Consider the following 117,091-nt stretch of genomic DNA (forward strand, 5'->3'; position numbering starts at 1 on the left):
AATATTTTTCAAGAATCTTTCAAGTCTCATCCACTCATCTTAATTAAATACCGATCACTCAAATCGATAAATAACCAAGAATCCTCCCCAGTGGAGTCCCCAAATTGTAGGCGTCGTTTGAAGTGCGCCTACGTTAAAGCATGTTGTGAATATGCTTGGCACTCATAGGAAGTGGGAATTGACATAATACGATTAGGGACAAGGAAAGTAGGGAGTTGCCAACAAGTTTATAAGGAACTTGTAAACCGTTCACGGATCATAAAAGGCAACCACAATAAGGGACAACGATAGGCAACAACGATTGACCTGTGAAGGTTACACCCAATTCATAATCCATGAGATTACTAACTCCATGTGGTTCGGAACCACAAAAGGAGGATCGGAGATGATGGTACGAAGTGAGTCATGGAGTCACGTTGGCCTCTACTCGATTCTTATACTGAAAAGTGATTCATGTGATCTCAAAGGCATGCAAACAAAGATTCAATTTGCTCCAAACTATCATATGCTAAATTGGTTTAATATTAATGCAACATATAATTCTAAAATATTTGTGATCACTTGATTAAACAACAAGATTAAAAAGGAACCTAACGGTCGTCCAAATTATCTTATTAGGCGTGATTTTCAATTACATATTCCCTTTAACATGCAACATGGTGATCATAATAATAATAGAACACACATTAATATTGGAAGCAGTTTAACAATAAATCCAACGAGAACATAATTCTTACTTTGATTCTGTTTGCTTGCAACTATAAAATCATAAACAAGTTAATCATGGATAAATAATAAAGCAATAATTAAATTAAATTAAATTAAATAGATTTGATTTAGGGGCCAAACCCTCAAACAGGTCTACCTTTCACGCCTTGGTTTAAGGACAGAATCTCGAGTAAAGTACGGACTCCTTGGAGTGCTTGAAGAGGGAATGTAGAAAGAAGAAGGGTAGGCTAGTGTTTAGGCTAGAGCATAGAAGAGAGAAAAAGAGAGTTAATTGATGCCCCGTACATCAGAAATGAGGGGGAAAGTTGGGAAAATGAGTAGAGGGAACACACGGAACCCTAAAAAGATTTTTAAAAAACCCTAAAAAATAACACCGCGACACGGCAGAAAACACCGCGACATGGTGCCAGACACCGTCAGACGGGAAAAAATCCCTGACACGGGGGAAAACTAAGTGACGCGGGAAATAAATAGGTTATGGGAGATAAAACGCGTGAAGGGTTTACGCGGAGAGGACACAGAGCTACCCCATGGCACAGCACTAGCACCGTGTCACGGGAATTCACACCGTGGCGCGGCATTGAGCCACGTGACGTGGTGCTTTTTGCCGTGACGCAGTAATTTCTGCGTCCATTTTTCCGTCTAAATACATTTTTGCCCTAATTTCGTTCAGCCTTTTTAAGTGCCGATTGATAATTTCGGGCCATTTCTAATTTATTATTTATTAATTAGGCCAAAATAATAAATAAAATAAAAAAGGTTTGGGCCAAAATAATAAATAAAATAAAAAAGGTTTGGGCCAAAATAATAAATAAAATAAATAAAAAAGGATTAGGCCAAAATTAAAAATAAACTATGCTTTGACTAAACATCAAGACTGATCCATGGACTATTTAATAAGTGAATTTAATTAAATACGATTTTTTAAGCACTCTCGGGATTAAATACTGAACCCGACCAATAATGGCGGTGAAAGATTATTCATCATCGGGTTTGGTTTAGGGGAAACATTTTTAGGTGTCTACAAGCAGCTGTACCTACAAAACAAACGGAGCTCCGAATGGTCGGAGGTCCGCTTTCGAAGATTAAGTTAGTGCGGATTCGAAGAAAAATGTGCGAAAAGTAGGTATCTTCTCGGATTCTGAGATCAGGTGTTCTCTGTTTTCGAGAGCAATAAATGTCCTAATGTAGGGAATATTTCAAGCATTACCCCCAAACTTGAACCCCACTGTGATCATACACTTAAGCATTGTGGCGTCCAAAGGGAAAGAAGCTAGAGCAAAAGAATCGCCAATAAGTTTTAGGAATTTATAAACCGTTCATATGGTGAAGGTTACACCCCTTAACGATCCATGAGATCGTTAACTCTAGTAGGTCTGGAACTGTGACTGGTGTTCAGGGATGAAGGTACAAATCCAACCTAAAAGATATTGAACCTGCCATAATAATAGGTCTCTACTTTATTCTTCTCGTATTCATGTGCGCTTTCTGACTAACATGCAATCAATAGGTTTACCCTAAACCTGTTTAAGTATGTTGGTTGAATATTAATGCACAAATAAAACTATTATTGGCGATCACTTGAATTATAATCAAATTAAACCTTAAACAAGTTTATTAATTATCTTATTAAGCGTGATTACAAGTATCAATTCCCTTTCAAGATGCATAAAAGGCGTGATCAAGCAATAACAATAATAAGCATCAAGCAACAATAATCAAATTATAAAAATAAAAATAATCATGTTAAAGCATAATAATAGAAAGAACCTAGGCATGATACTAACAAGATTAATAACAAACCCTAGCATGTCACTAAGTAACAAAAAACAAAGCTTTAGCCCTAACATGATACTAACATGAATATTAGGAAAGAAAATAGGAAGCATTATAGAAATCATATTTGATATAAGCAAATCACCCTAAATATGATATTAGGAAGCAATAAAACATCCTAACATGATACTAGGAATCAAAGTAATAATCTAAGCATGATTTCAATATCATAATATTAATAAAACAATTAAAGCACTTACTTGGATGTCTCGTGCCTCTTTCTATACACACGTTAGTAACTTCAAGGAAAATAATAATTCAAGCAATGAAATAAATATTTAGGACCAAACCCTCAGAAATATCAAACCTTTCACGTGTAGAGCGAAGACAACTTCGAACTATGCTAAGTGTGTCTAGATCTTATGAATGCGGAATTTTGTTTGTGAAAAGGTGGGCTTAGAAAGAGGGAGAGAGAGAATAAGCTTTAGCTTAGAGATAGAGATAGAGAAGAATTATAGAATTCTTGATGAGAGTTGTTTTGGGTGTTTTTGTCCCTTGGGAGAGTTACGTCACAAAGATTGGTCTGGCTGAGCTGTACCTGCAAAACAACGGAGACTCCGGGTGGTTAGAGCTCCGCCTCCGAAGATCAAGTTAATAACTTGAAAGGGAATAAAGAGTACGGAAATTTAGGTGGGGATTTGCTTGGATTCCAAGCTCAGGTGTTTCTCTGATGAGAGAGAATGTAGGTGTAATAAATGATTGAATGTGTCCCCAAAGTGGGGAAATATCTCCATATTTATAGGGTCATTGGAAAATGTGCCCCTATCTAGGTCACTTGACCTAGATTTTAGTGGGCTGCGCTGTTTTACGGCGCTTCTTGGGATTTGGGCCCTTGAAGGCCGCCATTTCAGAGATTTATCCAAGGGGGCCATGTGTCAAGGGGATATTAGGCCACGTGGGCCATCCTGAACTCGACACGTGGCCTCCTCTCGTTGGTCCACGTGTCTAGGGTATTTTTACCCTAAACAAGAGTTTTTTAAAAAACAGAGGTCTAATGACGCTATTTGTAGTGAAAATAGTCCGGATTTGATAAAAAAAAATCGGAGTTTGAAGAGGAATAAAACACGATTCTGTCGTCGTGTGACAGAGTCTGTCGCAGCGCGACATGCCTGTTATTTGGCGTTGCAAGATAGTTTTTTGCGTATTTTGTTTTTATCATAATCTTTGATCCAAAAGTCCAAATAAGGCATATAATATGTCGTTGGAACGCTCTTGAAGTCTAATTTCCATCCCAATTAGAATCAGATTAAAAAATTTTGTATATAAAAAGATATGGCAGAAATAGTGAAAAGGTGTCAGTTTTGGATAGAGTTTCATATTTCATTCATATCTTTTTCGTTATAGCTCGGAATTAATATTATAATATATTATTAGAAAGATAATTTCAAGATCTATCCAACCACATAAGTCTTAGATAAAGATTATGAGGCACGAAAATAATATATGAACATATTCCATCTCGTACAAAACAAGAATTTTTTAAAGGAGTAGTTTTATTTAATTTCAAACTCTTTGAAACTTAATTATCAATCCTAACTCCATTAGGATTTAAGAGAACCTTCTAGAGTATTCTAGAAGACTATAATCAATCTTAGGAATGATAATTAATATTAGGCCCTCCTCTAGATCATTGGGCCGCTTATAAGAACCAAAACGAGCCTAGTTTAGTATTTTGGCCATAACTTCCTCATTATTCATCAGAATTGGGCTTATAATATATTGTTGGAAAGGTCTTTTCAACCCCTATCCAATTGCATTATTATTGGACCCTGATCATGGACCAAACTAAACTGAAATGCACGTTTTTCATAAATAGGGTAAGAAAAGAAATATTTTCAAAAATAGAAAGAGATTTTAATAAAAACATCCTCATCACTAGACTTTTTTCACACTTTCATCTCGTTTGATAATTAAATGATGTAAAAGATATTCATCAGTGGGTTTGGTTTTGGGGAGTCACAAATAGGTGTCTACACCTAATGATTAAGACGTAAAGTTCAAAAGTGCCCCAATTATTAGGGGAATCTCCCTATTTATAAGGTCTTAGGAAAACGTGCCCTGTCCTAGGGTTTGATGACCTAGGAATTAGGGCAGCGTTGTTTTGCGGCTCACCTTGGGATTTAGGCCTTGAAGGCCGCCATTCCCAGGGGGCATATCTGAGCGACACGTGACATCATCTGGGAGTCTATTTGGACACCTCTTCGAGCAACACGTGTCACCCTCTCATTGATCCATTTGGCGGGGTATAAATACCCAAATCAAGCCCTTAAGGGAAGAGTGATATACCCCTTATACATGTACCTAGATTATGTCACTTGAATTGAAATCACCGCCAAAATTAGTACATGTTAGGTACAGAATACGGCATAACATATTTATGAACAACCAAAGACGAGGTTCCTCCTCATCGTCAAATACCAAACACTAATCTAGCTAGATCGCATACAATCAAATGCTTTCTTCACACAATCTACTTTGCCTAAACATTACCACAATAAAAAAGAAAAAAATATATATTGGTTACCAGCAGTGGTTGAGATCTTGTTACCGTGATAATATACACAAGCTCATTGAACAATTAACAAAACAATGCCTATAACAATATGGATATTTTAGACACCAATACTACCGTTGATATTCTCCAAGGATACTACAGAACTGGATGTGGAATCTTCAGTTGATTGAGAATGAGAGAAAAAAATATACAAAACCCATAAATGTAGGGATATAAGATACACCAAGGACCAGAGCTTTGCTGCCGGGTTCCTTGCTAAAAATACTGCACCAGCTGAAAATATTGCATCCAACTGCCTAAGCAGTGAACCTAGGTGCTGCCTCCCTGACTGAATTTTATTTTCTAACATTGGCCGCAGCTTAGAACCAGTTGACTCCCATGTTCCTGCTTCCAAGTCTTTTCTTAAATTGCCCGAAATATCACTCGCACTGATTAGAGACTTATTTTCTTCAAGTAACCTTGAAACAGCCTGTAGCCAAATATGTTGAACGGTGTAACAGCCATTGTTAAAATGTTATGCAAATTCAACAAAAAGATCTACCTCAGTTCTGAAAAGAAGAGTTCCCTTGTTTGAAGAAAGTGATTCAACCTGAAATAACAAAAATAAATTAGTACTCCGTAACCAGTAGCATAGTGTAATTCAAGAAACTAAACGTCTGCAAAAGGTGAAAAAGTTAAAGAATGTACAATTCTTAAATAAAGGGTATGCTTGAAATAATGGAATATGAAACCTAAACAATTAGTATACAAACCAAGGTATAAGCAATGTGTGCATATTAATATGAATTAGATCGCTCTGAGCATCACCAACTATTATTTTTAATGAAGTTTCAGCATATCACTCAGTTCAAATCAAGGCAAATGATAGACAAGGCAGGTTGAAGACCGTGATGTCAGATAAACTCTTAATAGCATCACTGCATACGTGCTTTTATAACTTAAATCATGAATATGACATTGCATGGTCAGCAGGCTAAGCATGTGATCCCACAGCAAATATATTCTATTGCGAAAGAATGGTAGTAAACTAGATACCCTGTATATCATCAAGTTAAGATTCCACAAATTCATTGGATAATTGTGTAAACAGTAGAGCAAAATGTAATACGTTGTCCATCTTGTTTAAGAACAAATCATTGACAGTTAGTGTCGATCGTAAACTCGAATTTGAAGGGTGCTTCAAGTATAAAGGGGGTGAGTCCAGGTAAGTATCACATTGAGCCTACTAGGAAGAGATAAGGTATTGTTTTTCCTTGTAACCTATCAACTAGATATATCTCAAGGGAGCTTCTTTGCTTTTTATCAAGAGAATTATCATCTAATTACCTCATAACCTGTAGGAAGAGGGAGGTCTAAACTACCTCATAACCTGAGCTTCCCTTAATATGTACTATCTTTATTACTACCTCACGAACTGTTTTCAATCCAACAATATCATAATGTAAAAGGTTAAGCACTCTAATAAACATTTTTCAAAGAAAGGTGATAGTTGGCATGATGAGTAACTGAAGCTGTCTCTTAAAAACAGAGCATCACTAAGACCCATCAACAAATGTCCCATTGAAGCAAGACAGAATACAAAAGATATACCTGGGCTTGTTTCTGAATCAAATGATCTGTCATCTGCCAAAGCCTTCGCCTAAGCTCAACTTCTACTTCAGTTGAATTTTCCATTTCCTTCAATGTCATGTTAATGTTTGCTTCCAGCTTCATTACCTATTATGTCAACAAGGTACATTGTACAATTCAAAGTCAACTTCAGTACTGAACAAATTTTGAAATTTGTTTAGTCAAAAGTATGGAAAGGTCACAAAGCTATCTAATCAAGAACTAGTCAGCTAAGCAGTTCACAATAAAATAAAATTAAATTAAAAAAAAAAAAAAAGTGGCTTTCACAGTGAGAAAATTTTGGAATTCCCTAAAAGTTGCAAGGGAGAAATAAATCGAGTTCTTATGCATTTTGACAAGGTAAAATGTTAATACAGAGCCATTTGCAAGTCCTAAAGTACATATCCTAAAAAATCAGCAAATACTTATTTTTGCTAGGATAACTCCTTACAAATGAAAGTTTCTTTGCAGATGAGTTTTCCATTAAACTTTAATCACTATAAGGTCTCATAACATTCTTAAAGCTCATGCAGTATGACAATCACACAAACAATATGACGTCTTTTATTCATCTCCGGACAACAGACAACGATCAAGATTCAAGACGAGAAAAAGAAAATTGGGGAAGAGGGAATAGATGTTATCTAACTCACCTTCTCTTGCAGTCTTGCATTCTTGTCAGTTGCAAAAGCACGTTCAGCTTCCAGCATCTCTTTCTGCAACTCAAAGCCTTTTGAAACCGCCAACTGCAAGAGTAGCATATTTCAGAAACAAAAGTCACTAAATAGAAGCACATATTTATCAGTTAACTAAGTTATAACATAAATGTTATGAAAAAAGCCTTACACTTGTCAAAGTGGCCCTAATTTGATGAACACTATAAATCTCTCTCTTCAACTCTGCAAAAAAATAAATAAATAAATAAATAAAAGAAATTAATATGAATAAATAAATAAATATATACTTGGATTATATAATAAGTTCAGATTTAACATAAAATATAAAGCCGCACAGTAAATGAGTACAAACTTCATGGCATAAAACATTAGGTAGTATCACTGCTTCATAATTTAAAGTTAGACCGACAAAATAACTATGAAGTCAAGTATTAGTAAAAACATTAACCAGTGCCGGAAGAGCAAAGAGGGACCAAGCCTTAGTTTATAATGACATTTGACAAGCCCAAATAAAAAATTAGCTAGTGGTGGAATATTATTCTTGATAACATAGCCCATATTGCTCCACTACCATCTAACTTGAGCAAAGGAATATAACAAAGTATGACACACCTGGACATCACTTATCAACAAAGTACACGGACCAAAATGCTCTAACACCAAGCAAACAAGATGTCACACCAAAACGGGTCCATTTTTGCCTATCTTCGGCCAATTAAATATGATACAACTGTTTCTTTGTTAGGAACAAAAGTGAAGATTTTTTTTAAGGAAAACCAATGTAGGGAAGCCCAAAGCATAGATGCTTACATGTGAAATTCAAGGTTGACTATAAGAAAATAAAATATTTCACTACATATTTCAAAATTCAGGATGATAAATTCTTTAGAAATATTAAACATAATATAAAATTTTGAGCTTCAAATCTTCAGTAGTTCAACTTCATATTACACTTAAAAAACTTTAATTAGATATTAATCTGGACATACAAAATTATTCCAATGAATAGTAAAATAAGCATTCTTATCTATTCTAATAGATATATTGGATTGTCATAGATTTTAAATTTAATTAAGATTTCATTACACCAAAAGAAAAACAAAAACTTGTGCATTTGATGATAAAAAAAATATGCAAACACAACACAAATTGCATAGTCAATTACAAATTTGGGAGCAGCAAGAACTATGAATAAGATCCCTTCATAGTTTCTTGCAAGAAAATAACTTTCCAAATATATACACTAGTTCTTTGTTTACATGCCTCCCACCCGCCTTCCCCTCTTAGTATATACTTCCTCCATTCATTTTTAGTTAACACAGTTCTTTTTTTCCACGTTTGTAAACACACAAGTTTAACAATTTATATATCTTATTACCAATAAGGAAAATTTATAAAAAGTTAGTATTATGAATGCATTTAGACATTTCTAACAAGATTCCCAATGACTGTTTTATCATAGTCATAAAACACAAAAACTAGTCAAGTTTATGAATAGTATCAAAAGTCAAAATGTGGCAAATAAAAAAAAAATGAAGGAAGTATTATTAATGCTATTACATGGATAATAATTCCCCCCCCCCCCGGTTCACTATTAGTTGCAACAATTTGATTTTAAAGCTTACTCGTGCATATTTCAACCTTCCATATCAAATACATCCTTTGTTATTTAACAATGCCAACAAATATTAAGAAAGAATTTAAATAACAGATACATCCATGGGACTACAAACAATAGAAAGAGAGTAAAGCTAGGTAACAAGGGTAAATATCCATGTGAGTAAAGGTAGGATGGATATTTGGTGTGATCACCAACAAAAAGTGTATGAAAGAATGTTCAAAGTAGAAATAGTGAATTAATATGCAACTTCCTTATAAGGAAAATGATGCAATTAAAAAAAAAAAAAAGGAGAAATTATTATAGATGAGCAAAAATAATAATAATAATAATAATAGTGTGAAAATTTTAAATGAGCTTAATCTAATAAAATCCTACATGACTATATTGTGATTAACATATAAATCAACAAAGATGGTCAAAGGGAGGAATGTGATTGGTACAAAATTTTAAACGGAGTGAACCGAGGAAATACTTCACCTACACTTCTATAAAGCCTCCACTCGCAAGTATCAAATATTATTGTAACACTTATCATAAGTCGGGTTTTTAGGTCACTATTAATGCTGTTACATGGATAATAATATTCCCCCGCCGCCGGTTCACTATTAGTTGCAACAATTTGATTTTCAAGCTTACTCATGCATATTTCAAACTTCCATATCTAATACTTCCTTTGTTATTTAACAATGCCAACAAATATTAAGAAAGAATTTAAATAAAAAATATGTCCATGTGACTACAAACAATAGAAAGAGAGTAAAGATAGGTAATAAGGTTAAATATCCATGTGAGTAAAGATAGAATGGGTATTTGGTGTGATCACAAACAAAAAGTGTATGAAAGAATGTTCAAAGTAGAAATAGTGAATTAATATGCAACATCCTTAAAAGGAAAATGATGCAATTAAAAAAAAAAAAACCGGAGAAAGTATCATAGATGAGTAAAATAATAATAAAAATAGTGTGAAAATATAAATTGAGCTTAATCTAATAAATTCATACATGACTACATTGTGATTAACATATAAATCAACAAGGATGGTCAAAGGGAAGAATGTGATTGGTACAAAATTTTAAACGGAGTGAACCGAGGAAGTACTTCACCTACACTTCTATAAAGCCTCCACTCACAAGTATCAAATATTATTGTAACACTTATCGTAAGTCGGGTTTTTAGGTCACACATCGAAGATTTCACTCATCTTTTATCATTTATACCTCTAGATAAATGAAGAATTTAAAAGGTATTGTAAATTAGTCTAATACAGGATAAAGAAAGAAAAGAAAAAAGAGAGAACTAGATAAAACATTCTTAAAAACAAAATGATCTTACATCCCTCTTTAATATGTCATATTTCACTTATAGTGTCCCTATATAATAAGAAATCTTTTCATACTCTGTTCAATTCACCTTAAAATATTCAATTTTATTCAGTAAAAAATATTCAGTTTTATTAAGTAAAAATAGTTTCATAGTAAAAATAAGTTTTATTTAGTAAAAATAGTTTTAGTGTAGTAAAAATCAATAACTTACAAGAACAAATATAACAGAGTATTAGTAAAAAAAAATAATTTTAGTTCAACAAAAATAATTTTAGGTCAGTAGAATTAATTTCACTACAGTAAAAATAGTTTAAGTTCAACAAAAATATTTTCAATTCATTAAAAATAATTTCAGTTTAGCAAAAATAAGGTGAAATGAACATGGCCCAACGACCCCCTCCACCCTACATACCATTTATGGAATTTTAATCCGCTCCTCTTTCTTTGATCTCCAAAGTTCCAAAACCCACCACTCCCTTTCTTTGTCTACCTTTTCACTTCACTTAAAGTGAGTAATGGATTAATCGACATAAAAATAAACATGTAGAGAGAGAGAGAGAGAGAGAGAAGGGGGGGGGGATTGACAGTAAGTTGTATTAGTGATGCAATTGAATCATCAAAAGGAGGATTACCACCCCAGATACTCCTAAAAGTGGAAAGAGAATGCTAAAAAAAAAAATCAGATACTTCCTTCTCGTTTTATCTTAAAGTATCCTTTTTTAGGATGCTACAAATTAATTGTAGCATTACTTTATTTGGCCAATGGCACTTTCTATCTCTCTTGTCATTACACAAGTCATTCTTTTCATCTCTCTCCTCTCCTAAAATATCACGCATCTCCTCCATGTTACAATTCAAAGAGAACAAAAGAAGGACATTAACTTCCTTAATTTCCTCTATTTAATCTATTATCATTCCCAAAGCTAAATAACTTCGTGAAAAATTACTGACGCACCCTCATTCTTCCTCTCCAAAGCAATATGATATTGGAACCATCTAACTATGATGATGTGTCCCTCCATTCCCCCTTTTGCGTCTTCCGTTGTACCTGATAGGTGGTGTAGGTGGGTGCACTTATGCATCATATTCTGTATAAAGATTGCATATCAACATGTTTGGGTAAAGTAAATTAGATTATAAAACTTCCAATAATTTAGATTTCATGTATGTCAAGGACCCAAACCTTTGCTGATCACTTCCACCAAGTCTATAACTTAGTATTTCTATCATTTGGAAATTTGGAAAGCATAGAAAATTACAAAAGTCCCTTTCTTTTTTACTAACACAACGCAGCAGCATAGATGACATAACAGGTTGACTGACATAAAGCAAGTAGATACTCCCTCCGTTTCATAATGTTAGTCCCATATGGAATCAATCACATAAAAAAAAAATATATATTTGGAATCTAACATTAAAATACAACATAATTCATAATTAGTTTACCTTATTTAACTTTTTTGATTTTTTATCAGGAAAGCACAAGTCATTATTGCATAATTTAAGGTAAATATTTCCTTACTTAGAGTCATGTCATCAATCCACAACCAATTAATTCCAAAAAAAATCAAGTTATAAATGAAATATATTCAATATGGGTAGACCTTTTTTAAACGCCCAAAATAGTATATGGGACTAACATTATGAAACGGAAGGAATATTAAATAGCAGATACCATTCATGAAACAGGTAAGTAAAAGGATAGGGCCAGAGCTGACTTTGGCACTTACATACCTTCAAGGACAGCTTCCTTTACCTCAATTTGGTGCCGTAATTCTGCTAAACGATTTACCTAGTGAAAGAAAAATAAACCAAAGCAGCATAAAAAAATGTACAACTAAAATAAAACAAAAGAAAAACAACATATGTGTACTGGATTACTGTAATTCAATGCTCGGGCAACTGGACAATAAAGAAACAATAGGTTTAAGCCCTAACAACATAGTTTCATAGTTAACGAGATTTCATCTTCTAGACTTACAAACAATTTCATTTTCATTACTTAACGATTTTGTTGTTTATAATAACTTTATGGAGTCACTTATCAGAAATAGTATATCACTTGTTTGTCATATTTTAGTTTTGTATCAATTATTACTTATAATATTTAGGAAAAATTGCTATAAATAATACTACCTTTCAACAGTTGAATTTAAACAAGACAACCTTTTGATTATTTCTTCATATTATAAACTTTGGGGGTTATTAATTTCAAAACCGGATATAGCCCGGTAAATAGGTTAACCATGCCACACATTCTCATATGATTGGTTTAAAAAATTATGTTAATTATATTTAATTAAATAAAGGGAAAAAAAGACTCATCTCCTTCCTCGTCCTTCCCCTCTACCATGGCCACCGTGCAACCTCCTCCCTCACTACAACACCTCTGCCCGCCACCTTACCCCGCCCAAACCACTCAAAACACCCTCCTCATTCTCCCTGAAACCGTCCCACAACCACCCAAACCTACCCAAATTCATCCCCACCCCCCCCCCCGCATTGCCCACCCATTTTGGTTTTCGACGGAGGGGTGGGTTTGTTTTGGGGTTTTTGAGAGGTGGGTGGGTTTATTTAGGGATTTTAAAGGGGTGGGGTGGGTTCATTTTGGGGTTTTCAAATAGACTGGGAGGGTTTTCAAGGATGGGATAGTTTGTTTTGGGATTTTTGGGTGAGTGGGGTGTTCTGATGGCGGCATGGCTAATATGGGGCGGCTGCATTTGGGGCCTTTGGGCTGATGTGGGGGTTTCTTGGTGGTGTGGCGTGGCTGAAGGGAAGGGAGGTGGCAGCCATGGCTGAAGTAGGAGGAGGCGGTGGTGGTGCCATGGGAAGGGGATTTTTTTTTTTTTTTTTCTAAATAAATATATCGAAGTTTAATATATCTATAAATATAACTAAAGTAATTACCGCTGATGTCATTACTTTCACATGTCAACTTCTTGTAAAAAAATTTCCCTCCAAAACTAATAATGACATCATTAATTTTTTTTTTTCAACATAAATAAAATTTAGAAATGCAAAATTAATTATATATTTTTCTAATAGATTTTATATTTGAATTGACTAATTATGCAATTTCCATTGGAGGATTAAAGGAAGGTCGGACTATTTCAATTTCTTATAAACATTACGCAGTATCTTTTTCTCCTACTCCATATATTTTATACAAATTATATGAATTGGGGTGTTGAAAACACCTAAAAATGTCTTTCCAAAACCAAACCCGATGATGAACAACCTTTCACCGCCATTATTGATCGGGTTGAGTATTTAATCTCGGAGTACTTAAATCCATATTTCCATTCCATAAACCAACCCAATTCCTAGCAAATTTCCCCAAACCATAACTTATTTTCCTCTTTGCATGCCTTTAAACCAAAAATAATTCATTTCGTGTCCTTTAAAATCATTCATTTCGTGTCCTTTTTATAAAAAACGTTTATTCAGGTTTATTTTGGTCCATATTATGGGTCCAATGATTTAATAGTTGGATAGGGTTTGAAAAGATCTTTCCAACGATATATTATAAGCCCAAATCCGAGTTATAATGAATAAGTTATGGCCAAAATATTAAACTGAGCCCAAACCGAACCTAAGCCCACCTTACCTACAACCCAATGATCATGTGGAGGGTCCAAAAGCTTTAATCTCATCCCTAAACCATTTAGGATTAATTAGAAGAGTTTGAAATTAATAAAACTTTTCTTTTTGAAAATCCTATTTCTATCCGAATTGAAAGACGTTCAAAGATAGACAGATATTATTTTCGTGCGTCATATTTTTTATCCAAATTTTATATGGTTGGATAGCCCTTTAAATTATCATTCCAATGATATATTATAATATCAATTCCGAGCTATAACGGAAAATATATGAATAAAATATCAAACTCTATCCAAAACTGACACCATCTCACTATTTCGGCCATATCTTTTAGTCTATAAAATATTTTAATCTGATTCTAATTGGGTTAGAAAGTAGACTTCAAGAGATTTCCAACGATATCCTATTTATTTTATTCCGATTTCTAGATCAAAAGATATGATAAAAACAAAAACTGCAAAAACTGCTGTCTATCACAAGAGTTTTATCCGATTCGAATTCTTATCTTTTCTTGATTCTTCAACCCCTCTTTTTCCCTTATAAATAGAGGTCATATCACCCCTTTTCCAATAATAATTCTCTTCTCCCTCTTTAACTTAAACACTAGCCTCCCTATTCTTCCATAATACTTCTCCTAAGCACTCCAAGGAGTCCATACAATACCCAAATTAGTTCTATACTTAAACCAAGGCGTGAAAGGTATAATTGACTGATGGTTTGGACCAAATCAAATCTACCTTTATTTAATTTAATTTTCAATTTGATTTATATTTTTATTGAAGTTATTAACAGTTTATTCATGATATAGCAATTCAAGGAAACGCGGAAAGTGAGTAATTGATTCACTTAATTACTCTTATTTTAATATTGCTAGTATCATGATTAGGTTTATTTATATTTGATTTGACTAACAGTTTATTGTTAAATTGCTTCCAATATTAATGTTTGTTCTATTATTAATTTATTGATCACAACATTGCATGTTTAAAAGGAATATGTAATTGAAAATCACGCCTAATAAGATAATTTGGACAACCGGTTTAGGATCCTTTTTAATCTTGTTATTAAAACTTGGTTTAAAAGGAAAAGATAGACTTCAGCAAACATGATGCAGTCATGAATGCTATGATAGGATGAGTAGGGAATTTCTTGATGTTCTTGAAAGAAAGGGGTTTAGGTAGCGGTGAATGGATCGAACATAAGGCTTCTTATCCAATGCCTTCTTTTCAGTTCGGTGAACGCCCCATGTAATAGTCCTAGGCTAGGGGATTGTGTTGGGAGATCCCTTGTCACCATTTCCTTTTCACCCTGGTGGTTGAATGAAAGAATGCTTGAAAAGGGGTGTTTTGGGTGAGATTGATGCCTTTCAGCTTTGGTGGTTTTTTTTTTGGATGACAAAGTAATTAGTTTCAAGCAGATGTTCACTCTTTTTCAGATTGTGCTTCAGGCAGTATGATCCAAGAAAGTAAATAAAAACCCTGGCTTTGGTAGAATATCAAGGTCTATGGTTTTACCTTAAAAGTTGCTGGGTTTTTGTGTTAATGTAATTTGTTGCGATGGAGTGAAATTGTACATACATTGGATATGTTAAAAAGATCTGAAACCAATTCTAAGTATTCACCGTTTTGAAAAGATTTGGTTAGTAATATGCATATGTGGATATGAAAGGGGATAAAGGTTCACCTAATGTGAATGTGAATGTTGTGTATTAATTTTAAATCTTAAGAGTTGCCCAAATTGTTTAGAATGCCTAGTATGGGTGGGACTTGCATTTAGAGGAGGCAATCGGGTTAGTAGGCACGGGAACCCAAACGCATCATTTTGGGTCACATCTAATAGTTTTTTTTTTCAGAAATAAGGAAATTTTGTTAATTACTACCTCAAACAGAGGCTTTGTAAATTACTACCCCTAAAAAAAAAAGTTGTTAATTACTACCCCTAAAACTGATTAATTCAAGTGATTTCTACCCTCTTCCCTAATCAGCCCCTAATTAGGTGATTTAAGCTCTTAATGACATCATTGTCCAGCGAAATTGTAATTAGTTGTTTTTAAGCCATGATTAATTAAATAAACCCTAACACCACCTCTAAACCACCACTGCACCACCTCCAACGGCCCCTTTACCCCATCCCCATCATCTCCGGCAGCCCCATACCCCATCATCCCCTTGTCGGCGAGGTGATGAGCAGCCTACCCCCGCCGGGCATCCACCCCACCTCTAAACCACCCATTGCACCACCTCTAAACAACCAACCATCCCTCCCACCCTCGAAAAATCCCCCCTCCCCACCCGCCGGCGGCCCTAATCCCCTCCCCCTCGTCGGAGAACCCTATTGGCCCTCCTTAAGTCTCCTCCACCCCCTTCCCCCCCTTAATCACTATCCTAAAATCACTAGGGTTTCAATTTTAGGGCTTTAGGGTGGTGATTAGTGGAATTGGGGATGGAGGCAGACTAGGGAAGGCTCAACAAGGTTTTCCGGCAAGGGGAAGGGGGTTAGGGCCGCTGTAGGTGGGGGGAATTTCGTGAAATTGAAAGAGGGGTGGTTTAAGGGTGAGAAGATGGTGGTTTTAGGGTGGGGACAAATAAAGGGGTGTTGTCATTGTAATACCCGAATATTTTATGATTTTATATAAAATATTTTATAAAAATCTAGTTTATTTTTATTTATTATATAACTTTTCTAATCTCATATTTTTTATTTAGACTTCGTAAAGTTTTAAAACCTTATCTTGTTTAAATAGCACTGTACAATTCAAAACGTATATAAACTATTTTAAACCCTAAAAATATTATATACCTCTCACAACATATTTTATAAAAAAAAAGGGTTTGTCGTACGTATCTTGTGCGTGACCTCCATGATCCAACCCCAAACTTGATTAATCATAAAAGTTTTTCTTTCATTATTCTCCAAACTCCATTGGATTTGTACAGTCAAAGCTCGCAAATTGCAACAGTGCTCCATATACCTTGCCTTGAATATTGTGATTTGATTGTTATTTGTTGAAAGGTAATCACCCTCGTTGTTATTTGTTATTTGTTATTTGTTATACGTAATCACACGCATGTTGCCGAAGTTGTTTAATTATTAATTATTGTTGTATTGTTTGTATTTTGTATTATCATGTGTAAAATTTATAATTTTGTTATTTATATGATCAAGATTAACATATATATAAGTGCGTGGTATTATATGATTTGATTTGATTTGAATATCATATTATTTTTGTTTTATATAATTAATTGTGCAATTATTTTTAGGGTTTTAATGTTGTTGCTAAAGGAAGTATTGTTTTATTGAGGTTTTAGGGTTATTAATGCAGAGTATTATTTTTGGGTTGTGAGTTAATTGTTTTTGGGTGCTAGTATTATTGCCGTAAGAGTTGAGATGCTTATGAATTGAGTTGATCTTGTTATATTATTTGGGAGCATGTGCCATTGTTGAGTTATTATTATTAGTTTGTGAATGATTATTTGACAAAGTACGAGATCAAAAGGTTGAGAATTATTATTTTGTTCTTAGTTTGAGGCTCGGCGTTATATGACTTAATCCTTGGCTTGTTGGTAAGAGGGTAATAATCATGAGTTAAGAATGAGGTACAATCTTTATTATTTATTTTTCTATGGTCCCCTGCAGTGGGAATTAGCTCGTATGTGTTCTGGTTCAAGGTGTTTTCTAGTTATTGAGAATATTCAAGTTTTTATACTTGTTGATTTATTTATTTAAATAACTCATGTCCAAGGCTAGGTATAGAACAATGAGCATGGCACACGTATGGGGTATATGAGTTAATTGAGTAAAGGTTTGTATTATTATTCGAGGTTGAATTGATAAAGGTTATTTTCAGAGTCAATGTGTAATGTAGTTCGAAACTACATTATTTAATTGATCTAGTAATGTTAATTATTATATTATTCTTTGTATTCTGATATGTGGTGATTACTCCGCTTTTGCTGACGTGTGTGTGTTATTTTGTTGTGCTACTTGTGTTTACGGCCATGTCTTTTTCTTATGGTGGTCCTGCGACGATCTATTTTGAAATTTGTCCTTAATGGTGAGTAGACAAGATTGTTTAAGGAGGTTGATCAATTGATCGTAGCTAAAGGAGCATCAAAGTGATCAATTAGTTTGTTATAACGAGTTTGTAAAGTTGTATAAATAGCTCACTTAGATTATTAGGTTGTATAGTTGGGATTTTATAAGCCTTAGCACTTGACAAGTAGTTGAGTGTGGCAGTAATACCTCCGATTTAGGTGTATGCTTCCGCAATTTTATTAAAGGTTACCTAGTTTTTCTTTATTTATTGTTTATTATTACTTAGATAATCGGGGGTGTTACAAAATGGTATCAGAGCCTATACGCTCTTGGGGTTTACGCATTATCCCAGCGTTGTTTGTTTAGGAATGAACTTGTTTATTAAGAGTTAGGATTAAAATTGACATAGGTTAAGCCGTTTTAAGAGTGTCTTATATGTGCTTGTTATGTTTTTTTTTTATGTGACAAACTTTGCGTTCGGGACGAAATCCTTTTAAGGGGGATAGTATGTAATACCTCTAATATTTTATTACTCTACCTATATATTTTATTAAGATATTTTTGGTTCTTTTAAATCTACAAGTAAGTTATTTTTCTACTTTAAGTTTCGGGACGAAACTTGTTTTAAGAAGGGTAGATTGTAATACCTTAAAATTTTCTATTTTAAGTTTCGGGGACGAAACTTGTTTTAGGGAGGGTAGATTGTAATACCCGAATATTTTATGATTTTATATAAAATATTTTATAAAAATCTAGTTTATTTTTATTTATTATATAACTTTTCTAATCTCATATTTTTTTATTTAGACTTCGTAAAGTTTTAAAACCCTATCTTGTTTAAATAGCATATACAATTCAAAACGTATATAAACTATTTTAAACCCTAAAAATATTATATACCTCTCAAAACATATTTTATAAAAAATAAAAAAAGGGTTTGTCGTACGTATCTTGTGCGTGACCTCCATGATCCAACCCCAAACTTGATTATTCATAAAAGTTTTTCTTTCATTATTCTCCAAACTCCATTGGATTTGTACAAGTCAAAGCTCGCAAATTGCAACAGTGCTCCATATACCTTGCCTTGAATATTGTGATTTGATTGTGATTTGTTGAAAGGTAATCACACTCGTTATTTGTTATTTGTTACACGTAATCACACGCATGTTGCCGAAGTTGTTTAATTATTAATTATTGTTGTATTGTATGTATTTTGTATTATCATGTGTAAAATTTATAATTTTGTTATTTATATGATCAAGATTTACATATACATAAGTGTGGTATTATATGATTTGATTTTATTTGAATATCATATTACTTTTGTTTTATATAATTAATTGTGCAATTATTTTTAGGGTTTTAATGTTGCTATAGGAAATATTGTTTTATTGAGGTTTTAGGATTATTAATGCAGAGTATTATTTTTGGGTTGTGAGTTAATTATTTTTGTGTGCTAGTATTATTGCCGTAAGAGTTGAGATGCTTATGAATTGAGTTGATCTTGTTATATTATTTGGGAACATGTGCCATTATTGAGTTATCATCATTAGTTTGTGAATGATTATTTTATCAGTGTACGAGATCAAAAGGTTGAGAATTATTATTTTGTTCTAGGTTTGAGGCTCGGCGTTATATGACTTAGTCCTTGGCTGGTTGGTTAGAGAGTAATAATCATGAGTTAAGAATGAGGTGCGATATTTATTATTTATTTTTCTATGGTCCCGTACAATGGGAATTGGCCCGTATGTGGTCTGGTTCAAGGTGTTTTCTAGTTATTGAGAGTATTCAAGTTTTTATAATTGATTATTTATTTATTTAAATTACTCATGTCTAAGGCTAGGTATAGAACAATGAGCATGGCACACTTATGGGATATATGAGTTAATTGAGTAAAGGTTTGTATTATTATTCGAGGTTGAGTTGATAAAGGTTATTTTCAAAGTACAATGTGTAATGTAGTTTCAAACTACATTATTTAATTGACCTAGTAATGTTAATTATTATATTATTCTTTGTATTCTGATATGTGGACGTGTGTGTGTTATTTTGTTGTGCTACTCGTGTTTGTGGTCATGTATTTTTCTTATAGTGGCCCTGCGACGATCTATTTTGGAATTTGTCCTTAATGGTGAGCAAACAAGATTGTTTAAACAGGTTGATCAAATGATCGTAGCTAAAGGAGCATCAAGTGATCGATTAGTTTGTTACAACGAGTATGTAAAGTAATATAAATAGCTCACTTAGATTATTAGGTTGTATAGTTGGGATTTTAAAACCCTTGGCACTTGACAAGTTGTTGAGTGTGCCAGTAATAGCTCCGATTTAGGTGTATGCTTTCGCAATTTTATTAAAGGTTGTCTAATTTTCCTTTATTTATTGTTTATTATTACTTAGTAAATCGGGGGTGTTACAGTCATGGTGGGGAGTTGGAGGAGGTAGGTTCCGTTGTGGGTGGAGGGTGGACGGTGGTGCAATGGTGGTGGGAAGGTTGTTCAAGGGTATAATTTGTTAATTAAGGTTTAAAAGTAACTAATTACAAAATAACCAGTTAATGATATCATTAAGATCTTAAATCGATTTATTAGAGAAAAGGGTAGCAATCACTTGAATTAATCAGTTTTAGGGTAGTAATCAACAACTCTTTTTTTAGGGGTAGTAAGTCACAAAGCCTCTGTTTTTTAAGTAGTAATTAACAAAATTTCCCTAAAATAAATGTCAGAAATTCGGATTTGTTCATATTAATTTATTTGAGTACAGCTCTGTACTTTTATGATATGCAGCACGAGTTGAGTATTAGGTATGGTCGTCAAATTAGAAGAGACTTAAGATGAAAAGGTGAGAAGGGTCCATGCACTTAATGTGCATCTTTTTTTAACTGCAATCTTAGCTAAAATTACATTAATATTACATGACAAGTCTATGAAGTGAATTTGGAACATTTTGGGCATTGAAGGCCTGCTTTGTATCACTGTCAATTTTTAGGTAATGGTTTTACGATTTTGAAATTCAAGTGACATAAGTTGTACAATCACTTTAAAAACTAATCATTTTAATACTCCCCAAGTCCTCAAGTTATTGCCCCCTTAGGCTTGGGCACATATTTGAAGGCATTGTTCGGTTGCAATGGGAAATTACTTCCCATGATAATGATAAGGTTGAATCCTGCAGAACTTGAGTAATTTCCAGAAACGAAGAGCAGAGAAGAGAATGTGAGGGAGATGAGAGCGTAACAAGAGAGAAAGACAGAAAGTAAAGAGAGAAGGAGAATAGATTCAATGTAATTGATATTATGATTTTCAATTACAACTTAATTAGCTTAAATAAGCCAACTCATTACACTAAGCGTCCTCTTTTCTAAGAGAAAAGATTCCCCTATATCATACCCTCCCCTATAAAAGACTTGACCTTAAAGGCTTAGGTTCACTAAATCCAGGAAAGAGAGCCTCAAATTCTTCAACAGACATCCAAGAAGTGTCATGGAAAGGTTTGTCCTACCACTGAACCAAATACTGCTCCACTTGACCTATGAGCCACTACTGAGAAGGCACCAGAGGAGTGCGGTCAGAAGGATCACTCAAGTCGGGGCAAGGTGCCTCTGAAAACTTTCAGCTGAGAAACATGAAAAACACCATGTATTTTAGCTGCACTTAGGAGTTGCAACCTTTTCAATGACTGCAGTCACTCAAAAAGGGCCAAAATACTTTGGAGCCAACTTAGTGTTGCTCCTCTGAGTAATTGATTGCTGCCTGTAATGTAGTAACTTCAACGAGACCCAATCACCAATCTGGAACTCTTTCTTGGATCTCTTCTCATCAGCCTGTATTTTCATTCTATGCTGCTTAGATTTTCTCCAGCAGCTTGAGCATTTCTTCCCATTTCTGCATGATTCTATCAACCACAGCATTGCTAAATTCCCAGGTAAATAAGGAAGATGTAAGGGAGGTGCCTGATTGTACACCCCCTCATATGGAGTAACATTAGCAGCACTATGATAGTGTGTATTATACCACCACTTAGCCATAGGTAGGTATTTAACCCAATATTTTGGTCTATCAGTGGAAAAACATCTCAAATAAGCTTCCAAACACCTATTCACTACTTCAGTCTGTCCATCTGTTTCTAAATGGATGGTAAGTTGAAGACAGCAAAAACATAGAACCATGGAGGGAGAACAACCCTTTCCAGAACTCCCTCCAAAAGATAGGGTTTTAGCACTGACTATGCTCTTAGGCTAACCATGTAACTTGAACACAAAGTCCAAGTACACTTGAGCAACCTCAACTGCAATGTTAGGATGCTTTAAGGCCATGAAATGGGCATATTTACTTAATCTATCCACCACCACAGATATCACATTCTTACCCAGAAAATCCAGATATAAAGTCCATTGAAATATCAGTCCACACATTCTCAGGAACAGGCAAAGGTTGTAAGGCCCCTGGTCTAGCTGAGGTATCATATTTTGATGCTTGACATATGACACACTTTATGACAAATTGACTGATATTTGTGTGGTTTAGATGGTTTGGGATTTGTTTTAGAGTAGGGTAATGGTTTAAGTGGTGGGGTAGGTAACAAAGGAGGTAAGGCATGTGAAACAGATGAGGTTTGGATAAATTTTGTGGGGGCAATGTAAGGCTTAGAATGCTTCTGGGAGTTCGCATTGACGGATTCATCCTGTAATCTGGCATACTCAACAGCAGCAGCTATAGATTGAGGTTTAAAAGTTCTCACAAAGGGTCAAAGTCCAGGTTTCAAAAGCATTCCAAAGCATTATGCAGCATTATAGATCTAAGGTTCTCAAATTCATCAATATAAGATTTAATGCTACTAGTCTGCTGTAATTTATTAAATTCCTCAACAACAGTCAGGCCCTTATCATCCTTAAATTTGCTAGTCACATCTATAACAAAGTCATTCCAATCAACAACAGACCTGTTAGCCAGGTAACTTGATACCCAATTCTCAGCTTTGTCAACCATATTAAGAAAAGCTAAATCAACTTTCGGATTAGGAATTTTGCAAAGCACAAAATACTTGCAATATTTTTATCCAAATCCTAGGATTACTACCATCAAACTTAGGGAAATCAAGTTTGGGAGTATACCCAAGCTTAGGTAGCTTAAAACGATCATCTGGTGGTCTGTTTTCCTAAAAAGCCACCATGCTCTCCTTGAGTTGCTGCATCATCATGCTTGTGGGTTGAACTTGAAATATGAGATTCAAGCTTCTTCTCCCAGGCAGCTAGCTGAACTTCCAATCTAGTCACTCTGGTTGTTAGCCAGGAGGCTCAATGATAAGGTTGATACTGCAAGGAATCAATATTTGGGAGAAGGGCATATTAGTCATAGTCTATTATTAGTGACTTGGGGAATAAGCTAGAGTTTGTTAGGAGAGTTTTTCTATACATAGACCTCATTAGGAGGAATAATCATCATGTTGAATATTGTTGAGGTTATGTTATTGGGAGAGAGTGAGCCTCTTCAAAGCTCATATTAGGAGAGAATCCACCTCTCAAAAGTGGAATTATGTAATTCACCTATTATCAACATAATCATCATTGCTCTTCCCTAATTTCTGCCATATTTAGAGCTGTAATCTGGTCAGAAACCATGCTAATTCCTAGCAAATGGTATCAGAGCAGTCCGGTCCTTGGTGACCTTGACGGAAGTCAGGTGAAGGTGCCGGTGAACAGTGAGTTCACTGACATGTTCTCACAGACAGAATTTAAGGAGAAAATAGATGAAATTACAGAGAGACTGTGCAAAAACATAGAGAAGATAGTTGGTGACGCGATTTCTCGGTTCAAATCAGAGTGTAAACTGATTCGTGAGGAGCTCAAGAATGAAGAACCTGTAGTCGATGATGCGAAACAGTCAGCCACCACTGACGTTCCCAGCGGTGATGTAGAAATCACGTCACTAGAGGAAAAGTTGGTGGTGGAGAAAGCCGATTTGGAGTTAAGCTCTTTTGCCGACGACCTTATAGGTGATTTTTTGGGTGGCTCTGAAATCAGACGGTGAGATTGGTTGTGGAGTGGAGGGCTTTGCAACGGAACTCAAATATGGGGGAAGGCTTGGCGATTTTGGGGATGGGTTTACAGGTGGAGGTCGAGGAGATCGCACCAGCGAAACTGGTGGCGCGCCTTTTGCGGGTGGTGTTATCAATAATTTTGGAAGTGGTGTCTTGAGAAATAAGACGGGTGGTTCTGTAGGTGGTCTGCCTGGTGGAATATTAGAGAAAGGTGGCGCCGGATGCAGTGGTTCAGGTGGTGGACCAGGAGGTTTCAGCGGTGGTGAAGATGGTTTCGCCACCGGCAAAGTTGGAGGCCGGAATGGCAGTGGTCAAGGAGATGTCACCGGCGTTAGATCGAGTGATGAATGTAATTATCTCAAAAGGAAAGTGCCAGGAGGAATGTTCGAGTGAGGTGGTGCCGGAGGAAGTAGATCCGGTGGTGGCCCCGGTGCGTGCTGGTGGTTGTGATTTTTTTGGATGGCGAGGCACCTTGGTACTGGCTGCAGAATATTCCAGTAACAATGGAGTATGAGAGAAGCTTGGGGTCTCTTGTTGGCTTGGAGGGGAAGTCAGAAATGAAATATGCTGTAAGGGTAATTTTGTCAATTACCAAAATCATGATATAATGGCTGAGGAACTGGGCTCAATCTTCTTAAATGGGACAAGGCCCATTAGTGAAACTTCTAGCTCACAGCCAAATCTCTTATGCCCAGCCCAATCCCACTCCTCTCAATTAGTTTTTCAGCCCACTTCTATCTCAGTCAACCCCACCCAACTCTTAAAAGAAACCCTTTCCTCATGTTCCTCCAACCCACGTAAGGCATATGATGGACGACTAGTATCCAGCTTTAACAGGCTTATAGCCACAAATTTATTGCCTGACCCCCAGTACTTAGTCCCTGTGCATATATATCAGATTGTACTACCTGATGACAGCTACAAGGCTTTCGAACAGGATCAATTCTCCACCGAGTTCAGCACCTCACTGAAACAGGAACTTGGTTACGGTTGTCACAAGAAGTTGGACTCAGCTCATCATTGCCACTGCCGGGAATGGAGTGCCGGCTACTATCCACCTTGAGGACAAGGTGAAAGTTTGGGCGGCGGGTAATGCAAGGAATCAATATTTGGGAGAAGGGCATATTAGTCATAGTCTATTATTAGTGACTTGGGGAATAAGCTAGAGTTTGTTAGGAGAGTTTTTCTATATATAGACCTCATTAGGAGGACTAATCATCATGTTGAATATTGTTGAGGTTATGTTATTGGGAGAGTGTGAGCCTCTCGAAAGCTCATATTAGGAGAGAATCCACCTCTCGAAAGTGGAATTATGTAATTCACCTATTATCAATATAAGCACCATTGTTCTTCCCTAATTTCTGCCATATTTAGCATGCTAATTCCTAGCAGATACCGATGATAAGGTTGAATCCTTATTGATGAGTATCATTTATGCCACTTATTTAGCATCTTTTAGGATGACTTTACATGGTTTTTGTATCTCTTTTACTTCCTTTTCTCTAGTTTTGCTTACATTTTCTTTACTTTGCTTTTTCCTTAGATGCTTTCTTATTTTCTTGCTTTCTAGTGTATTTTGCATTTTATTCTTCATTTGTTTGATCTTCTTTGTTTATAGGAAGTTGGCGATGTTAGAGAGCCTCAAGTGTGTCTTCCTCGGAGTTTTCAAGCCAAAAGAGATGTCTCGTTTCTCCATTTGAAGCCCAAGAGCAAAGGAATTCAAGAACTTGTTCATCAAAGTTGCACCCTCATGCCGTGTAGGCATGAAGGAGTGGTGTCAAACCCACCTAGAGTGCTCAAACTTACTGCCTATAGCATCATGGCTCATTCAGAGCTCACGAGGACAAGCTCGGCCGCACAAGGGGTTCCCCTCCTCTAGCTGCGCAAGCGCGCGTGAGAGAGGAGCAGCGCGCCAAGCTGCTGCGCGGCCGCGCGCGACCATGGATCGGCCGCCTCCTTCCTCTCCCTAATCTGTACCCTTGTTGCAGCGGCCACGCATTCAAGTGAGGGGCCGCGCTCTTTAAGGTCCTTTTTGGACGTCTAACTAACTTCCTTATAGTTAGTTTTACTATATATAGATTTTCCATCATTTTTCTAAGGAGGAGAATTAGAATTGAATTAGAATTAGATTTTGATTAGATTTTTATAGAGAGAAACTCTTGATTTTGTGGTATTGTTCTTAGATTCTACAGAGAGAAGCTTGAAGCTTGGTATTTGATGATTGTGCTATTGAGATCTTAATTCCTCTTTGATATAGACTAAAGTTTTGTAAGAATTCAATGCAATTTGATGTTTGATTTTGTTATATTGTTGAATTTCTATTGTTTGATTGTTAATGTTGAATTATTAGATTGATGATTTCTTTTGTTATGCATTTCAATTTCACCATGATTAGTGAGAAGTTGATTTGCTACGGAATGTGGTGAAGCATGTTTTGGTGATAATCTAATGCTAATTTGGGGCTTTTAATTGAATTGTTGATGAGATTTGGTTAATGAAACTTGTACATGTGCTTGGTTTGAAAAGGAGTAGCTAACCTTTAAGATCATGCTAGATTGCTTAATAGCCTTCAATGACACGAACAATTGATTTGCGTGCTATTATTATCGTTTGATCTCGATTTGTGATTTTCCTATTGGAGTCATTTGTAGAGAAATCTAGCTTGACCCTAGGAAATAGCCTATTGAGTGACTTTGATTGCTTGTTCCATTTTCCCTCGCATCGCTTTGTTAATTGAATCCTCCCGAATTAGCAAGATTGTTAGCAATGCACGTGCATCCTAAGGTCCCTAGTATTTTGATATTGAATTCTATTTTATTTTGCTTGATTGATTTGATTTCCATTAGTGTCACCAACCCACTCTTTAGCCTTCGGAATAGCTTAGCATCGACCTTAACACTCCCTCCTTTCCTTGGGATTCGACCTAGACTTACCCTATACCCCGGGTTGGTTTAGCTTTATAAATTTTTTTTTTGCCGGGAAATCTAGCCCTCAACGACCTAGGTTTACCCCTCGTCAAAAATGGCACCTTTGCCGGGGAAGGCATGGTGATTGCTATTGTTGTTTGAATCTATTCTTTTTACTTGATAAAAATAAATATTAAAAATAATAATAAAAAAAAAACACGAAAAGATTTTTCTTCCTTTTAGGCTACATTTGCAGTCGTGCTATTGATATTTGCTTTGAGTTTTTGTATGTGTAGGGCAGGAGATCGAACTTTAGTGCCATTTGATCCGGAAATTGAGAGAATCATAACAAGGATAAGGGTGGTTAATCGTTCTTCAAGTCCAAGTTCTCCAAGAGAGGAAATCCATCAAGAAGACGAAGAGGATCAAGGAAGCATGGGAGCTAATCCAAGAGTAGCATTGAAGAAGTTAGGAACTCCCGCGGCTTATAGATTTGAAAGTGGGATTGCTCCACCAACGACAGCAGCAAATGACTTCAAGATAAGGTCGCCAATGATCACTTTGATTGACGTCAATATAGTGGCGCAAAGCATGAAAGCCCTCTCAACCACCTTAAGGAATTCGAGAAATATTGTAACACAATCAAGGTGAACGGGGTTTCTCAAGAATTCATCCACCTTAAGCTTTTCCCCTTCTCTCTTATCGAGAGTGCTTTAGAATGGTTATACAAGGAGGTAAAGCCTAATTTTTTGAGAACGTGGGATGAGGTTACAAAGGAATTCCTATCCCACTTCTATCCCCAAAAGAAGACGGCCGAGGCGAGAGCCCTTATTCAAAGTTTCAAGCAAAAATCGAGCGAGATTCTTTATGAGACATGGGAAAGGTACAAGGAATACCAAAGAGAACACCCTCACCATGGGATTCCAACAAACCAAATCATTCAAATATTCTATGGAGGTTTGAGTCCTCAAGGCAAGTGAGGCCTTATCATGAATAAAACGGAGGATGAAGTTGTGGATCTAATTGAGGATGGGGTGAGATACCATATGGATTGGCAAGAAGGTGAGAGAGAGTCGACCGGCAAGAGTGGTTTAACGGTCTATTCAATCGACCATCTCAATGCCATCAACAACTTCCTCTCAAATCTCAAATTTGGGAAAGGTGATGAGTTCAATTAAAGCTTGAGAGTGCTTCTTCACAAGCACCTATTCTTCCCTCCCACGATAAGGGGAGAGGTACATCTTCTAACTCTACTCCTCTTTTAACTTCAAGTAATATGCCTAGATGTGTGTTTTGTGATGTTTGTGGGTCATATGACCATGATTCTTCTAGATGTCCACATGCATTTGAGAGTTGTGATGATGGTGAGAACAATGGAAAAAGGTTTGATAGTACAAGGAATTTTGGGAATAGGAATGCTCACCAACAAGGGAATTTTAAAAACTATAACAATGGCGGTTATAAGAACTAATGAAACAAAAATTTTCAAGGTAACTATAATAATCAAGGTTATAATAATCAAAATCAAGGCCAATACCAAAACCGGGGTCATTGGAGTAATCAAAATTGGGGGAATTTTCAAAATAACCAAAGGGGACCCACCCGGATATGCTCCAAAGACCCAAGGAAATAGTGAGAATCTCTTCCATGGAAATTCCAAGACTACCTTGGAAGAGATCATCGAGAGCCAAGCCAAAATTTTGAACACTTACATGCCGGTGAGTGATAAGTTCAATGGGATGATGACGCACAATAAGACGCTTGAAGCTCAAATCGCTCAATTGGCTAACACCTTGAAAGAGAGTGTAAATGCTAGCCCTTCTTCTTTACCCTCACAGGGAATTGAACCTAAGAAACCCGTGTATTCCATCACCACAAGAAGTGGGAAAGTGCTTGAAGAGAGAGTTTCTAGGGAGAGTGAGGAAGATAAGAAGGTGAGTGATTCAGGTGAGGAAAAAGAGAGTAATGTGTCAAAGAAGGTGAGTAAGGAAGCTCAAGTGGAAAAGAAGAGCGATGAAAAATTGCGAGAGGAGGTGATCAAACCCAAACTTCCATATTTCCAAAAGTTTTTTAGAAACAAAATCGATGAACAATTTGGGAGATTTCTTGATATGCTTAAGGAAGTTCATCTTTCAATCCCTCTTACCGAAGCCATGACCCACCAGATACCTAGATATTCTATGTTTCTTAAGGATATTTTAAGTGGCAAGAGAAAGTGCAATGAGATAGATTTGGTAAAGGTTGGGGAATGTTGTAGTGCTTTGATTCATAAGGACTTAACCAAGAAGATGAAATATTCGGGTAATTTTTCCATCCCTTGCAAAATCAATGGAATGTTGTTTCAAAATGCTCTTTGTGACCTTGGTGCTAGTGTGAGTACATGCCTTATTCGGTCTTTAGGAAGCTTAAGCTAGGTGAGCTTCATCCAACCAATATGACTTTGCAATTGGCCGATCAATCTATTAAGTTTCCAAAGGGAAGAGTTGAGGATGTTCCCCTCAAGATAAGAGAGTTCACCATTCCGGTTGATTTTATTGTGCTAGAAATAGCGGAAGATGATAACATACCTATCATTCTAGGGAGACCTTTCTTGGCTACCTCGGGAGCTTTGATAGAAGTGAAAGGAGGTCTTATCACTTTGAGAGTTGGTCGCGATAAAACTAGTTTTGAGCTTAAGTCGATGCTAAGTTGTTGTCTGATATACGTGTTTTATACAATGGTTTTCCCCGGTTTTACTTAGTAATTTTATATGGTTTTGAGCTCTACGGAGCCATTTCTTGCTAACAATCTCTTCTTTAGTGTATTCGATTGTTTTAGTAAGCTTTTCAGGAATATGAAGCGTTTCTAGGCAATTGGACGTGTTTTTAGTAGATTCGGAAGAGTTGATAGCCAAGAACTGCAATTTATGTGGAGTGCCCGACCGGGCATGGCTTGCCCGGGCAGACCGGGCAATGAAGAGTTCACAGGAAGAAGCCCAATTCTGAACGGTGCAACGCGCGCCCGATCGGGCAGGCTTCGCCCGGTCAGACCGGGCGATGAAGAAGTCAAGTTATGAAGATGCAATTCTGGAAACGTGTTACGCGCGCCCGACCGGGCGAGGTTCGCCCGGTCTGACCGGGCAAAGAAGGAAAACTGTCGTATTTTACGCAGCCTTCCTCCGCCCGATCGGGCGAGGTTTGCCCGGTCTGACCGGGCGATGTTCAAGATTGCGCGATTTCAGCTATTTCCGAATTTCTATCTTTTGAGGGTATAAATACCCTTTTGTAATTAACTTTTAAAGAGAGTTTTTTTCATTAGTTTTTCTCCTTAAGCCCTAGAAAACTCTCAAGAACCCTAGTTTTATTTCCTTTAAGCAATTTCAATCTTTTAATCCCAGATTAATCAATTGTTCATCAACAATTTGAGTTCTTTCAATTGGAGTAATTGGTATTTATCTTACTTCACTCTTTTCTGATATTCACTGTTCTCTAAATATGTTTTCTTTACTGTTTCTTGTTTTTGAACTTGATTTTGATTTTATTATGATGTGTGAGTAGTTTCCTTAATCCGGGATCTTGCTAAGCCCGATTATGATTGATGTATAAAGTAGATCTTTAAATTCCCCAATAATAATCCCAATTGACATGCTTAATTGATTGTGTTTATGCCAATACTAGATTAGGAATAATTAGTATTGTTATCATCCCTTTGTTCTTATTGCAACGGAAGTTGGGTATTAACGGGATTAGGTTATTCCAATTAAGGGTTTGAAGATCATCACGGAAGTAGATGATTGAATAATTAGGAATCTAGGCATGGTGTTTAATGTCCCTTATTCGCTTGATTCCACGGAAGTAGGCTTGATAGTTAATTTGGGAAGCCATTGATAACTTGGAAGAGACCTTTGGTATTATTATTAGGGATTGCTTTTCTTCTTGTCAATTGATTTATATATTGGGGGTAGATTTATTAGTTTATCAATCATAATCGTGGTAATGCTTGATCTTGGATGCTTTAGTTTATTGATTAATATTTCCTCTAGTTAATTGTGTTATTTAATATATTAGTTGATTATTATCATCCATTATTGATTGGTGACGTGCTTAGTGATTAATTGAGTCTGATTAATTGAATGAACCATAGTCTCTTGGGATTCGATCCTTACTTGCCCTACTACACAGTTAGAAGGAATAGTTAGGTTATTTTTGTTAGGTACGCGATAAGCCTATCAAATTTTGGCGCCGTTGCCGGGGACTAACGGTTTCATATTGATTTTCCGTGATTCGTTTTTACTAAGCGTTGTTTGTTGCTTCGGCTATTGCCTCCTGTGTTTTTGATGTTCTTTGCCTAGTTCTTTGTTGTATGCAAACACGTCGCTCAGGGTCAGACGACTTAGTGCCTCTCGATTCAGAAATTGAAGCGACTGCAAGAAGACGAAGAAGTAGAAGAAGAGCAGGTAACAGAAATATGGAAGACCAAGCAACAAAGTCTCTTTTGGAGTACGGTATCCCTGACACAACAACCGGACTCCTTTCTAGCATTGTTAGACCACCTATCACCGCTCAGAATTTTGAATTGAAACCGCAGTTTATTCAATTCATATCCAATGATTCATTTGCTGGCACACCTCTTGATTGCCCAGTGAATCATATAGATGGTTTCTTGGAAAAGTGTGACACTATGAAGCTGAATGGTGTTACAGATGATGCTCTTAGACTTCGCCTTTTTCCATTCTCATTACGGGATAGGGCGAAGGAATGGTTAAGAGATGAGGGTTCTGGTTCCTTTGATACATGGGATAAACTAGTAAAAGCTTTTCTGGTCAAGTTCTTGGGACAAGAAAAGACTGCAAGATTAAGGAACGAGCTATCCACTTTCAGGCAATCAGATGAAGAATCCTTATATGACGCATGGAGGAGATTCAAGAGATTACAGAGACAGTGCCCTCATCATGGCATACCTGAATGGATGTTAATCCAAACCTTTTATAACGGTCTAACCCATGAATTCCGGATCTATATCGACGCCGCATCTGGAGGCTCCCTTTTAACTAAAAATCCAACCGAAGCAAAGGAGCTGGTTGAGAAGATGTCAGCCAATGACAACTATCACCCAGGCGGCCGAAATAGTGTCAAGAAAGGAGGTAAATTAGATGTTGATGCTCTAACTCTTTTAACTAGTTCTGTGCAGGCACTTTCAAGCAAGTTCGATAGATTACAAACTGGATCTTCTAATAATGTGCTAGAAACTTGTCAAATGTGTAATACTCAAGGTCACATCGCACCTAATTGCCCACGAAATTCGAATGAGGTATCAATTGAGGAAGCCAATGCCTTCTACAATTCCAACCCTAAAAGACCATACGATCCCCATTCTAATACTTATAATGAAGGTTGGAAGAATCACCCAAATTTCTCATACAAAAACACCCAGGCTCAGCAAAATCCACCTCCGCCCCCACCTCGAAACAACAATTATAATCCACCTGGTTTTCAACCAAGACCCCCCTAGTACAACAACCCATGCAACCTATGCAACCACTCCCTCAAAAATCCAATCTCGAACTAATGATGGAGAACTTCATCAACACCACAAATAATTCCATCCAACAGTTACAAGCCCAGAATAAGCTCATGGAAAATCAAATAAGCCAACTTGCTCATCAAGTCGGCCAATCTTCAAAAACACCAGGTACGTTTCCTGGCCAAACAGAGCAACCACAAAAGGGGCACATGAATGCTGTAATTTTAAGGAGTGGAAAACAGTTGGAAGACCTTCCCGTAAGGGAACCATCAACGATAGATATTGAGGGAATGAGTGAAAAACAGGGGATTTTGCAAAATTCTTCTTCGCCCGGTCAGACCGGGCAATGTCCGCCCGATCGGGCGCGAGAAGCAGTCGACGAAAAACAGGGGACTGTGCGAATTTCTTCTTCGCCCGGTCAGACCGGGCAAGGTCCGCCCGATCGGGCGCAAGAAGAAATTCCAGACAAACAGAAGAACATAAGCAGCTCTTCTTCGCCCGGTCAGACCGGGCAATCACTGCCCGACCGGGCGGGAGATCCAGACAGCCTAATTCCAAGGAATGATGTTCAAGAAAAGCCACGGGAACCGATCCCACCTCTCGCCCCATACATGCCAAGAGTCCCTTTCCCACAGAGGTTAGCCCAGGCTAAGTTAGAGAAAAAGTACGGTAAATTTCTAGACATCCTTAAGAAACTTCACATTAATATACCGTTCTTGGATGCAATTTCTGAAATGCCTTCTTATGCAAAGTTTTTGAAAGACATGCTATCTAACAAGAAGAAGCTTGCAGAGAATGCTACTGTTTCTCTAACTGCAGAATGTAGTGCCATTCTGCAAAACACTCTTCCTAAGAAACTAGGTGATCCAGGCAGCTATTCAATCCCAGTGAAGCTCGGAGATATAGAGATCAATAGAGCGCTATGCGATCTTGGTGCAAGTGTAAGCCTTATGCCGCTCTCCATCTGCGAAAAGCTTCAAATGGGTGAGCTAAAGCCTACAAGGATATCTCTGCAACTTGCAGACAGGTCAGTTAAATTTCCCCTCGGTATACTTGAAGATGTTCCATTGCGAGTTGGTAAATTCTTTATTCCATGTGATTTTGTTGTTATGGAAATGGAAGAAGATGCCCATGTCCCTATTATTCTTGGTAGACCATTCTTAGCTACTGCAGGTGCAATTATTGACATGAAGAATGGGAAAATAACATTTGAAGTAGGGGATGAGAAAATGGAGTATTCATTACTGAATGCTATGGGAAATCCGTCTATGGGTGAGACTATTTGTCAAGTGGATGTCCTCGATGATCTACAACAAGAACAACTTCCCCTGATCAAAAAGGAAGATGCTCTTGAAACGGTGTTGATAGGGAGTATCCATGATGAAGATTGGGAAGTAAGGGAGTACACGAGGCTACTAGAAGACGCAAAAGCTAATCCAATCATCGCTCCAGTCAAGGAAGTCCTTAGTACATCGAGTGTTGGGGAGAGTTCGACGCCTCCCGAGGTAGAGTTGAAACCCCTTCCATCTAATCTTAAATATGCATATCTTGGTCCTAAAAATACATACCCTGTTATTGTTAATGCTGAGCTTAATAACATTGAATTAGAGAAACTTCTCGCTGTTTTAAGAAAATATAGAAATGTTATTGGGTATACCATTGATGATATCAAGGGTATTAATCCCTCTTTTTGTATGCATAAGATCATTCTTGAGGACGATCATGCCTCCTCTAGAGAACCTCAAAGAAGGCTAAATCCAACTATGATGGAGGTAGTCAAGAAAGAGGTTCTCAAATTGCTTGCTGCAGGAATAATCTACCCTATCTCAGATAGTAAGTGGGTTAGTCCTGTACAAGTAGTACCAAAGAAAGGAGGTATGACAGTTGTCAAGAATGACAAAGGCGAGCCTGTTGCCACAAGAACTGTTACAGGGTGGCGGATGTGCATTGATTACAGAAAATTAAATAAAGCCACCCGTAAAGATCATTTCCCCTTGCCTTTCATTGATCAAATGCTCGAACGATTGGCTAACCATTCCTTTTTCTGTTACTTGGATGGATATTCCGGTTTTTTTCAAATCCCCATCCGCCCTTGTGATCAGGAAAAGACTACATTCACATGTCCATATGGCACCTTCGCATATCGCAGAATGCCATTCGGACTGTGTAATGCCCCAGCCACGTTCCAACGGTGTATGATGGCTATTTTCTCAGGTCTCATAGAAAATTCTATGGAAGTTTTTATGGATGATTTTTCTGTTTATGGTTCATCTTTCGATATTTGCCTTGATAATCTAACAAAGGTGCTCCATAGATGCCAGGATGTCAATCTGATATTGAACTGGGAGAAGTGCCATTTTATGGTACAACAGGGAATCGTTTTAGGCCATGTAGTTTCAAACAAAGGGATTGAAGTGGACAAAGCCAAAGTAGAGGTAATAGAGAAACTTCCCCCTCCAAATTCTGTGAAAGGAGTACGAAGTTTTCTTGGCCATGCAGGTTTTTATCGCAGGTTTATCAAGGACTTTTCAAAAATTGCTCGACCCTTAACCGAACTGTTAGCTAAGGACGCCCAATTTGATTTTAATGATGCTTGTCTTGAAGCTTTTAACAGGTTGAAGGAAGCCTTAACCTCTGCTCCTGTTATGCAACCCCCGGATTGGGCCCTACCCTTTGAAATCATGTGCGATGCTAGTGATTATGCGATAGGGGCCGTCCTGGGGCAACGAAAGGATAAGAAATTGCATGCTATATATTACTCTAGTAAAACTCTTAGCCCTGCTCAAATGAATTATGCAACTACTGAAAAAGAGATGCTAGCTGTCATATATGCAATAGATAAGTTTCATTCTTATTTAGTTGGGTCAAAAGTGATTATCCATACAGATCATGCGGCATTGAAATATCTGATGAGCAAGAGCAATGCCAAGCCGCGGTTGTTTAGATGGATCCTCCAATTGCAGGATTATGATATAGAGATCAGAGATACGAAGGGGACAGAGAATGTCGTCGCAGACCATCTCTCTCGCCTCCTCCTTGATGAGGAGGATGAGGATAACCTCCCATTTGACGACTCTTTTCCCGCTGAGCGTTTGTTAGCTCTTTTACAGGTTGAATCTCCTTGGTATGCTGATTTAGCTAACTATCTTTCTACAGGTACACTGCCTCACGGGTACTCCTATCAACAAAGGAAGAAATTCCTTTATGAGGCACACCGACACTTTTGGGAAGACCCTTTCTTGTACAAACTATGTGCCGATGCAGTGATCAGACGGTGCATTCCCGAATGTGAGGTAAGCAATATAATTTCTCATTGCCATGACTTACCTTGTGGTGGACATGCAGGCCCCTCGAAAACAAGTGCGAAGATCCTACAATGCGGATTTTACTGGCCCACTATGTTTAAGGATGTGTACTCCTATGTCAAGGCCTGTGACCGTTGTCAACGAACGGGAAATATTTCCAAGAGGAACGAAATGCCACTCACCAACATACTCGAGGTCGAGTTGTTTGATGTGTGGGGGATAGATTTCATGGGCCCTTTCTCTTCCTCTAAGGGGAATCGATACATTTTGGTAGCCGTTGACTACGTGTCAAAATGGGTTGAGGCCATTGCTACACCAAGCAATGATGCCCGTGTGGTAAGTAAATTCTTCAAGAAAAACATTTTCAATAGATTTGGTATCCCACGTGTGTTGATTAGTGACAGGGGAACACACTTCATGGAGAGCCGATTCGAAGCAATGTTGAAGAAATATGGAGTGCAGCATAAACTTGGAATTGGCTATCACCCCCAAACCAGTGGCCAAGTAGAGGTATCAAATCGAGAGATAAAGTCCATCCTAGAGAAAACAGTTGCAAGAACGAGAAAGGATTGGGCTGACAAAATTGATGATGCACTTTGGGCCTACCGAACAGCTTACAAAACTCCAATAGGTACAACCCCGTACAGACTTGTATACGGAAAAGCTTGTCACTTACCCGTCGAGCTAGAACATCGAGCATTCTGGGCCATCAAAAGCCTAAACTTTGACGCTAAGGCCGCGGGAGAGAAGAGGCTATTGCAGTTGAATGAGCTAGATGAGCTCCGCCTCGAAGCCTATGAGAGTTCAAAGCTTTATAAGGAGAAAACAAAGAGGTGGCACGACAAGGGCCTCATAAGAAGAGAATTCAAAGAAGGAGAGCAAGTCCTTCTATTCAATTCAAGGTTGAAACTATTCCCAGGGAAACTCAGGTCAAGATGGTCGGGCCCTTTCACGGTCTACAAAGCATATCCTTATGGCACCATTGAATTATGGAACAACACCGGGGGCACCTTCAAAGTCAATGGACAAAGGGTGAAGCACTATCGAGCGGGAGATCCTATTGAAGAGAAGTCAGATATCACGTTCTCTTCCCCACCACAAACTCAATGAGGATGAATACGGTCAAGCTAATGACCTTCTAAACAAGCGCTTGCGGGAGGCAACCCGATTCTTTTTTTTTTTTTTTTTTTTTTTTTTTTTTTTTCTTTTCCTTAGTATTTTATACTTTATCTTTCAGTTTATGTCTGTGTTATGCTGTTTTACAGAGAGTATCAAGCTAAGCACGAAGTGGGATGTCAAGAGAGCAGTCAAAGATCGAGTTACCGCGTTTTTGCTCTTCGCCCGGGCAGACCGGGCAAATTCCGCCCGATCGGGCGCGAGAAACAAAGAGCCAAAAAGAGAATATGAAGTTAAGCTTTTCTCCGCCCGATCAGACCGGGCAATGTCCGCCCGATCGGGCGCGAGAAACAAAGAGCCAGAAAGAGAATATGAAGCTAAGCTTTACTCCGCCCGATCAGACCGGGCAATGTCTGCCCGATCGGGCGCGAGTAGCAGAATCTGGAAAAAAAAAAAAAAAAAAAAAAAAAAAAAAAAAGGTCCAGTCTCCTTCGCCCGGTCAGACCGGGCAAAGAGCGCCCGATCGGGCGCGACAGAATCCTGCGGGCTTAAATTAGAGATTTCAGCGTTTTCTTTTCTTCTCCATCCCTCAAACTCTCATACCCTCTACTCTTTCTCTCTCTAAAAATCCCCAATTCCACAACCCTAACTTCATCTCCCATCCAATTTCATCAAGATTCAACAATCAAATCCCTCAAATTCACCACGAAAACCCAATATTTTTGCAAAAATTTCTGCAATTCCGTCCCTCCTCCTTGTTTAACCTCAAGAAATCCCCAAGCTATCTCATCACTCACATAATTTCGGGCTCTTGATGATGTCTCAAAGGAAAAGAACGAGAAGCACACCACAACAACAACCACAATTGGACTTGGAAAGTGTACCCGGGTACCCACACGTGGTCTTCGTCCCGGAATTTCCAAACCAAAAGCAGCGGTTCATCGAGCTCTCGCGCCGAAAGGTAATCCCTACCCGATTTTTTGACCGTTCATTGCTTTCTAAGCTAGGAATAGATTCGGAATGTAAGAATTTGTTTGCAAAATTAGGAATGTCTCAATTATTCAATATGAACTATAGAACTTATGAAGATTTAACTCTTGAATTTTTGAGCTCATTTGATATTGAAAAGGGTAGGAATGGTTTGGTGAAGCATGTTGTGTATAGGTTGCTGAATAGGTCTCATAGAATGTCCTTAGAAGGCTTTGCTAGGAAGTTTGGACTTCCTTGTACCGGCTTAACCGTGCAACCTAGTAGCTTCAATTCTGGGGAACTTTGGTTTGCCATGACTGGTGAAAACATTGAATCTTTCCAGCACGCCCCTTCACACAAAATCCACCAACCAGTCCTTAGGCTGTGGACTAGATTCACTGGGTGGACTATTTTTGGTAGAATCGAACCTAATAATGTTAGGTCGGACGAGATTTCGATCCTAGGTAGTTATTTAAGGCGTGGGGATGAGGATGGAGACTTTACAATGAATATTGCACACTTGTTTGCCCTTCACCTTAAAAAGCAAGGCACCACATATACGACAATTAAATCGAATGGTGAACGCTCTAACATTCCTATCGTCTTAGGAGGCCTTGTCACTCACCTAGCACTTCGGGAAGGCTTTGATGAAGCCAGCCGATGCCCAGTGCCTGGCCCCATTACCTTAGATCAGCATTATCTCACTACTGCGGGTTGGTTATCCATAGATTTTAATAGATTTAGTTGGATCATAGGGAGAACCAACAGGTTTTCTGTGCCTTTACCTTCCCCTGCCCTAACTAAGATTATGCCTCACCAGCCCTCCTACCTTCTCCAGTTCCCTAGTGATTCGTCTACCCCTGTACCAGCTGCCCCCACTAGGACCTATTTTAGGAGAGAGTCTACCTCCTCCCCTGCTCCGCCTCCTCCTAGTGATAACGAGGCCATTATGGCCGGTATTAGGGAGCTTAGGGTAGGTCAGCTGGACCTTTCTACCCGAGTCCAGACCATAGAGACTAGCCTTCGGGAGCTTAACGCAGGCCAGCAGGATTTTCGCTTGGCTATGTATCCTGTTTATGACTACTTCTGCAGGCAAGGGAATATCCCGAGGGATGGTCCCCATCCTTCTTGGTATCACTTTCCCGGTGCGGGAGATATGGCAGGTGGCAGTGGCACAGCTGTTGGTGATGATGATGATGTCGAGGATGATGATGTTGGTGATGATGATGATGGCCCCTCCGGTTCCTTTTGAGGAGCCGTCGAGATTCCTATGCTCTCCTTACGCTGCAATGAGGCCATTGCCGCATTTAGCTTGGGGGAGTTGCTTCGTACATGTGGTACTCTCTCTCTCCTTATCTCTCTTATCTTTCTTGTTTTATTTTAGTGTAGTTATTTTAGTTTTTTTTTTTTTTTTTTTAAAAAAAAAAAAAAAAAAAAACATACAAAAAATACGATCCAATGAATAATAAATCATGCTTCCCTGTGCCCCATTCATGAAAATTGTTTTAATTCTTGGTATATGATGACGAGTATTGTGGATAGGTTAGCCATGATTTGATGTTTGATTACTTGGATGTCTTAACATGAGTCAATTTTGCCCAACTACTTGTGAATATAGTGCTTGACTAGTTGATTTGGTTAGGAATGTGTGTTAGTTCCTGGTATGTCAATGAAGTTGAGTATTGGTTTATAACTTTGAGTAATGTTTGCATGACTCATTAATATGCACATTGAGGAGGACGAAGGCATTTGTTCCTCTAGGTGGCTTTCAGACGATATTAGATACATTTGTTCCCTTCTTGCTACCCATGTTGTTGCTTGTGCCCTTTTATTGTTTATTTTGCCACATTACAAGCCTATTTAAGCCCCATTGGTTACTAGTCCCAAGCTTGGCTTGGGGGAGCTAATAGTGAGTGAGGTGAGGGAGTTGTAGTGTGCATGTAATCTGCACAATTTTGGGTGGATTTGAGAAGTTTTTATTTGTTCTTATTGTTGTGGATTGAAAAAATTGAAAATTTATTGTGCAAAGAAAAAATTCCAATGTGAGATGAAAAAAAGGGAAAAGAAAGAGCAAAAGAAAAAATTGTTTCAATGTTCAAGTGTTCTAATTGAAGGCTGCTCAAGAAAAAAAAGGAGAGTTCAAAGTTTGTTTGTTCACTCAAGTTCTATAATTTTATATTTTGTATATATGAGTGAAATTTTAAGTGTTGGAAATTTTTAATATAATTGGATGTTTGGTGAATTTTTGGTAGAGTTGAGTTGTGTTGGAGATGATTTGGTCATTAATTCATTTTGACCTTGGTTTTATTTATTAGGATTTTGGCTCCCTTAAGCATAGCTTTACTCTTACATTTTCCCAAATATTTCCTACCTTTTATCCTAGCCTTACATTACAAGCTTTGAAGACCTTCTGACCTTTGTGCATAGAGTTGTGTGAATGTGAAATTAGTTGTTTTCCAATGCAAAGAATGATTTGATATATTTCGAGTCGACTGCTAGGTTGAGTGCTTGTTTTCTTTAAACACACGAGTGCGTGAGTTTGGGAGGGCATTGTTCACATTTAAAGGAGTTGGATGGAGAGCGATCGAGTATATCTTTTACTCGCCACATAAATGAGAGTTGAGTGTGTGAACACTAGTCTTGAATTCTATATGCTCTTGTGGTTTGCTCTATTTGACTATTGTCAGACAGGATGAGTAGTCAGATGGATTTGATTGGTTGACTTTGATGCATAACTGTCGAGTTTACCTTTAATCGTATTTATTGATTTGAATTGCTTTTGGGGTGAAGTATTGATTTATTTATTCATTGCTTTGCTTAGGGACAAGCAAAGGTTTAGCTTGGGGGAATTTGATATACGTGTTTTATACAATGGTTTTCCCCGGTTTTACTTAGTAATTTTATATGGTTTTGAGCTCTACGGAGCCATTTCTTGCTAACAATCTCTTCTTTAGTGTATTCGATTGTTTTAGTAAGCTTTTCAGGAATATGAAGCGTTTCTAGGCAATTGGACGTGTTTTTAGTAGATTCGGAAGAGTTGATAGCCAAGAACTGCAATTTATGTGGAGTGCCCGACCGGGCATGGCTTGCCCGGGCAGACCGGGCAATGAAGAGTTCACAGGAAGAAGCCCAATTCTGAACGGTGCAACGCGCGCCCGATCGGGCAGGCTTCGCCCGGTCAGACCGGGCGATGAAGAAGTCAAGTTATGAAGATGCAATTCTGGAAACGTGTTACGCGCGCCCGACCGGGCGAGGTTCGCCCGGTCTAACCGGGCAAAGAAGGAAAACTGTCGTATTTTACGCAGCCTTCCTCCGCCCGATCGGGCGAGGTTTGCCCGGTCTGACCGGGCGATGTTCAAGATTGCGCGATTTCAGCTATTTCCGAATTTCTATCTTTTGAGGGTATAAATACCCTTTTGTAATTAACTTTTAAAGAGAGTTTTTTTCATTAGTTTTTCTCCTTAAGCCCTAGAAAACTCTCAAGAACCCTAGTTTTATTTCCTTTAAGCAATTTCAATCTTTTAATCCCAGATTAATCAATTGTTCATCAACAATTTGAGTTCTTTCAATTGGAGTAATTGGTATTTATCTTACTTCACTCTTTTCTGATATTCACTGTTCTCTAAATATGTTTTCTTTACTGTTTCTTGTTTTTGAACTTGATTTTGATTTTATTATGATGTGTGAGTAGTTTCCTTAATCCGGGATCTTGCTAAGCCCGATTATGATTGATGTATAAAGTAGATCTTTAAATTCCCCAATAATAATCCCAATTGACATGCTTAATTGATTGTGTTTATGCCAATACTAGATTAGGAATAATTAGTATTGTTATCATCCCTTTGTTCTTATTGCAACGGAAGTTGGGTATTAACGGGATTAGGTTATTCCAATTAAGGGTTTGAAGATCATCACGGAAGTAGATGATTGAATAATTAGGAATCTAGGCATGGTGTTTAATGTCCCTTATTCGCTTGATTCCACGGAAGTAGGCTTGATAGTTAATTTGGGAAGCCATTGATAACTTGGAAGAGACCTTTGGTATTATTATTAGGGATTGCTTTTCTTCTTGTCAATTGATTTATATATTGGGGGTAGATTTATTAGTTTATCAATCATAATCGTGGTAATGCTTGATCTTGGATGCTTTAGTTTATTGATTAATATTTCCTCTAGTTAATTGTGTTATTTAATATATTAGTTGATTATTATCATCCATTATTGATTGGTGACGTGCTTAGTGATTAATTGAGTCTGATTAATTGAATGAACCATAGTCTCTTGGGATTCGATCCTTACTTGCCCTACTACACAGTTAGAAGGAATAGTTAGGTTATTTTTGTTAGGTACGCGATAAGCCTATCATTGTCTCTAGCAAATGGAATTATGTGTGTCAATTCCCCTCAATCTAATGATGATGTTTGCATGGATGTTTCTTCTACTAACAATGTTCTTGAGGTTTTTGACGATGTGTCTTTTAGTGTTGAATGCAAGAAGGTTAGTGAAGAAAACAAGGAGTCTTTGAAGCTTGAGGATGAGGAAGTGATTGATATTTCTCCATGGTTTGAGCTCTACCCTCGAGAAGACGAGGTTGACTCCAAATGTGTTGATGGTGAGAAGCCGTCTACTAGAAGGAGTACGAAGGCAAGGAAGAGAAGAGCTTTTAGAAAAAAGAAAATGAAGTTGAAACAAAGTGTGCTTGTTCCCGAAGTTTTGTCAAGTGAGGATTCATCAAGCAACGGTGTGAAGTTGCTAAGAATTGAAGAAGATTTTGTTCCTTCTACCACTTTGAATAAGGTGGTGTTCTTTGACCCTCCATGATTTGGAGGAAGAGTCGAGCAAAGGATCTTAAGCAAGCGCTTCCCGGGAGGCACCCGGTTCTCTAACTTTTTCTTTTGATTCTATTTTTCTTAAGTTTTGGTCATGTTTTTATTTCTTTCACTTGTTTTGTATTTGGATTAATAGGTTGAATTCATTGGAATTAGACTACCCCGAGCGAGCATGAGCATAATGGGAATATGTTTCGCTTGGTGAGAATATGCTCGATATTGTTGAATTTCGAGATGAATTGGTAAGATAATGTAGGAGGTAAGTTAGGAAAAGTTGTGCTCACATTTGAAGCAAGTATGAGCTTGGTGGGTTCATTATGGTGCTCTCATTAATGTAAAATGTTATGCCCATTGAAAATGAATTACTGGTCGTTTTAGTGGGTTCAATAACCCGGAATGATAATGATCATTGAGGCCATGCATGAACGCACCAAGAGGAGCAATTAAACAAGGGGGCAAGGAGCCGGAGCGGACACACGAGCTGCGGGCGCGCCGGCTATTGCGCGGCCATGCCAAAGCTACTTCCTTTCTTTTCTTCTTTCTTTCCATCATTTCCCCTCATCCTCACCCTCGAACGCACCTCCAACTCACTCCAAACAGCAACCCACGAAAACCCTAACTCCCTTAATCAACCAAAAACCTTCTCAAATCATCCATACAATCAACAAAAACAAAAATATTCCTTCTCCAAATTCATTATACACATCAAAAATCATACTACTTTCCCCCATTTCTCAATCTCCAATCTCTCTCCTCCATTGAAGACCAATTTGGGGCTTTTCGACTTTGTGGGAATTGGTGGCTTGTTCTTGATCAATCTTGCTTCAAGTGTGGTATAATCATCTTCTTTGACTCTCTTTTACATAATTATATCATATTGTTGCAAGATTTTGATTATTTATGATTATGAATAGTAGAAGTATTTATTTTGATGAACTTGGTGATTGAATGTGTAATTTGGATTCATTATTTGTGTTGTTGATTAATTTTGCTTAACATTGTGTTATTGATTGTTTGTGTAACCAAATTGTGCAAAATTGTTGTGAATTGTGGAAGGTGACTTTTGATAGTGTTGGTTGTGATTGAAATTGGTTGGTTGAGCCAAGTGTTTATTGAGTTGTGTTGGTGGTTGAAGTGTTTTGTGTTGAATTTGTGATTGCGATTGTGATAAATTGGTGAAGCAAGCATGTCGAGAATTGTGAAATCTATCACCTCAAAAACCAAAAAGAGAAAAACCAACATCAACCATCACCTTCAAACACTATCTCCCCTCAAACACAACGCCTAGAGCCCCTTCCTCTTCCTAAAGTTGTTTTCAACAACATATCCAACAAGGGAAAACTTCAAAAAGAGAACCTACAAGCCCTCACGGCACTATCACCAACATAGCATGATCAAATTAGGAATCGATGAGGATTTGTGGACTCCTTTTGATAATCTTGGGTTGAGTACTTTTGTCACTCAGAGCTACCGGACTGACCTCGAGCCTACTTAGGAGTTCTTGGCTTCCTTGAGTACTACTCTGGTGGGTGACAAAGACTATGAGATCAACTTCCAACTCTTCAATAAGGCTCATGTCATGTCCTTGCCGAGTTCAATGTGGCCTTAGATTTCAACCCGAATGCGAATTTACTCTTTTCCGACCAAGAGCATGAGCATTTGGAGGGATTCTCCCAAAATGCCTTTTAGAAAGCCATCCAGGGGAGAATGGCGCTTGATACTCTCTAGCAACCGAAATATTTCAACCTTGTTTGAGAGTGCTCCATCAATTATTAGGGTACTCGGTGTTCCCGAAGCAAGACTTGGGAAAGTTGTCGTTCCCGGAGTTGCGGGCTTTGTGGTTAGCAACTAAGGAGGAGTATCGAGGTCGGTTGAACTTGGGGCGGATATTTTTGAAAAGTTGCACGGATATGAGGGGCAGCCAGTTGGGTGATATACCTTGTGGTAGTATGATCACAAGGATAGCTACAAGGGTGTGAGAGGTTTCTTCTTTCTTGCACACCGGTGGGGGATCTTAACACCCTCTATCTCGAATCGATCAACTAAAGCAAGTGTATTTCTTGGCAAGAAATGATGATGATGAGGTGTTCGATTGCCTTTGTAAGAGCTCTCATTAGTGTTATCTTCCGAACCCCTATCTTACCTCTCTTCACCGGGTAGCCCCAAATGTTTGGTTTGTGCCCTCTAGTAACCACATCCCCAGGGAGGATTAAGACATGGAGGATGTTCTAAATGAAGAGTAGCAAATATAACAAAATCATCAACAACATCAATAACAGCAAGGTGCACAAGGAGCGCCTCAACAACCTCGACAACATCAATATGCTAACCCCGACATGGAGGCATTGAGTGCCCAATTGGCGGGCATGCAAATCCGCATGGACGGGATGTATGACCAAGACTTCGAGGCGATCTACTCCAAATGAGAGGCATATCCGAGATGCAACAAGGTATGCTTCTCCAACAACTTTACGATGCGAGTGTGAACCGGGTAGAGATCACTCCCCCGGTTAACTACCCGTATTTCCCTCCTCAACTCGGTCTCGTACCGTCACGAATAGGTGATGGGTTACCTACTTACCCATATTAGCCGGGACCCTATACCGAGATTAGATCATTTCCGGATTAGTAACTATGATTACCATCTACCGGTGGGAGCGACTATTGGGGTGATCCCAACTATCCCTATGTCGACCACAACCATCCTCTACCACTAGCATTGCCCCGAGCAATTCACTCCCTTGGTCCCTTGGCAACAAGATAACTTTAGGGGCTACACCGAGGGATGGGATCCTTATGGTCCCCCATTCGGCTTTTCATACGATAGGGACGATGGCAATGATGATGTCGGGCCTAGTGGTAGCTAGTTTCCCCTTTTCTTTGTGTTTTTACCTCCGAACCTTTATCTTATGTTATTTGTGTTGTATTGATGGGATGTTGAGATGTATTTTTGGCTAGCTTGGGGGGACACTAGTCTAATGGTTAGTCTCGGTGGCCATTTCTCTTTGTTGTTGTTGGATTTCATGATTTTGGTGCCTTATGGTGTATGTTTCCTTGGTCATTTTTTATGATGTCGAGAGATGTTGTTTGCATGATAATTTCATGTTTTATCTTATTGGATATCTTTTGTTGTTGATTTTGATAATGATGATGATCTTCCCATGATGAGATGGTGATTTTTGCTCCCGTTCATCCAAATCCCTAAATCCAAAACCCTTGAATCCAAATCCCTCTAATCCAAATGATTTTGTTTTCTTGTATAGTTGTTTTTGTTCTTTTAGGAAGAGTAGTTGATTTTGTTAAGTTTCCTTGATTTTGTAGGTTAGTCTGTTTTGATTCTTGTTCTTTTCATTTCTTTGATTTTCTTTTGTTTTAAGGTTACTAACCGTTTTCTTTGTATATAGTTCTTTTTCTCTTTTATTTTCTCATCCAGTTTTACAAATTCATGCTATGCTTGTGGAGGTTCATTAAAATCTTTTTTTTTTTACCACGCTTTTCTTTGCTAGCGTTGGATCCCCGGTGAGATCGTTCTTATTTCCCTCTTTTCTTTATTTTCTTTAATTGGTTGCATAGAATAGGATTAGTTTAGAAAGAGTGGAATGGTTCGAGGATGTTTGCTTTGCAATACCAAGGGTGTTTGGGGTCATTGGCGTTGTTGTCGAATGACCACTTGTTTAACGATTGGGATTTATATGATATGCATGCATCTTTGCACTTTCTTTCTCTTCTCCTTTCTTTCCTTTTCTACTTTTCATTCTCGTTTCTTTCTTCTCATAAAAAAATGATTTTGAGGCTTTCTTTTAGTTTTCTTTTCACGGTATGCTTTTGTTATGGACATAATATCATCCGAACTTTTGCATTTGAATGAATGGTTTCCTATGTGGTATCGGTATGCACGGTTTGAGAGTATCTTAGTTGATTCTAGGATAGAGTATGCTAAGGTAGCGTCTTTAGAACTTTTTGGGCCTTGTAGCCGAATTTTATTTGTTTTTGAAAATTTGCAATTGCTCCCTTTTGGTGAATTTGAAACTTAAAGTGAGTTATTGCTACAACTATGTGAGGATTAATTCTTTTCAAACCTTCTATATATCTTGCATGAGTGGCACATGGATCCTTGGCAATTGTATGCTTTATCTAGAATTTAACTTTCATCTCCCGACATCGCGACCGAGCCATTTAAGAAGGACAAAGGCATCTTTTCGGGGTGGTAATTTTTACTTCTAGGATAGTTTTCTTTTCTTTGTTTTGGGTTTTCATTTGCCTACTTACTAACCATTTGAGCCATATACCCTTCTTTTCAAGCCACATCTTTAGATCTTGAGCCTTTTGTTTAATTTTTGTTCCCATCATTGGTTTTTGTGAAACATTTGGTCTCTTATATTGGAGTTTTGGTGGATGAAATGGATTGTTTGGTTCTTATCTTCTAAGCAAGTTTGTGTTGAAAATATTTTGTGAATAAAAAGCAAATGCAAAAGTTGAAAAAACCGTCCACAGTTAAAAGAGGCGAGGACAATGAATAAAGTGAAAAACTGGAAAAAAAAAAAAAAAAGTGAAAAAGCAAAGCACATTCAAAAGCTTTGGCAAAAATTGAAAAAAGAGAAAGATGAAAAATTCAAAATTATATATATATTATTTTAATGTAAGTTTCTTTCTCCCTATTTTAAACATTAAGGACAATGCTTTGTTCAAGCTTAGGGAGAAGCGTTCTTACGCTTTTTGTACATATGTTTGTGATTCTTGTCTTTGAATAAGCTTGGGGGTGTGGTGATTTTGTTTGGTGATTACTTGATTTGGGTGTTGAGGATTGATCACCCTTGGCTTCACAATTTAGGGATACCACCAAATTTCAAATTTTAGCCTACCCTAACCCTTCTCGCCTTTACATTACAACCCCTTCCAAGACCTTTAGACCTTTATGGTTGAGTCACTAGTCGGTGGAGGGAGATGTAGGTCAGGCTTATAGAGCGGTATGCAATGGTTGAGACGTCGAGTAGCCTCAAATCCCTTTCTTTTTCCGTCGAGATGCTTGCTAAAAGTGGATTTGAGGCTAATTGGGAAAATGTGCTAAAATGTTTTAAGATGAAAGTGAATTGCGTTTCATTAGTTCTTTATGCTTAGCATATCCTATGCTTCAATCAACCCTAGATATCTTGGAACGTGCATACCATCATTGTGTAGAAAACTGTTTATTCACTTGCATTAGGTCATTTGTAAAAGTCCGTTTCATTAGCTACTTGCTTAAATTCTTGGCTTTTTTATTTTTCTTTCTTCTAATGATTTTGCCTCATTTTACTTCTAAGAGTTATGGGTTAATTTCTTAGGAAACCCTTACGAGAGCATCACTCGTCCTCTAGAGCGATCTAGAGGTTTAAATGGCTTGTCTTTACTTGCTAAAATTGACCGTGATTCCTACGAAAGTGAGTCTTAGTGTATATTCATGTCTCTTTCTTTCTTTTTCCTTGTTTGAATAAAGTCTTTCATCCTATTTCTTCGTGCTTGGTTTTTGCTCGAGGACGAGCAAAAATTTAGCTTAGGGGAGTTTGATGAGTGTCATTTATGGCACTCATTTAGCATCTTTTAGGATGATTTGACATGGTTTTGGTATCTCTTTTACTTCCTTTTCTCTAGTTTTGCTTACATTTTCTTTACTTTGCTTTTTCCTCGGATGCTTTCTTATTTTCTTGCTTTTCTAGTGTATTTTTCATTTTCTTCTTTATTTGTTTGATCTTCTTTGTTTATAGGAAGTTGGCAATGTTCGAGAGCCTCAAGTGTGTCTTCCTCGGATTTTTCAAGCCAAAAGAGATGTCTCGTTTCTCCATTTGAAGCCCAAGAGCAAAGGAGTTAATGTTCATCAAAGTTGCACCCTCATGCCATGTGGGCATGAAGGAGTGGTGTCGAACGCACCTAGAGTGCTCAAACTTACGGCTTATAGCATCATGGCTCATCCGGAGCTCACGAGGACAAGCTCGACCACACAAGGGGAGTTCCCCTTCTCTAACAACGCGGGCGCGCGCGAGAGAGGAGCGGGCGCGCGCGAGAGAGGAGCGGCCGCCCAGGCTGCTGCGCGGCCGCGCCTCCTTCCTCTCCCTGATTCGTACCCTTTTTGTAGCGGTCACGCATTCAAGTGAGGGGCCGCGCTCTTTGAGATCCTTTTTGAACGTCTAACTAACTTCCTTATAGTTAGTTTTACTATATATAGATTTTCCTTTATTTTTCTAGGGAGTAGAATTAGAATTGAATTAGAATTAGATTTTTATAGAGAGAAACTCTTGATTTTGTGGTATTGTTCTTAGATTCTAGAGAGGGTTGCTTGGTATTTGATGATGATGCTATTGAGATCTTCATTCCTCTTTGATATTAATCAAAGTTTTGTAAGAATTTTTTACTCTTCAATGCAATTTGATGTTTGATTCTGTTATATTGTTGAATTTCTGTTGTTTAGCTTGAATTTGATTGTTGAAGTTGAATTACAATGTTGATGATTAGATTGATGATTTCTTTTGTTATGCATTTCAATTTCACCATGATTAATGAGTAGTTGATTTGCTAGGGAATGTGGTGAATCATGTTTTGGTGATAATCTAATGCTAATTTGGGGTTTTTGATTGAATTGTTGATGAGATTTGGTTAATGAAACTTGTGCATGTTCTTGGTTTGAAAAGGAGTAGCTAACCTTTAGGATCATGCTAGATTGCATAATAGCCTTCAATGACACGAACAATTGATTTGAGTGCTATTATTATCGTTTGATCTTGATTTGTGATTTTCCTATTGAAGTCATTTCTAGAGAAATCTAGCTTGACCCTAGGAAATAGCCTATTAAGTGACTTTGATTGCTTGTTCCATTTTCCCTCGCATCGCTTTGTTAATTAAATCCTCCCGAATTAGCAAGATTGTTAGCAATGCATGTGCATCCTAAGTTCCCTAGTGTTTCGATATTGAATTCTATTTGATTTTGCTTGATTGATTTGATTTCCAATAGTGTGACCAACCCACTCTTTAGCCTTCGGAATAGCTTAGCATCGACCTTAGCACTCCCTCCTTCCCTTGGGATTCGACCTAGACTTACCCTATACCCCGGGTTGGTTTAGCTTTATAAATATTATTGTTTTGACTGGGAATTCTAGCCCCCAACGACCTAGATTTACCCCTTGTCACTTATCTGAAGAGAATGTGAGGGAGAAGAGAGTGTAATAGAATAGAGAGAGAAGTAGATTAGATTCAATGTAATTGATATTATGATTTTCAATTACGACTTGATTAGCTTAAATAAGCCAGATGATTACACTAAGCCTCCTCTTTTCTATCAAAGATTCCTTTTTAACAAATTCATCAAACGACAAAAAAAAGGAAACACGGCTTACCAAAGTTAATCAACTTAACCAAATTAACTAACTTCCCCTTTATCAGATAATTTACAATTTATGGGAAGTTAATTCCCTTATCTAATTCCTAGGAAATAGGTTTAATTAGTTTGCTAAATATTAAGCAAATCAAAAAACCTGGGAATTTTGAATGACCTAAGATTATAGGAAGACCTACGTATCTTAATTCCTACATTATGTAGGACTTCCAAATTCCTTAGGAATTTCAACTTCCTCCATTTTAAACTGTTTGGGCACAACATAGCACAATTGTATTCCTAGGAATTTTGAGTGCCTATGGGAAGTTGGTCCAACCAAACAATACCTAAGAGTATTAAGTAATAGGGGTAAAATATAATCTTCATGTTTTTGGGTAATCTCTAAAATATTGTATGACAATTCTTCTAGGGTTCTACTCAGAAAATTAAAAATTGGAAATTACTTATGGTTTCCATATTTTTGTTTATAATAATAAATAAATAAAAAAGAATTCATGCTAGAAAGATATTTACATAGAATTTGCTAGTAGCTATTAAAAGTCAGAAAAGATATAAACATAGAATTTGCTAGTTGCTACTCCCCTCTTATCCTTCTGTCACCCCAGAAACAATAGATGCATGAAACCACTAGGAACTCTACTAAAATAAAGATAATACAACCCACATATATAGGGAGTAACAAGAAATATAGCCGAGGTTAAAGGTGAGTTATAGGAAGAGACGACAACGCTTTTTATACAACTGCATACCTCAATTTCAAGATTCCATTGTGTGGAACCCAGCAATTTAGCAAGATTGGCATTTGCAGTCTGCAATTTTTATCAAAGTAGTCAGGACTAATGGTTCAGGCACATCAAAAGGAGGCATTAATGATATAAGATGTGAAATGCAAGAAAGAGAAAAAAAAAAAAAAAAAAAAAAAAAAATTAACAAGGCAAATTATAGAAGACTACAGCTCACCAAATAGATCGCAATTTGGAGGAATTCTTTTACCATTTTTTATTAGAAGTTTAGCCAGTGTAAAATAACACACCCCCCCCCCCCCCCCGCGATCCTTCTGTCTCCCAGAACTTTTAATGCATCTTGAGGCAAGACTTCATGAAATCCTTAAAATCATGACTTTTGAGAAATTTATGTGTGCGTTTGTTCATTTTCAATTTACTCTAATCACAATAAATAATTTTCGGATTTCTACATTAAAATCTAGACCATAAACTTGGGCTAATTGTATCATTAGTGAGTTACACCAATAGACAGCAGTAAGTTGTAGGTCCTCAAGCACAAATTCTCTTTTGACACAATTATTTCATAATAGAAAAACAAGAGAGAGAATGAGGAAGGGAGAAAAAGCACGAGAGGGACATAGGAAAAAGAAAAGGACATTTGTATCACCTCCAATTTGGCCAATTGAGCTAGGACCTCCATCCTTGTATGATTGTGCTTCTGCTTCTCCACTTCAGTAGCTTCCATCATTTCCATCGTCATTGCCTGAAGTTCTGAAGCCTGACATTATAAAAGGTTTAGAAATATCAGAGATGTTTAATCTTTATAAGTTTTTAACCAACAGTACAAACACAATATATAGAAGTAAACTACAAATTATTCTTAAACCAAATTTCTCACTGTCTAGTACAAGCCTGCAGCAATCAACACACTAAAAAAGATGCATCAATATGGTCAATACTAGGATGCTCAGACTCGTATTATCCATAATCGAGGACCCAGGGATATGTTTTAGAGGTGTCCAAATTTTGGATTTGGACTCGTGAACATGGGTTATTAATTAAAAAACTACATATACCCATTTAGAGAGATTTAGGGTCAAATGAGAAGATTTATAAAATGAGAAAGATAAGAAGGATTATGTATGCATATTTTGTGAATTGAATGTGCTTATTTTCTAAACTAAATGTGCAAACTTTTTTTACTCAAGCACATTGTGCATATAATTTGAACATAATATGCACATTTTACATAAAATTGCGGAAATAAAAAGGTGCACATTATATATATAAGATTCACTTTTGTGCAGATTTTTACAGCTAAATGCGCATATATCTTAAACAAAATGGGCAGCTTTTCCATCAAGAGTATATTATTGGAACAGGTTTTGCATATATCAACATTAGAAAACTAACAATTTAGTTCGAAATTGAAATATGCACATTAAGCTCATAAAATATGCATATTTATACAATAAAGTTGCACATTCAACCTTTGAGTCCTTCTCATTTTAATAATCTTCAGCAATTACTTCTAAAAATGTGATTCTAGGTGAGGAAATAAAGTACTTTAATAAAACAAAATTAAAAACCAATAAAAAAAAAAGTCAAATGAAAGGTTGAAAAAATACTTCTTGGGAAATGCAAGCTTTATTGCCCAAAAAAAATCAAAAATCCTTAACAAATTAGGAAGTGCAGAAGACTAAGTAAAAGAACCCATTAGAGAGGTCGTCATCAGGTGTCTGAAGGTATTAGATGCCCGAAAAGTGCCCCACCTGGTCGATCAAACGAATGTCAAAAAAGCCATAATGTCTTAATTTTAGTTTTTGAGTATCTCAACTCCAATTTCAGATCTAGGGTCGTATTCACGTGTTGACACAGGTAACGACTAGGGGTAATGGCAATTTTCAAGCATCACAAGGTCAAAATCCAAGAGCTTGAACTTCTAATATACAAGTTTTTCTGGAGAAATCTTCCAAGTGGAATCCGAAACAGATCTATACTTAAACACCACACCAAGAAGAAGAGAAAAAGTGAAAACTAAATAGATAAATAGAAAAACAGACAAATTGTCCAAGAGAAGGAAATGTTCCAAAGAATGGCAGTGTTCCCATGAGTAAAAACAGTGGTGCATGTCTGTATGATTTCAGAATGAGCTTACGTTAATAACTTCAGCCCATCATCCTATCTCTGTTACGCCATTCTGCATCATCAACACCAATTCCAATTATCTTCCGGATTGGGAAATAAGTTCTGTAAATGTGGTAAATAGACTGGCAGAGCCCGAGTCACATGCATGTTTTCTGCTGGTTGGAAATAAAACAAATATTTTATATTGAAAAGACAAAGTGTTTTTCGCATGTAAACCATTCACATTCAGTGGCCATCATTTCTCTTATAATCTTAATGCTCATTGTCTAACATAAAGGTTCTAAAGTAGCAGAGAATTTTCCATCTATTCTATGTGTTAGTACCATGGACTCGAGTATAAGTCCCAAAGCTCACAATTGGTATTTGGTAAGTAAAGTTTAATTCAAGTAGTTGGCACTCTTTCACTCCATGTACATATCAAAACTCCCTGAGTGAATTTCCAAGGAACAAAAGATGTATAAACATCTACTTCTAATCAATTCAAAAGCCAATACTAATTAGAGAGCAATATGGTCCGCCATACAGCCCACACCAAAACTACAAGCAATAATTAAATTTGAGCATGAAACAACGCATTAAAACATCAAAATCTAGCCACAAAAAAAAATAATAAAAAAAATAAAATAAAAATATTGAGAAGTGATTCTAAGTTCTAACCTCTTGTGCTGCTTGATTTGCTTGCTCCTCGAGTATCTTCTCAAGGCTTTGCTTCTCTCCCTCCAATCGAGCCACTATATTTTCCTGTTCCTTAATGGCCTCTGAAGCTTTTGCAGCAGCTTTTGCAGCCAAAATTTGTCTTCGTCTCTCCATCCTTTCCTCCCGCTCTTGTTCAGCCCCTGAGTCAGACGTCGAACATGAATCTGAATCCGACTCATGATTGCCAGCAGACTGAGAGACACTTTTGAAACCCCTGATACCAGTTTTCGGAATGCCTTCATCACTGCAATTCATTTCGAAAGTAGTTCTACCAATTCTTTCATCATCACAAACAGCTATTTTCCCTTCATCAGACATCAGAACAGACACATTCTCGCTATTCCCAATAGTCGGGGAATCAACCTTAACCATGGACTCGTCATAGCCTAATGACCCACCCCCTTCCCCATACCCATTCCCATTCCCATTCCCATTCCCATCCCCAGTTATATTTCTTTCACGCTCTACTTCATCATAGCCTTCCACCTTTTTCAATCTCAAGCTCGGTTCCGATCCCTCAACAATCTTCCTAGATCCCATGCCCGAACCGCCTCCCACTCCAAGAACACCACTTCCTTTCTCACCATTCCCATCACCTTCTTTCCTCACTGTTTTCCCCACTACTTTACCATTACCCTTACCCTTCAATCCCATAATTCCAGCCTTTACCCCATCTTTCCGTGCCCCACTAGAGCGATTCGCCTTAGTGACAACGTGTTGTTTCGGGGTATTAAGAAGTTCAGTCCAATCACTATCATTAAGAGAAGAGTTGGGTTTTTTTCCCAACATCCTTCTTCAAATTCAGCTTGCTTACCTTACTAATTTCATCACTACTTGATTTAACTTCACCATGATTAACAGAATCATTGTATAATTTTTCCAAATTTTCATTATCCTCAGATGTTTTCTTCTTCAATTGATCTCGCAAAGGAACAATACCACTAGATTTTTGTGACGTAATTGCATCTAAACCATCAGATTGCTTACTCTCCTCTTTACGAAGTGATTCAGCAGCTTGTTGGTCAATCTAGACCCAAGAACAAATAAAATTATAAAGGAAAAAATGAAATTAATTGCCATTGTTAACAATTTGACAGAAATTAAGTTGCGAAAGGGGAGGAGTGAGAGGGAGAACCTGTTGAAGGAGATTTTCAGCAACCTTGAGCTTGGAAGAGATCCAACCAGCCATGCTTCTTCGTAAACACCTAACACGGTTTACTGCAAAAATTGGAATCGGGAGAATTGATCATTTGATTCATTTCTCAAATCTGTTGGCTAACCGTGCCTATTTAGTTAAGGAGTATTCATTACGCATATTTTTCAGGTTCTTCATAAGTAGAATGTGTTCGTGCTAATATACGGGTTATAATTAATAATAAGATTTTAAAAAAAAATAAAATGTACATAAATATAGTCATAAAGATAGTTTTTAATAAAACAAAAAAAAAAAGGTAACAACAAAAATCACAAAAAAAAAAAAAAAAAAAAAAAAGTCTTTGAATGAATCTAAGTCTTCAATTTGATTGTTAGTGCATCTCTCGTTTTAAGTAGTAGAATTCTATTTCGGGAACATGTAGTATGAAAGTGAATGTATTCATCAGACGTTCACTCAGATACTCATAGGCTGCAAATTCCTGATCATAAGGAACATATTTAGTCATTATGCATGTGTGTATTTCCTTAATATATGATTAAACGGTATACTTACATTATTTGTCATTGCTTGAATACTTGATATTGGACAGCCGATAATCATCTCAGCATATTGGCCAAAGAGTACAACAGATAATGTATTTGTAGCGTCACCAACTTTTACATTGATTCTATATCTGTTATTATTGATATGATAAAATTAGGTATAATGATGTGAAAAGCATGATATAATTATATAGTTATGAATATAAAGTATAAAGTGGGACTACCTTGGCCTACTATTGGAAGGGTCACACTTCACGCACATATCAGCTCTCCTTGAGTGTCGAGCACATGATTCATACCAAATAGGCATAGAAGAATCAATGGATAACACTTTTGCTAGTACTCGAAAGTATATTACCTAAAAAAAACATCAAATATTAGATACATCATGTGTAAGAAAATGTCAAATAAATAATGGTTGGTATTAATACATTATGAGCAGCTGAAAACTGATTTAACTTGATTCTTTTAGCATTGAACACCATTTCCATTTGAGAGATATTGTTAGCTAAAATTTGACTCCAGCTGATATGTTTTTGGACATATCCATCATCTGCATACCTATATGAGTTATATAAATTTAAATTAGTATGCAACATAAGCTTACATTGTTGATTATGAAGTTTTTAGGCTTACCATCCATGTAGATCATCAGTTTCATCAATATCAGGATCAATAAAAAGCCTGGTACGTCCAACAGTCGAAAGACATGCACCTATTGGAATGTCAGTAAAAGTATTCAAAGCAAAGATAATAAAGTTAATGATACCATAGCCTTTTATGGTTATCTTATTTAATAAAAAAATACTTTACCATAGTAGGAGCCAACTGATACCATGGATGCACCCAACACATGATCCTGATCAAGCTCATGGAATAAGAAACGACCTTGATTATGAGCAAACCCTTCCCATAAATTTATCCTCATTGTTTCCATCCTGTAAATCAAAATATGTGTTTGGATTTTATTTTTTTTATTAAAAAAAAACTTAACATTGCAAAAGTTGTTATAATTACATAAACATATTGTAAATTGTGTAACACGCTCTTACTTTATGTTGTAGAGTAACACATCTCTTTTGAATTGTTGTCTCCTGAGACTCTATATGATTCAGACACATATATAACCAATCCAATAACATCTGTGTACATTCATCATCAAGAAAAAAAATTATATGACCATTAGAACTCATAAATAATTTTGAAAATGCAATAAATATTCATATTATGGATTTTTATTACTATAAGACACATACCGATGAGAGGAGAATTGGGCATGTGAAGGTACTGTGGAATGTGGCAAAATTCTATAAACCTGAAATTGTACCTTGGGATATCATCACAATCATCAAGAACTTTTGTTATCATGGTAATACTACCAAATTTCAATCTCATTTGGTTATTGGCATATTTGTAAGATGTATCCGGAGGCATAAGCTCTAGCTGAGCAATCGAATAAACATTTCCTTGTTTCAAAATCTCTTTATATTTATCAATATCGGTATTGAATAATGTGACTTGAATTTCGTCCCCCTAGAAATTGGAAATTCATACATAAGTGTTAAATAAATGAATATATCGGAAAAAGAAATCAAGAACTAAGTAAAAATATAGTTCAAATAAACCTCTGAGTCAATGAATACTATATTCCATGAACGATGGACGTAATTTGGACCTCTAGCTCTAGCTTGTTCATTGACCATCCATAATAAACGCACTCTCATATTCACTTTGAATGAAGTAGGGGTAATACAACAACATGGTGTGTATCTTGTATCCATTTCCTGCATTTTAACATCATTGAAGTGGGCATTAAAAATAATTTACATAATATATCATTATCGATCCAACCTCGTACGTGTATAAAGGTTATATAATTAGTATAGATAGTGAAATAAACCTTTAATAAAGTAAAAGAGAAGCATTAACATGACAAAGAGAATTAAAAAAAATAATAAAAAAAAAGTATAGCTCTGAAAATTAAACTAAAACAAACATTGCTAAGAGTTACTAAATAAATGTTATAACACAACTACATACATAGCTAATTTACACTGTTTAATACTTCCTTATACACAATATTTTTAGTTAAACTATTGGAAACATCCTTCTTATGTTGTAGTAAGATTTTTAGCCCGGAAGGAGATGTAACTCGTGACATTGCAACATATAATTGGCCATGACTAAACACAGGCCTATGGAGAAAAATGCCAACTTTGCTCAACGTTTGTCCTTGGCTTTTATTTATTGTCATGGCAAAAGCTAATTTTAATGGAAATTGCCTTCTTTTAAGAGGAAGATCTATCTTCTTGTTAGAAGGCGTTAAATCAATTCTTGGAATAAGTACTGATTCCGTAGCTCTTGGACCAGTGATCACTTGTGCTTTAATCACCCTATTACCCAACTTCTTGATAATAAGGCGTGTTCCATTGCACAACCCTATGGATTGGTTCATATTTCGCATCAATATTACCGGAGCACCAACCTTCAACTCTAAGCAATGATTAGGAAGACCCGACAAATTTAATGAGTTCAATAATTCCATAGGCTCCATGTTATCAAGGAACCCACCATCTCCTGTATGACCCAAAGAATCCGAACTATAATATCTCTGCACATTTCCTGGTAGCATTGATAAAATTTTCGAATTTAACTCATCGACATCATTGTTTGTTGGTGCTAGAATCCCGCGATCCTTGAGGTACTCCCAATCCGTGTAATTTGAAGGCAAGTTGGGGTAGACAAAGTTAATGAGATTTTGCAAACCATGTTCATCATCGGTTATCAAAAAATCATGTGGAATTTTAATCCAATTTGGTTCCCCTTCCTCTATAATGGGCACTCCTACTATATCTCCTTCTCCAACTTTTATTATCCAATCAGCAAATTCTCGAATTTGCTCAAGGGTATCGGAGGGAACTTCACTTCGACATAAGCGCATGTTTATCCTTAGGCACATAACTTGGCACTCTCTCCAAAAGGATGCTCGATGCAAGGTAGCCGCAACAATAGATTCTCGTCTTTTATCTGGCACTACATGAAGTATCTGTCTAAAGTCTCCACCAAGAATAACCAATTTACCTCCGAAAACTCTATTGTCATTACAAATGTCCTTGAAATGTCGATCTCCCGCCTCGAATGCTAATCGATGGGTCATTACAGCCTCATCCCATATAATTAATGATGCTTCACGGATCAAATCAGCACGGGTTGAGTCTTTTTTGAAGTTACAAACCGAATGTTGATCAGGGGATCGAAAGGAATCTTGAAAGTTGAATGTGCAGTTTTACCCCCAGGCAATAATAAAGTAGCAATTCCCGATGAAGCCACGGAGAGCACAATCTTTCTTTCTGATCTGAATTTTGCAATCAGAGTGTTCAAGAGGTATGTCTTTCCTGTCCCACAACTACCGTAGACAAAAAACAGCCCACCTACATCTCGAGAATGTGCATCGAGTATTGCAGCGTATACTCTATATTGATCCATGTTTAACCCTCTAACTAAGGTATCAAATCTATTGGCCTCATCATGTGTAGCATAATCAAGTTCATCTCTTATCAACCGATTTAAGGCAGTGTGTGATATCTCTGAAGAAGGTTGTGGCATGTCAGGGAAATCTGTCAATGACTTTCCAAGTTTATTCAAGATATGCTCAATCTCTTGTAATCCTTGATTCTACATCTCTTCAGGTGTTAATCATAAATTAGGGTTTCTAGTTTGATGTTGCATCATTCTCTCAAGGTCATCAGTAAGTCCACCCCAATGTTGTTCCCACAACTGTTTTGGATCACTTACTTCTGAAAACATCAATATGGCGCAAAACATATTTCTCAACTGTGAACCCGATGCCCAGGTAGATGCTTCTGACAAAGTTGCATGCCACTCATTATCGTCGTCAAGTAACCTTATGGCATGACAGGCGGATCTGAAGGTAGGGTGGATGAAACCATTAACAGTTTGTATATCTTCATAAGATTTTGCTCTACAAACCTTAGTTAAAAGCAACCGTAAGTAATAACGTCCCCCCGAATTTGGATGAACAAAAGGCAATCTACCAATGCAAGGTCTATCAATCTGTTGTGTCCACCTTCTTAAAGAACGATCCCATTTGAATCCCGCTGGAAAATTTTGGTAAGTATATTAATTTGCTTCTGCAAAATCCTTGTTAGCTTGAAACCACATAGTTAACATGGTTTGTTGCAATCTCGGTTGTTCAAGGGTTGTATGCAGATCATCATTATCATTCAAAACCACAAATTGTTCACCAGGTAGATGAAACTAAAGTAGTTCCGTTGAAGGATATTGATGTTGCAAATCAAACTCAAATATTCTCCAGCATGCTTCAATGGAAGATACATACCGACAGTCTAAGTATTGTTGTATCTCATCCACCCTACTTGCTTGTCGTACCTCTTGGCTGCGTCGTGTGTCTGTATTGTTTTCAATGACAAATGTTGCTCGATCTTGACCTTTAGTAACATACTTGTATAAATACTTCACCACACTTCTCGCACCAACACGCTCAACATTTATGTGTGCATTGTACTTAACACATAAATCTCTGTTGTATGGTACCACCCAACGATTATCAACCTCCCTTCCATTAACAATGATAGGCTTTCTATTTTGCCTACGTCTATACTGCACAAAGCCATTTTCATCAAAGGTGGTTTCTGCACAAAATTTCTTCGGGAAATGCTTTAAACACTTTCCATCTATTAAACATGGCCCACATGGTCCATGGAGCATGTTCTTGGTAACTGTTTCATATGTCAAAGGATCTCTATCCTTGTCAGGGATTTTCGCAGAGATAATTACATCGATATCCTCTGGACACTTAGGCTTATCTTCAGGAGCCAATGTTATGAGAATATGCGCATGTGGTAGTCCTCGCTTTTGAAATTCAATGACATAAAAATCTATATCATGAAATATAACACATGTTAATTAACGTAATATGTCAAGAAATATAGTAAGATTGTATAATTAAACCACAAAACTCACCAGTAATGACTTTCCCAAACTTCCGTTAATCCTTCAAATCGTGAAGCATTTCTTTGAATTTGATCTTGAAAACACGCGCTACAATGTTTGGTCTATCTTCATTGCGGCGATTTCCACATATAGATATCTCATTTACAATCTGAGGCCAGTTTGGATTGCAAGTGAAAGTTATAAATAAATCAGGTGGACCCAAAACACGGACAACTGCTATAGCATCTTGATAAAGATGGGCCATATAACGAGGGCTTCGTGTGAAGGATGATGGCAATATGAATTTTCGGCCTAAATCAATAGCATTCACATCTCCAGTCGTGATTGCATCTTGGAGTCCACTGTATAAATCAGAGCGAAGCCTACCTTGATTTTTCCTTATAAAAAGCAATCGATATTGTTCCATTGCAGCATATGCATCAACATTAAATTGTTGCAGTAACTGGCCAGCATCTATCAAGGTGTCACATTCTTCTTCCCTATTATGTATCCTAAATGCATAGAATTGCCTCATTGTCACAGTATTTCGACTGGTACTTGTATCGGACACCTTAGGTATCCCAGCTCTCCATCCATCAGTACCATAAGGGAACAATAGTGGGTATTGAAAAGGCATATAACTTGGATGAGTTTCATCAATCCTTTTTAATCCACCATCTACTTTTTGTAATATGATATCCCGATTACCTATGTCATTAGTTCCATCACCTACCATCAATGCCGCCACTTCACTTGCGGTTGGTTGGATATATTGTCTGCCTTCTCTTGCGCAAATAAGCTTTATTCTCAAATCTTGATGCTCACCTTGATCGCGCAACATACTTCTGGCATTTCTGAATACTGCGACATAAGGATTGATATCATCAAGCATTGTTTGTAGTCCTTGTAAAATTGTTGGATATAGGGAAGAAGCCTCTGCACCCCCCATGTAACGTAGTCGGTTAGATGTTTCATTTTCAGTGTCATAAATGTACAATTGTGCAAACTTTGGCCCAGTTCCAGGCTCAGGGAGTAAAGTTCCAATTCGATGGTAATTGCTACCACTTATACGATAGACATAGGGGCCTCTACCATCATTCACGGTGTTATCTATCCGATCGCCCATAGAGGTGAAAGCTAACACAGAGTTAAAAGCTCTAATATTGCTTCGAAATTGCTGACATGGAAAAACTGAATGTAGAAATGACGGTGTTAAAGGTAAAAGCGGCAATATAACTTGCCCACTTTGACAGCAGTGATTGAACCTTGGGTGTGTTTTATTGCTACTCTTTACCCTTTCTTCTATCCACATAAGGGCCTTGCAATTAGGAAACACAACCGTTCTAGGTCCAAACTCCCAACGTCTATCAAACTCATCTTTACGACATCGATGAGTCACTTCTACATACAAATAATTTATTTTAGAGAATATAAATTAACAATGTTGATATCAATAATGTGTGTGGTTAAGTAGCTTGGCAAGGTGGTAACCTATCCTTCCGACAATTTGCTCAGCAGGTCTAGCATCATTGTCTATCCCCTTATTAGGTGAGCTTTCTGGAATGAAAGTTTTTAAGAATTTAATAGAATCCTTCATGCAAGGTATTAGTACTATTAAAGTAAATATTAATGGTTCTTATAATTAAGTACCATTCATATTGATCTCATTAGCAAATTGCTCCACTTCACGTGTCACATCGTGATATTGATGTGCAGATCGACGTAATTGCAACCCATCATTTAGTGAGCTTTCTAGAATGAAAGTTTTTAAAAATTTAATAGAATCCTTTTTGCAAGGTATTAGTACTATAAAGTAAATATTAATAGTTCTTATAATTAAGTACCATTCATATTGATCTCATTAGGAAATTGATCCACTAATTCACGTGTCACATCGTGATATTGATGTGTAGATCGACGTAATTGCATCATTAATAGTCGCAAGGATCGTGGTTCTTTATCCAATAAGTAACGACGATGCTTGAAAATATGATCTTCATGGTTTGTAGTGCGTTTGAATAGTAACCTTCGCCTAACAGCTAATCTAGCATGTTTGTGTTGCAAATTCTCTCTGAATCGATAAATACTTGTACGTATGTCCATTCTAATCTAGTAATTATACAATAATCAAGAGATAAATATATAAGAATCGATATTATAGTTTGAACAAACATTAATTAATATAAGTAAGTTGTAACAATTTACAATGTTATAATCCTAGTAGTGGCAAATTAATAGCATGTCCCTCTAGCATGGGATAAATTCCTCATTTTACCTAAATATACATGATCATTCACATTACCAAAATTAAAGTACAATAAATTGTTCATACCTGTAGAGGGTAGAAATTTAAGATAAAGGGGGAACACAGTCAACGGAGTGTTATATAAACTGTTAAAAAATGGAACAATAAAAAAAAATGAATGAACGATCTCCAACACCAACTCAATTTCATTTAAAAAAATTGTCAAACCTATTATTGAATTCTACGTTACATGTATGAAATAGTAGTAGAATCGTGGTTTATTATTGCTAATTTTTTTTTTTGTGTTTTTTTTTTTTGAGGGAATTATTGCTAATCCTCAATTAAGGATAAATGTTGTTGTAGACTTGTATAAGAAGGTTGTTCATATAATTGTCTGTATTGTTTGATTTTGTAGAGTGTGTTTCTGCAAAATTAGTAAACTTCAGAGTAGTAAATTAAATGTCTTGCTTGCCATGATTAGTTTCACATAATCTGAGGAAAAATTAATACATTTGACTTTAGGCGGCAAAAATGAGGAAATTATATATATATATTAAAAAAAGATAAATTAAGCCACCTTATTTGTACGGGAGAAGTTTAATATTTACGTACGTAGAAAAAAAAACCATGAATATTAAAAATTACTATACCACCTTGTTTTTAGGGGAGAAGTTAGATATTTACATACGTAAAAAAAAAAAAAACTATTAAAGAGATAATTAAATTAAAACCAACCACCTAGTTACAAATGGTGTAGCAATTTCTTGTATCAATTCTCTTTCGTAGTGAGTAGGGGATTAGATAACATAATAGATTTTTTTTTTGGTTGAAAGAGATAAATTAAACCTTTATACAATATAAGAAATTTATTCTCGTGCTATAATAAGTATTAGATAGGAAGTCAGTTTCCAATAAAGTTTAATTTGTAATGCATTCGTAAAATTTATATGGTAATAAAAAAATACAATCAAATAAACAGTATTAGATTTACCATAATTATCCTACTATATAATAAACTTGAGCAAATAATCCAATATCTAGGTACTACAAACCTTCTTTCTCTCAAGCTTTTCGGCCGAAAGAGGTACACTCGAATCCTGCAAATTACCAATTCAATAAATCAATAATTCAAATCTCAGTAAGTACTTTGCAACTAAAACAAAGATTGCCATTCATTACTTGCTTCCAACATCCAAGAGCACTATAAATGACATTCTAAAGACCTTAAAACTGAAATACCCAAACCACTTCATCCGTTTCCTTCTTTATGGTGGAGTTCTAATTTAATCAAATAATCTCTCCACAAACCAATCAAAAAACCCCATGTTGACCAAATTTCCCAACAAACTCACATCCATTTACGTTAAATTAAGCACAAAAGATAATCTTTTAATCAAAAACTCTAATATCTATACAAAAGAAATTCACAAAAATAAAGGGTTTAATCTTTACCTCAATTTAATCTTCCAATAATATACAGAACCTCAAAGTGAGCAATTTTATAAATCATAACCAATGTATTAAAGAAGTAAAATAGGAGTGAAAAAGTATTCAAAAAATATCCTAATTCCTTAATGACGGTGTAACCTTAATGATCAAATTTCCTTAATGATCAAATTTCCTTAATGATTATAATTCCTCAATGATCAAATTTCGTTAGTTAATCTTTTATATAATTCCTTAATGATATTTACGTACCAAAAAAAAAAAAAAACAATCAACAAAGAGAGAATAGAATTATGAATAAAGAGTTTAATCTTTACCTCAATTCAATCTGTCGTAGTGAGTAGGATTATCTATCTCTGATTGAAACCCCAAACAATAACGTACTCTCTATCAGATTTGTGCTGCTCTTTTTTTTTTTTTCTTTTTTTTTGTACTGTGTGTGTGAAATGAGTATTGCAAAGTATAGTAGTAATACAAATAATCCATACTCTTTTGTAGTGTGTGCAAATATGGAGTAGTGTGGTGGAGTGTGGGTAACTGCCTACCATGATTTGTGTGTTTTATTTTTTATTTTATTTTTTTGAAATTCAAATATGTATATGTAGAGTAGGCAGTTTAGAGGAAATAAGGAAAATCAGGCGGGAGTGAATGAGAGTGTAGGATTGGGGATTTGGGGCACTCTCGTAAAAAACTACTTTTAAATTATATAAAAGATTACAATAACTAAAGTGTACCATGGGATATATGTAGTATATATATTATGAGAAAAAAAAGTAGAAGCGAAAGTTATTAAAGGGTGATTATTATTTTGTTTTGGTTTTTTTTTTTAATAGAGGGCTAGATTTTAATTGAGTGATATGGGTAGTTATGAGTAACAACGGTGGTTATTGGTTATTTTTTTCAAAAAAAAAAAAATAAAAAAAAAATAAAAAAATAAAAAATAGGATGACTAGAATTTCAGGGATGGGAATTTAGAGTACTGTGAATGAAAGTTGGAAAAAAACTCTTAAATTATATATTAGATTTCATTTTACATTCGTTTTATTATAATAAAATGATTTTTAAAAATGATTATATTTCTTTTTTGTAAAAAAAGAAAAAAAATAAAAATGTTACTTTCGGAATATATATATATATATATATATATATATATATATATATATATATATATATATATATATATATATATATATATATATATATATATATATATATATATATATATATATATATATATATATATATATATATATATATATATATATATATATATATATGGGATCATGTGAGAACCTAAGCATAAAATAGGAACTAGGAACTAATCTGGTGCGTTGATCGTCCTTTATCCAATGGCTGACATCCCACCCGCATTTTTCATTTTAGTAATGGTATTTTTGTAATTTTTCCACTTTGAATGACCTCCTTTCTTTCTCTCTCTCTTCCTTTCTTTTTTTCTCTCTCGTCGCGTCCTCATTTTCTCTCTCTAACATCGAGCTCTCTGCCACTACTAAGTTCTTCGATTTAGCGAATTTTTTGCTCAGATTTTTTGATTTTGATCTTCAATTATATCGTATTCTTCAGTTTTTTCATTCATTGAGGTAATTTTGTAATTATATTTGTATTTTGTTTGTTTATTTTGATTGTATTGTTTATTTTTGAGCTGAGTTTTTTTGATTTAGGGTTTTTTTTATTGTAATTTTTCTTAATTTTTGCTTATTAATTGTTCTCTGAATTATTCTATACAATTTAGTGTTTGATTTTGGGTTTTATTTTTACGATATTGGTTTTTAATTCCTATTTTATGGTTTTACACTTACGGATTCAATGTAGTTGTTTTCTGCGTGCATATAGTTGGTATATTGCTTGCTGTCATTAATTTAGTAATATAATTCGTTGTTGTTTTAAATTTACTTTTTGCTTTCAGTCATTAACTTTTCATTATTAGTTTTATTTAATTTTTATAACTTCATTTTTTTAGTTTCTTCAAGTTTTATAATTTTTATATTATTATTTACTTTATGCTTTGAGGCATCTACTTTTTAGTATATCTCTAATAGTTTTTATTAGTATATTTTTAAAAAATATTGTTTACTTTTAGTTATAGTTTATTTACTTTTATTTACTGTTTATTTACTTTTTCCTTCTATTCATTTACTTTTCAGGAACATGTTTGAAAGCGTAGAGCATATTTTTTTAAAATTATTGTTTACTTTTAGTTATAGTTTATTTACTTTTATTTATTGTTTATTTACTTTTTCCTTCTATTCATTTACTTTTCAGGAACATATCTGAAAGCATAGAACATTGTTCTTCTTCTGTCACTACTGAAGATAACAATGTAAGAATTTTTAAAACACCCACTCAACCTTTGCTTCCTAAAATATATTATAATTCTAGAGGTGATAAAGAGTATATGCCATGTTGTTCTTCTGAAAACAAACCTTTTGTTGGAATGATATTTGATACCCTTCAAGATGGTATTGCCTTTTATTAAAAATATGCTAATGAGTGTGGATTTAAAGTCCGTTCTAGTACTACTAAATCACAAAAGAATAAGAACGATCCTACTGGTAAAGGAGTTACTATAATTAAATATTTATTATGTAGCAAAGAAGGGTATGTGACAAATAACAAGAAACCTGTTAACAAGTTGAAGGTGCTTGTTTAAAGAGAAAGACTGTGAAGAGAGTTGGTTGTCCTGCTAAAATAAAATTTAGGTTTTGTACTGGTGGGAAGTATATGTTGTATTGTTTTTATTAATCTCATTCTCACCCTTTTTCTACACCTATTACTAGGCAGGTTACTAAAAATGAAGTTGGTTTAAATTTTGCTCATAAGAAGTTTATTTTTGACAAATCAAAGTTAAATATAGGGGTTGTTATGTCTTATAGGATCATGAACTTTGTGGTGGGTTTCAAAATGTCAGGGGCAGTAAAAATGGTTTCAAAAATTTTTCTAGGGAGTTGAAAGTTTATATCTCTAATGCTGATGGTGCAATGTTTGTTCAGAACCTTGAACAAAAAGTGAAAACCAGTAAAGGGGGTTATTATTTTGATTACTGTGTTGATGAAAGTAGGCATTTGACCCGTGTCTTTTGGGCTGATACTATTGGTAGAAGAGATTATCAATTATTTGGGGACTCTTTATCTTTTGATTCTACCTATGATACAAATAAATATTCATTGGTTTTCTGTCCTTTTACTGGTGTTGATAATCACAAGAGATGTGTTACATTTTGTGTTGCTCTATTATCTAAAGAAGACATAGATTCTTTTGTGTGTCTATTTCAAAATTTTTTGAAGTGTATGGGAAGAGAACCCTCTTGTATTATCAATGATCAAGATCCTGCAATGGGTATTGCCATAGAAAAGGTTTTTACCAAGACTAAACATAGGCTATGTATGTGGCACATAATGAGGAAGGTACCTGAAAAGGTTGGAACTGCTTTTTGTAATGAAACTAATTTCCTGAAAAAGCTAAGTGTAGTAGTTTGGGATAGAGAGATTGATCCTCATGTATTTGTTGATGGCTAGAATAGTGTTATGGAGGAGTTTAACCTTGTTGATCATGAGTGGTTTGCATACATGTTCAAGATTAAACATCTTTGGATTCCTGCATATTTTAGGGACTTATTTATGGGTGGGTTACTGCGTTCTACATCTAGGTCTGAAGGTGAAAATAGTTTCTTTTGCAATTTTACAAACCCTCATGTGACCTGTGTTGAATTCTTTGTCCGTTATGAAACTGTTCTTGATGCTCAAAGGCATGAACATGATGAGTTGTACAGGATTAATAAACTTGAGCCTCAATAGGTTACTAATTTACATTTGGAAAAGCATGCTGCTGTTGTTTATACTCGTTTCATATTTTATGATTTTCATGAAGAATGCCAGGGATCCTGTTTTTCATGTGGTGTTGAAAGTTGTAGTTCTCTGTATGGAGATGGTGTGGAGTTTTCTATTATTGTTGATCATGAGAAAAGGAAAAATTTTGATGTAAATTTTGACCTGGCAACATATGGGTCAAGTTGTACTTGTAGAATGTTTGAGAGTCAAGGTGTTTTATGTAGACACATTTTGTTTGTTATGAAAGGCAAATGTATACGTGAAATTCCTGATGCTTATATCTTGAATCGTTGGAGAAAAGATGTTATGAAGAAAGCTTCTGTCATAGATGTTGCTCTAGATGATGCTTCTAAGTATGATAAGAATAAGCAACTGGTTAGTGATGTATGGTCCAAGATTTTCAATTGTGTGAGTTTAACTGACCAATCTGAGGATGATTTATCTGAGCTTATTAGGACATTATCTTCATTTGAGGAGAAGATGATATCAAAGAATAATCCTGAAAATGCACCTAGTTCAAAAGAGGTGAAAGATGCTGATATTCAAGTTTTGGTTGGGTCAAATGAAGTTGATGTAAATGTCTTGCCTCCAAATCAGTGTCTTAATAAAGGTTCTGCCAGAAGTTCAAAGAGGTTGAAGAGTGCAAAAGAAATAGCTAGTGAAGAAAAATCTTAAAAAGGCAGAAATTGTAGAGCTTGTGGGCAATCTAGTGTTTCCCATGACAGTAGAAACTGTCCAAACAAGTAGTCTTTCAGGTATTTTACTTTTAAGTGTGTTCCATTTACTTTAAACTTCTATTTATTTACTTTAACAGTAACTTCATTTACTTTTTATTTTGCAGGTGTTATTATACTTGGTATTTTTTTTATTTGGTATTTTACCTCTTTACGTTTTCTATTTACTTTAAGTTGTAATTTATTTACTTTACATTTTAATTTATTTACTTTAATTTGTGACAAATAACTGATGTTTTTTTTTGGTGCAGTTATTTTCATACTTGGAAATTTAAAGATGTTTTGGAAGATCAAGATCAAGATTTAATGAACAAATATTTTTTATTATTTTTTTATTATTGTAATATTTTTACATTTACTATAAGTAATTGTACTACAGAACTTTAGTTTAGTTTGTTTACTTTTAGTTATTATACTTTAACTTTATGAAATATTTCATTTACGTTTATCATATTTTATATCATATGAATTATTTGATTTATATAATGTTCTTACTTACAAAATTAAAGATAATTTCTTGTATTATTCCCTTTGTCCTAGAATACTTGTTACCATATCCATTTTTTGTTCTAAAATACTTGTCATATTTTCGTGGAACCCGAGTTGACAAGAGTATTTGATACCTATTTTGAACTTGAATTGACGTGTAAATGACCCGACCCAAATGTAACCCATATATTATTGACTTGGTGATTTCAACTTGATTATTACCCGTAAAATTATTGACTTGAACCAAATTTGACTAAAATTCTAGAATGAGTTAATTTTCTAACCATTAATTATTGACTTTATTTGAATGTAATTTGACCGGTTATTAAACTCACCTAAACTTGTACCAAATCTAATAAGATGTAAGGCCGGTTGTAATTCGATCAACATAGGCCAAATGTTAGTGAGGAAAATGAAGTAGGAGACTTGACCCATCCCCAGTTTGGTGTATGATCACATTCGAGTTGGTAGAACACTTCAGGTCAAACACTTCGGATCATGTTCGGGTTGGTTAAACACTTTGGGTCAAACTCTTTGGGTCAAATTCGAGTTGGTCAACTTCAGGTCAGGTGACTTCGGGTGTTTGGTCAACATTAGGTCAACTCCATTTTCGAGTTGGGTATGGGTTAGGTTAAGTTAATTTCGAGTTTTGGGTCATTTTTTGTGTTAATGATTTTGGGTCAATTTTGGGTCATGCGTCGGGTCATTTGGGTTGGGTCAACGATTTTGACTTGAATACTTTTTCCCATTTCTTCCTTTACTTTATATCCATTTTCTATTAATTTAATAGTATTTTTTTGTACTTTAAAATTGAACACCTTATTTCATAATTTTTTTTAATACTTTTTTCCTTTTACTTTAAACATAGTATTATTTACTTTAACATTATTTTCATTTACTTATAATCGAATAACATTTTTTTGACTTTAATACTTTTTCTCATCTCCACCTCTACTTTTGATTCATTTTTTATTTCTTTAAAAGTATTTTTCTCTACTTTATAATCGAACACCACATTTCAGAAAGATTTTTTTAAAAACTTTTTTCATTTACTTTAAACACATTGTTATTTACTTTAACACTATTTACATTTACTTTTATATCTACCATCATTTTTGAGAAAGAACAATCCTAGTAATTTAACTTAGATATATAATATGTATTCTTTTTTTTAACACAAACTGAAAATATTATATTAAGTGGCTAAAGCCATGTTTTTAATTACAAATAGCATCACATAATTTTTACATTTATAATTAATGCTAACCAAAATAAGGTATAATATTATACTAGAACTACCAAATTGCTATACAACAGTCCCTGAATTTCATTTCCCTAAACCTGCACCAACCCAAAAGCTCTTTTCATCCATCACAAAAAATCACATATAACTACAGAGACATAACATTAGCTACTATAGCATTAGTACCACTGTTTGAAGCTACAGCCGCAGAAGTAGAAGCTACAGCAGCAGAACTACAAGTTGCAGAACTTGAAGCTGCACCAATAACTTATCTTCAACCACTACTTAACAAAAGTTTTGCATTAATGCTACACAAGTTCAAGTACTCTAAATATCTATGATATATTCAAGTCTACTGATATCATGTACAATTGTTCTGATTCTTTCTTTTCTTCCCAATCCTCAACATTTGTTAGCAATTTCTGTTTCATTTGATTTCTTTCATTGAGAAGTAGGTCAAGCACTAATCTTATATGATGGTGATTCAGTCTTGCAAATTCCTAAAAAAAAATTATAAATAAATTATACTCTAAGTATAGATTAGTTCTAGAGTGTAACGACTTCAAAAATAAGTATGGTAACTTACCTCTATTATTGTTCCTAATCCTATGCCATTTGCACCATCATAAACCTTCATATGCAACAGTAGATAGCTTGCTGAGAAATTATCTTCTCTTTCTTTTTGGAATGGAAGTTCAATTATTCTCAGCTTGTAGGTCAGCATATCATTTGCTTGTAGATGCTTCCTTTGTTTTAAACAACTTATGTACTTGTATCACCTGAATGCAATGAATATTAGTATAATAAAAGATATTGAAAAATGAATTTAAAGATAATTTTTTAATTTATGGATTCTTTACCGTTTCTAAGATAAAACTCAGTACAGGCTCATATTCTTCATTTGTCTCGTACAAAGTGTTGTCCAGATGATCAATTGTTTCATCTTTGAAGTTTATCACAACAAGAAAATAATGATCTTCTAACATCAGTGGTATATATACCTGCATATAGATTTGTTTTAAAAATATTTACTTTAAACATGTTTTTAATTACTTTAAACATATATTGTTCTACTTTAATATTAATTCCGTCTTACACATTGAGCTGCATCCAAGTCCTATGATTGTGAAGTGTTCCAATCAATCCATAGTTTTGTAGACTTGTTACTCCCTTTTTTCCATGAGCTTTCAAACACATTGTTAAAGCATCCTTCCAAAGAAAAAAAATCCAATTATTATTTCTAATATTTTTTCAATGCAGAATTCTAAACTATAAAAGTTAATTTGAAAAACTTACCATGAAGTCAAATCCAAAAACGTATCTGACCAAGTCATTTTCAGACCTATCTTTATTCAGGTGGTTTGACCAAGCAGTGATCACATTACTTGAAACTTTCCATTCATTGAGCAAAGCGTTACAATCTTGCCTTACTATTTCAATTGAATCTATAAACCAGTCAACTACTTCGCTGTAATGTAGAGTTAATGTTAAAGTTAAACTTATGTTAAACAATATTATATATAATGCAATATGATTATTTGTTTTTTTAGGAAGTCTAAAACATACCTCTTGTTTGGAAAGTTTTCACCATCATTATTTGCTAAGTAGTCAATCACTTGGTAACATTGCAAACTCATGTTATCCATTACTTCCTTGTGTTTCTTCAAGAAATCAGAAACACAAATCATATCTTCTACCCCTTTCTCCTTCTCTAGTTTTCTAACTACCCTGAACCTTGAAATTTTTCTCTGAAGTTGTTTTCTTTTGGTGTTTATGTCTGCCAAAGCAAGAGTAGCACATATTTCTACACGATAAACCTTTCTCCTATTTGCTAAATCAAGGTTAGAATCAAAAGTCTCTCTAGAAAAACACAACATATGGATCATTGCAAAAACACCACAATCAAGAGTATATCTTGGTGTCTTCCACTTGAAGTTAACTTCATCAAACTCATATTCAAGAATTTCATCAGCTTTTTCATGATTAATTCTTTTCAGAAAGTTTGACATTTCCTCCACCTTTAACATTTGTAAAGCAATATATAAGTAAAAAAAAATTTATAGTATAAATTACTTTAATAAACATATGATTTACTTTAATTAGAACATCTTTTACTTTATATTTTATATTATATTTTTATAGGTAATAAAATATGTACTTTTAATAGATATTCTTTTACTTTAATAAAAATATTATTTACTTTAATCAGATCATCTTTTACTTTATATTTTATCTTATTTTTTAATTGTCATTATAATCTATACTTTTAATACATTTTCATTTACTTTAATAGTAATTTTATTTACTTTAATAATTTACTTTTTATAAACCAAAAAAAATCTTACCACAATAGATCCAAGAATTCTGTAGAAAGGCTTGTGCCTGTCATCATACTCCCTGTTATCCAAGTAATGAATGGTCTGATTCATAAAGTTAAACACTATTAAACTATAGTGGTTACTCATACAGATTGGAACAAAAATCTGTCACTAAAATTACAGTTATTAGTTTAAAATTCAAAATCATAATTCCATACAATGTAGTTTAATAAACATGAATAATAAGACATACCAACTAAGCTGTCTTAATTTTCTCCTTTGCATCACATAGGCACATCCAATCATACCATGCCTGATTCAATTCTTGTGAGTGTACTAAAGGAGACTTCACCTCTGTTTTTTTTATCTATTGGCTGGGAAGCATCTTGTGACCCGAGAGACAGCTCTAGAGGTCTCTGTGTATTAATAAGAACATACAACATATTACTTTATGAGATCATATATATTTAATTATGATTGAGCTTAACAGTTTTTTTAACTCTTACACTGTGATCAATGCCAAAGAAAAAGCATGAAGGATCTTCTTTCAATTGAGAATCATTCATTAGAAATGACCAACATTGAACTATATTAGATTTTATCATTTGAGTAGGGGCTGTTGGAGCTAGGGATGTTGTGTCATCTCTTGTTATCATGAGAAGACTTTCTAATTTCCCAATCTCTTCACTGTGCAAAATTAAATATTTATAGTAAATAAAATATTATTTAAAGTAAACTAAATATAATTTAAAGTAGATATAATATGTTTGAAATTAAATAATATATTATTTACTGTTTGAATGGGTTGTACTTCACAAAGCAGTATTCAGCCACTACTTGAAAAAGCTCTTGCATTTCATTCATTCTTGATTTGTTTCCTTTCATTGTCTTAGAAACAAAATCAATGTCAACATCTTTCTCTCCACAATCTTAATTGATTTTAACTTTTGAAACTATCTCATTGTGAATGTCCTTAAACTCAATTGTGGATGTTTCTACCTGAAGCTGTTTTTCAGCAACAACTGTAATAAAATAGCAGATATAGTTTCAATATAATGATACACTATTGACTATGGATTGATTTATATTTACTAAAGTTAACAACTTAACTTCAATTATTTTTTTTGTTGCTTCCTTTATAAGTGTTGGCTGATTTAGGATACTCTCAGTAACTGAGTGTACTACCTTACTAATATCAGCATCAACACCTTGGTTTTCAACATCTTTTTCTCCCTAATTATCAGCATCAACCTCCTGATTAGTAGCATCTTTCTCTCCTTTCTCTTCATTCTTTTCTCCTTTTTCTCCCTGGTTTTCTTCCTCCTATTTTTCATTTTTGTCATCATCTTCTTTTTGTTCCTCCTCTTCCTCGTCTTCTTCCTCCCGCTCCTTCTTTTTATCCTTTTCTTCCTCCTCCTCCTCGTCTTCTTCCTCCTCAACCTTTTTATCCATTTCTTCCTCCTCCTTCTTTTTCTCCTTTTCTTCCTCCTCCTCCTCCTCCTCGTCTTCTTCCTCCTCATCCTGTTCTTCCTCCTCCTGCCTTTTGTTTTCATTCTCTTCTTTTTTGTCATCATTCTCTTTTTTTCCATCATCCAGATCCTCTATTTCAAAATCTTCATCATCAACATCCAAATGGACAGTTTTAGGATCAACTGCATCTTCTTCAAAAGTTGTAGGATCTGTTTCAGTTTTATGTTGCTCCTCCCATGTTGACAGAATCACACTAGGTACATTTCTTAGATCATCATAAAGCTTGACTATTTTATCCATAACCCTTTGTACTCTAGGATCTTCCATCAGCCATTATGTTTCAGAAACCTATTGAGAATTAGATGTAGACACATTCATTTGTTGCCTTTTGATCTTTTCTCCTAAGGTAGCTATACACTTAGCATGTATCATTGCAAAGAGTTGTGAATCTCTAGTCAACAAATGCAGTTCTTCTTCAATTTCCTTCAAAATAAATAACTAGTACATTATTTTTTAACACAAATAATATTTACTTTTAAAGTTAATTTTTTTACTTTTAAGTCAACATTATTTATTTTATGTTTATCATTTACTATAGATTATTATTACTAGGAGAAGAGCAATTCAATATAATAAAAGTAAACAAATATGAGATAAAAGTAACTACATTTCATTTTAAAGTAAATAAAAGAAATTATTGTAACTAAAAAAAAAAATTACTCACATCTTTTGCAGCTTCATGTATTTCACTATCTGTCATCACACCTTCTGGTAGGTTGAATGACACCAATCTTCTCTCTCTATTAGTAAAATTTCTATAAGCATTCTCAATTACATCTCCCAAGAATGCTTGCTTTCCTTTTTTTTCTACAAACTAGATAATCATCTTTTTGAAGTTCTCCTTGACCAAAAGATGCCTTTACCTCTTTTGCAATTCTTTCTTTGACTTTCTCATCTGACCAATGTTGGATCAATGGCAGTGTTGTAGGTTCAAGCTGCCCTCTGAATGCTAGATGATGAAAGTATACAAGTTAAAGAATAAGGATACATCCACTGATTCTCGATCTTGATTCCTTTTTTTTTTGTTCTTGAAGCTCCCCACTGATTTGCATAGGTTATTCATCACATAACCACACCAATCTAGTTTATGTATTTCTTTTACATTGTTTGCATAATTTGTTTAACGTAAAATACCCTAGACATGTGGACCAATGAGAGGAGGCCACATGTCGAGTTCAGGATGGACCAAGTGGCCCAATAACCTTTTGACACGTGTCCCCTTCAGATAAGCCTCGAAATGGCGGCCTTCAAGGGCCTAAATCCCAAGAAGCGCTGTAATTCGGCGCAGCCCACCAAAACCTAGGTCAAATGACCTAGATAGGGGCACTCCTACCAATGACCCTATAAATAGGGAGATATTTCCCCATTTTGGGGACACATTCAATCATTTATTACACCTACTTTCTCTCTCATCAGAGAAACACCTGAGCTTGGAATCCAAGCAGATCCCCACCTAAATTTCCGTACTCTTTATCCTCTTTCAAGTTACTAACTTGATTGTCGGAGGCGGAGCTCTACCACCCGGAGTCTTCGTTGTTTTTGCAGGTACAACTCAGCCGGACCAGTCTTTGTGACCTAGCTCTCCTGAGGGACAAAAACATCCAAAACATTTGGCGCCGTTTGTGGGGAGAGTACCTGAAGGATGGTTCAAGAGTCTGTACCGCCCCCTGAGCGTCCGATAGAAAAACCGGAAGTCTTTACTGACTAGGAGGATGATGATCCTCAGGTCGAAACTTATATAGCTAGTGATGGCTCTCTGATAACCAAGCACGTTCGGCCCAGAGACACTATGGAGCGGGGTGCCAGCCAGGCGGGTACAAACCGAGCCTCTGGGCAGCCGGAAGGGGAAACCCATATGGCCAGTGGATCAGCTCTCGTCACTCGAGATGAAATCATGAAATTCATGACAAGTTTCAAGGGTAAAATTAAAGATCTGATCACGAAGAGCCAGGCTGGCCCAAGCAGGGGTCAGTCGGCAAGAAAGACTCCTCTAGAGAAGGGGAAGTTAGTCAGAGATCAGCAACCAACTCCTCACCCTAAGGAGAAGGAAACCGGGACCATTGATTGGTCCAAGATTCTTCTGCCCTAGAGGAATACCAACAATCCCCGCCGGGCTCAACAGCTGATAGGAAACAAAAAATCAACTCTTGACGCCCGGGAGATCATCACCCGCAAGAGGAATCAGCAGCTGTTTGAGTCAGCTTCTACATAAGCTTTCCAGACAGCTTCAAGAATACATCTGCAGGGAATGTACCTCCCTTGCATGAGAGCCATACGGGCGGTAATACCATTCATTCTGGCCCTCAGATTATTGGGAATGCACCGTATGTACCACCTCTGGTCTATGGTCCGTATTCTCCCCCTTTTATACAGCTGACCCTCTTCAGGCGGCATACAACAATGTCCAGCCACTGGACTGGTAGCTCCGTCTGCTCCGCCTGGGTGAACAACCTTCTGCGTTCACCCGGGAGATAACCGAGGCGGCACAGCCGGCCAAGGTTAAAAATGTGTTGGTAGGTACCTATGACGGTACCTCCAACTTGGAGGATCACCTCATGGCTTGTAGGAGTTTATAGGTACGAATACGGAAAACATGAATCATATTCATATAGCACCTAATCCCAAGATCATGCATAACACATAAAGAATTAGAATTAATACCTTTGAAGCGTGATTCCACGTGCAATCGAACAAGAACAAGGGTGATGCAAATCATGACGAGTCCATTAGTCCAATCAAGCATGATCATCCTACAAGTCCAATTCACAAAGAAATCATTCTTGCTAAGTCATTTGAAGATCAAGTGTTAGATACTTTTTGTGCGCATGGACCGTTTCTTGCTAACCAAGGGTTTACTTGTTTACATTCTGGTTATGAATGTTAATGGGCATCCTAGGCACGTTTTGGACAGCCTTAGGCATAGGAAAAGGCGTCCTTGAAGCAAGGATAAACTTCATTGCAAGTCATAAACATTTAGCATGAAGAAAGGCATGAATCAAGGGGAGGTTACTCCACGTTTTTGCTGGTTCTTTATGGCTGTTTTTTAAGCTTCTTTTCAGCAGTTTTTAAGAGTTTAATTAAGGGTGATTAAAGCCTAAAATCAGTTAAGAAAATTTGTTTAGCTTAGGCGTGATTCTAGGCTTGGTTTTAGCTTTCATGTTTAGTTACAATAAACACACATTAAGCTTGTTTAATGCGTGTAGTTTAGTACTAGTTTGCTTTCTTTATTTAAGCTTATGAAATGTAAGTGTATGGCAGATTATGATATATGAATTAAGAAAGTTTTCTCCTTAAAAACTATTTATTCTTGTTGCTAAGATAAATCGTTTTTGTTACCAAGTTTAACTTGACGAAATTGAGTGGTTAAGTGAGTTTTCCTTCCATGCAAATTAAACAACTAGTGGGTTTTAACTGAGTAATCCTTACCTACATATCTTGTTTGTTTAAGTGAGTAATCCTTACAAACTAATCCTTCTTTCCTCTAAAAACGTTCCTTAACCATTTCCAAAGCAACCTACAAACCTTACCCGTAATTTGACTTAAAACACCAACCTTTGTTTCTTTCCACTTAAGTTTGATCCATTAAGCTTGTATTAACTAAGACTTTCTATTAGTTTTTACATCATTTGGCGCGTCAGGTAGGGGGAATTTCTGTCCAAATGGATCAAGCAAACCCAAATGAAACCATTGACCAAAGGAGACTTAGAATGATGGAGGAAAACCAACAAAGACTCTTGGAAACCAATGAGCAATTACATGGTAATATAATGGCTCTAATGGCTCGTTTGTTGACACAAGAACAAAGGGATGGGCGTCAAAACCCTCCTAGATATGATGACAAGAGTCTAAAGGTGGATGTAGACCTTTTTGATGGTACTCTTGACCCTGAGAAGTACTTGGAGTGGGAGCAATCACTTGAGAGGTACTTTGAGTTCAAAGACGTTGAGGAAGATGAACAAAAGTACAAGATTGCTAAGGTAAAGATAGCCAAGTATGCTGAAACTTGGTTGAAAGGAGTCCAAAGAAAACGAGAAAGCAATGGGAAAACTCGTATTTCTACATGGACCAAGCTTAGGAAGAAACTCAGGGGACGATTTGTTCCTTCTAATTACAAGCAATCCATGTATGTGAAATGGAGCACTTTGCAGCAAGGAGGGAGTAGTGTGGAGGAATACATTAAAGAGTTTGAGAAACTTTCCATTATGTGCGAAATAGTGGAAAATGAAGAACTCAAATTAGGGAGGTTTATGGCTGGTTTGCATAAGGACATTTATGAGAAAGTAGAAGTGCAACCCAATCTGACCTTTGATGAAGCTTGTAAGCTTTCGGTGAAATTTGACAATCAAAAGAAGAAGAAGAAACATTCGAACCCTTTTGACCCAAAATTCAAACGTCCATTTAACCCACCAAAAGAAACCCCTTCCTTTCCAAATTCCACTACCAAAAAGAACCCTACCTCGTTTGATCTTTCACAAAAAGAAAAAGGAAAAGCCAAAACCGGAGACTTAAGTGACATTGTTTGTTTCAAATGTCACGGAAGAGGACACTAAAAGAGAGATTGTCCTAATGCAAGAGCTTTAACCATACAAGAGCTTAAGAACATGATGGCACAACCTTTTGTCCTTGAAGAAGAGAAGGAGGACGAAAATGGTAGTGAAAATGTACCTTTAGAGTCTTATGATTCTAATGAGGAAGAGGAGCAAGTTGATGACTGTTTTCCCGAAAAAAATAGTCTAGTAATGAGGAGAGCCCTCCAAATGCACGTGGAGGTTGAGAAAACCCCAATTCAAAGAGAGAATGTCTTCTTAACCAAATGCAAGGTTAATGAAGATGTGTGTGACTTAATTGTTGATAGTGGTAGTGAAGCTAATGTTGTGTCAAGTGATCTTGTTAAGAAACTTGACTTGAAGACTACTAGACATCCTACTCCTTACAAGTTGAGTTGGCTTGATAAGAGCAAGAGTACGGGGGTTAGAAAACAATGTCTAGTAAAATTTCAGATTGGTTCGTATGTGGATGAAATTTTATGTGATGTCATTCCCATGGATGCTTGTCACATTTTGTTAGGGAGGCCATGGCAAAGTGACAAAAAATCAGTACATGATGGCCTATCGAACACCTACACCATTACTCACCAAGGCAGCAAGAAAGTGTTGCACCCCTTACCACCACAAAAAAGCCTTTCCCAAACACAATCCCCACCACCACAAAAAGAACCCAAAAGAAAGGACATTTTGTTGCTTTCCTTAAAAGAATTCGAAAACTCTTTGGAGAAGGAAGATGAAGTGTTCTTATTGTTTTCTAAAGAGAAACACGAAGGTTTGTCCAACAAAACCCTAGGCTAGCCGCATTGATCAAGGAGTATGAAGATGTTTTCCCTAATGAATTACCACAAGGGTTGCCTCCTATTCGTGGTATAGAACATCAAATAGATTTGATTCCGGGAGCCCCCCTTCCAAATAAACCCCCTTATAGATGCAATCCCATGGAAACTAAGGAATTACAAAGACAAATTGAGGAGTTGATGCAAATGGGTTACGTGAGAGAATCCATGAGTCCTTGTGCCGTTCCAGCTTTGTTAGTTCCAAAAAAGGATGGAACATGGAGGATGTGTATTGATAGTAGGGCGGTGAATAACATAACCATTAAGTATAGGTTTCCTATGCCTAGACTTGATGATATGTTAGATGAATTGAGTGGAGCTCAAGTGTTTTCCAAGATAGATTTGAGGAGTGGATATCACCAAATTAGAATGAGGGAAGGTGACGAATGGAAAACAGCCTTTAAAACTAAGCATGGTTTGTATGAGTGGCTTGTTATGCCATTTGGATTAACAAATGCTCCAAGCACCTTCATGAGACTTATGAACGAAATGTTGCGGCCATTTTTGGGGAAGTTCGTAGTTGTTTACTTAGATGACATTCTCATCTATAGTAAAAATGAGGAGGAGCACTTGAAACATTTGGAAGAGATTTTCAAAACCTTGAGAGAGCAACAATTGTATGGAAAGTTGGAGAAATGCCATTTTTTGCTAACGGATATTGTTTTCCTTGGTTATATTATTTCAGGTGAAGGAATTAAAGTTGATCCAAGCAAAGTGGAAGCCATTTCTTCATGGCCAATTCCAAAAACAGTCACGGAGGTTCGTTCATTTCATGGACTTACTTCGTTCTATAGGCGGTTTATTGAACATTTTAGCACCCTTATGGCTCCCATCACCGAATGTACAAAGAAGGGAAGTTTTCAATGGACTCCACAGGCGCAAAAGGCGTTTGAGTTGGTGAAAAAAAAGATGTGTGAAGCGCCGGTTCTAGCCCTTCCAGATTTCATGAAACCATTTGAAGTTGAGTGTGATGCAAGTGGAAAAGGAACAGGTGCTGTCCTAATCCAAGAAAAGAAGCCAATTGCGTATTTTAGTGAGAAATTGAGCCAAGGAAAATTGAATTACTCCACTTATGACAAAGAATTCTATGCCATGGTTCGAGCTTTGGATCATTGGTCACATTATTTGAGGCCACAGCCTTTCATCTTACATTCGGACCATGAATCTTTAAGGTTTATTCATGGGCAAAAGAAGTTGAATGCAAGGCATGCTAAGTGGGTGGAATTCCTACAATCTTTCAACTTTGCAACCAAGTACAAGAAGGGCAAAACCAATATTGTGGCGGATGCATTATCAAGAAGGCATAGTCTTCTTGGAATCATGGAAACTAAAATTCTTGGTTTCGAGGTCATGAAGGAATCATACAAAGATGATCTTGAACTCAAGGAAATCATGGAGTCTTGCAAAAATGGAGTCCACGGTTCATTTGTCATAGTAGATGGTTTCCTTTTCAAAGGGAACAAACTTTGTGTTCCTAAAGGTGCAATTCGAGAATTGTTGATCAAGGAAGCTCATGGAGGAGGACTTGCTGGTCATATGGGTATACAAAAGACCCTAGAAATCTTACAAAGTCATTTTTATTGGCAAAAAATGTTAGCTAATGTGCACCAAGTTTTGGCTAGGTGTTCTATTTGTCAAAGAGCCAAAATGACGTTTCATAAGGGAGAGTATAAGCCTTTGCCCATTCCCGAAAGACCTTGGGAAGATTTGAGTATGGATTTCATAATGGCCTTGCCTAGAACAGCTCGTAGAAAAGATTCTATCATGGTGGTCGTTGATCGGTTTTCAAAGATGGCTCATTTCATAGCTTGTAAGAAGGTGGATGATGCGTTCAATGTGGCGCAACTTTTTTTTAAGGAAGTGGCTAGATTACATGGTTTGCCTAGAACCATAGTTTCGGATCGTGACACTAAGTTTGTGAGTCATTTTTGGAAGTCCTTGTGGAGGCTCGTGGGTACTAAGCTACTTTTCTCAACAAGCCATCATCCACAAACAGATGGTCAAACCGAAGTGGTGAACCGAATTCTTGGTTCTTTGCTTCGTGCCTTAGTGAATAAGGGAGGTAAAGATTGGGACTTGAAGTTAGCTCATGCAGAGTTTGCCTACAATAGAACTCCAAGCAAAACTACAAAGTATTCACCTTTTGAAGTTGTGTATGGTGTGAATCCTTATGTGCCGATTGATTACATTTCACTTCCTAAAGATAAGTTCGTGCATGGGACAGCCAAGGAGCATGTAGAATTCATGATTTATGTCCATAAAGAAGTTAGGAAGAACATAGAAAAGGCAAATGAGTCATACAAGAAGCAAGCTAACAAAAACTTGAGAAGTATGAAGAAGTTCGAGGTGGGTGATCTTGTGTGGATATTCTTGCGCAAAGAAAGGTTTCCTAAACAAAGGAAACACAAATTGATGCCTAGGGCAGAAGGGCCTTTTCAAATCATGGAAAAGATCAATGATAATGCTTACAAAGTGGACCTTGGAGGGCAATTCGGAGTTTCATCAACTTTCAACGTGGGTGACTTGGCTCCTTATCTAGAAGATGATGAGTTGAGGGCAACTCTTTTCGAAGAAGGGGAGGATGATGCAAATCATGACGAGTCCATTAGTCCAATCAAGCATGATCATCCTACAAGTCCAATTCACAAAGAAATCATTCTTGCTAAGTCATTTGAAGATCAAGTGTTAGATACTTTTTGTGCGCATGGACCGTTTCTTGCTAACCACGGGTTTACTTGTTTACATTCTGGTTATGAATGTTAATGGGCATCCTAGGCACGTTTTGGACAGCCTTAGGCATAGGAAAAGGCGTCCTTGAAGCAAGGAGAAACTTCATTGCAAGTCATAAACATTTAGCATGAAGAAAGGCATGAATCAAGGGGAGGTTACTCCACGTTTTTGCTGGTTCTTTATGGCTATTTTTTAAGCTTCTTTTCAGCAGTTTTTAAGAGGTTAATTAAGGGTGATTAAATGTAAGTGTATGGCAGATTATGATATATGAATTAAGAAAGTTTTCTCCTTAAAAACTATTTATTCTTGTTGCTAAGATAAATCGTTTTTGTTACCAAGTTTAACTTGACGAATTTGAGTGGTTAAGTGAGTTTTCCTTCCATGCAAATTAAACAACTAGTGGGTTTTAACTGAGTAATCCTTACCTACATATCTTGTTTGTTTAAGTGAGTAATCCTTACAAACTAATCCTTCTTTCCTCTAAAAACGTTCCTTAACCATTTCCAAAGCAACCTACAAACCTTACCCGTAATTTGACTTAAAACACCAACCTTTGTTTCTTTCCAATTAAGTTTGATCCATTAAGCTTGTATTAACTAAGACTTTCTATAAGTTTTTACATCATTTGGCGCGTCAGGTAGGGGATGAAATCTTATGTCTAGTAAAATTTCAGATTGAGTTTGTATGTGGATGAAAAGAATACATCTGCAGGGAATGTACCTCCCTTGCATGAGAGCCATACGGGCGGTAATACCATTCATTCTGGCCCTCAGATTATTGGGAATGCACCGTATGTACCACCTCTGGTCTATGGTCCGTATTCTCCCCTTTTATGCAGCTGACCCTCTTCAGGCGGCATACAACAATGTCCAGCCACTGGACTGGTAGCTCCGTCTGCTCCGCCTGGGTGAACAACCTTCTGCGTTCACCCGGGAGATAACCGAGGCGGCACAGCCGGCCAAGGTTAAAAATGTGTTGGTAGGTACCTATGACGGTACCTCCAACTTGGAGGATCACCTCATGGCTTGTAGGAGTTTATAGGTACGAATACGGAAAACATGAATCATATTCATATAGCACCTAATCCCAAGATCATGCATAACACATAAAGAATTAGAATTAATACCTTTGAAGCGTGATTCCACGTGCAATCGAACAAGAACAAGGGAGACAAAGAACCTCAAGCGTGATTCCTCTACTTGGTCCACAGGCACAGATTAAGTCCTCCACTAATGCTAGTTAGTTGCAATTGAACCCTTCAATTGACCTTCTATGGATTAGAACGAGCAACGAACAAATCACGAACCACCACGAAGGGAGGAGATGGGCGTGTGGTACAGAGAGAGAGAGAGAGAGGTTTGGATTACTGGTTTCTTGGTGCACAATTAACTGTTAATTGTGTTATATGATAAACCCTAGGCATGAAATTTATTTATAGATCTCATCTATAAATAAGAGTCCATGACAAAGCCCAAATCCTAACTCTAATCTAACTATACTAGCCCAATCCAATTCATGATTGGTTACTTGTTCACGAGGCCCATAAATGGGCCTCTAACTTGCTTAACCCAATACCTTTGTCGTGTGACCTCATAGGATCCATTCTAGTGGGCTTTGGACTATTTAACTAGCCCAAAGGTCAATCATCATAGTCTAGCAACAGATAATGACGACCTAAAAGAACGAACTTATTATCTCCATAATAGTGATCCTTGATATATCTAGTAATTGCACTTATCGAAGACAGAACTCCTTCAATCTCCCACTTGTCTGAGATAAGTGCACAATATTCAAATTCCTTAAGTTAATGTGTGTCGATTTGATAATATGATTGCATCTCATGTCGTGATCATATTAATCTACAAATCTTTTCTTGAGAAACTAAGTTAGAATTACAAAACAAATGATTACTTTGTAATCCATTTGAGTACGGCCATACATTTCCTGAATTCTCCCTCCTCAAGGGGCCACGACACATTTCTAATTAAATAGGTAGACTCAATCCAATCTTTGTGGCAACCAAGGCTCCCACTCAAATCATGAGGTAACTAGGAAACACCCTTTATAATCTCCAGTTACGGGAAGACGTTTGAATGTACACAGTTACATCAATAATTGAATGAAATCAATGTTCCACTCATGTCAAAGGAATCCACTAATATATCCGGAAGTTCTATGCTTGAACTTCAAAGTAGGTCTATAGTTCGATCATGCACCATTCATGCATACCCATGTGATTGACCGAGCTTCACTACGCTTCTATAGCCCAAGAAACAACGCTATCCAATCAATCTTACATGCTAGTCCATTCAAAGAGATCATTTATGTCCACTTTAATGACTCTAGACTAGGAACTAAAATAATGTATGGATTTTGTTCACCCGTGGGGTTTCATTGATCCAAAGTGGACATCTAATGAACCTGTTGCTTTAGTCTTAGAGACTCTTGGGTTTTTCCCATTCACAAAGAAGGGTGAAATTCTATGCTGCATTTCATGGGAAGATTGAAGATTGGTACACGGTTGGCTAGCATCACATTTTGGACGCATTTCATGATTATTTTGGGCGTGTGGATCCTAGGCCATTTACTATCTATTATTAACTTATGTGCTAGTTAATGTTACTGAAATAATGCCAAGAATCTAGCTCTTGGCCGGTTGTAATGGGGGGGTTATCAATAGGCTTTATTATGCTTTCATTACTTAGCTTAAATCAAGGCTTAAATCAAGGAGGAAACCATTGGTTGTTGGCCTTTCATTCTTGGACGGTTTTCCTTGGCTTTTGGTGTGCTTTTGCTGCTCCTTTCCTCTATAAAAGGGAGAGCATAACAGAAATTAAAAGGCAGTTTTGAGATTTGATAAAAAACCTTGTGTTTATAGCATTTTAACTTAGAGTTTGTCTCAAGTTCAAGTGTTCCCTTATTGCTTTGAGTGAGTCTTGAGTGATAAGCTTAGGAGAGATTGAGTGAGTCTTATCTCTGGCCTAAAACCCCAAAACTTTGAGTGTGTCCTTGAGTTTTGGCCCTTTTATCTTGTTCCATGATAACTGAGTATTCTAACTATAAGTATTTTTAAATCCATCAACCCATATTCGGGAGGGGGTATTTAGATTTACATCATCTGGTATCAGAGCCTAGTTAAGGGTTTTCTTAAAGAAAATCGAGTTTGAAGGCGTTTGGAGCAAAACGGCAGAATTCAATCAGTTTGGAGTTGCGGTTTGAGAAGGACATATCTCCTTCGTTTTCTGTCCAAATCGAGTTATTTCTTTTTTGAATCTGGATATTTTTTTGCGTAGATTACTCACAAAAATTTTCAGATATTTTGGAATCTTTCTGCTAATAAACTGGGCAGGTTTTTCGCAGCAGCGCAGAAAAGAGGCAAAACCGGGAAGGCAGAATTCAATTGAAGATTTCTCCCTCATCCGAAAAGCTTTTGAGGAATTTCTTTTTTGCAAATTGGTTGTTTTGATCTGAATATTCTGAATTTGTAAGCCTTTGAGAGTCTAGAGGCAATTTTCGTTTTTCATTTTGTCTCTTATTTCGGCAGTTTTCATTGTACTTGTAATATCCAAGCAAAAATAGTGAAATCATGTCTTGTGAGGAGCTTGCTAGAATGTTGCAAGTAATCACTGAAAAATTGGAGAATTTGGAGAAAAAAACAGAAGCGAGTGAAGTCTCTAGGGCACAACAAGATACTAGGATGGATGCCATATATGATATGCTCCTTAAAGCCACTAGGAAAATAAATGAATTAGAGGAGGAGGATGAAAATAGTGGTAACAATTTTAGACAATTTGATGAAGATAGGGGTCTAAAAATTGATATGCATGAATTTGATGGAGGGCATGATTGTGAGGCTTTCTTAGATTGGGTTAGGCAAATTGAAACCGTTTTTGATTACAAGGGGTATGATGATAGGAAACGGTTCAAGTTGGCTGTCCTTAAACTCACTAAACTAGCTGCATTGTGGTATGAAAACCTCAAGTCAAATAGAAGAAGAGAAGGGAAAGATAAGATAGACTCGTGGGAAAAATTAAAAAAGAAAATGAGGGAAAAATGGGTAAGTAAAGAGTATGAACAAGATCAATACTTAAAATTAACCCACCTATCACAAGAAAACATGAGTGTGGAGGATTACATAAAAGAATTTGAAAGGTTAGGCTTGACTTGCGACTTGCAAGAAAAGGAGGCTTACAAAATTGCTAGATTTGTCAAGGGGTTGACCAAAGAAATTAATAGGAAAGTGGAAGTTACTCATTATGCCACTTTTAGTGATGTATGCAAACTAGCTTTGAAGTATGAGTCTCAACTTAAAGAAGAAAGGGAGAAAGAGAAGCCCAAAACTTCTTCTTTCAAGAATACTTCGAAATTTACTCCTTTCAACTCTAAAGGGAGTACTTTTCAAAGTAAAACCTTTTCACCTAGCTCATCAAAAGGGAAAGAAAAACAAGTAGTTTTGCCTAGTGAGCTTTCAACTAGGAGAAAATGCTTCAAGTGTCATGGGAGAGGACATATTGCATCGGAATGTCCTAGTAAGAGTGTGTTAACAGCCTCTCAATGTGCTCTCATGGATGAGGAAGAAAAGGTCTATAACTTTGTGGCTCATGAGGAGGGTTGCGAGTTTGATGAAGAGTATGAGGAAGAGATTCAACCCGAAGATGAGTTCAACATGATGGTGGTTCGTAGAATCTTGTATAATGAACCCGAAATTGATCTTAAACAACGAAACAACTTGTTCCACACTAGATGCAAGATAGGAGAGAAGACTTGCAATGTGATTGTTGATAGTGGTGCCCAAACAGATGTTGTTTCATCCGAGGCTGTGAGTAAATTGAAGCTACCCACTAGAGACCATGGTGAACCTTACAAGCTCAATTGGTTGAATGATGGCACAAGCATTAGAGTCAAGAAGCAAGCATTGGTGTCTTATTCCATTGGAGGGTTCGAAGATGAGCGTTGGTGTGATATTCTTCCTATGGATGCGTGTCATTTGTTGCTTGGAAGACCGTGGCAGTTTGATCATGATTCGGAGCATAAAGGGAAAACTAATGTGTATATTGTAACTACCAAAAATGGTAGAAAAGTTAAGTTAGTGCCTTTACCTCCTAAAGTTGCTAAGAAAGAAAAGGAGAAAAGCAACTATCTTGTAACTTGTAATGAATATGAACGAATAATGAAAGAAATGGGGGGAGGGTATGCTTTGGTGGTAAGGACCAAAGATGATAATGGTACTACTTGTATTAACTCATCCATGCTAAATGAGTTATTAGAAGAGTACCAAGATGTGTTCCCCAATGACTTGCCCAAAGGCCTACCTCCAATTAGAGGCATTGAGCACGCCATTGACTTAATTCCAGGAGCACCTTTGCCCAACAAGGCTGCCTATAGGTGTAATCCGGAAGAGAGTAAGGAACTTGAAAAGCAAGTGAACGAATTACTTGAGAGAGGTTATGTGAGAGAAAGCCTTAGTCCTTGCGCGGTTCCAGCCCTCTTAGTACCAAAAAAAGATGGTACTTGGAGAATGTGTGTTGATAGTCGTTCCATTAACAATATAACGGTCAAATACCGTTTTCCTATGCCTCGATTGCAAGATATGTTAGATGAGTTGAGTGGTGCCTTAGTCTTTTCCAAAATAGATTTAAGGAGTGGGTACCATCAAATGAGAATTCGAGAGGGGGATGAGTGGAAGACGGCTTTCAAAACAAAACAAGGGTTGTATGAGTGGTTAGTGATGCCATTTGGGCTTTGCAACGCCCCAAGCTCCTTCATGAGATTGATGAATGAAGTTCTCCGTCCTTTTCTTAATGATTTTGTTGTTGTTTACTTAGATGACATTCTTGTGTATAGTAAAAACAATGATGATCATGTAATTCATTTGAGGAGATTGTTTGAAAAATTGAGGGAGGTGAAGTTGTATGGTAAGCTTGAAAAATGTGTATTCATGACTCCTAGTGTTGTATTCTTAGGATACATTGTAACAGGAGAGGGGGTTCATGTAGATCCGGAGAAGGTAAAAGCAGTCCAGTCTTGGTTGGATCCAACCAATGTGCACGAAGTTAGAAGTTTTCATGGACTTGCCTCCTTCTATAGGCGGTTCATCAAAAACTTCTCTACCATCATGGCTCCAATCACCGAGTTGACCAAAAAGGGTGAGTTCGTATGGGAAGAAAATGCTCAACGAGCCTTTGAGAAGGTTAAACATATGCTTTGCAACGCTCCTATACTTGTGCTACCAGATTTCAACAAAGTGTTTGAGGTAGAGTGTGATGCAAGTGGGATTGGAATAGGTGCTGTTTTGATTCAAGAGAAGAAGCCCGTGAGTTACTTTAGTGAGAAGTTGAATGGGGCTAAGTTGAACTATTCCACTTATGACCGTGAGTTCTATGCCATAGTTAGAGCACTTGATCATTGGTCTCACTACCTTAGACCAAAACCATTTGTTCTTCATTCCGATCATGAGGCTCTGAAATTTATTCATGGGCAACAAAAACTCAACAAGAGACATGCTAAATGGGTGGAGTTTCTTCAATCATTTACCTTTAGCTCCAAGTACAAGGATGGAAAGAGTAATGTTGTGGCCGATGCATTGTCTCGTCGGAGCTACTTACTTTCCATGGTGGATGCTAAGATCTTGGGTTTTGAACAACTCAAGGAATGTTACATAAATGATCCCGACTTTGCTAGCGAGATAGAGAATCCTACCAAAGAGTTTGTGAGACAAGATGGATACCTCTTTAAAGGTAACAAGCTATGTGTTCCGAAGAGTGGGGTTAGGGAGTTATTAGTGAGAGAAGTGCATGGTGGAGGTTTAGCCGGTCATTTTGGGATACAAAAGACTCTTGATATTCTAGGTGAACACTTCTATTGGCCTAGAATGATCAAGGATGTTACTCATGTTGTGGAGAGATGTGCTACTTGTCAAAAGGCTAAGGGACACTTCACAAAGGGTCTTTATACTCCGTTGCCAGTTCCGGATGCTCCATGGGAAAGTGTTAGCATGGATTTCATTGTTGGATTGCCTCGCACTCAAAGGGGAAGAGATAGCATCATGGTTGTTGTAGATAGATTCTCTAAAATGGCACACTTTGTAGCTTGTAATAAAACTGATGATGCCGTGAAAGTGGCCGAGCTGTACTTCAAGGAAATTGTCAAACTCCATGGCATTCCTCGAAGTATAGTATCTGATAGGGACTCCAAATTCCTTAGTCACTTTTGGAGAACCCTATGGAAACTTGTGGGTACCAAGTTACTATTTAGTACCTCGCATCATCCCCAAACCGATGGGCAGACCGAGGTCACTAATAGAACTTTGGGTACTTTGTTACGAGGTCTTGTGAGCAAAACGCAAAAAGATTGGGACATGAAATTAGCCCATGCGGAGTTTGCTTACAATAGAGCTCATTCCCTAACTACTTCCCGTTCTCCATTTGAAGTAGTTTATGGAGTGAACCCATTTGTGCCGATTGATCTTGTTCCTATGGTTAAGAGTGACATGGTAGAGAAAGATGCTAAAAAGAGGGTGGAAACCTTTCAAAAAACCTATGAGCAAGTGAAGAAAAGAATTGAGGAGATGAATAAAAAATACCAAGAGCGAGCCAATAAGAAACGCAAACAGCCTATTTTTCATCCCGGGGACTTGGTTTGGGTGCATTTGAGGAAGGAGAGGTTCCCTAAGCTTCGCAAAAACAAGCTTATGCCTCGTTCTGATGGTCCTTTTAAGGTTCTTGAGAGGGTGAACGATAGTGCTTACAAAATTGAGCTACCAGACAAATTGATGGGTGTTAGTGCGACTTTCAATGTAGGGGATTTATCACCATACTTTGATGATTCAAGTTTGAGGGCAAACTCTTTTGAAGAAGGGGGGAATGATCCAAAGTGGACATCTAATGAACCTGTTGCTTTAGTCTTAGAGACTCTTGGGTTTTTCCCATTCACAAAGAAGGGTGAAATTCTATGCTGCATTTCATGGGAAGATTGAAGATTGGTACACGGTTGGCTAGCATCACATTTTGGACGCATTTCATGACTATTTTGGGCGTGTGGATCCTAGGCCATTTACTATCTATTATTAACTTATGTGCTAGTTAATGTTGCTGAAATAATGCCAAGAATCTAGCTCTTGGCCGGTTGTAATGGGGGGGTTATCAATAGGCTTTATTATGCTTTCATTACTTAGCTTAAATCAAGGCTTAAATCAAGGAGGAAACCATTGGCTGTTGGCCTTTCATTCTTGGACGGTTTTCCTTGGCTTTTGGTGTGCTTTTGCTGCTCCTTTCCTCTATAAAAGGGAGAGCATAACAGAAATTAAAAGGCAGTTTTGAGATTTGATAAAAAACCTTGTGTTTATAGCTTTTTAACTTAGAGTTTGTCTCAAGTTCAAGTGTTCCCTTATTGCTTTGAGTGAGTCTTGAGTGATAAGCTTAGGAGAGATTGAGTGAGTCTTATCTCTGGCCTAAAACCCAAAAACTTTGAGTGTGTCCTTGAGTTTTGGCCCTTTTATCTTGTTCCATGATAACTGAGTATTCTAACTATAAGTATTTTTAAATCCATCAACCCATATTCGGGAGGGGGTATTTAGATTTACATCATTCATTCACAAGGTTATTTAAATAAATTAACTGACGAGCCCATCAATCCATAAATATTTTGGACATTTTATTTAATATTGAAACCACAATTAAATAAGAGAAATAATAAATTTCTGATTAAACATAATTCTGCAAATGAATGTATTACATATGTAACTTATTTTTCTCCAAAAACAGATACAACTTTTAATTACATCATTTGCCTTAATCCAATTGCACTAGTGTGCTTCTCATGCTTAGGCAATGGAAGGGGTTTAGTAAGTGGATCAGAGACATTCTCATCCGTATGAACTTTGCACATCTTGACATCTCCTCTGCCAACGATCTCTCGAATGAGGTAATACTTCCTCTCAACATGTTTGGATTTTAAGTGTGACCTAGGCTCCTTTTATTGAGAAATGGCGCCATTGTTGTCACAATGCAATTCGATTCCATTTTGAGCACTTGGTACGATATCCAGCTCAGTTAGGAACTTCTTTATCCAAACTTCTTCCTTAGCTGCTTCAACATCAGCCAAATACTCTGATTCTATTGTAGAGTCTGCGACAGTGCTTTGCTTCGAACTCTTCCAGCTCACTGCTCCTCCATTCAGATAGAAAATGTATCCAGATTGGGATTTAAAATCATCTCTGTCTGTTTGGAAACTCGCATCCGTATAACCTTTGACAACCAACCCATCTTCGCCACCATATACTAGAAACATTCCTTTAGTCCTTCTCAAGTACTTAAGGATGTTCTTGGCAGCTGTCCAGTGTGCTTCTCCTGGATTTGCCTGAAATCTGCTACACATGCTTAAAGCATATGAAACATCCGGCCTTGTACAGATCATGACATACATTATTGACCCTACTGCCGAAGCATAAGGTACAATCACCATACGTCTCATCTCGTCTGGTGTAACCAGACATTGAGATTTACTGAGCGTAATGCCATGAGACATGGGGAGAAATCCTCTCTTGGATTTTGACATCTCGAACTTATCAAGAACCTTATCAATATAAGTCTCTTGACTTAGCCCAATCATCCTTTGAGACCTGTCTCGATGAATCTTGATTCCCAAAATGTACTCGGCGTCACCCAAGTCTTTCATGGAGAAACAACTCTTCAACCAGTCCTTGACTGACTTAAGCATTGGTATGTCGTTCCCCATGAGGAGTATGTCATCTACATACAAGACTAAGAAAACTATGCTACTCCCACTGGACTTCTTGTATACACAAGGTTCCTCTTCGCTTTTGAGAAAGCCAAACTGTTTGATTGCTTCATCAAAACGAAGGTTCCAACTCCTTGATGCTTGCTTCAATCCATAAATGGATTTCTGAAGTTTGCATACCTTTCCAGGATTTTCTGGATCTTCAAAACCCTCAGGTTGTGTCATATACACTTCCTCCATCAAGAACCCATTCAAGAAGGCGGTTTTGACATCTATCTGCCAAATTTCGTAATCGAAAAATGCAGCAATCGCTAGAAAAATCCGAATGGACTTAAGCATTGCTACTAGAGAAAAGGTTTCATCATAGTCAATACCATGAATCTGTTTGTATCCTTTTGCTACCAGTCTTGCTTTATAGATGTAGACATTTCCATCCTTGTCTGTCTTAATCTTGTAAGCCCACTTTCAACCAATAGGTTTTACCCCATCAGGCAAGTCCACCAGGGTCCACACAGCATTTTCAGACATTGATTCCATTTCGGATTTCATGGCCTCAAGCCATTCATTTGAGTTAGGGCTCACCAAACCTTGCTTGTAGGTAGAAGGTTCCTCATTCTTCAATAAGAAGATTTCAGAATCCTCAGTTAACAGAACTTCAACAAACTGTTTGTTTCTGATTCTGGCAGACCTACGTGGGGTAGGAGCAACAATAGAAATGTTCTCTCCAACTTCTTGAAGATTTCCGCATGAATTAGATTCAAGTGGGACGATAGGAGTCTCGCTAGTAGAATTAGCTTGCTCCGACACATGATTAATCGACTCATGCGCCCTCGCCACTGGTGTGGTGTTATCCACATCCATTTGTTGCTCGTCTCAAATTTCTTCGAGAACCACTTTACTCCCACTTGACTTTCTAGAGAGGAATTCCTTTTCAAGAAAGACACCATCGCGAGCAACAAACACTTTGTTATCTTCGCGATTGTAGAAGTAATACCCCATTGTTTCTTTGGATAACCCACAAAGAAACATTTGTCTAATTTAGGTTGTAGTTTATCGCCTTGTAAACGCTTTACATAGGCTTCACATCCCCAAATCTTGAGATAAGACAACTTTGGAACTTTTCCAGTCCATAAATCATATAGTGTCTTCTCAACTGCTTTGGATGGGCTTCTGTTAAGTATGTTCGCAGCTGCTCCTAATGCATATCCCCAGAATGATATGTGAAGATCAGTAAAGCTCTCATCATGGACCGAACCATATCTAGTAAGGTCCTATTCCTTCTTTCCGACACCCCATTTAACTGTGGCGTCCCTGGAGGAGTTAACTGTGAAATTATTCCACAATTAATTAGATGTTCATCAAATTATTGGGTTAAATATTCACCACCACGATCAGATCTTAATGCCTTGATTGTTTTCCCAAGTTGGTTTTTTACCTCATTCTGGAATTCTTTGAACTTTTCAAAGGCTTCCAACTTCTGTTTCATTAAGTAAACATATCCAAATCTACTTAAATCATCAGTAAAAGTAATGAAGTATCTATATTGACCCCTAGCTTTTGAACTCATTGGTCCACCTACACCCGTAAAGGGTGATTTAGTCATTTTACCAAGCAAGCATGACTACAATTTTCAAATGATTCATAATCAAAAGAAGAAAGGAGTCCATCCTTTTGTAATTTCTGGTTGCGCTTTTGGTTGATGTGACCAAGCCTACAATTCCATAGGTACGTTGGGTTTGAATCATTTGTTCTTTGTATTTTATGATCAATGCTATAGACATGAGTTGTATATTCTAAGACATACAAACCATTAATTAATTTTGCGTTAGCATATAACATATTTTCTTTAGAAATAAAACAACATTTGTCTCTTATTTCAAATGAAAATCCAGAATCTAAAACAGGAACTGAAATAATGTTTTTAGTTATTGTTGGTACATAATAACAGTTATTAAGCACCAAAATAAGCCCAGAGGAAAGTCTCAAGTGATAACTTCCAATAGAAAGTGCAGCAACTTTTGCTCCATTTCCTACTCGAAGCGTTACTTCCCCTTTTGCTAACTTCTTACTTTCTCTCAAGCCCTGCACGTTATTAACGATGTGAGCACCACAACCGGTATCAAATACCCAAGTGGAAGATGAAGTAAGATTAATTTCTACAAAAAAAACATCAAGTAACTCTTTACCTTCTGTTTTCACTAGTGTATAATGGGGACACCCTGGTGTATGGCGAAGCCAATCACCACAATAGAAGCATTCGCTTTGTCTCCTCTTCAGGTACTCCTCAGCATGGTTTAATAAAAGGTTGACTAATGTCACAGTCGAGCCCTCATCATTATGAGTGAGCCTAACTATATCAAAACCATCGTGGAATGAGAACAAGATTGTATCATGCTCGGAGTCATCATCGAACGGTTTCCCAAGGACGTCCATTTGATTGAACAAATCAATCATTTCAAAGACATGGGTCCTTACTGACTGACCAGGCATGAGTTTCTTAGCCATAATCTTACAATGAACATTGTAAGCCTCATACCTAATGTTGTCAGTCTAGGAATAGTAAATCTGAGGGATCGAATTAACGATCTCTCTTACATTATGATCTCTGAAGCCTCTACTTCCTAATGCCCCAATGCCACCTCGACAGATAGCACGAAGACATTGATACAAGTTGGTTACCTCACAGTGCCTGAATCTTCTTCTCCAACAACTTGGAATAGATTCTAAAATGAGTTGTCTGATTTTCTCTGCATCTGAAACAATTTCAGCATGCCTTTCACCTTTATAACCCTTAGTATAATCGCTCTCAACAGGTATATATAAACGAGATTCAAGCCCATGGCTTGTGAGAACTCTTCTCAACTCGCTTTCCCATTCCCTGAAGTTTCTGAGATTAAGCTTTAAATTAAGTTTCGTTGGCAAAATAGCGTTGTCGTTATGGTTATTCATCTACAAACAAAAAAAAACGAGGCAAAGTTCAATAATTATGTTTAAAAAATTTAAAGTACCATAAGCGATGTTAATAGTTGGTAACTTTAAAACATTTATTCAATTTTAATTGATCCCTATTGAATAAAATGATTCCAAGATCCTTTAATTGTGCAATAATTGACCGGACTTTAGCCCTACCATCAACCATTACATTTTCAAGGTGAGTAAACTCTTTACTGATTACAACTCTTTGTAATTCTTGGTTGAATAATTACCCATCACATGTTTAATTATTACCCTTAGCTTCAAGGTTCTAAACTCTTTAGGTAACCTCGTTGAGAATAACCAATCAAAAGTGTAAAATTTGTTTTACCCCCACCCCCCTAAGATATAATATGACACCCAGCTTTAGCATGACCCATCATAAATATCAAAGGTTTCATCGGGTTTTTGATTGGAAAAGCTACCTCAATATTACTGGGACCTAGATTTATCATGTTGTGATTATTTAGTGAACTCTAACGCATCATTAATCAACATAAATAAAATCTAACATGCATAATCTACTAATGCATAAATAAAACATGACATAGTATGGCCCCTTAATCCTAAGAAAAACTAATAAAGCAAAAAGCTCCCACTTGAACCTTCATGGATCTCAGCAATCTTGCTCCTTTGGGCCTTCACTCCATGGATTTCTTGGATTAACTGCAACCTGTAATACTATTCTATTCTATTTACTACTTAAATAAATAAAATAAATTACAAAAATATTTAACGGTACGCAGACCGTATTTAGATTACAAAAATACGAAACGATGCGCAGATCGTATTTAGAATCTATGGGCCATACTAGTCTTTATATATATCAATAAATAATATCATATATTATAAAGTGCCACATAATAAATCACTCATCATGCTTTCCTAAACTATAACATCGAATGATCATAATTGAGGAAACATGACATAAAATATCTCATATTTTTAATTTATTATTGCAATTAGATAATATCATATATTATTTCTAACCAATCATAAAATATCATATATTTTATTTAAGGTAATAGATAGAATCAAATCATATTTTACTTATGAAAGATAAATCATATTTATCTTCCATGGTTATCCTAACTAATTTAGGAGATTCTATCCTAATTGCTAGCCAATCACATAATTTTAATTCAATTATCATCCAAAATAATTATGGGATAATTATATTATTTAATTCAATCTTTATCTTTTTGGAATCTTGCTCAACAATCCTTAAAATTTTCAGAAATTATCTTAACAAACTTTATCCAAAATTAACAACTTTAATTAAGGATAATTATCAAAAATCAACTTTTAAAATTTAATATTATCCTCAAAATAAAATCAGATTTTATTTTGAAAATATTTTAAAATAAAATAATTTTTTTTTATATAATAATGTGCTGCCACGTCAGCTGGGAAAATCGCAACCAACGCATCAACAATACTGGCGTTGCACGTCAGCTAGGGAAACCAACGCACAACCGCGACTAGGAACAAAGCCCATCCACGACGCCACCTTTACCCTAACTGGAACACTTCAAGTCGAACACCGGCGCTGTTGTCTGAGGGTTGTCCGCGCGTCGCAGCCAGGCCGGAGCCCAGCCACGAGCAGACCACAGCCTCGCTCCTGCAGTTGACTGTGCAACTGTTGCACTTTGTTGATGCTGCCGCCAGTTTCCGCCGCCCTCACTACCCCTTTCGACCACCTGGGTAGCCGCCGTGGTCCACCTAACGGTGATCCGACCACCCAGCCACGGCTACCCCTCCCAAAAATCAATTCTTTCCCCTTTTTTTTTGAGAGTTTTAATTTAATTTAACAACTCTTGTAAAATTAAATTAAATTAGGTCTTTTAAATTAAAACATACCATTTATGCCTAATTCAATTTTGAAATCAAATTCACAATTCAATTTCAAATCTAGGGTTCGAGAATCATCAAAATTAAGCACAAAATCAAAATTTAGGGCTCCATTTCAATCATATTTTTCAAAAATTCTAGGGCTTAAGTCAGATTTTACTAGAATAATTGAGCAATTTAAATCATATTTAAACAATTCCAAAAATTAAATCTCATTTAATATAATGATTGAACCATAATTAAATTATTCTCCCTCCTAATTGAATTAAAATTGTGGACTATCAAAGAATTAATATTCAATATATGTACATGCATAGGCTAACTGATACCACTGTAGGAGTTTATAGGTACGAATGCGGAAAACATGAATCATATTCATATAGCACCTAATCCCAAGATCATGCATAACACATAAAGAATTAGAATTAATACCTTTGAAGCGTGATTCCACGTGCGATCGAACAAGAACAAGGGAGACAAAGAACCTCAAGCGTGATTCCTCTACTTGGTCCACAGGCACAGATTAAGTCCTCCACTAATGCTAGTTAGTTGCAATTGAACCCTTCAATTGACCTTCTATGGAGTAGAACGAGCAACGAACAAATCACGAACCACCACGAAGGGAGGAGATGGGCGTGTGGTACAGAGAGAGAGAGGTTTGGATTACTGTATGCTTGATGCATAATTAACTGTTAATTGTGTTATATGATACAACACTAAGCATGGACTTTATTTATAGATCTCATCTATAAATAAGAGTCCATGACAAAGCCCAAATCCTAACTCTAATCTAATTATACTAGCCCAATCCAATTCATGATTGGTTACTTGTTCATGAGGCCCATAAATGGGCCTCTGACTTGCTTAACCCAATACCTTTGTCTGTGGCCTCATAGGATCCATTCTAGTGGGCTTTGGACTATTTAACTAGCCCAAAGGTCAATCTTCATAGTCTAGCAACAGATAATAACGACCCAAAAGAACGAACTTATTATCTCCTTAATAGTGATCCTTGATATATCTAGTAATTGCACTTATCGAAGACATAACTCCTTCATGGCTTACACCAACCTCATGTATTTATAGGGGTTGTATGATGCCACTTTGCGTCGATGCTTCCCGGCTACATTGAAGGGCATTGCCCAACAATGGTTTGGCAACTTGCCAGCCGGGTCCATCGATAGTTTCAGGAAGCTTGCCTTCTTGTTTGCTTCCAACTTCTCAATGAACATCCCCGCGAAGAAAATAAGTCTTGACTTGAGCACCATTAAGTAGGGGAGAGAGAAGGATTGCGCTCCTATGTCAGGCGGTTCAATCTGATCAGAATTCAGATTCAAGACTGTCAAATGAGGTAGCTTTTACAGACTTTTTTAAGGGTCTTAGAGACGGGTCGACCTTTAAGTTCGACCTAGTCAGAAAAGGGGCTTTCACTTTACAGGCGGCCCTGAGGGAGGCGGAAAGCTATATTCAAGCGACTGACCTCTGCTCGCTTGGTAACCAGTCGGACTCCAAGAAGTGTGATAGGCAGAAAGACAGCCAGCCAAGAAAAAAGAAGAGAGCAAAAAGATGAAATAATTTTGGGCGGTTAGTGATTCTGACCAACCATCCTAGAAGAAAAAGAAAGAATTTAAACTGTACGTTCCTAGGTACGAGTTTAACAAGGACTGCAACTCCATCCTCATGGAGATCAAGAACCGGCTGTCTCTAGAGGAGCCGAATCTAATGAAAAGTTCCATTCAACCAAGGAACAAAAATAAATTCTGCCAATACCATGAGGAAGTTGGCCATGACACCAACGACAGCTTCAGCCTTCAACGGGCGTTGGACAGTCTGGCTGACAAGGGAATGTTAAAGTCCTACATTTCTAAGTCCAAAGGGACTAGATAAGAAGAACTTGGGGCAGTCATCTAAGACACCCCAGCCTGCTAGTAGGTCAGACACTGATAAGGAGCCAGTCTACACCATAGCAGGCGGGTTCTCATGCGGTGGCCGACCATCCGGGGCACCAAGAGCCATCTTCGAAAGATGGACAATGATGATGATGATGATCAGGCGGCAGGAAGTTCTTCCTTCTCAGACGTTCGGATCACTGAGAAGGATAGGGGCACTGTCTGTCGTCCGCATGACGACCCAGTCGTCATTGAATGTAAGGTCGCCAACCAGCTGGTTGGACGAATCCTTATTGACACCGGCAGCTCGTCAGAAATCATCTGTCTCCGGTGTTTGCAAAAGCTGAAATACAACCTCAGCAGCCTGCATCCGGTAACCCACCCCTTGGTTGTCTTTGGAGGTGAGATGGTTTATCCAGTCGGTAGGATTGATCTACCAATCCGGCTGGGTGAAAAAGGAAAAGGACAACACCTAGTCGTCAAATTCTTGGTCGTTGAGGAGTTGACCGCCTATAACATTATATTAGGCTGGTCCACCCTCAACGAAGCCAAGGCTGTAATCATCTATTCTCTCATGCTCATCAAGTATGAGAGGGATGATGACTCTGTTGGTTCCTTGAATGGGGAGCAAAAGACGGCTCGGGAGTGTTACTTCTCAGCTGTCAAGGATACTGTGGCCCTAGACGGCTAAGGCCAGGAACCAATAGACCTTGACAATGTCAGGGATGCCGCCCTAGCCCCACCAGCTGCCGGGAAGAAAAGAAAGGCTCCTCTGCTGGTGGAGGTGAAGAAAGAGAAAAAATAACAATCACTGACCGGGGAACGGTCGGATGAGCTCCGTCCCCAGCCGGCTAGAGACCATATTGATATACTTCTAGACGACAGCCATCTAGAGCGTACTGTTAAGGTTGGGACGGTTGCTTATGCTAAGCTGGGTGCAGACCTGCACCTATTGCTGGAAGAATTCAAAGACATTTTTGCCTTTGAAGTGGAAGAGATGCCAGGCGTCAGCCCGGATCTTGCTGTCCACAAACTCGTCGTGGATCCAAAAAAGAGGTCCATCCGGCAAAAGAAAAGAAATCACGGCGAGGAAAGAAGTCAGGCGGCAGCTGCCGAAGTAAAAAAGCTGCTAGAAGCCGGGTTCATTCGGCCATGTAATTTCCCAGACTGGGTGGCGAATGTTGTGCTTGTAAAGAAGCCGAATGATACCAGGCGTATGTGTGTTGATTACACAGATCTCAACAAGGCATGTCCTAAGGATAGTTATCTGCTCCCAAAGATTGACAGTCTGGTCAATTCAACAGTCGGGCATGCCTTGATGAGTTTCATGGATGCCTACTCCGGCTTCCATCAGATACCCCTGTGGAAAAAAGATCAAGTGAAGACGACCTTCGTCACGGAACAGGGGTTATTCTGTTACACTGTGATCCCGTTTGGCTTGAAAAATGCACCGGGTACATTCCAACGGATGATTAATACGGTCTTAATTAATCAAATTGGGAGGAATGTGGAGGCGTACATTGATGCTATGATAGTCAAATCCAAGCCAAACGGGATCACAGTGTAACCTTCACCATACTCAGGTGGCATAAGGTTATGTTAAATCCTAAGAAATGTGTTTTTGGTGTTGAGTCTGGAAAGTTTCTCGGATTTCTGATTGATCAAAGGGGGATAGAGGCTAACCCCGAGAAGATACAGGCGGTAATTGACATGAAGTCACCCCGCACTGTGAAGGAAGCGCAGAGACTAACCGGTTGCCCGGCGGCATTGAGGAGGTTCCTCAGCCGGTCAGGTGAAAAATGCCTTTACTTCTTCCAAGCAATCAGGAAGAAGACCAGATTTAAATGGGGGGATGATGCTGAGGCGGCTTTTCAAAAGCTAAAAGAATATTTTCACTCTTTGCCAAGGCTTGTTAGACCTCTGCTCAAAGAGAAGTTATACATGTACCTAGCCGTCTCAGATCATGCTCTCAGTGCTGTTCTCCTTGTTGAGAGAGACGACATCCAGCTCCTGACAAGGGTCGGAACTAGGTCGTTGAAACTAACCCCTACCCTAGGCCAAACAAAATTTGTAATTTCTCAACATACCCTTACACAAGTATAATGGTAAGTTGAGGGTCGAACCACTAAGGAACGGTGGGCGGTTATCTATTGTCTAAGTCAAGCTACTACGAAATGGTAGGGTGTAGGTATGTAAACTAGGACAAGGATGACTAAACAATGAATTGAAATCAAGTATGTAAAATGCTAGGGATAGGATCCACATGTAATCGTAACGGAATAAACTAATCGGGAGGTCAAAGTGACTAAGTCAAGAAATGTGAGGGAAGACCAATCATGCAACCAAAAGAGTGTATCAAGCTATTTTTCCTAGAGGTCTAACTAGCATCAACTACGATAAACTCTAGCCAGGAACGTCACAAGGCACCTCAATCGTTAAATGCAAGCCACAAATCAATGGCCCGTATCAATGTGAACTTACAATGCAATCTAGTGCAACAATCAAAGTTGGCTACTCTTTAATTAATCACACACATGCACATGTCATCAACCAATTTAATCACATCATCAACTCCATCAATTTTCCCCAATTAGTATTAATCCATTACTCATACATGCTTCACCATTACCTTAGAAAGCAATCTACTCACTAGCCATTGAATTAAGATCAAAACAATACTAAGCAACAAATTCATCATGATCAAATCAAACAAGCTAAAGTCAAACACAAATCAATCAAACTAGATCAATCAACAAAACAAATGAAATCAAACTAAAGATCAAACTATAGATTGAATCAAAGAAAAGGAATCCTTACAAACTTGATCAAAAATCAAAGGAAATGAAGAAATCTTCAATCATCAACAATCCACCATGAATTTCTCTCTCTAAAAACCTAGAGTTTCTCTCTCTAAAATCTCTCTAATTATGATCTATTTATTATCTAATTGAATTCTCTAATCCCTTCTCCCTCTAAAAATAGAAGGAAAGACTATATAAAGGAAAGATACAAAAAAAGAGTTAGTTAGATCGTCGCAAAAGAAACCCCGGAAAGTGCGGTCGCATCAAGGGGGAGGCGCGGCCGTGAGAAAATGGGTACGGAACAGGGACCCGACAGGCGCCAGCACCTGCACTAGGCGCGCCTGCGCCACCCAGGTGCGCGGCCGCACCACCCTCGTGCGCGCCCGCATCTAGCAGCAGGAGAGCTCCCTCTTCTTCGTCCTAGCTCATCCTCGTGCGCTCATCTTGGTGATGATGATGAACACTAAGGTAGGCAGTCTTGAAATGGCTATTTTGGTGGGTTTATGCCAAATATGATGCCCCCACCGCATGCATGCACCGATCTCATGAACTTGCTCCTTGCATTCCTTCAAACTTGAGCTCCAAATGACAAGCAAGAGGCATCCTAAATGATGGGAAATATGAGGGGAAGGCTCAGGAATCCTCGGAACACGATCATGACCTGAAAATACACGAAAACAAGAAAATAGAAGGGAAAAAGACCAAATAAACAAAGAAATGCACAAAGAAAGAAAACTAACTAAGGAAAGCACAAACTAAAGAAATAAAGAACAAAACTAAGGAAAACTAAAGAAAAGAGCTATAAAATAGCATGAAATTCATCCTAAAAGAAGCCAAATGAGTGCCATAAATGACACTCATCAAATTCCCCCAAGCTAAACTTTTTCTCGTCCTCGAGCACAACAAAGCAAGAAAGAATAAGGATGAAAGACTTATTAAAAAAGAAAAAGAAAGACTCAAGATGAGAATATACACTAAGACTCACCGTCGTAGGAATCACGGTTATTTTTAGCTACAACAAGCCATTTTAAACCCCTAGATCTTCCTAGAGGACGTGTAATGCTCTCGTAAGGATATCCTAAGAGTTTACCCATAACTCTCCCCCAACATCCAAGAGGCAAAACCATAAAAAGAAAAGAAAAAAGGAAAAGGGAAAACAAACCTTTGCGAAATGGACTTACAAAGAGACTAAATTGCAAATGAATGAAAATCTTTCTCAAGCAATCAAGGTATGCACGTTCCAAGATATCCGAGGTTGATTGAAACATAAGGTATGCTAAGCATAGGAACTAGACATCACAATCCACGTTCATCCCAAACGATCTTACCACGTTCTCCCCACTAGTCTCAAATCTCCCCTTAGTGAGCATCCCAATGATTCCTCGAAGGAACCAGAAGAAGAGATTTTTTTTTTTTTTTTTTTTTGGAAAATATGAAAAATTTTATTACCAAAAGGAAAAGTTACAACTTACAAGAGCTAAGTTATAACAAACACCAAACCCCACAAGACCTGAAAAATAGGCCAACCAACCACCAAACAGTTCAAGCTCAATCTCCTGCCACCTTCTAGGAAGGGTTCAGGAGAAAGAGACAAGAACAACAAGAGCTCAAGCTTCCAGCCACCTTCTAGGAAGGGTTCTGGAAACAAGGCTCAGGAACACAAAACAAGCACAAAGCAGGACAGACCTGCAACCAGAAGAAGATATTTATTTAGGCTACTCGACAATCTTGACTATGCATCCCCTTTCCTTAGGAAATGACCCATGATTCCCTCCCCCGAATAGTGACTCAACTTCTAGGTCGAAAGGGCTTTCCCAAAGGTTGTAACGTAAGGCATAAAGGGTGAAGGTAGGCTAAAATTTAAAATTTGGCGGTTTTTCTAAATAGTGAAGCAAAAGGGTGATCAATCCTCAACATCACGATCAAGAAATCACCAAACAAAAACAACTACACCCCCAAGCTTATTTAAAGCTATACTCACAAGAATATGTAAAAAAAGCGTAAACGCTTCTCCCCCAAGCTTAAATGAAGCATTGTCCTCAATGCATAGAAGGAGAAAAGAATACATCAAAATATTTTTGAATTTTTTTCACTTTTTCAATTTTTTTTTGTTTAGTTTTGTTTGCTATGCTTTGTCCTTGCCTTTTTCCAACTTTGGACGACTTTTTCAATTTTTCACTTATTTGTCCATGCCTTTTATAATTAAGGATGGCTTTTACTCATACTCATTTGCCATTATTCACAAAGAAGATATAACACAAGCTTGCATCAAGGGAACCACATATCCCAACTTTTTCACCACAAACTCAAACAAGAATGATCAATTGCTTCACAAAAAACAAGAAAAGAAAGAAAACAAAACAAAAGGCCAAAGATCTAAAGATGTGGCTTGAAAAGAAGGTAATAGGCTCAAATGGTTGCAAGAAGGCAAATGTAAACCCAAAAACAAAGATGAAACAAACTATCCTAAAAATGATAAATACCACACCGAAAAGATGCCTTTGTCCTCCCTTGATAGCTTGGTCTCGGGTCGAAGAATCATAAATCAAGCTTAATAGATTAGGTCCTCAATAGTCAAGGATCCACGCCGCTCATACAAAATAGGTTGAAGGCTTGAAAAACAATGAACCTCACATGGATGTAGCAAAAACTCACTGGTGGTGTCAAATCGACTATAGGGAGCAACTACCAAACATGCCACAAACAAGTAGAATCCGGCTTCATGATCCTCCTAGTTCAAACCAACTACCCTAGCATACACCTATCCTAGAGTCAACCAAGCATAGTCTCAAACCGTGCATACCTTTACTACCTAGGAAGAAATTCATTCAAAAGACAAAATCCAATGTACAAAGACCAATTTATAAGGAAAAAAAAGGGGTGAAAAACAAGCCTCAAAAGCATACCACATACCAACACAAGAACAATGTAAAAATAAGGGAAAAGAAAAATAAAAGGAAAAGAAAAGAAAAGGAAAGCCATAGATAAAGGAAGAATAGGAAAAATTGAGAAAGGAACTAGAAAGCAAGTTAAACACATATATCCCAATCGACATACAAGTGATCGAATGACAACATCGTCAACGATCACAAACACATTACGTGTTAACAAGCAATCATCCTCGAACTGTTCAACTTCCCCTAAACTAAACCTAATCTATGCATCCAAAGAAAATAAAGAGAAAAATTAGAAAGGTCTCATCGGGCTATCCATGCTTAGGATAATAAACAAAGGCGATAGAAAGAACCACCTTCGTTGCGCTCCAAAATCGTAAGCATCATAAAAAAGCCATGTGAGAACAAGAAATGCAAAAGAAGCTATAGACAAATAAAAAGGTTAGTAACTTCAAAACAAAAGAAAAAGATACTACAAAGTAAAACTAAACGAAGCTAACAAAAACACTAAACAACTAAGCAAAACTAAGGTAACAAAGACCAAAAAGGAAAGTAAAGAAAGACTAAGTAAACAACTAAACAACTAACTAACTAAAAGACACTAGACTACAAGATTTGGATTCAAAGGGATTTGGATTCATGGGTTTTGGATATAAGGGAGCAAGAATCAATCAACATCATCACAAGGAAAACATCACAACAACAATGGAAAAACAAGCTCATGGGACTAGCAACAAGCATCATCAAGACTAGAGACCAAGATATGAAAACCATCATGCAAGAGGCAAATAAAATACAAGGTAAGCAACAACAACAAATATTGGCAACCGAGATACAAATGAAGTTCCCCCAAGCTAAACATGAATACATATCAACATCCCAACAATACAAATCAAGCACATAAAACATAAGGGATGGAGGTAAAAGGCATAAAAGTGAGGGAACTAAGACTCATCATTACCACCACCACTTGGCCCGGCCTCATTGGAATCATTGTTGCCCATGTAGTCATCGAAGGTTGGGGGTGAGTAAGGAGCCTAACCTCCGGTGAATCCCTCGGGCCAACCATAATGCCCCTTGAAGTTATCTTGCTGCCAAGGGGCAAGAGGTGTGAATTTCTCGGGCAAGGTAAGCTCAAATGGATGGTTAGGGTGCACATAGGGGTAATTAGGGTCACCCCTATAGTCACACCCTCCGGGAGCACGGTAATCATAGTTTCTATGCTCGTCCGGGTAAGAACGGGGCTCGGTACCGGGCTCTAAAGGCCCTTGCCAATAAGGATGCCCATTCAAAGGTATAGGACCTTGCTGGGGCGGGAAGTAAGGATAGTTAACCGGGGGAGTGATTTTCCCTCGATTAACCTCCGCATCATAGAGTTGTTGTTGTTGAATGAACACACCTTGTTGCATTTCAAAAATACCTCGCATTTGGGAGTATAGGGCCTCAAAATCTTGGTCATACATGCCCTCCAAGCGAATTTGCAACCCACTCATTTGGTTTCTTAGGGCCTCCAAGTCGGAGCTAGCAAATTGAGGTTGTTGCACTTGCCCTTGTTGTTGCTGTTGTTGTTGTTGTTGTTGATGTTGTTGTTGATTTTGTTGATGTTGTGGCTCTTCTTCCTCTTCTTCTTCTTCCTCATCAGAGTCAAAGAGGGGCGACAGAAGCTCTTGGGGAACATTCCACACATTAGGGATGTCCATCCGGCGGAGAGATGTCAAAGATGGGTTGGGAAGGTAGCACCAATGCTTGTTATCCCGAAGCCACTCAAAATGCCCCTCCTCATAATGCTTGGAGATGAATTGAATTTGCCCCAATTGTTTCATATCAAGGTATAGGGAGGCGGCATCTCCAACCGGCTTGCAATATGGAAAATGATGATCGAGGTGGAGGTTGGTCAAGAGCCTAGTGACCATTCCCCCACAAGGAATCTCCCCGGTGTCACGGTCTTGTAAAGCTACACAGTAAGTGGCAAAGATGTACCCCGAGTTCAACCGGCCACGATATTCTCCTCTAGTGGCCAACCATAAAGTTTTGAGCTCCAATTTGCTCATCTTTCCCAACTCTTGCTTGGGGAAAATCGAGTACCCCACAAGACGGTGAACAAGCCGAAGACAAGGTTGGTACACAAAGCTAATCTTGGCCTGTTTGGTGACAAACTCATCACCTCCAGAGATATCATCCCACCTAGAATCCTGATCATACTCCTAAAAAATATAAGGCTCTCGATCCAAGATATCACCATGAGGATCAAAATCTAGAGCGACATTGAATTGCTCTAAGGAATAGTCGAAGAAGTTGTTGAAAATCTGGAAACGAACCCTATATTGACCTTCTACGGGAACTATCTCAACCGTAGCAAAGAACTCGAGAGTGGGCGCAACATAGGTGCGGAAGCTATAGGACATGAATGTGCCCATCCAAAGGTTGATCAACAACTCCCTTACATCCTCATCAATCCCCAACGCGGACATGTCGGGTTAGAAGTAGTGCCTTGTGGGCTTGAGGGAGCGGTTTTCCTTTATTTGATGGTATCGGTTCTTTTGTTTTAGATCGTGGATTTTTCTTTTGGGTGGTGGAGTAGGTTTGCGTGTTTGGGAGGTGGATGTGCTTGGGGTAGGTTCACCAATGGAGGTGTTTGTTTTGCATTTCTTGACAAGGTTTTTGAGGACTTTTGACATGATAAACTCCAAGTGTAAGATCACAAAAACCAATCACAAAATTTCCAACAATAATTCGCAAAATTCACCAACCAAGAACTTCAATTTCCACCAATCACAATTCCAGTCCAAATTACCAAACAACACTAAACAACCAACAATTTCTTCCCACACAATCAAAATCACAAGAAGAACCAATCAATACCACAATAGCACCTTACTACCCAAACTAACAAAATTCAAATTCCAAATTTCTCAACAAAATTGCTCACAAATGCTACAAAATCAACAAACAATACAATTTGAGTTGAAATCAAACAACAAAAAATCAATTAATCATCCAAAAACCAATAACAATCATCAAAATCATCAAAAATGATACTACTACTATTCATGCTCATGAACAAATCAAAACATGCAAAAATATGACATAATTAAGCAATTAAAAGCTAGAGAAGATGATTATACCATATATGAAGCAAGATTGAACCACTTTTAGCCACCAATTCCCACCAAATTAAAAAGCCCCAAATTATACCCAAGTATGGAGGAGAGATATTGGAGGCTTAATTTGGTGAAAGTGGTATGAATTTGATGATTTTGATGAAAATGTAGAGATTATTAGTGAATTTGAAGTGAAAAATTGAGTGATTTGTGTTGAAATATGATGGGAATGAGAGGGAAGTGGTGCGGTTTCAAGGGTTTGAGGTTGATGGGGGTCGAATGTAGAAGGAGGAAATAAGGGGAAATGAAAGAAGGAAGGAAGGAAGAGAAGATAAGGGGGGCACGGGCTGGCTGGCGCGCTCGCACCAGCTAGGTGCGCGGCCGCACCAACCACGTGCGCGCCCGCACCTGAGCCTAGCCCGATTCTTCTTCTTTTTTTTTTTTGGTGCGTTCATCGGTGGGTTTATCGATCAAGATCAACAATTAGGCTCTTGAACCCACTGAAAGTGGCAGATTCAAATCAAGATTTTAGTGGTTCAAAATCCCAAAATAATGATAGCACCACATGAACCCACCAAGTGCAAAATACCTTCAACTTTAAAGCACAAAATTCCCTATCTTACCTCACAAAATTCTTACCCTTTTACCTCAAATTCCGATGATATCGAATATAATCACATCAAAAATCGCAAACACCTTCTCATTCCTCATGCTCACTTGATGAAATCCAATCCCAAAAATGCAACCTACAAATCCAAACAAGTAGAAAAGTGAAAGAAAAGAAACTAACAGAAGGAAAAATAGGAAAAATTCAAAAATCAAAAAGAAAAGTTAGAAAACTCCGGGTTTCCTCCCGAGAAGCGCTTGCTTATGGTCCTAAGCTCAACCCTTCCTCCAAATCATGGAGGGTCAAAGAACACCACCTTCTTCAAGGTAGCGGAAAGAGCAAATTCCTCTTTAACTTCTAGCAACCTCTTGTTATGAAACTTCCTTCAAAGACTTTTCAATTGCAAATTTTTCTTTCCGTAAATTCTTTCTCTCTCTCTTCTTCTTACAATCACGAGCTTTTTTCTTTGGCTTGTTGTTCATTGTAGATGGTTCCTCACCATCCATACTCATGGAAACATCCCATTCATCTTGAGGATAGAGCTCAAACTAATGAGGAATTTCAACTTCCCCCTCGTCCATAAGCTTGGGAATCATCATTTTCTCTTCACTAACCTTCTTGCCATCAAAACTTGAAAAAGCATCATCACAATTCTCAAGAACATCGTTAGTTGAAGAACCAATCATGCACACATTATCAATAGAGCGAGGGGAATTAGCACACATAATTCCTTGCACAAGAGACAAAGACTCATGCGTTGGTTTCAACTCAAAACTTTCCTCTTTATTACCAACTCTCAAGGTAATACGACCTCCTTTCACATCTATTAAGGCTCTCGAAGTGGCTAAGAAAGGTCTTCCTAAAATGATAGGGATATGGTCATCTTCCGCAATCTCAAGCACAATGAAATCAACGGGAATAGTGAACCCTCCTATCTTAAGAGGAACATCCTCAACTCTCCCCTTTGGAATCATAATAGTTCGATCGGCCAATTGAAGGGTTATGTTAGATAGGAGGAGTTCACCTAGCTTGAGTTTCTTGAAAATGGAATAAGGCATGACGCTCACACTAGCTCTAAGATCACAAAAAGCATTATCAAACATTTTCCCTTTGATCTCACATGGAATAGAGAAATTACCCGGATCCTCCATCTTCTTGGGCAACTCATTATGAATGAAAGCACTACAACAATTCCCAACTTCAACCGAATCAGCCTCATTACACTTTCTCTTCCCGCTCAAAATCTCTTTAAGGAATTTAGAGTACCTAGGCATTTGGGTAATTGCATCGGTGAAGGGGATAGAAAGGTGAACTTCCTTGAGCATAGCAAGAAACTTTCCAAATTGCTCATCCATTTTGTGCCTCGAGAATTTTTGTGGGTATGGAAGGTCAGGTCTGCACACTTCCTCACGCTCTTTCTCACTACTCCTCTTTTTCTCTTGCACATCCTCATAACTCACACTCTTAGACACAACCTTCTCAACTTCCTCTCTTGGGTCACTCCTCTCCTCATCCTCCTCAATGGACCTTGAAACTCCCTCATTAAGAACTCTCCCACTCCTAGGGGTGATAGAATACACGGGTTTCTTAGGTTCCACTCCTTGAGAAGGAAAAGAGGATGGACTAGCATAATCCTTTAGAGTGTTGGCTAGTTGGGTTATTTGTGTCTCAAGCATTTTGTTATGAGTCATCATCTCATTAAATTTCTTGTCACTCACCGCCACATAGGTGTTTATGATCTTGGTTTGGTTATCAATCATTTCTTCCAAATTTGTCCTAAATGATGATGGTTAGGAATAAGAATTTTCATCACTGGATTGAGGCTTTGGAGCAAAACCGGGTGGGGGTCCCCTTTGGTTGTTATTTTGAAAACTTCCCCGAATTTGGTTTTTGTTCCAATTGCCTCGGCCTTGACTATTGCCACCATTATGGTAATGGTTACCAAAGCCTTGAGATTGACTTTGGTTTCCCTACCCATGGCTTGGGTTTTGATTACTATAACCTTGGTTGTTATAGTTACCTCGAAAACCTTGGTTTCCTTGGTTCCTATAGCCTCCATTGTTGTAGTTATCGAAACCACCTTGGGGGTGAGAATTCCTATTGCCAAAATTCTTAGGTCCATCAAACCTTTGACCACCATTGGCATTAGACACAAAGTTCACATTTTCACATTCATTATTTTCAACATTATCACATCCATCAACAAAAGTTTGAGAACACATGGAAGAATCATGATCATAAGATCCACAAGAATCACAAAATAGATAACCACTTTGCATGTTATTGGAAGTATAAGGAGAAGAGTTAAAAAGTGTACCTCTCCCTTTGGATTGGGAGGGAAGACTCAATGAATTCGTAGAAACACTCTCAAGCTTGGCTTTGATCGATGTCATTTCCTTCCCTAGATTTGAAATTTGGGAGGACAAGTTGTTAATCGCGTTGAGATGATCCACCGAATAAACCGTTGAGCCACTCTTGCTCGTAGACTCCCTCTCTCCTTTTTGCCAATCTCTATAGTATCTCACCACATCCTCAATTATGTAAACTACCTCTTCTTCCGTCCTATTCATTATAGGACCTCCGGCTCCTCCATCTAGGCATGACTTGCCTTGGGCACTCAAGCCTCCATAGAAAATTTGTATCACTTGATAGGTAGGAATTCCATGATGTGGGCACTCTCTTTGGTACTCCTTGTACCTCTCCCATGCTTCATAAAGATTATCATTAGGCCTTTGTTTGAATCCTTGGATCAAGGCTCTAGCGTCCGCCGTCTTCTTTTGTGGGTAAAAGAGAGACAAGAAAGCCTTTGTGACTTCATCCCACGTCCTAAGGGAATTGGGCTTAACCTCCTTATCCAACCACTCTAAGGCACGACCAATAAGAGAAAAGGGAAACAACTTTAGCCGAATAGACTCTTGATAAATGCCGTTCACCTTGATAATATTACAATACTTCTCAAATTCCTTTAGGTGATTTAACGGGCTCTCACTCTTGGATCCATTAAATTGCCTCCGCTCTATCAAAGTAATCATGGCCGGTCTTATTTTAAAATCGTTCGCCGGTGTTGTAGGTGGAGCAATGCCGCTCTCAAACCTATAAGCACCGGGAATTCCCAACTCCTTCAAAGCTACTCTTGGATTCTCTCCCATGCCTTGCTCTTCTTCTTCCTTAAACTCTTCTTCACTTGAGGAACTTAGGCTCAAAGATCGGTTGGCTATCCTTCTTCAATTCGTGAAAGAGTTCTTTCAATTTCTGGATCCAAAGGAACTAAGGACCTATCACGAGTTCTACTATGCATGCAAAAACTCGAAAGAAATTGTTAGTAACGCGGCTACAAGTGTAGCCTAAAAGAAAGAAGAAAAATCTTTTTGTGTTTTTGAAAAAGATGGAATAGACTCAACAACAATACACAATCACAACACCACTCCCCGGCAACGACGCCATTTTGACAAGGGTCAGAATTAGGTCGTTGAAACTAACCCCTACCCTAGGCCAAAAAAATTTTAATCTCTCAACACACCCTTACACAAGTATAATGGTAAGTTGAGGGTCGAACCACTAAGGAATGGTGGGCGATTATCTATTGCCTAAGTCAAGCTACTCCGAAATGGTAGGGTGTAGGTATGTAAACTAGGACAAGGATGACTAAACAACGAATTGAAATCAAGTATGTAAAATGCTAGGGATATGATCCACATGTAATCGTAATGGATTCAACTAATTGGGAGGTCAAAGTGACTAAGTCAAGGAATGTGAGGGAAGACCAATCATGTAACCAAAAGAGCGTATCAAGCTATTTTCCTAGAGGTCTAACTAGCGTCAACTATGATAAACCCTATCTAGAAACGTCACAACGCACCTCTATCATTAAATGCAAGCCACAAATCAATGGTCCGTATCAATGTGAACTTACAATGCAATCTAGTGCAATAATCAAAGTTAGCTACTCTTTAATTAATCACACACATGCACATGATCATTAACCAATTTAATCACATCATCAACTCCATCAATTTTCCCCAATTAGCATTAATCCATTACTCATACATGCTTCACCATTACCCTAGAAAGCAATCTACTCACTAGCCATTAAAATTAAGATAATAACAACACTAAGCAACAAATTCATCATGATCAAATCAAACAAGCTAAAATCAAACACAAATCAATCAAACTTCAATCAAACTAGAACAATCGACAAAAAAAAAAAAGAAATCAAACTAAAGATCAAACTATAGATTGAATCAAAGAAAAGGAATCCTTACAAACTTGATAAAAAATCAAAGGAAATGAAGAAATCTTCAGTCATCAACAATCCACCATGAATTTATCTCTCTAAAAACCTAGAGTTTCTCTCTCTAAAATCTCTCTAATTATGATCTATTTATTATCTAATTGAATTCTCTAATCCCTTCTCCCTCTAAAAATAGAAGGAACGACTATATAAAGGAAAGATACAAAAAAAGAGTTACTTAGATCGTCGCAAAAGAAACCCCCGGAAAGTGCGGTCGCATCAAGGGGGAGGCGCGACCGTGAGAAAATGGGTACGGAACAGGGACCCGACAGGCGCGCCAGCACCTGCACTAGGCGCGCCTGCGCCACCCAGGTGCGCGGTTGCACCACCCTCGTGCGCGCCCGCACCTAGCAGCAGAAGAGCTCCCTCTTCTTCGTCCTAGCTTATCCTCGTGCGCTCGTCTTGGTGATGATGATGAACACTAAGGTAGGCAGTCTTGAAATGACTATTTTGGTGGGTTTATGCCAAAGATGATGCCTCCACCACATGCATGCACCGATCTCATGAACTTGTTCCTTGCATTCCTTCAAACTTGAGCTCTAAATGACAAGCAAGAGGCATTCAAAATGATGGGAAATATGAGAGGAAGGCTCGGGAATCCTCGGAACACGATCATAACCTGAAAATACATGAAAACAAGCAAATAGAAGAGAAAAAGACCAAATAAACAAAGAAATGCACAAAGAAAGAAAAATAACTAAGGAAAGTCCAAACTAAAGAAATAAAGAACAAAACTAAGGAAAACTAAAGAAAAGAGCTATAAATTAGCATGAAATCATCCTAAAAGAAGCCAAATGAGTGCCATAAATGACACTCATCAGCTCCCGATCTATTTCATTAGCCATGTGTTAAAAAATGTTGAACTCCGATACCTCATGGTTGAAAATTTTGGCCTTGCTCTATATATGACCTTCAAGAAATTAAAGCCGTACTTTCTGGCTCATCCGGTGGTAATTTACACTAATTAGCCCCTCAAGCGGCCAATGACTACCTTGGAGTCATTCGAAAGAATGTTTAAATGGGCTTTTGAAATGCAAAGTCTTGAAATCACTTTTGAACCCAAAAAGGCAATGAAAAGTCAGGTGTTTGCTGACTTCATTGTTGAAATGACACGACCGGAATCACCGTATAACATCGATCAGGTTTGGAAAGTGTATGTAGACGAGCTCGACGAAGAACGGCTGCGGTGCAGAAATTATATATTAGTCCCCTGAGAGGGACAAATTTGAATGTGCACTGCGGTTTAAGTTCCAAGCCTCAAATAACGAGGTAGAATACGGAGCCCTGCTAGCCAGAATCCGCATGTGTAGGGCAGCAGGGGCAACAAAAATTGATGCCTACTCTGATTCACAGTTGGTCGTAAGCTAGTATAAGGGAAAATATGAGGCAACTCTTCCGGCTATGATCAATTATCTTCACGCAGTCAAAGAAGAGGCCGGGGCACTTGAGGAGTTCCGTCTGAGATAAGTGCCTAGGTCAGATAACAATCAGGCGGATGCATTGTCCAAATTGGCATTTTTCGCCTGCTGTGAAGAGCCCATTGGAGTCCTGGACTGAAGCTCTACTTGGATGGATGGCATCCGGGCATATTTAACAGACGGCACACTTCCTGATTCACCACAGGAGGCGGACGTCATGAAGAAGCGAGCAACAAACTTTGAGATGAGAAATGGAGAACTCTTCAAGGCGAGTTTTCTTAAACCTCTATTGAAGTGTGTTACCCTAGAAAAGGGAAAAGAAGTTCTTGAAGAATTGCTTGCTGGATACTGTGCCTCTCATATAGGCGGCAGGTCCCTAGCCGTCAGAGCCAGGCGGCATTACTTTTGGCCCACTCTTGAAGCAGACGCTAAAGAGTTGGTGAAGAGGCGTGACAAATGTCAGAGGTTTGGCAAGCTTATTCACCGCCCGGCTACTGATCTGACGGCAATCCACAGCCCAGTCCCGTTTACTAAGTGGGGAATGGATATCTTGGGTCCTTATACGCCTGCTCCAGGCGAAAAGCGTAATATTTTGGTGGCTGTGGATTATTTTACCAAATGGGTAGAGGCTGAGCCGGTCAAGAACATCAAGATAAAGGATGTCATCTTTTTCATTTGGAAGAACATCATCACACAGTTTGGGGTACCTATGTCTATGGTGTTTGATGATGGCCCTCAGTTTGAAACGCCTCACCTTAAGACTTGGTTGGGAGATCAGTGTATCTCACATTGTTTTGCATCAGTCGGCTGACCCCAAGCAAACGGCCAAGTTGAAGCCTTCAACAAGCTTATCTCAGACGGCATAAAAAAGAAAATTGAAAGAGCCGATGGCTTATGGGAAGAAGAGCTGATTCATGTCCTATGGGCCATCCGGAAAACTGCCAAAGGGGCAACCGGTGAAACCCCATTTCTTATGGTATATAGTGCTGAAACCGTTTTGCCCATTGAACATTACGAGCTGACTCTCAAAGTCATGCTTTATGATGAAGAGGAAAATTGGGAGGCCATGCGACTAGCATTGGGCTCCCTCCTGGAACGCAGGGGCAACGCTGCCCTGCGCCATGAGATATACCGTCTGAGAATGACGAGAGCCTACAACAAGAAAGTACATAAGCGCCGTTTAAAAGTTGGCGACTTTGTGTTACGAAAAATGTAGGCAACCGGTAGGGCCAATGAGGCTGGAAAGCTAACCCCTAATTGGGAAGGCCCCTACCGGATCTATGAAGAAATCAGGGATGGCACCTACCGTCTAGAAACTCCAGACGGTAGATGCCTACCTCGAACTTGGAATGTAGATAACTTAAAAAAGTACTACTTTTGAGAAATGTAAATTTTTTGTAAACAACAAGTCTATCAATGAGAAATCAGGCTTTGTTTCCAAAATTGTTTTGTTATCTTTATAATTAGTTATCCGCCTGGGTAATACTCAGACGGAACTTTTGCTTAACTGACTAAGTTTGATACTCAGTGTATTTTAATGTTATAATTGCTTGTCCGCCTGGGTAATACTTAGACGGATTATTTGCTTAACACACCAAGTTCGATACTTAGTGTAAAATTCAATGTTAAAATAACACGCGGCCAATGGCTAGATAAAAAACTAGGCACAAAAACTCTTAGTAGCTATACAACCGGTCTCAAACAAGACCAAAGGCCAATGGCCGGATGGTTGCTTATTTTACAAAACCGCCTGTCCCGATATGGACAATGGCGTCCGGCGAAACCCCTCCGGGTGCAATCGTCGCAGAGAGCAGACTCTTTGCCAGTTCTACGTACCTATGTAGACGACAAAGATTGAACGACCAAATTGGTCAACTCATAGCCGTATGACCCGAATAATCTACGAGAACGATTAAGTACCTGAATACCGGATGCCCCGAGGCATCAATCGGTTACCAGCTGAAGTTTTTACTTAGATTATTTATTCCAAAGTTCACTCTCTCTCCCAATTGGGGAAAAAGAGTTTGTGTAATGGCTATGAAATAATCCCAGGTGGAATATTACTGCCTGGGTAAGAGGCTAGAAGCACCCGTTCTAATGGCCGGCTGTGCACTTGGTTTGGGGCGATCACCATTGTGATTGATTGGCCCAAAAACACCTCATACTTCTCCAAGTATCAAGTGTTTTCAACCCAATCAATCAATTTGAAATAAAACCAACCACACAGCCGTCCAGGGGTAAGAGTAGCAGGATTGCGAATTACCGCATGCTTTAAAAAGTTAGGCAAAATATTGAAGAATTTCAATATATATACAAAATTTAAATTGAAAAAATTTAAACAACAAAAACATATATAAACAACCGACCGAGTCGGATTATTTCATTAATATTGAAAATGGCACTAAGGCCAGAATAATTGTTAACCGGAATCACATCCGGTGAGGAAACAAAAGAAACAAATTGTCTACCCAACTCCACAGTTGGTAAAAATACAACATTACTCGGCATACAAGCCGGGAAAGAGAGAAGTTGGCATACTGCCGCTGAGTTTGGGGAGGCTGATTTAAGGCTGAGGGGGAAGCTGCTGCTCCGGCTGGTTCTCACCGGCTGGGAAGGTTTCTGTTTGGTCGTCAGCCACCTGAGGGTGGCTGCTTTCATTTTCTCTTCCTCTGCCGGCTCCTCATTATCTGAGACTTCATATCCTAGCTCTACATCCCAATCTTTGAAGCGAGGCGTAGCTGCCTCTCCCAGCACTTGGGCATCATACACCTCAGTGGCGTAATCATACCTAAGTTTATAGACTTCAAAGTCTATATCTGGATAGAGGAGACCCCAAGTGATCTTCGGGCGGGCTGCATTGTCCCGCTCATTCTCTTTCATCAACCGCTTCGGCTCCTAAGCAATCTCCTTTGATTGCTTGTTCCGTAGATTGACGATATTCACCCCCAGTCGAGAGACGTCTGCCCGGAGTTTTGTGTTCTGCTTGTCAGCATCCTCTAATTCCTTGAGTTCAAATTGAGCATCCTTCAGTGTTTGCTCAAGTTCATTAGCCCGGCTGGTGGCTTCATCATTTGTAGCCGTCAAGCTCCGGATCAGCTCCTCCTGTTTCAACTCTATTGCTTTAATCTCTAAATCACACATATAATTAGCATATTCAGCAGAGTTGAGGTTTTCAAGGGCCCTCCATTTGGCGTCACTTACCTCTTCTTGCTTCCGCCTGAAGGGGCCTTGGAGACTGTCTACCCACTACATTACCTGAGAAAAGAGCATCCGGATTATGACATACTTAGTAAAAATCAAGAAAAGATCAGAATTAAGTTGAGGATTCTTTACCTCAGCCAGTTGA

General features: G+C 37.4%; 6 protein-coding genes and 1 long non-coding RNA gene across 7 annotated transcripts; 2 read left to right on the forward strand and 5 right to left on the reverse strand.

Moving 5' to 3' along the window:
- Window positions 1-5,018: 5,018 nt before the first annotated feature.
- LOC110735286 (golgin candidate 2-like) lies at window positions 5,019-54,986 on the reverse strand. Its single transcript, XM_021915463.1, is given in 11 exon segments — window positions 5,019-5,549; window positions 5,622-5,669; window positions 6,671-6,796; window positions 7,342-7,434; window positions 7,535-7,587; window positions 12,043-12,100; window positions 50,725-50,784; window positions 51,368-51,478; window positions 53,506-54,327; window positions 54,329-54,571; window positions 54,680-54,986. Coding segments are annotated over 11 exon segments (2,040 nt in total). The 5' UTR covers window positions 54,734-54,986; the 3' UTR covers window positions 5,019-5,177.
- Window positions 54,987-55,070: 84 nt separating this feature from the next.
- LOC110735316 (replication protein A 70 kDa DNA-binding subunit B-like) lies at window positions 55,071-56,170 on the reverse strand. Its single transcript, XM_021915489.1, has 6 exons — window positions 56,056-56,170; window positions 55,879-55,957; window positions 55,674-55,803; window positions 55,467-55,600; window positions 55,253-55,373; window positions 55,071-55,178 (listed from the first exon to the last, which is right to left on the reverse strand). Exons 1-6 carry the CDS (start codon window positions 56,168-56,170, stop codon window positions 55,071-55,073), a joined length of 687 nt encoding a protein of 228 aa, XP_021771181.1.
- Window positions 56,171-58,437: 2,267 nt separating this feature from the next.
- LOC110735317 lies at window positions 58,438-62,319 on the reverse strand. The gene is made up of 7 exons (XM_021915490.1): window positions 62,061-62,319; window positions 61,867-61,968; window positions 61,708-61,773; window positions 60,322-61,617; window positions 59,603-60,161; window positions 59,038-59,167; window positions 58,438-58,917 (listed from the first exon to the last, which is right to left on the reverse strand). Exons 1-7 carry the CDS (start codon window positions 62,317-62,319, stop codon window positions 58,438-58,440), a joined length of 2,892 nt encoding a protein of 963 aa, XP_021771182.1.
- A 433-nt stretch (window positions 62,320-62,752) lies between these two features.
- Window positions 62,753-64,318, reverse strand: LOC110735263. The gene is made up of 2 exons (XR_002514037.1): window positions 64,225-64,318; window positions 62,753-63,558 (listed from the first exon to the last, which is right to left on the reverse strand). It is a non-coding gene; the product is annotated as an uncharacterized LOC110735263 (long non-coding RNA).
- A 938-nt stretch (window positions 64,319-65,256) lies between these two features.
- Window positions 65,257-67,440, forward strand: LOC110735318 (protein FAR1-RELATED SEQUENCE 5-like). The gene is made up of 4 exons (XM_021915491.1): window positions 65,257-65,295; window positions 65,489-65,505; window positions 66,188-66,245; window positions 66,799-67,440. The coding sequence occupies exons 1-4, from the start codon at window positions 65,257-65,259 to the stop codon at window positions 67,438-67,440; spliced, it is 756 nt and encodes a 251-aa protein (XP_021771183.1).
- A 9-nt stretch (window positions 67,441-67,449) lies between these two features.
- On the forward strand, window positions 67,450-68,427 carry LOC110735319 (protein FAR-RED IMPAIRED RESPONSE 1-like). The gene is made up of 2 exons (XM_021915492.1): window positions 67,450-67,688; window positions 67,836-68,427. The coding sequence occupies exons 1-2, from the start codon at window positions 67,450-67,452 to the stop codon at window positions 68,425-68,427; spliced, it is 831 nt and encodes a 276-aa protein (XP_021771184.1).
- Window positions 68,428-108,581: 40,154 nt separating this feature from the next.
- On the reverse strand, window positions 108,582-109,793 carry LOC110735320. The gene has a single exon (XM_021915493.1). It carries the CDS (start codon window positions 109,791-109,793, stop codon window positions 108,582-108,584), a length of 1,212 nt encoding a protein of 403 aa, XP_021771185.1.
- Window positions 109,794-117,091: the final 7,298 nt, after the last annotated feature.

Source organism: Chenopodium quinoa, unplaced genomic scaffold (genome assembly GCF_001683475.1).
Source record: "Chenopodium quinoa cultivar QQ74 unplaced genomic scaffold, ASM168347v1, whole genome shotgun sequence".
NCBI classification, from domain to species: Eukaryota; Viridiplantae; Streptophyta; class Magnoliopsida; order Caryophyllales; family Amaranthaceae; genus Chenopodium; species Chenopodium quinoa.

Bases quoted from the DNA above. Each gene is read 5' to 3' on its own strand.
- LOC110735316 (XM_021915489.1), bottom strand. From the start codon at position 56,170: ATGAGGATAAATTTATGGGAAGGGTTTGCTCATAATCAAGGTCGTTTC. The intron at 55,958-56,055 runs GTAAAGTATTTT...ACATTCCAATAG, and splicing joins ATCAGTTGGCTCCTACTATG to GTGCATGTCTTTCGACTGTT. The intron at 55,374-55,466 runs GTAGTCCCACTT...CAATAATAACAG, and splicing joins CCTTCCAATAGTAGGCCAAG to ATATAGAATCAATGTAAAAG.
- LOC110735317 (XM_021915490.1), bottom strand. From the start codon at position 62,319: ATGGACATACGTACAAGTATTTATCGATTCAGAGAGAATTTGCAACAC. The intron at 61,774-61,866 runs GTACTTAATTAT...CTTTCATTCCAG, and splicing joins TAATGAGATCAATATGAATG to AAAGCTCACCTAATAAGGGG. The intron at 61,618-61,707 runs GTTACCACCTTG...ATTTGTATGTAG, and splicing joins GCAAATTGTCGGAAGGATAG to AAGTGACTCATCGATGTCGT.
- LOC110735318 (XM_021915491.1), top strand. From the start codon at position 65,257: ATGGCTGACATCCCACCCGCATTTTTCATTTTAGTAATG. The intron at 66,246-66,798 runs GTAAGAATTTTT...TATGTCTTATAG, and splicing joins TCACTACTGAAGATAACAAT to GATCATGAACTTTGTGGTGG.
- LOC110735319 (XM_021915492.1), top strand. From the start codon at position 67,450: ATGGAGGAGTTTAACCTTGTTGATCATGAGTGGTTTGCATACATGTTC. The intron at 67,689-67,835 runs GTACAGGATTAA...TGAAAGTTGTAG, and splicing joins AGGCATGAACATGATGAGTT to TTCTCTGTATGGAGATGGTG.
- LOC110735320 (XM_021915493.1), bottom strand. From the start codon at position 109,793: ATGATTGATAACCAAACCAAGATCATAAACACCTATGTGGCGGTGAGT.